This window comes from Patagioenas fasciata, chromosome 9, assembly GCF_037038585.1.
Source record: "Patagioenas fasciata isolate bPatFas1 chromosome 9, bPatFas1.hap1, whole genome shotgun sequence".
NCBI classification, from domain to species: Eukaryota; Metazoa; Chordata; class Aves; order Columbiformes; family Columbidae; genus Patagioenas; species Patagioenas fasciata.
Genome location: NC_092528.1, coordinates 7,536,125 through 7,658,020, shown reverse-complemented (window position 1 = coordinate 7,658,020; position 121,896 = coordinate 7,536,125). Strand labels below are relative to the sequence as shown.

Here is a 121,896-nt window from a genome sequence, read left to right as displayed (position 1 = left end):
TGTTACGAAAAAGTCTTAAAAAAAATAGAAAGAACAAAAGAGAAAAATAAATACCTTTTTCACTCTGTGTCTCCTGGAAGTCACTTCAAAGGCAAAAAAATAAAAATAAAAAAACAACACACCAAAAAGCACTCCTATTGGATTAGGTGAAAGGGAGGTTCAACGCACTCTTACCAACTAGTCCCCAACCTGCAAAATCATTTATATTGACAGCAATGTGAGCTGTCACAGATCTCCAGGAAAAGCTAGCAGCTGGCATGTGCACACAAGCTGACATTTAAATAGCAAACCTGTTTTGCATGTAAGGGGAGGTTCCATGTGAGCTGGACAAGTGCTAGGGAAAGACCTTAAAATTATCATAGTAATTAAACAGCATATTCCTACCTGCATGGATTGACAGCAGTGTGGAACAGCTGTTATTTCTAATGATTACAAAGTTCAGAGTGCTGTCTTATTTCTTGGTCCTCTTGTCTTGAGGAAAGTTCCTCTGGTCCTGGCATGGGGACTCCCACTGTTTCTTCTCAGAGTGCTCCTGAACTCTGGGAAAGTTTGCCAAAAGAAGCCACAAAATGGTTATAACCAGCAGGTGACGGTACCGTGATAATCTGACAAATTCCCCTGCTGGCTCCACACACCTCCACTCCATCAGCGTGCTGTTTCTGGATGAAGAAATGGGTCACACAGGAGTCTCCAGGCAGTGGTACAGGTATGACAGGCTGGTGCACGCAGCCACAGCTCCCCACAACCTCTGCGGAGGTGTCACCAGGGCCACCATGCCAGCAGCTGCAGTCAATGAGCTAATGTGGAGAGTGGGGCAGAGAAACAAGGGTCCCAGCTGAGGGAGAGAAGGATGGCATCACCCCTTCTCCCAGCTGTGCCCTGGCTGGCTTAGAGGCAGCACCTGCAGCTTTTGGGACTCCCCAAGCAAATTATTTCACTCCTACCTTGTGCTACAGATCTAATATCGTGCTGTTGCTGTCAGACATGACCTTTCCTATCCCATTCCTTCCTGTTTCTCTTGCTTTCCCCTCTTCTTTACTGTGTTTCCATTGCTGCCATTAATGCTTCTTGTCTTTGAAGTTATCTGAAAAAATAAAAACAACAATCCTGCAAACAGATCTTTCTAGTAATAAAAAAGGAGGAAGAAAAGTTTCCTCCTTTGATGGCAGTTGTGGTCAATCTGTGCAAGCCAAATAGGGAGTTGCAAAGGTGTGGAGTTACAACCAACCAACCAACCAACCAACTTAATGTAATGCTTCTGTATTACTATCTTTCCTCTCTCTTAAGCAATCCTGCATCCCTTCTTGTGCCAGCACTGATGCTCATCTTACCTTGGCAAACCATCAGAGGATGTCAGTCTGGCAGAAAACTAGTCCAGAAAAAAAAAAGTGAACAGTTTTCTGCTAGGTCATTGCCCTGGACTGTGTCAGCAGGAGTCAGACAAGCAGCAGAATCTGCGGTAGGAGAGGGAGTGGGAGCATGAAGCTGTTGACAAGAGAAGCAGACTCACCAGTCTGACTGGCAGCTAGCCATTACAGCAAATTAGCTGTATTGTAAAACCGCACCCATGTTTACCAACCTTGCCTAACTGGGCACGTAAAGTATTGCTGTAACAGAGACACACAGGAGAAGCCTGAAGGCACTTGTATCTTGCTATTTTACCCAGACCCAGGCAACAGTCAATGTGAGGAAAAGTCCCTCCAGAGACAGCGGCATTGATATCCACCAGACAATAACTTGTAACAGTGACTCCTGGAGAACATCCAGAGTCAAGCAAAATAGAAGTCATTAAGGAAGGGAGACACTGAAGAGGTTGCCAAGACACAGTCTGTCAGAAAGGCAGGCATGAAAGATTGCTTTGTGGATTTCTTCACCTTTTTCTGCTCCCTGGCTAACAGCAGTGTTACTCAGGTGGTGTTCTGAGTCACACACTTTGCTTCTGAACCCAGAACTGTTCATTTGTTTAACAGAAATCACCTTGCCCAGCTGCAGCTTAAAACTGGCTGTCCATCTCTTCGCAGAGTGGGAAGAACCAAGTATTGCTTGCTCTGGTGGCAGTGGCTCCCTGCTCCACCTTGGCAGGACATACATGGCAGAGTGGCTGTGCCTCAGGCCACCTCTGCTCCCAAAATGAAGAATGCGCTGCCTGGTCCTCCTGTGAGGTTACCCCAGGTGAACCCCAGTGCCTGTGCAGGAAAACCGCAGGCAGCCTGTGGTGCTTCCCCTGTGCAGCCACTGCCAAGCTCTGCCAGCACCTGGCCCTCCAGCACCACTCCTCAGACCGGCAGAAAACCCTCCTTCCTGATGAAAGAAAAAGGGCTTTTTTCCAAACGTGCTGTGTGCCACAACTGTTTTACAAAAACATTCTTCGCTAACTATAAAAAATTGATGTCTCAGTGTAGACATGGTAGGTTTGATCACCTCTTTCCTCTTGGTGTAAATCAAAATCAGTGTCACCAGTGAAGTTTAAAATGGGTGTAGGTCTGAGGATAATCAAGCTTTTCACTCCTATTGTTCCACACTTACTTCATTGCCCTTATATCTGATTGTTGTAATGAAAACGTTTTTAAAAAGGTTAAAAAATGCAAATAGGGTGTGTGGGTGCATTAATAAGAGGATGTAAAAATAATGCAGAAGATAATATAATGACAGAATAGTGAACAATGGAGCATTTACATTTGGAGAACCGTGCTCGATTTTGGGTGCCACCTCTTAGGAAAGATATAGCAATAGCTGCAAATGAAGACTAAGAAAAAGAATTCAGAAGCTAATGCTTGTGAGCATATCTGAAAAGAAATCTGTAGGAAAACAAGAGAGGTTACCTTTAATGAGTGATACCTAGTCCATTAAAAATCATCAATGTATATTTCCCTTGCAAAATGTTGAAACCTGAATCCACTCATTCCTTAAACGATTAGAAATGCAAGCCCAGCTCAGGTAATTCAGTATTTTTGCTATGCTATATGGTGTAGCAGCTGTTGTCAGGCAGCTATCATTAAAATCCAGAGGTCTTCCATGAAGTCAGGCCACACGAGAGACAATTACACAGTTTCGCAAATTTTCAGTTAAAACACTATCAGCTGCTCTCCAGACATTAGAGAATATGGTATAATTAGTGCAGAACACAAATCCTATAGACCTGAGGTATGACTGAAAGACTGCTCTGTCGGAGGGAAAAAAAAGCAGGAAGAAAAGCCTGAGTAACAATAATAATGAATGTAACACTGGGAAACAGGGTTCACTGGACAAGGAAACATCCACTGTTTTCTCTGATTCCAGTTCTGGTTAAGGAAATAAACCTTCGTGCATATTTGAAACCAGCACCTCACTGTCCTTATCAGCTGTAAGAGCGACAGGCATGAGGAGCAGGTAGTCTGGGTTTGTACCATTCCACACTCCTTTCACCCCAGCTAAGTTACTTTTGATTTCCGTCAGGAGGAGTAAGCAAAGAAATGTGCTGCCAGTGCTTCTTTCTCAACAATAGCCTTTTACAACATATTTCCTCTCCTCATGGAAAGAACTGGGCAAAACCCAACAAATACTCCCTCAACCCAAAGGGCAACAGCATCACCCCATAATGGACCTGTAAGCCTGCTGACACTCCACAGTGGCTTGTAGGTTTGTCGCTGGGAAGCTCCTGTACCCTGCAAGAGACAATGTCCCGTGAACAGCCTGCCTATGATACACATGACACCCTTTTTCCATTTGGAACAGGAAAAATAAGCATACTTTTTTAGCTAAATTAATAGCAAAATCTATGGGAAGCAAAGGAAGAAAGGTGGTGCAAGTTATATACAGAAAGAGGACTGAAGAAGCAGGATTTAGCCCTCAAAATAGCAACACTGGGAAGGAGTGACTGCAGCAAATTACTGTCAGGAAAATGCAATAAAACTGGAGTCCCTTGCTTTGTGTACTCTGCCAGTTCCGGGGACACTCAGATAAGCAAATCTGGAGCACAAAGCTAGGGAGATTCACCCTGGAGTGACTCTTGCGACAGAGGGGAGCTGAAATTCCAGTGCATCCCTCATTCCAGCCTCCTGCTGCCTCACAGACCAGAGGCGTGTAGGTCTGATGGTGACCTTGATTAATCATTACCGGATTAATTGCTGACAGCCCTCTATGCCAGGTCAGGCCCTCAGCTGATGTAAAGGGACACTGACACTGGTGACCATGAAGCTACAATGACCGAGCTTGTATTAACCAAAGCTTTACTCAATGAACATTTGGCCTTCCACAGAGCAGGCGAGGCATACAGCTGCATTTTAAAAGGAACAGAGTAACATCATGGCCAACTAAAATATTTTGAGATGAACAAGGCACTTGGCAAGTTCAGTGAACTTGAAAAAGGAATAAATCAAGGGAAAGAGTAGCATCAACTTCAGCAAGCGATATGATGCTTTTTGTAAGAGTCAGTCAAACTACAGGCTTATAAATACCAAGTGAGTTCTCGAAGGACGAGGCAAAACTTCTGTGTATAGCAGTGCACAGGTATCTACAAGAATTACAGGTTTGTTTGTCTTCCTTTGAAGCCTTTGGCCCTATGCTGCCTGCAGAAAAAGGACATTCAAATAATATCAAGCAAGCCCAATGAACAGCAATTGTAAGCACAACCTGAATAAGAAATTGAAGTATTTCAAGGGCGAAAATTATAATAGGTGTTTGGATGAACAGATAAAAAAAGCCTTAAAATAATACCAGACTGGTTCTGCTATATCCACCCCAGTGCCCAGGCATGTGAACACACATGAAATTAAAAAACAACCTAAAAATACTTCATCTCAAATGGCTTTAAATAATGTAAAGCAAGAGCAGTTTCTCAGCCAGTGGGCCTTAAAAGTGTAAGCTAATACCATTTACTGTTTCCAGTTATTTGAGTTTGCAGATTTGGACTGAAGTTTCACCCAGCTGTTAAAGATTTATACAGGAGGTTTAACAATGCTCTGTCATTAAGCCTTTGGCACAAGCAGTGCAAAGGACATTCAGGGCATGTTTGTACTAACTTATCTGGGTAAAGGGAAAGCTGTTCCTTTAAATTATGTTTGCTGTGACTCTGGAAACTGAGCAAACAAAGTCTGAGCGAAACTTCACTCTCAAACAGAAGTGACAGGAGGTACTAGGACTGAAGGACAGGGATCTTCCATAGGACACACCTGCCTCAGGATTCACAACTGAATTGCAAATCTCTTAACAACTTGGGGGAGTTTAGTCCAGACTTGTTGGACGTACCTCATCCCGATGGCAAATGAGAGACTGGTTCAGCCCCAGACTGTCAGGTGAGTAAAATCCTATTCTGGGGGGATGTTAGAAGATGAATGGTCTGGGGAAGACACCTCAGGCCACAAACAAAGGCACAGATCCAGTGCCTGAAAAAGAATCAACTTTGCTCTACAAGCAAAGTTCAAGATTTATACAAGCAAAGTCACACTGAAGGAGTCCTGTGCAACCCAGACTGAGCACAGCTGTGACGCTGTTGAAATACTGGCTGATGGAGAGGAGGGACAGCACTGGCACAGCCTGACAGGCATAAAAACCACCGCAGGGAGGAAGTCTGGTCAGAGAGGAGACCCAGCCCGCACAGAACAGGCATTAATGTCACCAACTAAACAGCAAACATCCCCCAAACCAACCAACCAATCAAACTGTGTGTCTTTTTCCAGGGGCAGGACAAGTTGTGATTTTTTCCTGGCAGATGTTTATGTGTGATCTTGCTTTAAAAAAATATATAAATAAAGGTAGGAAATATGAAAAACAGCCTGTTTTCCTCCTAACGCCAGGCTGATCTTTCCCCTTAGCCGATCTTTCCTTTCTCTCAGGAGACCGGTTGCTGTGTATCCAGTATAGCTGTGAACTTCACCCCAGCAATTCGGTGTATTTTTAAATGCACAAAGTAAACAGCAACTCAAATCTCATAAGAACAAACTAGCTCTTGAGATATTAAAGTACTGATGGATTCAACCGTTACTGTTGAGCTGCCACTTCCAGGTCTAGTTGAAAATAAGAGATTGCACTGAAATAACAAAAAGATTTAAAAACATTTTGCTGAACTTGAAAAAAAAAAAAACAACAAAGGACTAATTGGCTGACATTCATTTTAAGAGATGGACAGAAATTTTATTCAGGTCTGATTTTCTCCAGGCACAAATTGGGACTGGTAAATCCAATCCACTTTAAGACCAACTGTAAATATAGCAGTATGTGTGAAATACCACAGTAATTTTCAGAAAAGAAAGACCCAGAGACAAAACACCCATTGTCCTGCACTGCCATAATTTGTAGAGGACATTTACAAGACAATGTAAAATGCTTTAACTATATAATTACCATTATCTGTCACTGAGTATGTGGCCAGTGCCTGGGGTTTTTACTCAAATTCTCTTTTTGCATTCTATAGGGAATTATATCATCATTTTTACCACAATACTGCCTGAAGGCAGTATTTCATGTTTCCAAGCAGTACCCCATGGAAGCAGCCTCATTAGATCTAAAATAAGAAAAACTGACAAGACTCAGTAAAATCAAAACAATCTAGAAATCTCATCTCCTCCCTGCCTTTTCTTTCCCAGCAAAAATTGTCTTTGAAACAGATGTCTATGAAAAAACAGGTCTAGCAGGCTACTCAGTCCACAAAACCTGGATTTCACTGGTCCAAAAGGGAGCAATTCCTGAAATAATGACCCCTTCTTAGGAGAAACTGCAGCCAGCTCAAATAAAACTTAGGAAGAGCAACAGGGACACACTGAGCAACTAGAAATCTAGACAAAGTGCCTGCTTTTCACTTGAGGTCAGAAATGTATGAAACATGAAATGAAAAATAACGAAAAAAGAGAGAATACTCAAACCGGTTCCTTTTTTCTTTAATTACACTACTGTTCAGAGCTCTTTTGAACCTATCAGGCTATCTCATGTCATGCTATTGTACTTAACAGTGAGTTCCTGCTCAAGTAACTCAGAAGAAAAAAGGCTATTGGAGGAATATGGGAATATTCACAATAGTGTATACCACTCCCAGTCTAGAGATGGGGAGCTACGACCCAGGAAAATCCCTGATGTGCTCAAGATTGCCCGGGGAACTGCAATAAAGCTGAGAAATGAAATCTGCTCTCGCAGGACCCGATTCAGTGCCAGAGCTGTGAGATTCACGACCCGCATCCCAGCCTTGCTCTTTCCATGCTAAAAAACTGGGAGTGAAGAGGAGGGTGACAGAGGGGGGTTCAAAAGAAAGGTCTGAAAGGGAAAGGTTCACCCTTTTTCACAGCACGTGGGTGAAGTGAGCTATGGTTGAGGAGACCATGCCACTTATTTGACAAAATAATAGAGTTCCTGTGGATGCACATGCAGCCAGAGAGTGCTGCGAGTGTGCCTGTCTTTCTACAGTGCAATGCTGCCTGGCTGTAGTGGGCAAACTGATTGCCTAAGCCCAGAGCTAGTGCCTCAGTCCCATGACAGAGAGACTGCTCTGCACTGGGAACAGCCATCCTGCGATCTCCCCTTGCATGCCAGGGTCCTCTCCCAGGGCTAAAAAGAGCTCTTCTGGAGGGTCAGTTTGCATGACTGATGCTGTTTGCTGCAGAGCTTCCAGAATTGTCTATCAAGTATTTTTCCTGAGTTACTAAAGACACGTGCAGTCAATAAAACAGGCTATAAGAATAGTATCAGCTTATGTCAGGTTTGAAATCAGCTGAAATTAGCTTGACGCAGTTGACAAGGTAGCACTCCAAACCCGCCTGGCATTTCAAACCAGTAGAAACCAGTCTAACAGGATTCTGATGTCTTATTGACTCCTGGCTCCCTTGAAGCTATGAATTTGCAAGCAGATTCACCAAATGGGCACTCCTTGGACCCTCCACCCAATAACCACTGTGGGAGGAAAAACTGAGAGGACTACTATTTCTTGTTGAACAAAATCAGCCCTCTTCTTTCCCTGCTTCTGTGTGGAAGCTTTCAAATGAAAAACCCTTTGAGTTCTTACCTCTTTGCAGTTCAAATAACCAGCATGCTCATTTCCTCCATAACAAGTGTCTGATACACAACCAGCAAACCTAGAAATAGAAGTGGATATCATTATATTTTTCTCCAAGAGCAGTGCAGGTGTTGCCTGCCCCAGGGACACTGGGCAGGTCTGTCTGTCTTGAAAAGCTTGAGCCAAGACATCTGCTAACCTCTTCTAAGTATTCTGGCATTACTAAATCTCTCTGCTTTCAGCAAGGCATTGTGCCCAGGACATTATTTCTCCTATCATGCTCTTGACTAAACCATTTCATCACAGATTAAACTTTCTATATCAGAGTCCTTTAATTTTTTAAGTGTAAGCTTTATGGTGCATATCCTTTCCATGGCTAGAAGGCTTCACATGGTCCAAACAGAAGAGAACAAACAAAAAGGAACAAGGACTCACAACTCCCATGTGCAACCCTGTATAACAGAGGAGATCATCAGGCAGGCTGCTGGGGGCCTTCTTGCATGCTTGCGTAGTACTTTGGTATCTTATGCTTTAGGGCTATGTCCTGTGATCTGCATCTAACTTGGAGTTGATAGTCAAGTACTCTCCCCAGTCAAGGAGATGCAGTCATTTGGTTTTTTAATTAATCACTCACCTTCCAGGGATAAGCTTGGAAAACCTCATGAGGTTTAGACCACAGCTGCTTAGCAACAATTTCACTAGTATCTTCTAAGCAGAAATAAGGAATGGGATAGCATTAGGGTTAACGACATTTCATAATCAGCAGGAAAAAGTAAAGGGGGCTTCCTCTAGAGGCAGGAGGTCTTGTTAGTATATAGACATATGTCAGCAATGTCAGAGGATGAGTTTTATACCTTTTACTTCTCGAGATTCTCTAAAAATCTTCAAGCAGGGATGTACTTTCACCATTGCATGTGCACTAATTGAAGGAAAGGAACAAAAATAAGGTCAGCTTTTTGTTTAATTAGTTTTTAAGAACTTATAAGGAAAATCAGAAGGGCTTGTAGATTTGCACTTCTGCTCCTCTGTATGCTTTAAAAATTAGGTTGACTCCCTCTACACAGCTGGACAGCGTGTGTTTATATATGCATATATATGTGTACGTATGTAGAATAGCTCCAGAGAGAGAATTCTGTAACATCTTAGCTATAGCCCATAGCTACATTTACTATGCAAGACCCAGGGGATGAAGCAGGGAATGCAATGGGATAGGGCTGGACGACTTGGAGATACATGGATTGAACAAGTACATCCATGAGCAGAGATGAAAATCATTAGTGGTATACAAGAAAGCACATATTTTAAATCATTATTTTTGACTTGTAAAGAATCTGTAAATAGCCAAAAAGATAAATCATCCTGGCAGCAGAAAAATATAGTTATTTAGTGTTATTCATTATGTAATGATATTTATTAGTTAATTAAAACAAAGTAGCTGCTATAAATACTGCATGTTTCATGCAGAGGGAACTGTGTGAAGGCATGTATCCATTTCTGTCATATGTAAGTAACAATTTATAGTATACACTCATTTTGTGTTTATATTTACACATGCGTGCTTACCTTTACCCCTAGAAGGTCCCACAATGACAGACTTAATTCTGGAAACATTTTTACATCTAGCTAGACCGTTTGGGTAATTTTTAGCTGGTTTAAATGTACTGGTTTCTCTCTCCAAGCCCAGTTCACTTGGTCTCATGTTGTCTAAAGCACGTGGCTTTGGCGGCTATATTAAACGAATCCAACGTATTTATTTTTAGTCTCTGAAGTGTTTCTAAAACAGCTTCTCTGTAACATATGTGCAAGACATAAAGGTTTTATTATCATAAGCATGTAAAAAACTGCATAATTCTCTCTTGGTTTTGCCTGCTATAAAAAAGGTACCATCACCAAATCACAGAAATAACATCATTCCGTTACCTGTCTCACCTGAAAGACTATCTCAAAATCAGAGCAGTTGCAGTTTGATTCTGTTAGGACAGGTGACAGAATTAAAACTTGTTTACAAAATAAGTACAAAGTGCTTGTTTCCTGGAAACATGTGGGGTCAAACAATTTTATATTCTTTCAGCCAGCCCCAAACATATTGTCTACTTTTCTGTGGCTTCTGCTGTGAACCTCTTTGGTCCATGTCTCACTTTCTGGTTGGTCTGTTCTTATGCTCCCCCTGGTTTCTCCACCCCTGTGCCTTAATCAAATAATACCTTGGCCTTGCACCTAAATAGTTCAAATTCCATTGTGACATATTATGTCCCTTTACTTTGGACAGGGACATGTGCTTAACTGTCTCTTGCCACCATCTAAAAGAAAGGACCAGAACTGATAACAGGTCCAAGGAGGGTTATCCCAACCAGTAACAATGAAAATATGAATGTATGTATAGTCAGGCAGCTCAGCGCCATGGGGGCTTTAGGTTAAGGTGTTGCCATGCCCAGAATCTTCTGCTGGAATTTGAGCCCTCTATAACAGGGGGGGCTCAACAGGACAGGAGAGTGCCTCATGTGCACCAGCTTAAATCTGTACATTAGCTTAAGCCACTGATGAGGCTAAATGAATTCATAGCTACATCTGCTAAGAGCTATATCTGCCGGAGACCAGGGCTGAGTCTGTGGGTGTTACTATTCCCCTGACTCAGACAGAAATATCTCCCAATGCAAGTGCAGACCTGAGCCCGTGCGGAGCCCCGGCGCCGGCAGCGGGGCCCACCCGCATGGCACTCCTTCAGGGATCGGCACCCACGTGAGCAGCAACGGCAGCTGATGAGTAAGGCCTGCTGCTGGATTTTGGACTGTGCCCCATCCCTGCAGAGCTGTTTTTGCCTCATTATGATGCACTGTGAAACATTTTAGAGATGACATTCCACTCCACTTAAAAACGAGGAAGAAGGGGAAAAAAATCTATGCCTAATATATGAGCAGGGATGTATTGGGGGACTGATAGCAGTGGGAGGCAGAGGTTTGTTGTCACTTTGCACAAGACTCTCAAAATAATTAAAGCATTTTAGAAAGAAACTGATAAGATGCAGCAAAGTCAGCATTTGCATGTACATCCAGATTATATTTAAAGAGGTAATATTAAAGGAGCCATGTTAACTATGAGGGCTTGAAGACAAAATCTTGTCTAAAAGAGTTCCACCTGATTCATCAAGTATACATAAAAGGTGCATCCCTATATTCAGTACGCAAAGCCTTCCAGATGAGTCATTAATAGGGCTTATACATGCAACATCTTCAACACATGAAAAGAAATAAAAGATTATGTGACCTTCTGCCTTTCTACAGCATTAAAACCCTACACTCAAAGCAGTAAGTAATTTCTGCATGGAGACCCCAAACTTTCCATTGAGCTACACATAATGTAAAGGAGCATTCAGCCATGGCTGGATTTAAGGTGATGGCAAAACTAACACAGCACCAGAGAACTCAGTGTAGGGGTTCAGTGCCCTCCTTGCTGAAAGCACCTGCCTGCCTTCTGCTGGGACACAATCCTGGCACATTTTGTGTGCCACTCAGACACATCAATATTGTTATCTTCTCCCTCGTGTTGGTGAGGATACGTTGTACAGTCAGACAAGAGCAATTCATCTGCGTGACTGTGTGTCCCTATACAGAAAAACCATACACTCAGGTTGTATTCATACCTGTTATTTCCCACTTCAAAACGCCCCTGCATTGTGTAGCTGGAGATTTCAACCTGTCTCTTACTTTAATGAAGCAATGTTCATTACCCTTCCAGACTAGGCAACAACATTGTTGAAGATGTCCCTGCTCATTGCAGAGGTGTTGGACTAGATGACCTTCGAAGGTCTCTCGCAACCCAAACTATTCTGTGATTCTATGATTGTGTAACATTGGCAAATTGAGCATTTTTCATTTCAAAATCATTAAGCATTATGTTTATAATTTCTTACTACAATACTTAACACTTTTCAGCCAGACAGCACACTTCCCATTTTTCAAGGGGAGTTTATGAAACACTGGAACCATCAGCAAGCAGAGCCACCAGTTTCACTCTACTGCACCCCTTATATTGCGAGAAAGGTTGAGTGCAGGGAGCCAGAAAACTCCCTCACAAATTATTTCCTTGTGGCGGTGGGAGTGTATAGAAGAAATCCTCCCAGAGACAGAGGCCATCAGCTCAGAGCCAGCACCAGACACAACAAAATAGCCCATTACCCAGGGTGGCAAATCTCCAGGGGGAGCAGCAGCCCTGGAAAACTGCTGCTGAGCAGAGTCCGGGTGTGCGGAGCAGTAGGTTTGGCAGGGAAGGGAGGTGGCTCTTCTCAGCAGCTAAGGGTTGCACCCCTCGTGTTCCAGCAGCAGCTGGCACAGCCAGCCCAACTTCCTGGGGCTGCCAGCCCTCAGCAGCTCTCTTTGCACCAGTGCCCACCAGTGACAGACCACACGGTCTGCCTCCTCCACAGCTCCTGCAGCTGTGCCTGCCTGGCATGTCGCAAGATGAGCAAAAAGGGAGAGATGATCCACCAGCGCCAGAATGAACCTCCTGCTTCAGGCTCCTGGATCGAACTCTGGCCAGACTAAATCCATCTGAAATACCTGCAGGTCTACACAGTTGCAATTTCAGTTTTCAGGTTGCAGGTTCTGATACTAAAAACATTCTCATATTCTATTAGACCTAACTGATTAAAAGGAGCTGCTTGTTTGACATCCAACACCCTCTGAATCCCTTAGGAGTCCATTCTCTTTTTCAGTAGGGACCAGCAGCTCCTTGTCAGCATCCGCAGCCAGATGATGCCTTTAAACACACCCAGTCCCACCCTCCCAGAAGCAGCAGCAGTCCCTGTTTCCCACACACATCCACCTGTCCAGGTCCACACTGCTCTGGGAACCTCAGTTGTTTTTACAATCTTTATTAGCATTTTAGCTAATGTCCTCAAGTTCAGCTGCTCTTGTGCAGCAGCAAATCTATGGCATTTTTTCACACTGGCAAGTAAAATTTCTCTACAGTCAAATTTCTGGAGGCTGAATTATGTGCGAGTCAAAATGCATCTCTCTAATGTTGCTGTATGTGCATCACTTACTGGTTTTACTGTTGTTATCTTTCTTTTTCCCTACAGACTGCTACTTTGGAGCTCTTGAACTACAGGGAAGTATGTTTGCCAGCAAAGCATGTTCAGGTAGGTGGTGACGCTGCAGCAAGAAATGTGATCTCAGGACAGTATGTGAATATACTTGGGATGAGTTACTCCTGATGTTACACCCACCTGTGACTATCAGAGGTGAATACCTTCTTCAAATATTTACTACAAACACTCAGACAGGGATAGTTATGGTCCACACCTGCTTGAATCATTCATTCTCTGTCACTGAGTAGCTTGACTGCTACCAGAATAATGTAATACTGAATTTTAATGTATCCTTTTAAGCTCATCCCTAGTTTTTAATACACTTGAAGTAATTGCAAAAGCCGATGCTATTCGATTGACATATCAATAAATGGTTTCTCAATAATATCTTAGAGTATTAATTTTTGAATCAGAAGCATTGCCTTCAGAAATATATTCTGTTCTTGGAATCTTCAGTGAAGAAATTTTAAAAATCTATATTGTAGCCACCACAATAAACAAATGTTCCCTCACCCCTGCCTCTCCTAGAAAACCTACCCACTGCTATATTTGCTTCTCGTCAAACATCTGTTTTGTTAGGGACTGTTTGGCAGCCTGACAGCAATCTAGCTCTTCAGTGTGTACACCCTTCGTCCCTCTGATGGATCAAAAAAAGCATATCTGGCAAAGATAACCACACTGGTTCGATAGCGCTTCCTCAACACATAGTTACATCTTTGTGCAGCCCAGCTGAGGGAGTTTCATTAAGCCATGCAGAAAGCTCCTTCTCTACCAAGTATCTTTGTAAAAGCCCAGCAGTGACATCCATGTACTTTCGTATTCACCAGGTAAGCAAAAGGGGGAAACAATCTTCTCCACGCATGCATCCACTCCCGCCCACACACACTCACGCATCTATTTGGGTAATGATTTCTTTGGAAATTCACATAGTTTTGAAATCACTGATGAGTAGCTCCTGTGAAAACTTTACCTCATTTTTGAAGAAAACACTAGCAGCAATTTGCTAAGCATTGTAAACTATGTTGGTGTTGCAAAAGCCACAAAAGAGAGACAGGTCTCTGGCCCTGTCTGAGTGGCATCAACAAGGACAAGGGGTAGCCACTTGAAGCACATAGGAACTTTGATATAGAAGAGATTGCTGCATGTTAATCTCAAGTAGCAAGGCATAAAACAGTTTCTAGAAGAGAATAAATAAAAAATAAGTGATTGTTAGAGTTTAGGGCTAGGAAGGATTATAGGTGTAATATTAGTTGTGGTCCAGTTAACAGAAATGCTTCCATCACAGTTGCAAGGATCAAGCCTTTGGGGTTTTAGTCTTGGGACAGTAAGAAAGGCACAGGAAAAGAAATAGCCTCTTCTTTCTTCTCAAGCCATCTCCAACAGCAGCTGTTTTTATTTCGCTGTTCCACCGAGCTACAGAAACAGGCTCAGTGAATCTCTACACCTCAGAGCAATTTACAAACCAAACCTAACACCACAACCAACAAACGGGTCCTTCATACACTTCCAGTAACACTGGAAACAGTCCCAGAGCAACCACCAGTTCCAGACAGCCCAAAAGTCTTGGCAGAACTGAAGTCAGGATCCAAATTTAGCAGCTATGAGCTGCATGCGGTGGTGCAGGTTATGAAAGGAGAAAGCAGACTGTAGAGCCCGGAAGCAGAACAACTCAGACTCAGCACATGATTTCAGATAGTGACCCTTTCTTTATAAGGATAAAACATAGAGGCTTCAAAAATCTTTGGAAAGCAGAGGATTCACAGTGATGTCCCAAATGCCCCTGATGTTCCAGGGTCAGCTGGAGTGACTCTGGGGGTGAGCAAGGAAAAGGTTTGTGCCACACACAGGTCCACGGTGATTGCAGAAGACTCAGAACAAAAACTGAGATGCCTACCTCCTGAAGTATCTTGCAGAGGATATACTGTAATGTAACAAACTCAGTGATAAGTGTAACTTCTCAAAACAACATCTAATGACTAATCCACAGCACTACTTTATGCCTTTCAGTGAATTGTCAATTCTATAGTCACACTTCCTATACAGCATCTCATTCTACTATTATTCATGTTAGCCTCATCAGTCACAAAATCGCATTATGTACTTAGAAAGGCTTTGACAGCTCTAAGAATTCAACAAGACAAAGCCAGCAGTGAATGCTTAAATAATCTGTTCACATTTTACCCAGCCCTGCAAAAGCTGAGGGATCAACTGCTATTTTGCTCTTGTAGTGGTTTGCCTCCTAAAAATGCTTGGCTGAACTGGTATAGCCCATGCACTGACACACAGTGCAGCAGGAGCCCTGTGCTGATGTCCCGATGTCACCGAGGGGGTACACTGCCACTCGAGGGCAACGCTAAGAAACAAAGCCAAGTCTCTGCACTTTGTGCTGCTGCATAATCTTGTCTCTTTTACCTTCACTTCTCGACAGTTATGGATTTTTCTTCATTTATCTGCACCACAGGAGTGTTGTTAATAAGTGTTAGAAGGCACCCAGCACTGTAAAAGGCATTAATTATTCTATTACAGGGAGAAATACACAGATAATAGACAGATTAAAAGAGCTTTCTCTCCAGCTTTTACTTTCTGTTCTATAACAATTTCACCCTTAAAAACAAGCATGCAGCCATTACCTGTTTCCACTCTAAATCAACTAGTAATCTACTGCTTACAAGTAACAAAAGGCAGTGGGGTCATCAGCTGAGCAAATATGGTCATTTTTCCAGTAACATGTGTGGCACTACAGTGTGTCATGGCAGGACAACCACGAGCACATCAAAGCAATGTTTGGGATGTTAGAATAAGGGTTGTAAGGTGATGACCTCAGACAAAAAAACCTGGAAAGCCCTCCCATTATTCTAAACACATAACACAATTTGGCCTCTGGACTAATCAGAACTTAGTCCTCTCTTTTCCTATTTTGTGATGTTTTGTTTGTCTGTCTCCAGCTCTAATTCAGAAAAAGCTGATGGAGTTGTGGAGGCTACCTGTCTCCTGCTGCTCTGCTGCTGATCCATCCTCTCAGTTGCCATAGAGACAAGATTTGGAAGCCATGGATGGGCTCAGGAGAGAAGCCGCTGGTGGGCTCTCCACTGGTGGGCTCCAGCAGGACCTTTCTCAGCAGGTACTGAGAGAGTCCAGTTCAGTCTCTGAAGGTGAAGAAGAGTCAGAAGGTGTGAACCTGGTGGCGCACGAGACGGACTCACACACACATTACATTGCCATTCAAAGAAATTCCAAGTACTACCGGTCCATGAGGCTGCCGAGCAGAGGGAAAAGAAAACCTTCAAGAGAGGCAATGCACACAAGGTGTGCTACAGGTGAGTACTGACCCAAACAACATGATGCTTCCTTCTCCAGTGAGATTAGGAACTATAGGAGTCGATTAGATTAGAAAAGGGACAGGGAAGGTAGAAAACGGCTCAGCAGTCAGCACACTACTGAACACCCCTGCCCTACGGCACAGCTGGCAGAGGGGCACCATCCTGCTTTGCTCAGCTGGGAAATGCAAAATGGTTGGATGTTTAAACATGCTTCATGGTGGAGAATCTAAACAAATGTGGGACTCTGATCTGCCAGCCCTTTGCTTTCTATGAGAAATTTAAACAGAGAAAGACATGAAGCTGTCAAGAAATACGAACTTTTCAGCATACAGAAAGGACATATTCAAAAGTAGTGAGATCTATACAAGTAACTGTATGGCAAGCTGAGCAGCGTATAGAGGGAACATTCAGCAAAAATAGAGCAGTATGTGTAGGGACCAAGCCTGTGGAAACTGCAGCGAACCATTACAACAGAGGATCAAGACTTCTCTGAAAATGCAGTTGCTGCCACCTTACATTGAATACAGCTGTAAGAAACACCTAAGCTCCCTTTAAACTTGGAGGCTGAAATAACGGGAACACCATCCAGAACATACAGGCATTCAGGCCTGGCTTCAGTAGAAATGGAAGGAGTTGGCTTTCTCTGAGCATGAACAGTAGCATGACTGCAAGGCCAGACTTTCACTGAGCTGGCACCTCATCTGAGCAGCTGCCTGTGACAGCAATGAGAAAGAGATGAGAAGCCGAAGAGAGAGCCAGGAAAGGAGCTATCACAACACACTCAGAAGCACTGGAAACAGGGCTGTAAGGGAAAAATGGAAGTGGTTCTAATCTAAACGTTAAATGAGAGAGACCTGGAACTCCGAACACAGAAAACGTCCTTTACTTGATCTCCCAGGAGTTCAGAGGAACTGTATTTTATAACTCATTATAAATAAAAGAAATTGCAGTGAAGATATTTATCCTATCTTCAGATTATAATCTAATAGAAACAGTGCACTGAACTCTGAACTTTGGCTAGCTGCATGACTCAAAATGATACAACACTGCTCCTGATGTTTGAGTGCTGTGCAAGCCACTGAAAGCTGTTGCTTTGTTATGCAGTAGTAAAGCACATTGCTTCGGCCTCTGAAAGCAGACCAAGTTCCCTAAGAAAACAAAGAACAGACATCCTCCACCCTAAAATAAAGGAGGTCTGGGAAAAGTCCCCAAGCAAATAAGTGTGTCCTGCCTGCCTCACCAAGGGAGACATGCTATTTTAGCAATATAAAGGTCCATTCAGCCCTGTGGCATGGACAGAAGGAACGTTCCCTCCCTTCTCCAAGTTTCCAAGCAGACAGCAGCAGAGCAAAGGGCTCCTGTTTAATATTCTGCTACTGTTGTCAGTGAGGTTTGTGGATAAACCAAGCGTCGCCTATGCCAGAGCAGAGCTGCTCTCCACCCTGCCAGAGCAGAGCTGTTCTCTCACCGCCTTCCCAGAGCACTGCTGCAGAGCAAGCACGGCAGAGACTTGCTTTCTTCTGCTCCCCGAGCGTCACCGCGTCCAGACCGCTGCTGAGGAGGCCCTCTCCCCTCTTACCTGCTCCTGCCACTGCAGCAGGACCAGCGCAGAAGGACGCACCTTCTTCATACATCTGCAGAGTCGTGGCATCAGGACAACGGCACAGGAGGACATCCCTCCTATCTAGCCCCTGTCATTGAGGAAGGACAAGCTAAAAGAAGGGCTTCTCTCTTAGTAGCTTGTTAGAGCATCCACAGAAGCTGACCTGCGCTTCCCTCCCACACCCCCTCTCTGTGTCACCACTGCTGAAACAGGATCTGTTCCAAACAGGGCTTTTTCTTCCATATCTGCAATCGTTCAGCAGGACACGCTGGGAACAGCATTTCCTATCTCCAGTCCGCACAGCAGGACCTGGGCTAGGAGCAATAGCTCTTTCTCCAGCATGTCCATAGCAAGTCCAGCTCAGAGCTACAGCTTTTAAATTCAGCTAAGATTGTGTAAGCAGCTCTTCTACCCTCTCCCTCTACTCCACTGATTCCATCCCCTCCCCCTGAAACTGGACAGCGGGTGCTTCTACACCAGCCTCATTTGTAGCAGAACCTTCTTCTGACAGCATTTGCTGACGTGCATGGGAGCCAGGGATGGGTGAGCTCTTTTATCTTGACTTCAAACCCATTTGAACAGCAGCTATCAAGAGTCTGACTCAAGCTCAAATGTTAACCTGTTCTCATTTTGCTTAGGGAATGACTGGGGGGGGAGGAGAAGGGAAGGAAAAAAGAAAGGAAGAGAGGGAAAGATACAGGGGAAAAGACAAAGTAAGTACAAAACAGGAAAAATAAAGACTCGAGAAATGAGAACAAGAAAAATAATGTACAAGAATGTAAATCCAGCAGAGAGAAAGGTTTTTATATAGGCACCCTTTGCACCAGCCTAGCTTTGGCTTATGGCCTAGGAGCTGTAAAACATAATAGATGCTTTCCTTTAGCTGGAAAAAATAGTTTGGTCTTTTTTTAAGCAATCTCCTCTGACAGAAGGATAAAATGCTTAAACTATTCAAAAAGCAAAGACAATAACTCAAGCTAGCATTTCATAAGCCTTTGGCACTGTTTTAGGGAGTTTTCAAAGGCTGGATTTCACCCTTTCCCTCTGAAAATCTGTAGCATTGATTAAAAGGGTGGATCAGAAACCAGCTTCAGTCAGAGCGTTGACCTGCCTGTGCTGTCACCAGTTTGAAATGCAAGCAAAATTATGACTTAGACCAAAATATTTCTAATAAAAAACAACAAGGCCATTTATCAACAGGCCTCAAACAACAGGAGGTTTCATTTGAAAAGTGAGATGCATCCTCTCCTGCCAAGTACTGCAGTAATAAGCCATGGACTTAATACAACTTTGGCTGTCTGTAAAAGGATCAGAGGTTCATCTGAGGGAAACTGGAGAAGCAATTAAAAGTAAAGCTCCTGTCTCACCCAAATCTAGCCTTGATTTATGCAGTAAACTGAACATCTACTGTGTGCCTGAAAGCACACAGTTTTCCTGACTTGGAAAACCAAATATTTCCACGCACAGGCAGGCACAGCTAAACCTTTTCTGCTTAAAGAATTGCACTGAAAACCACTGATGTTGGGACCAGATTTTCAGTGGTGAGAGTGCTACTCGCATACATAAGGACTGATATTGTGTATCTACCTTCACCTTTTCTCTATTGCATTTGCAGCTGTGACAAAGCTGTACAATCTTGCACTGTGCAAGCTGATGACACTTCAATCTTGTTTGAAAATCCAAGCTAAAATGTAGGTGTCTTTGTGTCTGTGGTCTTTCTGTTCCCTTTGGTGTAAGCAAACCACTACCTACAGTAAAAGCAAAGATGATCCTTAAGAAAACTACTATTTTAACACCTTCTTGTCTTCCTCTTATACCGCAGGTTCGCTCAAAAACAATGAGCCCGTCAAAGAGCCTCTGAACGTTTTATCTCAGAAGGGATCACCATCTCCAGTAAGCTCTGATGATAAGGCAACATTAGAGGAACTCTGGATCCAAAGGTAAGTGCTGGAGAATACAGGCAGAGCGATGTCAGAGCGAGAATGTTTGTTTTGGGAGGGACAGCTGGACTAAGCTATAGCTACTGATCCATGCCTTCTCACCCTGACTTGTAGTGCTGGTTTCAGTCTTAAAGATATATACATAGCACTAGCGCCATAGTATAAAGGGTCATATCAGTATGAGTTTGAAGAAGACAGCAAAGCAGAAGGTGGGGAGGGAACAAGAAGACAAAGGGGAAGACAGAAAAAAGGGGAATGGGATGTAGGATCTGTCAGTGGTGTAAGCAAAGCGGGCAGACTGCCTTAAACAGCTTCTGGAGAGAGTAAGGAGAGCCTGCGGGCATTTCCGTAAGGAACATCCCAATATAAAGGTGGTCCCATCCTTGGCCTTCCCAGAGGGCTCTCCTGAAGCCTGTTACACAACCCAACATGGAAAATGGGATTTTAGAGCTGAGGAAGTGATAAAAAGATGTTTTCAAAAGTATTCTTTCTGCTTGCTATTTACTTTGAAGAACTGATAGGCAACAGAGGCTTTCAGTGAGGTAGCCCTTTTGCTTAAAACCTTCAACAACTTAGATTCAGCAAAAGGCCCTGATCCCATAACCCATAAATTTACATACATCCCATAAATTTACCTTTGCCCTTGCCCTCTTGCCTTGGCAGCCAGGCAGGGAGAGGAGCAGTTACCTATCCTTACATTTTCTAATATGTGAATGAGGTATTCTCCCAAACACCCTCTCCAGCTCCTCATCTCTTGTGTGTATAACTAAGAGATAGTCCCTGCTTGTACTGTAGAAGATCATGCTGAAAGCGCTAAATTCTTGCCTTCTAAAGGTCCATGCATTATGCTGCACTGTGTGGTCTTAATTACCGAGCCCAGCTGTGTCGGTGTAAGGCACAGTACCTCACCAAGCACTTTTCCTGACAGACGGGACTCCAGTAAAAAAAGTTTAGCCAAACTGTCAAGTTGCATTTAAATAAATTAATTGCCCTGGCTAAAATTCATTGCCCTTTGGCATTAAATTGAGCATATGAAACTAGACAGCTAGAATCTGCTGCAATGTCAAACCCATCTGTCTTCCTTTCCTTGCGGCATAATCATCGCTGTCAGTCGCTGACATCCTGACACCACCACTTAGGCAGTTCTGAAACGAGCAAATTCTGATTCTCCCTGGAGCTGGAAACAATGAGCCTGTACTGGGAGTCAGTTTTATCAAAGATGCTGCTGTGCACAGAGCTTGACAGGTCAGCACAGGTTCTAAGTTATGTGTCTGCTAAAAGCAGGCAGTGCTGCTGAGGGGCATAATTTCTTGCAACTGAGAAATTTGGCAGAAAAGAAGACCAGAGTTCCAGCTCAAACTAAGCCCATGCACTCTTCTTCCCTTCTCCAAAAGATCAGTTGTAATTTATAAGAGAACCACCAGAAATATGCACTGTGAAAAGCCTTCAGGAGCCTAAGGACATTGCCATTATTTGCAGTAATCACTATTCTCCTCCTCCTATTGGGAAAACAGGCCATTGTGCAGATAAGACACCTAAAATGGTCTCAATAATGCATCTAATCTCTCCCTAAACCAATAAAACTGGTACCTGTCAGCTAAGAGTTCTTCTGAAAGCAGAAGCCACTGGTTCTGCAGAAAGGACTGTACAGGCACCTCTGAGCAGTACTGGGAAGGTCCATGAGGTTCTCAGGAGTGAATCACACAGTACTGAGGGCAGGTGGGGGAGGTGCTGCATCTCTTCCCATTCTGCAGCGTCCTACAGCAACTATATAAATGCAAGGGCTGGGCAGGCACAATCCCTTCTCCTGCATGAGATAACCTGACATAGATGTGTTCTTCAAAGAGGACAAAACACAACTACAGAACATAATAAATAGCTCAGGAAAAGGAATAATTATCTGAATTTTACTCAGATGGGATATATTCTCTAATGCTCTGATTAAGGAAAAGTACCATAGGCTCCTTCAAACCCATGAGTGACTTGAATCTGTGTCATTCAAAGCTCTGAGAAGAGCAGAGTAGTTCATCGATCCCAGAACACTGGTGTCTGAAAACAATATGACCTCAAACATTATTGTTGGCATTCCAAAATCTGCCATACACCCTCCATAAGGCACTTCTTAAGAGTACTTTTATGCCTAACTATTCTCAAATTATTTATTTCCCATGACCTTTCTCCAATCGATCCCCCGAAGCACTCCAGAGTTCTCCACAACATCCCAGTGTTCCCTCCCACTCTTCTGCATTGTACAAAGACCCAAACCCTTCATGTGATGAGCTGCTTCCCGACAACCTAGCTGACTTGCTCTGAACATTTCAGTGCTGAGCTTCTAGCACAACTTCTGCTTTTCAGAGTAACCAGAGCCAAAGACCTGGAAGGAACTGAACTCAACAAAAGCTGCTCTTTCCCACTGTGACCAGTCCTTCCAGCTCCAGAGTAGCAGCAGTTATGCAGACTGAGATCATAAAAAGCCATCACAGAGGAATATCTACCCAGGGTGCCCATCCACAGCTGTCAGCCTTGGCTGAAAGCAGCTCCCACAGAGACCAGAAAATTAGTCATTTCAAACCCTAGAAAGGAGATTCACTAATCAGTGTCTAGCCTTTATTACCAGCTAATAGGATGTTGACTTCTCTTCATTTCTAATACAATACAGATGTTTTAGCAGCTTGACTGTATTATTTACCTACCATTTCCCACCGAGTCAGATTATAAAAATGATATGCCTTTATTGTGGGCCACTAGATACAGTGGAGGAGAAACTCAGTGTGAAATTTCATGTTGCAAAGCTCACTGCAAGGTCATTGGTCTACCAGCACAGAGCAAACTATTTCTTCAGGCTGGTTATGAAACCCCCAATTCAGAGAAATGAGAATAATCTAAAAATCATTTGATTGCGTTTGATCTAAGCTCAAAGAGTAGAAGCACTACAACAGTGAATACAGTCACCTTCAGGAGCAAGAGGGAATTTGTTTGAATTCGTGCAAACACGTGTTTTAGAAACATTATGCATGTGAAATAGTGTAGCACTCTGAAGGAGTGTGAATTTGGGTCGGGTTCTCATAGCACAGCACTATTTGTCCTGGGCAGCAGAGGGCACTGCTTTTATAGTCGGAATTAAACAGAAAAGCGGGGGAACCTCTAGAGAGGCCAAGACCTGCGTTGCAAGGGGCCCTATACCATGCTCGAGCAGTTTCTACTTAAGAAATCAATTTCTTATAGTTACCTCTTCTCCATTCTGCCAGTGGTGCTTCAATTTGCAAGTGGTGAAGTCAGGAGTAGCTGGTGCAAACACGGGTTGACCACATCTTTGTATTTTGTCACACTACACCATTTTTTTTCTCTTTTAGAGATTAATAGGGTTTTTTTCCTATCCCTCTTTCTGTACAATCTGAATTTTTACAAGTCTAAAAGCAACATTATTTTCAGGGATAAGAATTTTTTAAAACTAATAAATTTTCAGTAGAAATAGGCACTGTAAGTGTAAAAATGTATAGCTGCCATATCTCATATTTCACAGGATCATACAGAATAGTAAGCAATAACATATACAATTCTAATTAAGTATCAGTCCAGCATGCAGCCAATGGGGATCCCAATCTGCCCACCTATCCCACCCAGTCTCTGCTCCTCAGGTTTTTCAGCCCAGTCACGGTTTCACTACCCAGCAAGGTCCAGGCTTTGCTCTCCAGCTCTCCCAGTCTGATCTGCTTCATCTGGACCTGGCCCTTGGGTCCTCAACCAATCTCTGTTTCACTCCCTTTCTACCAGCTTCAGCTGGTAAATCCCCACGTGATTTCCTCAGCCTGCTATTTCCCAGAATCATTATTACTCTCACTTCCCTCCTGTGGCTCCTATCTCAATGTCCCGCCGTTCCCCAGGCTCTTCACCCTTTGGCTCCACATCCCATCCCCCCTCCTCACTCCAGTGCTATATTTTACAGCCTTTTCCAACTCACCGTTTCCTGAAGCACCCTGCTGTGGGTGAGTTCCTCTCTTCATAGCAGTCTCCTGGTCCAGAAGACGATCCCTCCCTTTCCATGCTCAAGTCTTGCTCCCTCTTGTTCTTCAGTTGAGCAGTCTTCTCATCATGCTGCCTGGACCCAGCACAAGGATCACTGAGGATACAGCAAAAATGTCCTTTATTCACAGTGCCTAGAACTGGACCAGGCAGGTTTTACAGCTGCGATATCAGAAATGTTTCTCTCAGCCCTGGGCTGGGCGCACATTATCTCCATGGGCAGAAGCTCAGGGGTTTTAGATGCTGAAATCTAAGTCTAAAGTTTGTCTGTACTGCATAGAGTGCAAAAGGGCCTATAATTTCTACAGATTGTCACAAGTGTGGCAAAGACAAAGCCTTTGCAAACCCCAAATTTCAACTCTTATTTCAACAGATGCCAAAGCTTCTCAAAGGATGACAACAGGTTTTCTGTTTCGTTTAATATGGATCGAATAATATTTTCCTAAGCCTAAGAAATTGTTAAAGTTTGTTTGTTGTTTTTTTTTTTTTTTAATATATAAAGAATATAACCAGTTTATGGCAGACAGTCAGTAAGTAAAGATGTAACCCTGATGATTACAAACATCAAAAGGCAGCACCTAAAGGGAAGGTTCTCATATAGGAAGTTCTGAACATTTTCAGTTATTGGTAAGGTTGTCAGCCCAAATAGATATAATTAAGGTACTTTGATGAAAGCTTAAGGAGATTCAGGAGAACAGATGTACTCTTGGCCTTTATGATCTAAAAATATTAGGGATGAGGAGTTCCGTTTACCTCCCACTAAAAAGTCAAAAACCAGGACTAAAAATTGCCCACAGACACCCATTATCCGAAACACTGCTAAAACCCACACGTGAACAGAGAGAATCTGAATGAACCTGAAGTACAAAAATATATTTGACTAGGTATAACATTATCCAAATCTATTGCTAACTTCACACTTCACAAATTTGGTTCGCTCACATTAAGACAGTGCTTCTTACCTCATCTTGTGGCCTTTCGTGGTGTGAAACTCCCACTGACTAGAAGGGTTTGGGGAATTTTTCATGAATAAGATTTGCTGGACTGCATCTTCTCTTTTTAGTTTCTTGAAGAGGAGGCCTTATTTCTAAAAACTGCTATAAGAGAACATTAAAAAAAAGCATTTCAACGTCATTTGAAAACAAGCTCTTTGCACAGATTTATTCTAAGGATTGCTTTTTGGATGCACGCGAGAAATCCTAATTCAAATGATTAATCATTTTTCAAAATTACTAGTACCTGAAAATACAGGCTAAGACTGGAAATTCACCCCCCAGCTATAACTTAAGTGAGATAATTTCAATAAAATAATTATAAACTCACACGAATTACCACATTTTTAATGCAACCCTAGACCAAATCAGCCAGCACTTAAAATCTTTTCTAACAGCAGTACAGTGAAGCTGGGAACAGTCTGCAACCACTCAAACCCCTTATTTGCAGAACATACAGAAGCTCAAACCCACAGGGAGCTGCACCACAGTCATGCTCATGTCACCAAAGCGTGGCCATCTAATGACAGCCAGGAGGATCATTTCCAGTGCCTGTGGGCTTGGGGATCCTAAGAATCCCTGAGAGAAAACTGGGCTTTGGTAAGGCAGGGCACCGCATGACTTCTGTCACCAACAAGAGCAATGGGATGCAGCACCACTAGCATGGTGCTGGGATTTTTAACTAGTTGCTTTAATGCTTTGTTCTAGCAGTCAGATTGTTTCTTTCCCCGTACAACTAGTCAGGAAATTTTAGATTGAAATACAGGGATTTTGGTCGGAGAACTGATTTGTCATAATGAGATTTTATCGATTTTGATTATATGGGATGAAGCTTTTTAGGCTCTGGATCAAATTCATTGTTGATACAGTGAGAGAGAAAATAAAACCTTCTCCAAACTCCTACTCAGATGCTTAAGATTAGGTGGAGCAGAACTCCTGCCTGAGCCTGCTGTTCCACAGCAGTGTAAAACATTCCAAGGTGGCCATGGTCCTGCCATCCATCTACCTGTCTGCCACCTCCACCGTGCTGACACCCACATTGAGCTCACCCAGTAGTGACACAATCCACACACATACAAAGTCAGTTCTAAAAAAAAGAAAATCAATCATTTTCCACCAGTTTAGCTGCCCAGACTTGCTCTCCCAAGAATGAGACAAGCGTGAGTGCTGGCGTAAAAGTGGAGGTAGAAATCTGCCTCAGGGAGTTGAGTGAAAAGTGGAGTTGAGCAGCTAAGTAGCTTAAACTGCACATAAAGTCTTAGCAGTTGTGAAAGCAGGGAGGAATAAAGAGGCAGCTCTGCTAGAGCTATCCTACTTCCCATAAATAGTCCAGTATTGACTGACCTAAAGCGATATCTGGTGAATAAGGCATTCACCAGGTTCAAGCACCTTTCCCAGTGACCAAAGGAGGAGCAGCTCCAGAAGAACAGACAGACCCACCCTGGAACAGGCAGTGACATGTGGGGTGTGAGGGAATGACACAGCCGTGTCTCGGACCTGAATGTCCCACACCCAGCACGAAAATCCCAGCCACCAGAGTGCTGTGAGAGAATCTCTTGTTTGCCTTCTTTCATTTTTTATTACAAACTTGGAAAGCTCTCTGGTTTTGTCCCCAAACAGAAAAGCAAGCTTTGGAAAACCTCGAAAATTTTTGCAGGACAAAAATATCTCCTTCTCGCTAAATATCATTTTTTTACTGCCACCCCAGAGCGCTGAGAACACTGTCATGTCATTTGGGAGAAAAAGTATTTCCCAGAAACTTGTTCTGTTTATGGACATTCTTAGTACATCAACATGAAGTATGAGAATAAGCCTAGAAAGGAAGAAAGAGCAAGAGTTTTGAAAGACCAAATTACAATTAAAAAAGAAAAAAGTTCTAAAGAAAGGAAAAGTAGACTGTTAGTCTACTAGTGGAACAGATCTCTGAGATGCAAAAACACAAGCTGTGGCCTCCCATGACCACAGGGGGAATTTCACCCTCAGCTGGTTTCTCACCTCTTCATAACTTCCAACATTTTTATTATCATTATTACTTCTAGTGACATTTTTCAGGTTTTAACCTCCGATCAAAAGTGAAATTATTTTGGAAAATTTGAAGGAAAAAGGAAGACAGGCAGTGTGAAATTACCAATTATGGGATCCTGAAAAGACACCTTTTCTAAAAAGAAATTTTAATTTGCAACAGATTTAACCCTTAAGAGTAAAGCAATGTGAGGGGTTAGAATCTCTTAAGCTCTAAACACATATTTCTGAAATCTTCTTTTTTTTTAAGAGATACACCCAAAAGTTATGTTTAGATATATATTCACTCCAGCAGTGTCAGTAAGACACCATACAATGACTTCCATTCACATACCAGGGAGAACTCCCCACTGCTCTTGGTCATTCCCTTTAGAAAACAGTAAACAGCATCCCTGCTCTTCTGGAATTCAAGATAATGAAGAGGCTCTGTACAGTTAATGTCCTCCCTCCCCTTTCCTAAGAAAGAAGATTTTTAGCATCCTACCCACTTACTAAAACCCTTGACAATAATCTTGCCCTGGCAGCAAGCCACAAAAACGTCAGTCATTAGGCTGAGTTTCACAAAGTCTGTGACACTTTATCCCTTCTAGAAGGTTTTGGCTGCCTCCTCACTCACCTGTCTCCCCAAACCCCTTAGTCCTGGTGTTTAGTGGCTGATAACCTATTTTCACACCATAGTGACCATCTACCCCATGACAATCTCCCCGTACAGCCCCAGCTTTCAGGCTGTCCTCCTCCTCCGCCTCTCTAAGTGCAAAACAGGCTCTGGCTCTCATCCTCATCCTCACCCTGATTTTTCCTATTGGTTGTCTGGTCCTTCTGACCTCCCAGGACTGGACCTGGACTAGTCTGACAGTCTTCTCTGAGTCCTCAAATCCCTCCACCAACACTTCCAGCTGTTTTTCTCTCACATTCTGCCTCTTAATGACTTAAGGACTGAGCTCTCCCGGGTGCCAGAATGAAATCTAGTTCACATAAGCTGAAGGAGTTTTTCTGAATGTATAGTCATGTACTGACTGGGAAGCTATCCTGATATATCATTTAACAAGTACAATATAAAAATCATAAAAAGGAAACCATTTTACACGTACAGACCAACACACAGGTTTTATGTTGTTGCATAAATTACGTTATCACGTACAGAAAAAAACCACAGTTATTTATGCAACAGGGAGAAAGCGAACAAGAGGAATAGCTGAGTGTTTTCTGACTGTTAACTCCTCAATTGCAATGTGGTGCAGATGACGTTTTTTTGCTGAGGGTTACTAACATGTAGGGCAGAGCTGCACTCAACCTGTCCGTAAACACTTGAACCGATCCGAGGGTGTAACCGTACTCTGGAGCTCAAGAGGATTTATCCCTGAGGCGGAAAAACAATTACCTGAACGAAGGCAGATACAGATCATTGAGTACTAAGATACTTACTGCCTAAACGAGACAATATATCCTTATGGAAGTAGCGACGCTAATGAAAGGGAGACGGGGGAAATGACCGAGCGAGTGCAAAGCAATGCCAGAGGAGGAGAGGAAAATAGCGGTCAATCCTGTGGGGTAATCAGGGGTGCAGCTGCTGGCAGGAGGGATTAGGCTGAGTTTCCCAGTGACATTCCTTCATCTCAGGGTTTCATTCCCAGAGAAGAAATGCACCATATGCATCAGATCTAGAAGCAATTCAGGAGAGTTCTCCCCCTCTCCCACCCCTTTTTTCCCTCAAAGCCTGTGCCAGCCGCACACAGGCAGCGAGGTGCAGGGGATGGGGGGCAGCGCTATGCCCCAGGTCTGAGGGAGGTCAGTGCCACGGTAGGACCCCCCTCCTGCTGTGGGGTGGCTGTGCATGGAGGGGCTGGTGCATGGGGTGGCACAGGGTATGTGGGTGCTTGCTGGGGGAGGGTGCCTTGCTGGGGAGGGAGGGAGGAAAGGGATGGAGAAGGGGCTTCCCTGTGTCTGAGGAAGGAGCCTCATCTGCAGGAGAGCGGGGGATATGGAGGTAGGGGTGTCTGTGAAGGTGGGGGGCCCCTAAGGCAGGGATTGCTGCCTTTTGGGGGGGCCTTTAGGGAGGAGGCAGTCAGCCTCCCGGTGGAGGAGGGACCTGCACTGGAGCGCTGGAGGGAGCTGGGGGGCTGAGGTCTCTGGGCAGGGGTGGTGAAACGGGGTGGCTGGGGGTCAGGGACTCTGAGAGGGGAGTCTGGGGAGGTGGCACCTGGAGGCTCGGAAAGGATTTTAGGAGGGCTCTGAGGAGCTGTGGGAAGGACTCAGGGGTCGTGGGAGCTCTGAGGGCTGAGTCTGGGGGACTCCAAAGGAGCGGGGCTGGGGGAACTCTCACAGGCTCTGAAGGATCTCGGGGGGATTTGGGGAAGGCTGAGGGGGCTTTGCGGGGGTTTGGCAGAGCTCGGGGGGGTCCTCAGAGAAGATCTGGGAACACGGAGAGGAGCTGGTGGGAGTCCGAGGGGAGGCTCTGAGGAGATTTTGAGGGGGCTCTGTGAGGAGGCTCTGAGAGAGCTCTCTGGAGATTTTGGGGGGAGAACCCGCAGGGACGCCTGGAGGGGGCTGCGAGGAGGCTCTGAGGGGGTTTGAGGGCTCAGAGCCTCTCGGGGGGCTGCGGGGGCGCCCCGGGGGCGGCCACAGCTCCCCTCTCCCTCCCGCGCAGGCTGCTGCCTTCCTACCCCCGTTACCGTGGCAACCGCCCGGGCTCCCCCAGCCCCGCGCCGCTGCCGCCGCTGCCGCCGGAGCTGCTCGGCAGCCGCCTGCCGCCGCCGGCCATGGAGCTGCTGGCCGCGGCGCTCAGCGCCGCCTGCGCCCTCGACCAGGACGGCTCGGCGGGACAGCCCGGCAGGTGAGCGGGGGAAGAGGGACTGCGAGGGGCCGCGCCCGGGGCGGAGCGGGGGGCGCCCCGCCGCTGTCCCGCCGCCGCGGCTGAGGATGCTTCCGTCTCCCGCAGGGACCCCCCCGCGGCCGCTGAAGAGAGCCCCACCGCCGCCGGCGCCGCCGAGGGGCCGCCGCCCACCCACCCCATGACAGCCGACTCCTGGAGGAACCTGATCGAGCACATCGGTAAGGAGCCGCCCCCGCCCCGCTCCCGCCCGGCCCCGGGACCCGCCTGGGCTGCCCGGCGGGCGCGCGCTCCCTCAACTTCGCGCCTCTTCCCGCTCCCCGCGCGCGAGGCGGCGCAGCAGCTCCTGCACGAGCCGCCGGCGCGAGCCGGGTCCCCGAGCCCGGCCGGGTCCCTCCGCCCGCCCCCCGGAACCCCAAAACCCAGCAGCGCCCCGCAAACCAAACCCACATCCAAACCCGCGGCAGCACGGACCGCGGGCACGGAACGCAGCACCCTGCCCTTGCTGGGAAAACCTCTCGCTGTCGGCGTAAAACAAAACCGTTTCGCTGGCTTTAGAGGCATCGGGTTTGCGCGCTGCTTGGCCGGGGATCGAGTACCTTACCTCCATTCATAAATAACGATCGCTTCTTGTAGTTGCAAAGCGGTTAATTGTTAAGGCTACGGCCAAGCCCATGCTGAAATCTGATTTTGCGTTCTCGAAAACACATAAGACTAAAGTACTGGGTCAATTAGGTTGTCGGACATCAGCTGCATGCACCGCGCACCGCGATCTATGCATATTTGTAACAGCACAGCATTTGCAACGGAGAAGTTATTTTATCATTTGTAGTCTCTTTGTAAAGGCAGAGTTGAGGTTACCTGGGTGTCTTTGAAGGAGAGGGTTGTTATGCTTTTGCTTTTGTGGTATTTTTTCTTTTTTTTTTTTTTGGCGGGGGGGTGGGGGATGTAGAGGGGACCTTTGCCGCTTGTTGCTTGATTTCCCACATCTGAATTGTGACATTCCTCGGAGACGTTTGGGCAACTGCAAAGTTAAGCCCCCTCTGGAGGCAGGTTTTATGGTGGGAATATAGAAGCTTCATTCTTAAACAGTTTGGTTCAATTTCAGGAAGTGAAACTGCAAGACACTTGAATCTAGAGGGCAGGAATGTAGCAATTTATATGGGAAAATCACATAGATAACTCTCATGAGAGCGAGAGAGGCTGGTGCAAAGCGAGGAGCAGCCTCCCAGCATCTGTCAGAGCAGCTGATTTCGGGGCCTTCTGGAGAAAAGTGGTTAACAATTTGCATGGATGTTGCCAGATCTGTGACTTGGTTTTGGCTGTGTAGGTACTAATCACCCAAGGAAGATGGTCAATACATCATCAGTTTACTGGGCCCGTGCTGCTAAGAGGCATGATAAAAATACTAAAACCAGCAGGACGTCAAAGCAACCTAGTTGCTGTATTTGTATGTATTTTTATGTGCCGTATCTCAGAAGGAAGCTGTGCAATATCTCTGCACATGTCAGTTTAGCTGCAAGTAGGTCTGTTGCACCTTGGTGGAGCAGGCAGGATTTTGACAACCAGAGATGCTACCCTAATCCCCACCAGAGAGGTACTTTCAAATGGCTGGAGCACACTCACTCCCTTCTTCCTGCCTTCAAGGCATTAATGGACTTTTCCTTCGAAACTGGAGCAGAGCATTTCAGAGAAAATGTCTCTAGACCTCCTGAGATTTTTACATAGCTGTCATTGTAATAACGTTTGCTTTAAAAGCACTGCGAACTCTCTAAGATGAGCATTTTCCATAATTAGTAACTAGTTTTTCAATTCCCCTCGCAGGTTTTGAGAGAGCTGGGAAGGGAGTCCATGACAGCGAAATTAAATGGAATAAACACAAAGGGAAAGATCTATTATGTACTATATAAACTATGTAAACACGCCTTAGGAAGATCAGCCTTAACCACTCAAGTCAACAGGCAACACCAAATCGGTGCTCTGACCACACCATTAACCTGTAGCCAGGTCACAGTAGGGACAGTTGGGACATTGAGCAATGGATGAAGCTTATACAGGTCTGTGACATCTTGTACTTGTTCAATTACTAAATGTAAGCATTACCAAATCATCTTATCTTCTGAGTTACATTCAATTACGGATCTCAGCTTTTTCTACAGATTCAGACAGTTTCCACGTGTGTTGCTCTCCTTTCTACTTGTCAAAACCCTGTTCCCTGACCTTGCATCCATCCTTCTGCCACCCATCCTGTGCTGTGACCGTCTCCTGTTTCATCTAAAGCAGGCTTTGCATGGCTTCTGTCCCTCTCACTCTCATTTAAATGAGAGATGCTCTGCCCCTTTGCTCTGCCCATTATAACCTCTTACCAACATATGGGTGGAACTTTTACACCAAGATAGTGAGGATATTTTTATCCTTGCTAGAGCAACCCTCTTTGTTTCTTCCCGTCCTTCTGCCTAAACATCTACCTGTCTTTTGTCTTTTTTTCTGGTGTTACCTTTCTGCTACGTCCCCATATTGGTGTCTGTGGCACAGCTTCAGCCAGTTGCTCTTCAGCTCCCTTTCAAACGAGTTATCTTGCTGTCATTTCCAAATGAGTTCTGGTGGTAGATGCCTTTAGTCCGTCAGATCTCCCCATATCCATGTTTGCCTTCACCTGTCACTGAAGGCTCCATAGGTCTTATTTGTTTCATTGGTCAGACAGGGAACCTGGAAACAAAATCAAGTTTCATTGTCTGGGTTGTATTTCCTTAAAAGCAAGGGGGAAATTTGTCTTGAGGATCTTTTTCTATCAGGCTGCTCTTCAGATCTGCATTAGGGGGACTAAATCCCCCTTACACAAAATATCCTTGATTGCCGCTGACTTGTGGGGCAGACATGCCAGCACAACATGGCTGCATGATCAGACACTGCAACTAGAATGATCTCCAATATGGGTATAACAGATTATGCTCCAGTTTCCCTGTGCAGTTCAGTGTGGCAGAAGCCAGAGCCTGCGAGCACGGGCTGAGCTTACAGACCAGGACCCCGAAAGCAGCTCCTATTGAGCAGGCTCTGCACTCCATTAGAGGAGCCTTTCCACCCCACCACATGCTCAGCACCTTCACCGGTACTAAAGAACACACAGAAATCCTTAGGAAAGCCATATAAGCCTAGCTGATGCAGAGAGAAATTATATAAGTAGCAGCAGCATGCAAAACTTCAGGGGAAGTCTCCTCTCTTTGGTTATCATGTAGGAAGCTAACAGAAGCCTGTATGGTTTCCTAGGTACAGCTACCGTTATTGCTATTTTAATCCGGTGTCGAACATCTTTCCAGGGAGAACAGATAACAGGATACGCTCACAGACTGCGGTACTTCTGTCCTTGTGCCTCCGCTTTTCCCCAGCATATTTCTGAAATAGTTTTAACAGAGACTGGTACTAGCCTTGTGAAAACTGGCCCAGAGATTTAATAGCCAGTAACAGCTACATTTCTGCCCTCCCTAGACAAACTCCTGACCCGGTTGTCTGTCACCTTATTACACACAGAATCTGCTTCCGGCATCCAATATCATGAGTGCACGTGAATAGATAGATTTTAACCCCTAATGATTCAGACAAATAATGTAGTTGTTTTGTTTGTTTTTAACATCAGGGACTTTTTGCATTATTCATTCATGTTACACTTTCTGATTCAGGTGTAAACCAAGGGAGATAATGTAAATTGCGCTCCTGCAATTTGAGTAAGTGAAGAGAGTGACTCAGAGCGGGCTCGTGCTCCTTTGTCTTTTCATCTCTTCTAAATTACATTTTATATTCAAACAATTAATATTCTGGGCCCTACAGATGGCTCAGTAAGAGAAACAGGACAGTTAGCAAGCCCTAGGAGGGACACAGGATCTTCTAAAGATGGCCAAGGAATTTCAGGACTCCTGCCTTTTTCATGCTGTCAGTTGAAATCAGGAGTGGGGGCAAATTCTGTGCAACTTCATCTGCTCCTGAACTTGGTAACTGAAACTCAGAAGACACCTCATGTGATTGAAGTGCTACAAGATGGTGTGAATTCAGAGCCTTTTCCTTAGTGATGTGGCATTCAGGTACCTTTTGAATGTTAATTATCTTCAATCATTGTAGAGACTGAGAAGGAAAACAGAAGGAAATTAAGCAACACATTCAATGTTAACCACAAAGTCAATACCAAAACTAACTGGTAACTGCCACTCATTGTCCCAGTGCTTTAACCTAGTGCTTTAACAGCTGCGCAGTGTTTCCTCCGTAAGGATTTTTGTGGTCATCAAATTGCTCCTTTAAAGTAGTTTTGGTGTGTGCATTACTGCTTTTCCAGACACATACTTATCAATCTATATAACTTGTAACATAACAATACTGCAGAGAAAATCAAGGCTTTAAAGAACCATTTAAAAGCCTGGCAAATAAACTACTTCTTTATGTCTTCCAATTGATCATGGATTCATCTGACTGTGTTACTAAACGTTTTGTGAGAGCGGATTGTTGACAACACTTTAGATTTAGAAATGGCCTTCCATTTACAGTTTCCACTTTTGGCTGAAATAGGAGTGCCATAATTGGCTTTTTCACTCAGCATGGATGGGATCTCTGTCACCTCTGCTGAGGTGAACTAATGCAAAACAAATTCCCTTTCCCACAATACATTTCTAGTCTCTTGTTGAGCTGTAACCTCTCAGACCTGTTGTATTGCCTCCTAGGGCTCTTGTATCAGGAATATCGAGATAAATCTACACGCCAGGAGATTGAAACCAGGCGACTGCAGGATTCACAGACGGACCCCGAGGAGAGTTCACCCAGCGAGGAAACCCCACCTGAAGCAGAACCTACAAATACAACTGAAAACAAAGCTCCACCGCAGATCAGTTTGCTGAGGAACTCCAACTCCAGGTTCAACTTATGGCAGGATCTTCCCGAGATCCGAAGCAGTGGGATCCTCAGCATCCTCCAGCCAGACGAGATCAAGCTGCAGGAGGTAATGGGGGAAGGTGGAGCATTTCTTAACTGGGTTGCTGCTTGAAAGGGAGTGAATTAAGTGAAATGATCAAGATTTTAAAATTAAAAGCTTCATAGCAGTCACAGAAGCCTTGTCCTAACAAGTGCTTTTCTGTATTGTACTGGTTAGCATCACTCTTTTTTTGAAACTATACATGTTATTCTATATGCCAGTGCTGCTGGACATTTCTGTAGCAAAAAAGAACTTGTTTTTCCTTTTTCCAGTGTTAGGAGCAATATAAAAGGAAGGGAGAGATAACAAAGAGGCTCTTGCAGGGCACATTAATCCTCTTTTGAAGTTACTAGCAGGCTACATACTTTCCACCAGAAATCTTAGAAGAGTTAAATAGTTAACTGTAATCTGTTTAAAGTCTGATAGCATTAACAGAAAGGGAAGTGATGGAAATTGATAAGCTTCCTTATTTTTAAACATTGTTACTCGAAGTCTTATGCAAAACAGTAAAAAATGACAGGTATATTTGCATTTTACCCATACAGTCCAGTGACATCACTATTTAAGAGTCATACACTGGTACCTTATAGGGCTGCCTGAAACAGCAAAAGGAGTAGGTGGGGGTAGCTGCTGCAATTAATGAAAACATCAGTCACACAAAAATTTACAGCTGGTTGCTGTTTTGAGTAGCATGGGGAGCGTGAGCGCTCTTCGTCAATGCATTGCCCTGCATTCATAGCCAGCAGTGTAGACGAACAAGACTCATCTGGTATGTGGTATTGTATTAATAATACAAGCAATGAAGCTTCACAGGCTGGATCCTGTGAGTCCCACTACACTCCTGTGCTGGAATCACTTCTGGCAAGACCGCTGTGGCGGAGTGTCTGTTCAGCCCTGGCTCATCTTGTACCCCGAGCGCTGGAGAACATCTTGGGGTGTGAGCACTTCACCCCAAGTTCACTGGGATTTGCACAGTCAACATCTATGAATCCGTTGTGTATTCAGTGCCAAGGCCGTAATTTTACTGTTCCCCTGGAGAGGCTCGTCCTGTGAATCGCAGGGCTGTGTTTTGGAGGGGACCCGTGTTTATACAGGGTCATTTGGGCGGGCAGCACAGGCTGTTGTATGTCAGCGTTACAGCTGAAGGCGACTAAAGTGATCTGTTGCTTTTCCATGTTCTGCTGCACTGGTTAGTTCCATATCAGATCTGTTCTGTTTACCTGGCAAAACATGGTACTTCTCACTGCCAGCATTACAAACACAATCTGGCATCTGAAAAATTACAAGCTTTTCTCCTTCTATCTATTTGTTTCAAAATTAAGAGTCTTTTACAGAGCAACACTCCCTTAAAAGTTTGCCTTATAGATTTCAAAACCTGCCATTTCTGTTGAGTTACATTCATTACCTGTAGGTGTTTTAAGGAAAAAAACCTTCTGTGCTGCTAAAGCACAACATTAAGTGTGCTGAATTTTCTTTGCTCCGCTTAAATAACAACAGAAATAAAGCAGATGGAGATGGGACAGTGCTGCCTTAAAGAAGTGCTGTGCTTTCCCCTGATGTTAATTTATCAGAGATGAAATTTTCTTCCTGTTTGTTCTGGGATTAGCACAGTAAGAGACTATAAGATTGCTCCAAGCCAGAAAGCTGTGAAATTGGCTGAACATTGAATAGATAAAGTGGAGAATTTGCTTTGTGAGAAGAGTCAAGGACAGAAAACAAGGAGGGCTGGAGAAATCACCGAGGCGATTAAAGAGATGATGTTGAATTCAGCCTTGCTGTAAGCGAGCACTGCTTGCTCCTGCAGTGCTGGAACTGAACTCATGTTGGATGTGAATTGGGAGTGTGAGATGAGATTAAGTGAATAGAAAGTGTTCAGCTTCATGAAGGAGAATTGGAAGAATTTACTCGAAGTGCAGGGCAGAAGAAATTCTGGAGTAAGTGTCTTAAGGACAGAAATCTTACCTTTCTGACCCACTTTATCTTCAAAGCCACAGTAAAGACAGGTACTAGAAGAGCTTGCAGCTCTTCAGCCAGGAAAGGGAGAACAAGAGTATTCTTCAGATCACAGGGAGGAACCCCAGTACACAAATGGAAAGAAAGTTGAAGTAAAAACCACTGTTCATGGCTGCGGAAGGGAATGTCACCACGGCTGTGATGGAGCAGGGCTGTAACAGAGAATAAGTTGTTCACATGCAGTAAACTGCAAAATAAGAGAGACAAGAACAAGACGAGGAATCAGGTCTCTCTTATTGACAATGGCGGAAAATGACTAAGCAGGTTATCAGTACAAGATAAAAAACAAGACAAGGGCGTTTTTCAAGCATCAAAACAAGAAACTTGACTGGAAGAGCAATGGATGCTTCAAAAGTGTCACGGAAGGCAATTTGTTATTCTCACCATTGGAACAAATGAGCCAGAAAACAGAGTTTCAGAAAGGAAAAAAAAACCCTCAAAACCAAAAAACAACTCCCACATCCACCCCCCAGCAATTTCAGGAAATCAGTGTTGCAGTATGGCCCATTAGCTGGGGAACTCAAACAGAATTCAGACAGCAGCGACCTCTGCCACACCAGCCTTTTTCATCTGAAGCCAATGCCAGGGTAGCAAGATGTAAAACATCAACTGCAAGTGTCACAAAAAATGTGGGTGCAAATGCAGGAAAAGGAAGAGAAAAACACAAAACCAAAACCAAAAGATGTTACAGACCACAGAGGTCAGGGAAATATGAAAATTATGTGCTACTGGAATAATTATCTGAAACGACTAAGTCATTGATAGGGTAGTTTTAATTATCCAGACATCTGTTGAGCATCAAACACAGCAAAACATGAATCATCAAGGGCTTTAACTATCTAGAAAATGTAATGATGCAAGAACAAGTCAAAAAAATGCTGTTTGGGTTCTGACATGGAGTCAATGTGGAGGAAATTACAGGCAACATGTATGTGGCAAGAGGAACAAGTGACCGGACAGAAAACACTCCCTGCCTTATGTGTGACGTACGTTAAAACAAATTCTGTCCCCAAGGTACCGTGCTCTGAAGAGGCAGCGATCCAGAGATTAGAAGGAACATTTGATCAGTGAAACTTCTTTGAGCATGAACTTTAACTTAGATATTGGTATGGCCTTTTTGTGGAGTGGCTCTTGTCTATTCCTATTCCCAGTTTGGTTCTCTACCTTTGCCCTTGTTTTATTTACTGTATAGTTTCTTCATTTTGTCATTTTCTGCCTGCTAACTGTATTGGTTTTCCTACACCATGTTACTCTTCTGTGTTTTAGGAGATTCCGAGCTGAGTGGAAATTGCCCAAAACAATTTACTAATAAAAATAGTTCAGCAAAGTATTCTCAGTCTTTGAACTGAACCATTTTTGCTGAGATGTATGAGCTTTGATAAAGTTTTTGCCAGAAATTATTTGGATTCAGGTCATTTTGTTGTTAGAAAAAAGGGGCAGAGACAGACAAATCTGCACCATGTGTCATGGTGTGAATTTAGATCAGAGAGCTGCTGCTCTGAAAATATTCTTTGCTCAAGCAAAAGGGAGACTTGAACCTGGTTTTTTGTGCACTGGTGACATGTCCTCCACGTGGAACAGCACGTTTGATAGGTAGGCAGTCTTTCTCTCTTCTTCCATTTTCACAAAAGCATTCAGAAAATATTTGATTTCCATTCCCTCTTTGAGCAAACCTTAGATTTCAAACCTCCAGACCTGCACTTCTAGCAGGAGGATGTCAGACCGGCCCTGTGAAGGCAACTGGGTCTGAGAGTTGGTCCCAGGCAATGCCATGGTATCGGATTAGAACAACATCCCTCCTCCACTAGACCAGAATTCCCCTTCTTACCTGGCAGTTTACACAAAGAGCAGGGCCATTGGGAACAGGTATTTCCAATTAAGCACCATATTGTCTCAGTAGAAATTTAGCCTGTGGGATTACTTAATCTTTGGTGACTTTTCTCCTTTATCCTCTACGTTTCCTTCTTCCTTAGACTTCACTTCTCTTTTCCTTTCTCAGTCTCTCTCTGCCAAAACATAAGCAATGAAAACAATCAGTATAGCTTGTACGTGACTATGAGACTTCATTAAGCTAATGACGCAGAGGACTGATGAAACAGCGTAGGTCCTGCTTCGAAGATTTCATTTCATTTCAGACCATCCTGGCTTGAAGTGTCTGGAAAGCTGCAGTGCAAAATGAGCGGTGGTATCAACCCCCAGAATATCTAGAAGGGACAGGCTATCTCATTGTGTTGTGTCTTATTCTTTGGTGGATCTTTACCTATTTCCACTTCTTGTTAATCAAATGAAAAGCTACAATTAAACCCATAAAGAGGTGCATTTAGGACCGAGCCAGTCATCCAGAGAGAGAGATGGGTTCTCTCTCAGGTTCACCAGGTGAAGCTGAGCCAATACTCCTCCACTTTTCTCATTGGAAATCTGGCCTTGAAAAATTAGACAACCTTTTATTCCTCAAACACCAGCTATTGCACATACTCTGACCAAGCACATTCATTTCTACTCACACCCTTTGTTCTGTCTCCCTTCCAGGAGCTGTGCAGGCACAGCTTCCATTGCTGGTGCAGGAAAGGACCACCCGTTGGACTTAACTGCCCACTGGGGATATTTCCCAGGCTACCAACCCCACAAGAAGCTGAAATGTCAATTCACCTGGTATTTCAGCAGCTCTGGATTGGGTAACGGTCCCTCCTTGCTGTGTCTGTCCTCCCAGATCTTGGACTGCAGCACAGCATTGGGAATATAACCCAGGTGTCTGTACCTTAGGGTTTTCTATGATGCATAGCAATATTTTCAGGAAAAAGCAAACAACTGATCAACAAAGATTTTCAGATAATTTCCTTAAAAAGAAAAAAAAAAAACCAAACAACACAAAGAAACAAAAAAGAACTCGAGGCTCCGAGCAGCTTTAGGTTTGAGGAAGAGAGATTTTCACCAACGTACCAAAAGGTTCCTTTTCAGTAGCGGCAGCACGAGCCAGCCCAAGGATTCAGCTGTTGTATAAATAATCATCTTTTTTATCTACCTCTGAACAAAAACAACAAGGAGTTGCCTGTAGGGTAAGGGAGCTCTGTGTGGTAGCAGTGGACTGTCCTTGCAGGTTTTATATCTCGCCTCAAAGAATTGGTTTTTATCTCTGAACCAAACCACCGATTTGTCTTTCTGCTTCTCCAGACCACATCCCTGACCTGAGGAATCCAGGCTTTGCTCCAGAGTTTTCTAACAAGAGAAGGGCTGAAATTTAGAAATTATTTATGACTTATCCATGTGTTTGTATTAACTGACCCAAGGACCCCGTGTCGAACAGCAGGACTGCAGTGTGCTGTGCAGCCCAGCCCCAAACCACAGCTTTTTATTAAAAACAAAAAAGAGTATAGAGGGTGCAAGGAGGCCCTCCTGGGTAGCACAATAAGCCACAATGAGCAGAGATACAAGCCAGCGCTGTTGTGATCAACAGTTGGAGGCTGTGTGGAGGCTGCCCAGGGGAATGTGCCGAAAGAAGATGAAAGTGCAGGATGGTGACAAGTGGCATAGGGGGGTTGGTGCCTGGGGCAGCCTCAGGTCAGGGCTGAGTGATGCCAGGAGGGAAGGGGAGAGGCCACAAAGTCCTTGTACGTGTGCATGTGCACAAACTCAGACTGCTTCTATTATATCATGAGATATATATGATGAGAAAAAGATAGTTCTGCTGAAGAGATTCAGTGGAAGGAAACGTGGTTAAACAACTTGGGAAAGAGGGAGAAGGAGCCAGGGCTGATGGTTTTGGGAGGAAATCTCCACTGTTCAAGTCACTATGCTATGTAACGTGTGGCTAATGCCATCACATCCTTACCTGTTTCTGTACTCTCGGCCTGGAGGGTGGGTGCTAGGTCCATACCTGTGCAGCACAGATGTTCTCATTAACACTGCCTGCACCTCTCCATAAAAGTAGAAGGTACCTGCTGATTTCCTTCTTTTGGATTGTCCTCCAGGCCATGTTCGAGCTGGTTACTTCCGAAGCGTCATATTACAAGAGTCTGAACCTGCTGGTGTCTCACTTCATGGAAAATGAACGTCTGAAAAAGATCTTACACCCATCTGAGGCACACATTCTCTTCTCCAACGTCCTGGACGTCATGGCTGTCAGTGAGCGGTAAGACAACTCTGCTGGATTTTTTCCAGCTGAACAGCATCGCTGTAGGTGATCTCATTTATAGAGGGACAGAGGAGCTGACTGGGGCAGTCTGTTACTCACAGTCTGTTCAAAGAGCCTGTGGACACATTCATAGATTTGAACTCCAAGGGCTTCTTCTAGGAATTACCTGGAACAGACAGGTCACAATAATTAATGAGTGCTGGGTTTCTCATCTAGCTTCCTGCTGGACCTCGAGCAGCGGGTGGAGGAGAATATCGTGATCTCGGACGTGTGCGATATTGTCTACCAGCATACGGTTAACCACTTCTCCGTGTACATCACCTACGTCTCCAACCAGACCTACCAGGAGAGAGCTTACAAGCAGCTTCTGTGAGTTCCGGTGCTTGATGCTAAATTATTTTGCAAAAGTTATACAGGCCATGGATTTAGCTGTAATTTTGATATTGATGAGAAAGGGCTAGATAGTACAGAAACAGGATTTCCCACTTCACTGACTTTTCACTGCACCTATAAAAAGAAAACACAATTTAAAGGCTTTATGGTAAGGATGGGGTGACATAGTATTCAAGTATCATAGCAAGTAAATTCAGAGCCAGCAGTTCCCAACTGGGGGAAATATTTATGGTGTACACAAGGACACACACTTGTGAAATTTATGTATTTTTAAACTGCAAGTAGAGGCAAGAGACTGAAAGGCCAAGAATACAATACAGCTCTCTGATGACAGGAACAGCCAATGCTTTTGCAAAGCTTCTCAGCAAGGCATTAGAACTTCCCAAAAAATCAGATTTTTTTTTTCAAAACAAAAAAATTTTCTTTAAAGGAAAAGAAGACATTTTCTTCACATTCTGGTGTTACACACACAGATGTTTACAAGGCCTGAGGATATAATCCAAGATATTTTTGCAGTATTTTTCAAGTTTAGCAAGTCTTCTGGTCTAGTAGGAATTCTCTTATGCCAGCTCTAAACAGAGTGCCCTACAAGCTTGTCTTTGAGCAGGAGAATGGATTTTTCTTTAGTTACTGTCCTGGATTCTTTCAGGACAGCCCATTACATATGCTGCACTGTATTTCCTCCCCAGAGCAGCAGCTGCTTCAGGGGAGCGTAACAAACCTTAATCCTTTCCTTTCTCTGCTCTCCATCTTTTGAGGCAAAAACCCCACACTTTAAGGGGCCTTGTTGAACTTGGCCAACTGTTCTGTCCAAAAGATGGGTACCACAGGATTTCCTTCAGTCAGAGGTGAGCAACATAGCTGCAGAATATAAACAGCTTGCCTGGAGCCATTAGCTAAACACTCATAAGCAAAGCAGCAATAGGCTGGGTTACATGAGATTGACCTCCAACTCCATCGAGTTGGACTCGATCCTTGTGGGTCCCCTCCAGCTCAGCACATTCTATGATTCTATGACAAGGACCTGTTGGAGATAGAGGTATTCCTAGATATGAATTTAGAGGGCACTATTTTTTTTGTCTGCGGGATAATGTAAAGCAATTGAACGGACTCCCGCAGACTCCCAGCTAGCACAAGAATTTGGCTGTTCCCCAGACACTTGCACGTCCGTTCAGCTGTGGCTCTGGAGAGTGACACCGTCACACAAGGACCTGCTGCCACAGGGAGAAACACATACAATGGCTGCTCTGGGATTGTTAGGACTTACACGTGGTAAAACCAGGTTTTGCATAGTTAGCAATCTCTTCTGATCCATGCTGTTTCTGCCAGCCAGGCCTCCTAAGTCTTCCCCAGGGCCCCACTGTTGCCAAGAGGCTTTGACTACAGCAGCTGGGGCTCGTGAGGCTGCTCTGTGCTGGGCTGTCCATGGCCCAGTAATGCCCTTGTCTGCCAGGAACACTGGCAGGGACAACCCGGCCGTGGCCCCGTCTTTCTCAGGCCAGATGATGATTTCCATCCTCTGGTGATGCTGGCAGGAGTAGCCAAGCTCGAGCTGGTTTTGTGGCTTTGCCTTGTTCTTACGACTGCGTGATCTTCACCTTGTCACAGAGTTCCAACTGTGTAAAAATATATAATTATGCCTCTGACTCATCTACTTGGACACACACCCCATTCACACACACCTACGCACGCAGCGTATGCTGCTGAGCTAGATGTGCTAACACGTGTGAACACTACCATGGCTTGTACATTAAAAAGTCTATTTTTTTCCTCCCCCAATGCTATAAATAGGTCGAGATTTAAACTAAAATACACCTAGAAGCATTCAGTGCCCTCCTCCCCTCTTTTTTCTGATTGGGAGAGGCCAGGCAGACGCTGTCTTTGGGACCAAGCTGCTTTTGTGTCACCAGCCCCACACCAGAGTCGCAGGCAGGGCAGCACAGTCCTCACCTTCTCCCTCTCTCTCCTCTCAGCCAGGACAAGCCAGCTTTCCGGGAAGTGATTTCACAGCTGGAGCTGGATCCCAAGTGCAAAGGCCTGTCCTTTTCTTCCTTCCTGATTCTGCCATTTCAAAGGATCACTCGGCTCAAGCTGCTGGTGCAGGTAGAGTTTTGCTCTTGTACCTCTCCCAGAGTTATTCTGGATTGCTCCTGGAATTCTCCTGTCCAGCAGTTGTGTATGAGGCTTAGGTAGATCCATAATCAATGCTAGAGCTGGGTGAAGCCTTTCTGTAAAACCAGACATTCTCAACAACTATGGAAAAAATATTTCAGTCACTCAGAAACCATCCCCAAATTAGCATTGAATTTGCCGGGCAGCTTTTACTGAGCAAAGGACTTGAGTAGCGAATTTGTCAAGCTGCTAGAAGGGGTAGCAACACTTCAGCAACTCTACATCGTGGTTGATTGGACCAGACTCTGTCAGCCAGCTGGTCTAAACCCTGTGCTGGAGAATGTGCTTCTGGGGATGAGGAAACAGCTCAGTCCCTAATGGTCTCAGCCCACTGGGACTACCAATAGCACTGTCTGTTAGTGCCAGCTCTAGCTAATTTTATTTATTCATTTATTTTTATGAAATAGGAGCCTGCCTGCTATATTTCTTTTGGATGTAAGATCAGATGGGAACAAGTTTTAATGAAAAAGAGGAACCAAGAGGTGACAGTCACTGTCCTCTGTCACACATTCTGTAATTAGGCTGATGGCCAGAAATAACTCTGAGGCTAGCAAAAACTTTTCTGTGCTGTCAGATCGGGATCAGAGTTAACACAGCCTTTCCTGCCCTGCAGAATATTTTGAAGAAAGTGGAAGAGAAGTCTGACAGAGAAAACACTGCCCTGGATGCACATAAAGAACTGGAAACAGTAAGTTTGAATTTTTAATTGAAGACTGTGAAGATTAAACCATCATGCTCCCTCTAGAGAAGGCTTACAAACTATATTCACGCCTGGCGCTGTCCCTTTGAATCCTGTCACTGTGTTTCAAGAGTAATTTCTTTTCTTAACTCTTTCTTGCTCTAATTGAGTGGCACTTAAATGTCAGTGATGAGGAATCCCTTACTAACAACAGATCTGTATGTTTCCGCTGTAGGGAAGGGCAGGGAGAACGTTTTCCCTTGAAGGTCTCCAAAACCACAAATTTTTGCAGATACTTGAAGGTGACGGATCCCACTGAGAGATATAATTAGCTGCAAGAGGCAGTGGAGTACAACTGTGTCAGGTTCCTCCAATACAGCACACTCCTTCTGCTGGCCTAGAATAACAGTTTCTTAATGAAGCACTCACGCCTGCTTTTATCTCTCTTCTCTGAAGCTGGTAGGTAGGTGTGGTGGTCGGTTGTGCTGGTGACTGCTGTGTACAGAACACCAGGAAGGCATTGGGATGTTTTCCACCTGGGCTGTTCCTGACACAGTCAGACAGGGCGATCCCACCTCCGGGCTACAGATCTGAATGACCTGGATAGAACTGGGAGCTGCATGAGCTGGGACAGGGCGTGTTTGAACGCAGAAGCTTGGAACATCTCTTGAATCTTGCAGTTCAATATAAGTATTTGAAGTTGAAAACTGTGCTAGAACGTCAGCCTGGGGATATGGTTGCAGCTTCTGAGTGAAATGCTAAAACAAAATGGGCTCTTGGATTTGCCCTGAACTAATCTAGGAAGTACACGCTTTATCGCTAGCAATTAAGACAGAGGCCTCATCAATGAAAAATATTCTGCATTACTTGCTATTTCCAGAATCTCTTGTGGTATATCTGGTAGCAGGTTGTTTTTCCATCAGCCAAAAGGCTGTTCCTGTAGTATAGAGGTGACTACAGCTGCTGATGGAAAAATGCTCTTTTTTACATTCATCTGTCAGTGACTCATGATCAGTTCCATAACTCTCTTTGGATAGTTACTTATCTGTGTTGAAGTTTAGATGCCTAATGTCCACCTAGGTACAGGCATCACAGCAGAGGTCATCTGGTGCTTATTTTCTCTGTAGATATCCTGTTTGAGAGGTATGAGCTGATCATTGTTTCTATTCCTAATATTCTGGTAGAATTTGAGTAGCAGAAACAGAGCACAAAGTGGAGCTTGTTCTCCAAAGTAATTTTTCTGCCTAGCCGGTTCTCAAGAGAGTTGCTCCTTATGAAACAGGCAGTGGCATCTAGGTTAAGGTCCCGGTAAGAGGGTGGTGCCTGCATGTTGATTGTGGTTTTTCAGTTACAAGATTGTCCTCAGAACGCCGCTGGGCTCTGTGTGATGAACATCTCTTTCCCTGGGACTTTTGACAGCCCTGGCATCTGGTGCTGCTTGGCAGAACCACAGCATTTGCATCTTTGAAGTGAAGGTCTTTGGCTTCATTCTCTTCTTGAAGACGATTCTGCATGTGTACTTCTTTTCAAGTGTCGGGGACTAGGAAGATGAGATACATGGTGTATCAGGATCTGGAAATCAGCTGTTGCTTCTGCTGTGCAATCACAAATGTTGGTTAATACTGTGTCATTCAGTAACTGATTGCAGCCATCTAACCTGTCCTCTCATATTTAGCTTCCAGCTATAACATCATCTGGGTGTTTTTTTGTTTTTTGTTTTCTTTTTTCAGGCAAATACAGTGCTGATAGAAGAGCTTGGCTTGGTCAATTCCAGCTCCAGCAGGGCACTTACCCTGTCACAGTCAGGCCTTTCTGTGCTGCTGTCATCACTTAACCTGCTTTAGGTCACTGGAGACAAATCCTTCTACTCTGTTTTTCCCAGGTGGTGAAAGCGTGTAACGAAGGTGTCAGGAAGATGAGCCGAACAGAGCAGATGATCAGCATTCAGAAGAAACTGGAATTCAAGATCAAGGTATAAGCATGGGCTGGTAGCTCTCTGCAAACACCAAAACAACGGCAAACAGATGTGCGCATGTACACAGCGCTCCTAACCCAGTCACGCTCCTGTTAGTGAGCGTTTGGTGGTGGCCTGGGCCACGCTGATCCCCAAAAGCCTTTGAAGAGGCTGCTGCTTCGGGCACTGCATCCACACGTGGATCTCTATGCACACGTGGTGCAGGGGCCAGGGGTGGCACCGAGACCAGCGTGGTGTGCATGCACACAGATGTGACACAATGGTGTCAAATTGCCTGCTGCTCCAGCACTTGGTTCTGGCTCTTCCCTCTCACCTCTCCAAAATACAGGTCAGCTTCCAGCTGTTATTTTACATAACAAATGACATTAAAGAAAAGTGGAAGCTGCAAAGCAAAACACTTCAAAGCTAGAAAATACCAAAATGAAGACTGTCCCACTATTTTAGTTCACCCTTGCATTTATGCATTATGTACAGTCTCTAATTACCTGCTAATGATGTATTTTGTCTCCAAGCAGGGAACGACTGAATCAATATTTAGGGTTATCTGACCAGATCTCATTTAAGATTTGCCATGAAACTCCAATGCTGAGTATAGAGCTGCCAATTCCTGAGTGCTGTGGAGGTGCTTCTCAGATCTGTGTGCTTCACAAACTTTAAGGAGCATACTTAACTTCCCAGCAACCTTTTTGTGTACCTGAACAACCAAAGCAAAAAAAAATTGAGACAATTTCTTTAGAAAGTCACACTGTGCACCCAAGAATTTGATTTTTCCAGAGCACTTCACCAGTGCGTCAGGGCTAGATCACAGTCTGCAGGACACCACTAGCTTCATTTATCTATGAGGTTGCCTTCAGGTCCTGGAAAGCTAAAGCTGTAATGACAACACTGGCAGGGCCCCTCTGGTGAAAATAGTGCAAGAGTGTGGAAAGACTGTGCCACCATGCATGTGACAAACCCAGGGAGGGAACAAAAGTGGAAAGAGTAGCATTTACACGAGTATTTTCCAATATTTCAGGTGTTTGACTTTAAGTGTAGCGTTCTTCTAATACAAGATGTGCTTTGTTCTCAGCTTCTTGTTTTTAACACAGCGTGTGGTAAAACTTCAGCAGAAGTGCTGTTGTGGCTGCTTGGACAGTTTCTCCTCCTGGCTGGGACAGACCCAACCAGTGAGAATCTGTTTAACCTGTTTGTTTTCTTATAGCCAAAAGGCCAAATACAGGTTTTTTGAAAGTAATTCTCCCTGACCAGGAAGGCTCAGCCCAGGTGATGGGCCATGGGATCCCCCAGGGATGGATTTGGCTGTGCAGGGTGTACCCTGGTGTTTGAACCCAGCCCTTGGCACTCCAGCATTGCTGTCCTGGAGTATTTTTGTTCATCTTTGGGCCCCTGCCACGTCCCTGTCCGAGCCGTCCTGGTGTGCAGGGCTGCGCTGTGGGCGGCAGAGCACCCCGCCCTCTCCGTGCAGCTCCACTCCCTCCTCTGCGCTGCAAGTGGTGGGGACAGAAGCTCACCACCCTTCTTTTTGCACCTCCTGGTGCTTGCAGCATCTTGCCCACACAAGCCCATGACATTTTTGCTGTTTTGCTGATCTTTGCCATCTTTTCCTCACTTCTAGTCCGTGCCCATCATCTCTCACTCCCGCTGGCTGCTGAAGCAGGGGGAATTGCAGCAAATGAACGGTCCAAAGACATCACGAACGCTTCGCACCAAGAAACTCTTCAGAGAAATCTACTTGTTCCTTTTCAATGATCTGCTGGTAATTTGCCGGCAAATTCCTGGGTGAGTGCAAAATTCAGGTAGTACGTGAGGTGCTTTGTTAGTCCTCTTCACCCCTGGGCTCATCCAAGCTGTGATGCTGTGTCCCCATCCTGTCCCCCAGCAGCCACCTCACCTTCAAGTGCAGTTGACCATTCATGGGTGGCACAGCTCTCCAGCCTAAAATTCATGGCAAACAGTACTTGAGCAGATTCCAGGCCAGGTCTCCCAGCAGGATATGCACATCCACCGGTTTCTGCAGAGCAGCAGTGAATTACAGCAACTGGTGGGTTGATCCCAGAGACCTGTCTTCCTGACAAGAAGTGATTTTTGACTCATTGCTGCCTGAAGAACAGCTCAGATTTAGTCAGTTAATCTTCTGAGAAAGCAGGCTAGAAAATCTGAGCAGCGGGGAGGTGTATAAATTTAGGCCTGAAGCTCGCAGCTGTATCTGACGTGGTGTAACCCGCCTCAGGAGAAGGAGAATGTCATTGTGCTTAGGGCTCAGTCTTGTGCAAGTAGACACTAGTGAAATACAGCAGCACAGACGGGTCCCAGAGAACAGCGTGTTCTTTGTAGCGCTAACTAGGCTCACCGGTAGGGAGCATCTCACCAGTCCAACGTTCCTAATAAACGTGTCGCCACAGTGTCTGTACGCCTGGAAATATTTTGCTTCTGCGGCAGGTTGTATCCAGAAAACACAGAGGCATTTTACAAATAGAAATGAATTAAGCCTCACAGCCCCCTTTGAGGGAGAAACATCCGTTTTTTGTACATGGGCAGCTCAGGAAGAGCGAGCAACTTGTTCTAGGCCATGTAGAATGCCTGAGGCAGAACAAGGAGAACACTTCTTGCTTTGCAGTGGGTTTTCATGGCCACCCGCTCATCCCTTCCCACAGTAGAACATCTTTCTCCCTCCTGCCATGCAGCGGTTCCTGCTCTGTGTCCTCAGTACAGTTCTGGGTGGCTGAAGCCAAAGTCTCCTGGAATAACTGCAGTTTTTCCTGATCTCCTTCCTCTCTAACCTCTTCCAGGGACAAGTACCAAGTGTTTGACTCCGCTCCCCGGGGGCTTCTTCGTGTAGAGGAGTTAGAAGATCAGGGGCAGAGCTTGGCCAACGTCTTCATCTTGAGGCTGCTGGAGAATGCAGATGACCGGGAGGCCAGCTACATGCTGAAGGCATCGTCCCAGTGAGTACCAGTCAGCCCCAGCACTCAGCACTGCTCCCTGCCTGCACGGGGACCTGCTCTCTGGGCTCACCAGGGTCAGGCAGAGATCCCGCTGCTGCAGATGGGCTGGCCCTACAAACCTCCCTGCCCAGCGTTGCTGTGCTGAGGCCGCCTTTGTCCTCTCCCGAAGGCACTGGTGAACTTGGCAGATTTCTCTCCCATGCGGTGTTTTTGCAGCATCCAGGGTGGAGGGTGGATGGGGACTTTGCATCTTGGGACAGAGAGGTCAGAAATCAGCCCTGGCACAGGAACCAAACTGATTTACAGCCTGCAGCATCTTCAGAAAGTAAAAGCACCAAAAGAAAGTAAAAAGCACCCCTAGCTGAAGGCAAGGAGGATTCAGAACACTTCTTGATGCTTTCTTAGCAGATGTTTACCCAAATCAGAGAATCCCATGCTCCCACTTCATCACACACTCTGCTGAAGTTAATTAGTTTAACTACAGGGCTGGTATATGAAGAGAGAAAATAATTTTGTCACCGCCTCTCAGTGCATGACTAAGCCAAGCCAACATGCTTTTGCACAATCTCTTTAGCTTTTCTAAATGTTATAAAACCAAACAGAAGCAAAACAAGACTGTAGACCTGAATCAGGAGGAGTGAACACTATACTCTTAAGTGAAGAGTGGCTATAGTTATATGCCTATTCATCACATATACAGAATGTTTATCACCCTACAATATGGCTGTAAAATCTACATTATTGTCATTTATCAAATTAATTGATGATGTCAACAATTGAAATAAATATTTTACAGTATATAGTTCTGCTGCACTCACAGCACAGAACTGGCTGGTGCTGTGTGCTGGATCACTCAGAGATCAGGGCCGTGTCAAACCAGCCCTGTGAGGCAAAGTGGCTCCTGCTCGTAGGCAAAGGTGGGAGAAGCAGCCGCTTCCCCAGTGCCTTCCCCAGCCGGTGCCCATCTCACGCTGCCCAGGGCCTCCTTGTCTCCCTGGTTACAGGTTTTTTTGGCTCACTGATTTTTCACTTCAGGCTCCAACAGGCTCAGTCTGGGCGAATGATTCAGCTGCACTAACACAGACCTGACTGTTTGGAGGTCAGGGCATGGCTTTCTCATTGACCCAAACCTTACCACGCCCACGTTTTCCAGGCACCACATCTGTGCTATTATAGGTGTATGTGCACCACCAGCTGAACAGCTACTAGAGATGATGTGCACCCCCAGCTCGATGTTACTTTGCTGTCAACAGGTCAGGATTTGACAGGGATATCCCTTAGCAAACCCCAGCCCCAGCTGGGACCATGTCCTGCTGCAGCCCAGGGGCTGCACCCTGACCCCCCTCCCACCAGCATCAGGAACACAAGCTCCCAGCACAGTGAGAGACTGCACCTTCTCCTCAGCACATGACTGCAGCTTTGCCAGACTCAAAATAGAGATGTCAGTCACATTATGCAGGGCAAACGCACATTTGACGTCTGTGAGACTGAGCTGTGCGGAGAACAATAAACCAGGCCAGGGTTTGCCTCAGCTCTGGGGAGGCAACTGCAGTTCTGTGCTCCTGCGTCCTGTGAAGATGGCCAGCTTGCCAACAGGTCTTGTGCACTGAAACATGATGTAGCAACTGCTGAAGGCTGCTGCTCCAGAGCTGCGGGGATGATCAGGGCAGTACCAGGCAGAAACCGGAAAACTGAATATTTGGAAGAGATAAGCAGGTGGCAAAAGGACTGGTGCATCTGTTGCACAGCTCTTGCAGCATTTCCCAGCTCTGAACCCATATGGCAGCAATGACCTGCTCGGTGGCAGCTTGCAGCAGATGCCCTGGGTGGGCTCTGCCAAGAACTGGTTGCACATCTGGACACAGCTGGTCACAGGGGCAGGACCGGAGCTCAGATGGGCCCCTTGCAGGCTGAGAGGAGTTGGGGGCTGCAGGCAGGATCTCAAGAGCCCTGCAAGCACGGCCACATCCCTAGTTTGATCTCTCTGTGCCAACCCCTCAGCACACAGGACCTCATCCTGCATCTCTTCATGGTGTGAGGGGCTGTGCTCAACCTGCAGCTGCAGGTGTCTTCACTGGCCCTTGGCATCGCATTTCAGCCCCAGAGCACAAGGTATTCCCAGCCCTGCAGATCAGCCTGTCCGCCCTTGTCCTTCACATCTCCCTTTTAGGCCTCTCTCCCAGAAGACACTGCGGGGGCTTCAGATGGATATCAGGTTCAGGCTTTAAAACTATAATCAGAGGAAGCAGAGAGTTCTGGCTCCCTCGAGGCCAGGAGCACAGCTGCTCCTCCAGGCAGGAGCCGCAGCCTGAAGGTGAACCGTCCCATTTCCAAGTGGGTCTGAAGGAAACCTCAAGGGAGCTCCAAGCCCAGGGCTTCTCCAGCACCTCTGAAATCTTCCCCCTCCTGCTGCGGGGCCAGGTTTTGCAGGATCTGCCAACACGCTCACATGGTCTCTTGTCTCATCCACTGCCAAGCAAGCAGAACCCTCACATGCGTCTGCAAGTGAATTAATCAGCTCTGCCCTTTAAACATCCCTGCACAGCCACTGCGGGAATAAATGGTTCCTATAATGGCTTTTCTCCAGGAAAAACTGCTCCTACTGACCCAGCCCAGCCAGGACCTGCCTTTGCTGGTCAGAGCCCAGAGGATGGCAGGCCCCTATCCTACTGCTGGCCCCCAAAGGGGCAGCCTGCTGCTTGTGGGGCCCAGGGCTCTGTGGCACATGTGACATTGCAACCAGTGTGTGAGAGGGGGCTCAGCAGAGACAGGTGGGGAAGGAGCCCAGGGCTGGCTGTGCAGGAGAAATGGGGTCCCTACGACTGTCTAATGCTCATCCTTTGGTTTGTCTCCCCTATACAGGAGCGAAATGAAGCGCTGGATGATTTCGCTTGCCCCGAACCGGAGAACCAAGTTTGTGTCGTTTACATCCAGACTTGTTGGTAAGACACACAGCAGGGCAGCCAGGAGCTCCTCACCCCTACCCCCAGGCACCTTCTTCTGCCCTAATCTCAGACTGCCCGAGGCCTGGAACCTCTGCTGAAGTTGAACCCTCTTCCCTGGGCTCCCCTCGCATTTCCACTGTTGACACCCACTTGTGTGTGGGCCTGGCCCAGACCTTGCTCCCCACCAGCCTGGGCTGCACCAGCACCCTCCCTCCCACCCCAGCTGCTCACAGGTGGCACTGCGGTGATCCCTCCTGGTCCCCACGGCTGGGACACCCTTTGGCCTCTGCAAGGTTTCATACCAGACCAGAGGGACCATTCACAGAGCTCACGGTGCTGCACTCGCCGGAGCTGTTCTGTCCTCACTCTCGCCCTGTTCCCTGGCAGACTGCCCGCAGATCCAGTGCGTCCACCCATATGTGGCCCAGCAGCCAGACGAGCTGTCCTTGGAACTGGCTGACGTCCTCAACATCCTGGACAAGACAGATGACGGTACAGGGGACAGGTTGAGGTTGGGGCATCCCTGTGGAAAGGTGGGCAACACTTCAGGCAGGTGGCTGCCAAACAGACAGGAGGGGTCCCCTCCAGCCAGGGAGAGACCCTGGCCTTGGCATCTCAGCTGAGAGCACTACTGCCTCCTCCCAAACCTCAGCAAACCGCGGCTGCCCTGAGCTGAGACAATGCTGGCACAGCCACCCTGGCACCGGCTGTGGGCCGTGGCAGGGCTGCCGCAGCCACCCAGGATGTATCCAGAGCTGTTCTTACCTTGATGATGCCTCGCAGCCACCTGGTCCTGGTCTCTGGGGTGCACACGTAGATGGGGAACTCCATCACATTAGGTCTCTGCTACGTCAGGGGCAGCAACACCTGCTTTTTGCTGTCATCCCTTTAGCCACTTGTCCAAAGACAGGGCTGCTCAGGCAAGTGGGCCACCTTGGCTTGAATTGCAAACTTGGTCTGCTCCAGCACAGGCCTCTAAGCAGCTTCCAGAAAGCACTGGCAGCTCTGTAGGCTCATTCCAGTGCAACTGTCCCAGTGCAGGAGCAAGGAAGAGCCAATCCTTGCCCCCACTTACACCTATTTCTGTCTCTGCTCAGGCTGGATATTTGGGGAGCGTCTTCATGACCAGGAGAGGGGCTGGTTCCCCAGTTCTATGGGGGAGGAGATCCTGAACCCCAAAATCCGAGCTCAGAACCTGAAGGAGTGTTTCCGGGTGCACAAGTCGGACGACAGTCAGCGGAGGAAACTGGGCAGCAGAAACCGTCAATGACTGCTGGCATCCCCGGGCGTCTGCAGCACCTCTGGGAGAGGGGCTGAGGATGGAGGCTGAGCTGGGAGGAGGAGGTGGCGGTGCTGTGGGACACAGTGCAGGACCTGCCGTGCCAGACCAGGCATACGCACCCCTGAACAAACAGACTGTAGCTCCTGGGCTTCCCACTAAGCTTCCTGTGACGCTGATCCTTCCCTAGAGATCAGTGCTTCAAACAGGCTAAAATAACCCTTTTCCAAGCACATTGTAAAGCCCCAAACAGCACAAGCCAAACAGACACAGCCTGAGAGCCACCGGGTGCTGGCCAGCTGAGCCCTGTTCCCCACACATGTGTGAGCTGGGGCTCATCAGGCCACTTGGCAAAGGCACAGGGCCACAAATGTAACTCAGCAATGAACATCACCCAGTTTGAGCACTTACAGCTCATTGCCACCTTTTGAGTTTGGGGCCTTCCTAAAGCTGCATCTTACAGGGCCAGGAAGCGAAGCAAAGGAACCATCTCGCCACCTCTCACACAGCCAGTTGGCACCAGGCTGGGATGAGCCCTGCAAACTCCACCTGCTGCAAAGTCACTGGGCCCATTCCCATGGAGAGACCCTCAACCTGCTTCCAAATGCTCTGAAATGCTCTGTACCCAGCCCCACTCCACCAGCAGCCCCACCTTGCCAGCCCTGACCCGTGTCTCTACCTGCCTGGTGGACTCAAAGCACGTGGAATCATAGAACAGTTTGGGTTGGAAGGGATCTTCCAAGATCAGCTAGTCCACACCTGGGCTCTGCCTGTCGGTCATCCTCTTCCTCAACTGGCATCCCTCTGCAGAAGAAACCCGGTACCACGGCCTTTCCTGGTTGATCCAGCACTCGCAGTCTCTGCTGCCCCTGTGCCAGCACCTCCCTGCTCTACACCACATACCACGGTGGCACCAGCAGACCCGGGCTGCCACGCAGCAGGCAAGGGATGTTACCCCAGGAGCTGCTGTCCTGCATGCTTGTAACCCACACCCACAGCTGCACGCACAAGCTCTCTGTACAGGTTCAACTCCGTGTATATACAAAATCCTCCGTCGCCAGCAGAGATGGATCATCACTCCTTCCAGCTGCGGCACTGAGCATCGCATGAAGCCCAAGGTGCAGCACTGAGATGGGCCAGGGGACAGACCCCGCCTGTTGTTCAGCAGCCGCCTGTTGTTCAGCAGCCTCGCTCTGAACAGCCCCACACATGGCCTTGGCCACAGGCTGTTCCCAATCTGTAGCCAGCATCCATCAGGGACATGGATGAATTGGCATCTTTCTGTAACACTGCAAAGGAGAGTCTTCCAGGCACTGTGGCCTGTGCTGCCACGGTTGTGCTTGACAAGGGGATGAAGAGCAGCCACCTGCCCACAGAGCCACGCACAGAGCAGAGGAGCATAGCCATGCTGGTGGCAGCAAGAGGAGGACACAGGACACCAGGGAGACGCTGGCTCTGGAGCTGGTCTATGGGCTACATGGGGTGTGAGACAGGAGCCAGCTGAGGGTCAGGGCTGTCCCCAGGGCTGGCTGGCTGGGCACTGCCACCCTGAGTCAGCCCTGCCCTTGGGGGGCTGCAGCCAGCCCTCAGGACCAAACAGCAGCAAAGGGGTTCCCCTCTCAGGCCCAGCTTACTACCATCATATGACAAGAGCTGCACTTGCCCTGGCCCCCTGCCAGCACCCAGTCCAGAGCTGCAGCGAGGAATGGACCGCAGCCTCCAGTCTAGAGCAGTGGCGTGTCCCTGTGAAATGAGCCCAAGTCAGGTCGCCCTACAGGCAGCTGAATACAACCAAATCTCCAGCTCGGGGTACACCTTGCAGCAGCCACAAATTCTCTAATGCAAAATCCAGATGATCTCCAGCTCTAAGAAGTCCTTAAAATAACCTGAGAAACTGGCACATCCCAGATCCTCCAGCTTCACAGCCCAGCAGCCAGCCCAGTACAGCCCCACACACCCACCTGGGATGTTTCTCACAGCACAGAAATGCTCCCTTGCCCATCAGAAACAGCTCTGGGGCTGACCCAGGCTCCCCAGGGTCAGGACACCAGTTCCTCGCTGCAATGAGAGGGGCCCTGGGCTGCCATGCGCTGTCCCACGACCCACCGCCAAGCCCTGGGACTAGCCCCAGCCCCTCTTGCTCCGTTGTGACTTTTTAGGACTCCAAGCCCCAGGCACCGGCTGTGTCGTTTTCAGGCACCAAGTGGCACCCAGTGTTATTTCCTCAGACCCAGCCCTGCACGCCTCCATTCCAGTGGTCTCAAGTGTTGTCCAGGGCCAGGCCTGGGGCCCAAAAACATGGGCTGGAGCCCCCCCGGCCCCTGCTGGGCTGCCTCAGCGAACTGAGGGGAACTTCTTGTCGTCTCGTTTTTCCGTGTGATGAAATATAGCTGAACAAGCCAGCGCCAAAGCAACACGTGTACATCTTCTTCCTCCCCTCACACCAACTACTTGCTGCCTCCCCAGCCCCCTCCAGTGCAACTGGTGGGGGGCAACTGGCCTAAACACGGGGGGTGGAAGTGGGGCTGAACATGAACATGGTCTAGGATGAGACCAGGGGGGTACCGGGGTGGTTTATACCAACTGAACAGCCCCTCCCAAGGAAAGCTGTGCAAGGTCATGCCCAACACCGTGACCACCACTCAGGTGACACCAAGAGAGCTACTGCCAGCTCAAAGCCACTCACTGCTGCAGGTCCCTCCTGCCTGTGGGGGTGACACCGGCTGCTGCGGCCAAGCCTGTCAGGTCTCTGCACCCAGGAGATCTGCATGTTAAGAGCAAGGAGCACTGCAGGCTGCAGCTTTGCTGCCTGGCACAGAGCCCAGAGTGCCCTTTGCTGCATTCATGGCTACATTTCTCTGCAAGAAGCCTCAGACAGATAGGGAGTAGGAGCAGTTGAGGGCAGGAGACGGGCTGGTTGTGTTACAGAAAAATCTTTTATTGAGTTCAGGAGGCAGAGAACTTTCTCAGTGTGATGACGACCAAGGCCACAAGCACAGACGTACCCAGGAGAGAGGCGATGACAATGGCACCGATAGCTCCAGGCCCCAGTGAGCCTGCAGAGACAGAGAACAAGGTGGTGTGAGGTCAGCAGAGCCAGTGGGTCCCAGACGGGAAGGTCTGTGGGCATCACGCACACCCAGCACATCTGCAGCCACACCTCTGCCCTGGAAGGGGCATGGTCATGGCCATGGTGGCCCTGTTCCCATGTCCCCACATGTGGTCCTGTGCCCCAGCAGCACCAAGCCCTTGGGCAGAGTGTTGGAACCAGCCACTGGCCCCTTAGACACCTTCTGGTGACAGGGACAGCTGCCACAAAGCAGGTCTTTGGTGCTCAGCTTTCCTGTGAACACCCACTCAAAGATTCGCTTTGCTTGTTGCAGAACCACATCACAACAGGTGTTTGCCATAGTTCAGGAGCCAGGGAAGGTGCTCACATTCCCTGTTTGACAAGCTTTAGGCACGTTCCTGGCTGTAGAGCTCCGCAGGTGCATGGGGCTCCTTTTTGCAGGTACCTGCTGTGACAAGTCAGACCCAGGGCAGAAGGAAAGGCCTTGGCAGCTGCTCTGGGGTTGGTGAGCACCTTGCAGCAGAGGCTTGTTGGCAGGGAAGTCGCCCTGAGCAGACAATACAGGTGCTCTCTCCCACTCCAGCAACACGGCTGGGGATAGGGCACCTCAAACGCCTCCTGGGAGGTGACTTACAGAGCAAATCCACAGTCCCGTGCCCATGGTGCAGCCACGTACCATCCCCGGCATCCAGCCGGTGCAGGTGGGTGGTGTCCTCGGGCTCCAGCTCGGAGGTGTACGGGGGAAAGGCAGTGGCATCTGATGGCTGGGCTGTGGTGGTGGCCGCATCGAAGGGGCCGGCTCCAGAGGGCAGCTCAGGCGGCTCGTTCCAGAGGGTGGGGACTGGGCCCTGCGGGTACTCTGCTGGGAGACAAGCAGCCATGGTCATTTCTGGGCATGGGTGGCACTGGCCAGGTAACAGCCACAGGCTCCAGCTGCCTTCCAAGAGCCCTGGGGTGGATGGAGGGTGATCCGAGGGCTGAGAAACACCAAGGGGCAGAGCCCTCCTCCAAAAGGGCACCGGCACCTGGTGCCAGCTGAAGGCAATGCCCATGCCCAGCTGTAAAACCATGCTGCTGCAGGCTTTTGTGGCAACCCAGTGTATGCACAGCACACACGGGACAACGGGTAGCTCCCCACAACCATGCCACCTTGGCTCATGCACAAACAGGCCCTACGTGAACAGGCACAGACACTTTGCCCATGGGACCAGGCTGGGAGGGGCTGTCACATTCCTGCAGCAGGCAGAGGCCAACCGGCCACCTGCGCTGGCCAAATTCAGGACACCCCAGGGCCTTTCTGTCCTGCACCACCAGCCTACGTGGTGTAGGCTGCTGGACGCACCGGCACTGCACAGGACACGGCTCCCCCCAGTTTGAAGCCCCAGAGCCTCGACCTCCTCATGCCCCATCTCCATGCCGTGCTGGGGAGATGAAAGCAGGGCCAGGCTCCGTTTGATGTTATTTCTTCCTGCTGTGGGATCAGGGACCAAACCAGAGAGCCCTCTCTGTCTGCGTGTGGCTGCACCGAGCGCTCCCTGTCAATGCGCGGCTTGTTCAGCTGAGCCCCAACAGGAGCTGGAGACATTCCTCAGGTCCCTGCCGAAACCGCTGGGAATGTCGCACTGGGATAGAGAAAACAAAAAAAGGGGGGGGCAAAAAAACCCCAAACCCAACAGCATCCAGCGACATGATGGTTGCCTGGGATGGGAAAAAGGGCAGCAGAGGAGCCAGAGCAACCAGCCTGGACTCCCTAGGGCAAGGCACAGAGGCATCCGCAGGCACTCTGGCTCTGACACACAGTCTCTTGGTGTACAAGGGGCGCTTGGAGACTCACCCCAGTGCCATTGCAGCTCTCTGTGACCCAGCAAGAGAGGTGGCAGCAGCACATCTCAGCAGTGCCAGCCCCAGCTTTGAGTACTCAGAGCCCTCCCTGCCTCCTGCAGGCAGCCGGTGCTTGGTGGGAGGAGAGCGAGCTGAAGAATCGGTGCTAACGGGCTCCACCGCACTGTGCTCTCCCATAGGAGGCCTGTACCCAAAGGAACAGAACAGCCCAGACTGAAACACTCACCTTTGCTGCCTACATGGTTTGTGCTAGGGCTTACCGCAGGGCTCACATCAAAGAGCAGCTCCCATTATCCCTGGAGCTGTGCAAGGCTGCCTGCAGACCTGGGAACACACCAAGGTTCCAGACTAGTTCTGGAAAGTCCTTTCTGCAGCCACAAAAGCTACAGGGTTTTCAGCAAGACATGTGTCAGGTTTAACTATGGCCCAACAAGCAAGGAGGTAAATAACCCTGAGTCTGAGGCCTGTGCCAGTTAACCCAGGCACTAACACCAGCATAATCTGGCTGACCTACACGGGGAGAAGCTGGAGCAGCAGCGAATCCCATGTTCCCACACGCACAGTACATTTGTAGTCACTGCAGAGGTGGATCTCAGGTCCCCCGTATGAGCACACAAGAGGTTTGTGCTCCATGAGGGCTTGCCAGAAAAACCCGAGCCCCTTGCAGAGCCCTTCCCAACCCATCCTGCAAAACCAGCCAGCAAAGCTGGAGACATGCATCCCATCCAGAAGCTCCATCTCCAGCAGACCTCTCCTCCACAAATCCTGTGGTTTAGCTACCAGGGACAGATCAGGATGAAGCACAGAATTTAGTGGGTAAATGCAGTTAACACAACAGGGAAAGGAAGCGAGCAGAGCTGGGGTTGTTCAGTCAGCAGCAGTGCCAGTAGGAAGCTGCTGGTTTAGGCACAGACCAAATGTACCTCACGCTTTTGAAGCCCCATTCCAGGCTGCTTTGGCACGTGGAGAAACTCCACACAGAAGAGCAACACTCCAGTTACAATCTTCCTGACTATGTCAACAGCCCCAGGGCCAGCACCAACACCACCGTCATTCCCACCAGCAGGGAGAACGTTGTCGTTGCATTTCCCAAGAATGTTTTTCTCTCCAAAGGCAGAAGAGCTGGGTGTACCCCTTGTGTCTGACCAGGGGAGGAAAGGCGTCAACTCAGATGATCTGTAACAGCCACAGGCACCATCCAGGCTCTGCAGTACTCAAACAGGGTCTTCCCAGCTCTCTGTTCTCAAAGGGATGAGGAGGGAGCGCTATTCCTTTCAACCACAGCACAAAGGCTCATTTTCTAACCAGACCCACAGATGCCAGAAAGCCTCTTCTCTCCTCAGTGCACCTAATTCCTGACAAATTTCTTGCAGGTCTCTTCAAGCAGGGCACAGAGCTTATTTTTGATAACTAACAGGAAACAGTCTAATTTGTTTATGATCTCAGTGATTTTTAAGACCTGGATAGAGTCCTGGATGGTTTCTGGATATGTATTTTGTTAATTTCCCCTCACTTGATTAAAACACCCTCTCAGTTCTCCCTCACAGAAAGAGCAGAGTGTGTTAAACACGAGTTTTCTATCCTGAGTTCTTGCGGTTTTACCTTAACGGTGCTTCCACCAAGGGAAACACAACTCCTTTCAGTCGGGTCTAGTGCCTCCCTAGCAGTTGTCAGCTCAGAAGCAGCAGCAGAATCATGCACACACATAAAGTGAAATACCTACATCTCAACACCATCAAGAGCCAGGGCTTGCTGATGGGTCTCCTCTTCAGTCCCTGCACCTCGGTGCTGTCAGAGCAGGCACATGGGAGCAGGGGAACGCAAAGCCAAATGCAAGCAGAATCCCCAGAGGAAGGCACCAGCAGGCAGGTCCTCCTGAGCCAACTGCTGCAGCCCAGGAGAACCAGCAACTTTCCTTCAAAGACTTGCCTTTGATTTTCCCTCCCTAAACTAACCACGTGCCTCCATAAATCCACCTGTGTGAGAAGCCCAAACACCCATCCAACTATCTGCACACATCCAGCTGGTTTCTTCAACAACCGGAGTCACCAGTGCTCCTCTCTGCAGTGCCCTGACAGTCCCAGTGAGCACCAGCAGCAAGGAGCACCACCAAACACCACACTCCCATTTCAGTCCTCTGGTAAACACAAGAAAGGCGAAGGGGAAGGACAGAGCTTGTGTCAGGTGCCAAAAATCACACACTGTTGCTAAGGTGTGCCCGTACTCAAGTGAGACACTCTCCTGTTGGATACACTGCAGCATGGGACCCGATTCAGGCTGCTGTTTTACGTGACCACCTCAAGTCCCTCTCCTTTCTGGGCTCAGTTTCTCTGTGCATAAGCAGGACTCGAGGACTATACTACACTGCGTATTCTCCCTCTCTCCAGCACAGATTAGTTACAAGTGAGGTCAGAAAAAGGGAAGAAAATACCAGTTACTACACTATAAAGAAACAGACTGGAAGTTCTCTGAATGGTGCAGGGACCCACCAGCACTTCAGCAAGATCCAGAACGTATGACATCAAAGGCAGCTTGACAAAAGCACGATTTTATGTTCAATCAGAAGGAGGTGGGTGAGCGGCCAGCACAGTGACGTGGCAGTCACTGCCCCAGATACTCAGCGGCTGAAAGACAAGACTGGAAAAGTCTCCACAAGCAATAGCTCTTGAGGAAGCCGATCAAATCTGAATGATCCTTCAAGACAAGGGCCGACCAGAACCTCCCCACAGGTGGCCTGCAAGACCTCAAAGCAGGCCCATGAGGCCAAACATCTTCATGCCCAGAGATCACTCACCACTGGCCAATACTCTTCCTGGTACAAGCATCTCAACATCCTCACAGCCTTTCAACAGGAGATGACAATGAGACTTTCCTCCTCCATCAGGTGACAGGTTTACACTTACAGTGACAGAAATGAGAGCTCAGTAGGACACAGATGCTCAGTGGTCCTGGGAAAGAGGGAAGGGCACCTGCTGTAACCTGCACATGGCACAGAGTTTCTCCAGTCACAACAGTTTACAGGTCCAGCTTTGTGGCACCCAACATCCTTTTTCAGAACCTCATGGTTTTTATTCCTAATTACAGATTTGTGTCTTTGTACCACATCCATTACATGGAGGAGGGAAAGGTTACGGTCACCTGCTGCTTCCTGGAGCACTCTCCACCTCCAGCCTTAGTGCTGGGAGCTGGTGCTCATGTCAGTAAATTCCTCAGGAGCACTGGTGCTGAGCGTGGTTGAGTAACAGTCTACAAAGACTTGCTCTAAGTCTGGATGGATCCATTGGAACAACTGCATCTTTTTAAGAAATTTGCCTGACAAAAACAAAGTACTACTTCTCACATTCTAATACTTGAACTTGAAAAACTCCCTAATAATCTTTTGTTCTCCTGTTGTTGAAAATGAAGACACAGGATCTGCTACGGAATGATGTCCTTGGACAAAGTCTTCTCCTGTATGTTTTTCTCTGGCATAATAAAGACTACCTCCTGCTCTGCTGGTTTTTTTCCCCTATACGCATTCTGACGTGCTATGGCAGTATAATGTATTTCCACATTAGCTCAAAACAAAGGAACTCATGAGTCCACATCAGAGTTTAGCTACAAAATATACACACAATTTGGAAGCCAGGGCCTTGCCAAGGCTTTTTACTCACTTCCACTTTCCTTGGAGCTCTGGTTCCGTTAAGTGAATTGAAACTGGCTTTGCTAATAGGAAAAAAAAATTCAATTCTTTACAATCCTCCTAAGTTCCACTTGGGTTTGGAGAAAGAAGTGTAGAGGATTTGGGACTGCAGAAGGCCCTTGGACTGGCTCTGTTTCCTGATGCACCTAGATGACATGGGACAAAGAGGGTTAAAAACTTGAAGGAGAAATTCACACTTTTTCCAGTCACAGAGCCCTCGGACATTGTCCAGGAAACCAGACTGGCTGGGCAAGAAGCACGACCCAGCAGCACCCCAAAAGTGCTTTGACTGCTACTCCCAGATGGGAACCTCAGCTGGCAGAGAGATCTTTCATGTCTTGCTGAACTCCCGAGCACTCACCCAAGGGTTTTGGTGGGTTTTAGCTCCGAGTCACCACTGCGATAGAATTAAATCGAACGAGGAAGGAAAAACTCATTCTGGACCTCGGGTCTGCACAGCCGGTGCCAGCTGTCATCCTCTCCAAGGCAGACTCTGCTCCCTGTGGAGGGCTTTGCCATGGAAAGTACGAGGTGCTGAGACGGGAGGTGAACTCTGAGGCCAGCAACGGGCTGTCCGGCCGCAGGTAGCCGCAGCGGGCTCAGGGCCAGCGCAGGGATGAAAAGGGGCCTTCACCGTGAGCACAAAGGGCAGCCTGTGACGGGCCAGCACTGGCAGCTCAAGTGTGGAGCAGCACGGAGTGTTTCGGTGCTGACGAACGTTAAACAAACTTGTTTACAGAAAGGCAGGGCTGCATGTGTATGCATGGAGACCAGAGGGTTGTCTGTGTGCCCTTCCCTCCTTCATCTGCACAAGGCAGGAAATTTCCTTTTCTAATGGGGAGAAAAGCAGAAAAAAACTCCACTGTGCACTAAAAGCCCCTGTATTGAGGGGAGGTAGGTACCCCTCCAACTCCTGATGCAACAGAAAGTCCTTCTGCTCCTGGGATGGCTTCTCATACAGGCTGGTTTCCTTATGTCCTGTTCTGAGGCAGCAGAAAAGAACAAATTTAAGAGGGCCTCGAGGCTCTAAAATGTGACAGAGAAAACGTGGGGTCTCTCCTACGCCCCAGGATCATAATGTTGCATGTACAGAGCTCTTCCAGAGCTACTGGCCTCACTGTGCAAGTGAGACTCATCCAGTAAAAGAATCAAGTGAACCTGGGGTGTTTCACGGGAGCGAAGTGACACCGGGAGGCAGCGACAGTTTGGTACAAGCCATAGCAGCATGCTGAGCCGAGAGCAAGTACACAGGAAAGCTGGCAAGGCAGGAGACACAGCAAATATGCACCGAGTATTGGAAACTTAAGATAGTGTAAAGGAAACCCTAGCTCAGAGAGGAAGCAGATCAAATTTTCACTGGAAATGAATAAATTTCTGCAAAGTACCGTTAACAGTTAAGAATAAAACTTACCCGGTATTGGGGAAGACTACTGCCACTGCTTTGGGAACATGAACAAACTATGAACTGAAACTGTGCTTAAGCAATTAATGTTCCACTATGGAAAAATCAAAGCTCAGGGTTTGAGAAAGAAAACACCCACTTTTGAGTGCTCATTTCTTAGTTACTCTAAAGGTTTCCCAGTAAGAAGGTGTCCTGCAAGGGAAGGATCTGTGGGGGAAATACCAACTACAGTAATTCTGCTCTTGGACCCGCACACATTCCAGCTAGGTAATTTCCCTACCTGTATGAAAGCTCCTTTAAAAATAAATAATTTCATCTGTTAGAGGTCTGGCCAGGATCTCCCTGCAAGGCAAGATGCTCAGAACAAACTGCAAGGGACCTGCAATCCAGCCTTGCTCCAAGTCTTGCAAGGCAGGATGAGAATTCAGGAAAACAAGTGCTGCGCTCTTGCCTGTTATTTTGGCCTGAGCCATCCATTGCTTCGGCCTCACCTGCGCTCAGGAAAGAGGCTTCGAGGGAAGGCAGCTCCCCAAGGAGCTGCTGTCTGTATGCCCACAGCCCATCTATGGAGATGGTCAGAGAGCTGTTTTTCCCTCACTGTGAAACCCCCTCAGATCAGCCTTTGAAGCTGGTTGTGCCTTTGGTTCCCCTCAATTCTGTGAAAAGTGTGAGCAGATAAAGCTGAAATTACCAGCTGCCTCCTTAAAACATCACACCTCACAGAATAAGCATCTCTCATTAACCATCCCCATCACCTCACTGGAGCCAGAGCCACATACCTTCCCAGCACTGCCACCCCTCACTGCACCCAGCTCCAGAAAACTCAGTTCAGATATACCTTTCTGCCTCTGACCAAGCCAAGTGTTTCATCAACACATTCACATCGCTATTTACAGCGGCTGCGAAGGGCTCTGCTGTAGCAGAAGGCACAGAAGGAACCAGAAATGGGCACAAATTCTTTAGCCAAAGAAAAATGTTTAAAGATTGTAACTTTTCCTGCCATTAAAAGCAGTCAGAAAACCTGTCCCACCAACTGTTGAGAGCTCTCCGTCCGCTGCTGACTGACCTGCCTGCCGATCCACTGCTGCTAATGCTTGGAGCTGCTACTGCTGCTCAGCTTCAAAAAAGTTACAGGATTTTCTCCATTTTCCTCAACAGCAACATGGTCTGAGGATGGAGAATATAGCTTTACTCACCACCAGCCACTAATGCCAAATCTAGTTTCCGTTACTGAATTATAATTCAATAAGTACTTACGGATGTTTTTAGAAGAGAAAGTATGCAAGGAGAGGAGATAGAGAGGCAGGTTAGTAAAAGATCTCCCGCACTTTTGGGCGTTAAATGCAGACAGAGCTCCTTACCTGCCAGCACAGCAGGGACCAGGATGCCACACAACGTTAGCAGGACCAGACACAGGACTCTGTGGTAGGGCATGGCTTCCCTCGGGAAAGGCAGCAGCAGGAATTCTTAAAGCTCTTCAAAGTACAAAACAACTCGGAAGTTTCACCGGTATAATAAAAACTTTGTCCAGTCGGGTAAAAAAAAAAAAAAAAAAAAAAATTCTTCCCAACAGAGCAAGTGGATGGAGAGAGCGCAAAGCCCAGCGGAGAGCTGCTCTCTCTGGCTTGCAGAGCACACACCTCCTCCCCAGGCAGCTCCACCCTCCCAATCCCTGCCTGCAACCCCACAGGCAGCCAAATTCAGAACCGGGCACCCATCACTCTGCGAGGCCAGAGCCCTTCCTAGGGAACACGGAGATGCTCCTGGAACGCCTGCCCCCTGTCCAGCCATCCCGTGGGGTCGGAAACAACACAAGAGCCATTGAGGCACCAACCCCTGAATCCAAGCGAGGGCTCTGCCTGCTCCTCAGTGCCCTTCCCAGAGTGGGCCCAGCAAAGAGTAAGTGCCTCAATCTTGTGGCTAAAATGCTTTGAAACAGAGCCAGAGCGCCATGGCATCTCATTTTGTGGATGCAATACTTACCGAGGTGTATGAGGAGCTGTGTGTGGTCTCTGCTGGCAGAAGCGCCCGTTAAAAGCCTTCCAGGAGAGCTACTTCGCCAGGCGAGGCCAGCAACCTCCTCAGATCCAAACTACATGGATGCTGCCTCCTCCTGCAACCCGCTGCCACTCCAGCCCTCCCCAACAAGCAGGCTCATGAAAAGTTCACCACAGAGAAAACTGAGGTTTGTTTCAGATCACGCTCACACCAGTAAGAAATTTGGGAAAGGATGAAGTGTACAAAACCACTCCAGTTCAATGTCAGAGGATGGAAGAATTTCATTAGGATTTTTTAAAAGTTGATATGAGGATTAAATACTTCACGGTTTCTGTTCAGGATAAGATGTAATAAAGTACATAAACATCCCCCATGTCAGTTCTTTATGATCTGAAAATACGACGAGTAATTTTGTCTTAAACTTCAGATTCAGGTTTTTCTGCTAAGGGATCTCTTTGCTTTTTGCTTTCTCTGACAGGCAGCCAGATACAGTTCAGGTGTTCCTGTAAGTCATTCTGCTTGCTGCAGTTCTTTGCAAAGGCACCTGGCTGCAAGGGGAAGCCAGAAAAACAAAGAGGGCTGAGCACTGTCCCTGCAGCAGAATGAGAAGTTAAGAAGTCACTTGGTGAAACACGCTCAAAAGAAACCTCAGACATCTCTACTGTCAAATTCAACATCCTGTTTCAAACCTGAATCAAAGCCACATTAGCTCTGCAGGTTGATGTTCTGCCCAAAAAAGAGCTGGAAGTGCATAAACACATACCCAGCAGCAGATCCAAAGCTGTAGTTCCTATTTTTACCATCCCTACTGATCCAAGTAGCCTGTGCTACAGAAAGGGGCCCTGTTCATCACAGAAGGTGACAGGGCAGCAACCTGAACACAATCTTAACATCAGAATCTTACCTTCATACTAAGTACAGAAGCCAAAATATTAAAATGTTAAGAGCAAGATCTTCCCTGCTGGTCCATTATCTACAAGTTCTCAGAAGCTGAGCAAGGTTCTTGGCGTTCGACAAATTATTGCACGTTTTCCCTCCTTGCAGTTCTGCATTTTCATTTAGCAACTGGTGAACTGTTCCCTTCCTGCTCCCCAGCTGAGCTGGAAATTAACAGGCTTTTGCTTATTTGTTACACAGTATAGAGTAGTCCAGAATTAGTTTGTAGAGATTAAATCATGCCATTAAAAAAAAAAAAAAAACCAAAATACTTATGAAGCAGACACATTATACACTAAAAAAGAAGATATTAAACCAAAGTGAAATTACCAGCCTTAACATGTACTGTTCTCTCCAAGACATCAGCTAAACATAATGCAAAGCTACCATAGAAGTCAGTTCTTTACTGATTTCATATTCTTTGTGATGATGTGGGATACTGGGATTTTCCACACAAAACCAAGCAGCAATGGGAAAAAAAGAAAAATAAGATTTTGTCCAAACAGCGAAGCCAACAAGGTGTCTGTGTGGACTTTGTGCTGAGGGGAGAAATCAAACCCCTCATTTATGGAAGGGAATTGGAGTGGGTGGGGTGGTTACCAACTGGCACAACAACAACAACAAAAAAAAAGCTTCATGGCCAAGCGTCTGTAGTAACAGAAAACCAGCAGCGGCTTGATCCCTCCTGCATAAACACCACGAGCCTGAATGCACGTGTTTCTGTGCAGAGAGGGAGGGGAAAAATTAAAGCTTTCTTGTATCTTCCAATCTCAACTTACTGGTGTTTATTTGAACTCTAAAATGATCAAGTAGAAAAAAAACCCACCGGCATTCCTCACCAGGGCAGAAATAAAGCAGCAGTTGTTGTTCCACATCCTGTGTATTTGCTTGTTGTTTCTTGATGAAAGCTGATGAGAGTTGATTTTTGGGTCAGTTTTAGCACCAGGAATTATCTCAAAACTCAGCTTTGACAAAAGCAAGCAGAAAGTTTTCTCTCAGATATAATACAACCAGGTTTTATTTAAGTTCTCTCTTTCCCCCCCACACTGGCAAAAGTTCAGAGGGAGTTTAAAGTTTTGTAAACATTTTAACTACCCCTCTTCCCCCTTTTATGAATTTACAAAGCAAAGGAGACAGGGAGACCAGATTTGCAACAGTTCCAAGTCTCTCCATGCTATTGGATCCAAAAACTATATACAAGTCTGCAGCAGTCTCTGTATAGTTACTGTACATGTTTGGGGGCAGGGGGAAGAGAGAGGAGGAGGAGGGGAAGGTGACCCCAAAAATGAATAAACCAAATGAAATAAAATCCAAAGCCAAACTGCTCTTGAGCAACTCGAACTGTTTTCTTTAGGCAGTGATGACAGCAAGACAGACACTTTTACACAACTCCACCAAAACTGTAGCGAATCTCCCTCGGCAGGTTATAACCCTCTGGGAACGGGAGACGGGACCAGGGGCTTGAGACTAAGTGCATTTGGCAGTTTTCGTTTTCTTTAGTGGTGTGTGCACATGGGTGGGTGGAGAAGGGAAGGTGGTGTTAATCTTTCGGTGAGAGAGGAAGGTTATGATTCCATAAATACTTAAACATTATGGATCCCAGTGAAGGTGCGTGACGTGGTTTAAGTTGTAGAAGATAAGCAGGGCTGTCATTGCACACAGCTTCGCCCTCCACAGTCTCTCTTCATGACAACAGGGCATCTCTGCTCCTTAACCTAAGCTCTGCTTGAAATGACAACTAGCTAAGACTGCCAGGGTGTGTATCTGAAAGCCAGTGTTCAGACTCACCAAAGACTAAAGATCCACACAGTAAAGACCCTACTGTCTCTTAAACGAGACAAATTTGCAGAAAAAGAGCTCAAAATAAACTGGTCCTAGCCCTCCAAAGGTAGCTTTTAAGGGATAAATTCAACCTGAAAGAAGAGATGCCACCCTGCTTTTTTTCCCCAGAGTAGGAGTCCCCACTTGTCCAGGAAGGCTGGAGTACACCAACGGGGAACTCCACCAGCTTCAGCATCACCACCTAATGAAGACAGACTCGAGCTTTTCCCTCCAAAAATAATGTGCTGAGAAGGGCTGGCAGGGGGTGTGCAACTTCAAACCAACCCAAGCTAAACTGCGCCCGCCACCGCCCCTCTTCTGCTGTCGCCAGTTCTAAGGTTAGCTTATGAATGCAACTCCTGGCTTGGGAGAGCACCTCTTGCCCTGATGGAGCGCGGAAGTCAGTATCTGTGTGGCATTTTGGTTTTGACCAACATCTGTTAACCACAAACTCTCTCTCTCCTTGACTGCACGTGTTGGATGTGGTAAGAGTAACCAGAAGAGGGAAGCAATGGTTTGCAGAATCCCAATTGATTTTTTTTTTTTCCAGGTATGTCAGCAGAAGAAATCACAGCACAGTGAAAGCTCGCTGCCCACATCAGCCTTGTTGTGAACGAATCCTATCTCCCACCCTCCCAGGACTCTGAACAAAGTCCACTCAACTCGAGGCTGACCGCAGGAATGACGCCTGTGCAGTCCTAGGCAGAAAGGGCTTGCTGGGGCTAGAGGAAGCAGCCTGAGATGATTGATTCTGTGATTCACTGCAAGGCGAAGAAGAACGCATGGTGGAGAGCACTGTGTCCAAAACGGAGAATCCATGGTTAACAGACGCAGGAAAAGCCAGTTGATTTGCACATGCTCAGTAGTCTTCCAAAGTCTCTATTTCTCCCATATTGAGCCGCTCTGATGAGGCATTCACTGAAAACCCTGTAAACCAAGGAGAACTTGTGTTAAAAATCTGGATGTGGTAGATCAGATTAGATGCAATATATCTGTCACATGCAGCAGCATGTGTAAGGTGAAGTGAATAATACAAATCAAATAACTCATGGGGAAAATCAGCAAGGCTAGAGATATAATTACCCAAACTGTTTTTTTTTTTTTTTTTAAGAAAAAAACCTCAATCAATTGTATATTTAGGTAAGCAACACCTGGTCTTTAAAAACAGATAATGAGAAGTCTGGTTTCAACTTTCATTTAAAAGACATCATCTGCAGAGCTGGAACAAGGCACGTTTAGGCAGAGTGGTGATGTGGCTCCGCAATGAGAACACATTGGAGCCAGCTGGTATGTGGAAGTGCCTGTCAACGCTCTACTCACATGGTCCAAGAAAGACATACATCCCTTTTGTGAACTCAGAATCCATGTGTAGGATCATGCTCAACAATTCAGGGGGTGTGAGTGATTCTACCCCTTACTTTAAAGTCTACGTACATGACAGTGTGAAATCTAGTGGCAATTCCATGTATTTCCATGCTTTTGTACAATCTTCTATCTCAGGACTACAACATGAAAAATGTACAAAGTCATATAGGGCTATGCGGATGCCTCAGGATGCACCTAAACTTCTACCAAACCTTTTAACTCAAACTGTTGAGGACACAATGCACATGAAAAAAAGTGAGAGAAAAAGCAAAAACGTTTTCTACAATAAAAAAAAAATCCAATATATCACATGTAACTTTCCTACTGAAATCCAACTGTTATGGTTGTACTGACCCCATATGGGAAAAAGGAGGTTTCCTGTGTGAGGCTACTAAACACAAACCTGATATTTCAATGTCTTGAGACTGCTACGTAGGCTTCCTCTGTGCTAGAAAACAAGCTGCTTTCAACAGATAAAAAGCGCTGTTCATAGGTTGAAGAAAACTGCTGTGGCTCCCTCTTGTGGCAGTATGTTACCTAAAAGGTTTTGGAATTATTGTGTAATGCAGTGTACTGATTTTTCAGCTGCACGTGCTAGTTCTCTTACAGTTGTAAGTTCTTGATTGCACTTAGTGATTTCTTCACAACACGAGTAGGTTTTTAAACTATTCAACTGAAGACAGAGATCAGACTCACTGGATTAGCATCTAGGGGTGACATAAATCAGGATTCCACTGAAGAGTTCCATATACTTCAAGGCAGAAAACACGAATTTAATTGAAAAGTATTGATTTTGTTGAGAACAGGGAGGGAAGATAAAAAACAAAGGCTTTTTTCTATAAGATCTTCACCATCTTTTCTGGCTAGGGTGGTTAGCTCATGTAAAAACGTAGGAAGGAATAAAGACAAGCCTCAAGAAGCTGCTCCTCATAAATACGAAAACATGCTTGTCTTAAACGACTGAATTAGCATTAATTCATAAAACAGACATAGGTCAACTCAAAGGAGGAAAGACAGTTCAATTGACAACCCTCAACACCTTAAAGATTTCCAGGTAATAACCAAGATATTGAAGAGGTCTTTTAATGTTGAAAAGTTCTGAAAGTTTTCCATGAAACTGATATATTATTTAATGATTTAAAAATTCTAATACTGAAACAAATTCTAAAGACACTTCAACAACTGCCCTTTCTGCTCAAATTCAATATTCCCATTTAAGGTTAACAAGAATCCTATATTCCATAAAGCTTTTTCCACATTAAACATTAATTGCTAAAAATGAACACTGACCTAACAAGCTGGGATCTGCACGAACCATTTTCTGTTTCTTCTTTTTCTTCCCACTCTGCACTGCCTCAAAATTGGATTGCTGGTTGTTGCTCTGATTGGTCTGAAAGACCGAATGTAGCGAACTGTGGTTCATCCCCCACACTGAATCCTAGGAAACAAAGCAAGTACAAGATTATAAGGTGCAATTAAGTTGCGTTTATTTATATTGAAAACATTCAGAGAGGCCAAAGCACTTGCTGCATCACGTGTGGCAGTGTTAGCCACTGATGCATCCACCCAACACACCTACCTCATCTTTCTAAAGCATATCCTGGATTAGCATGCTAAGACACTATTTGATCTGCAGTTAGCCTCAACTGTTAGTTATAAAGGAAACTTGATTCTGCAGTAAATATTTGAAATATGCTTTATTCTCTGCATTTCATGTCACCTGTAAAATCTTGCTCATCCTCCAATCAAGCAGAAATGCAGACTCTTCAGACTTGAATAGAGTCTCTGTACACTCCTAAGGAGCGTAGCAAGGAAGATGTACCTGTTGCTGCTGCTGTTGCCGCTGCTGACTGGCTTTCTGTTTGGCACGGCGCTCAAGAAACTGCTTGGCAAACTCCTTGGCCTCAGGAGTGTCTCCAAGATAGGCTCTGATGTAATCATGGACCTCATAGGGAGACTCCACTTCCTTCAGGAAAGACACAAACGTGGGAACTGCAAGAAGAAGGCAGACCATGAGGGAATGAGTGTTATGCATGAACACGTGCATGCAACAAACATGAACTTTGGATTTCTGTTTCAAATATTTGCTAATCTAGTAGCCATGACAAAGAGCTTGCCCTTCTAGACTCCCTACAGTAAAGCCCTACGATACAATGCTTCATCTATTTTACAATCAAGGCAAGGATAAGAAAGCCAGCTAACGTGATGAGAAGGAAAAATAAACTGACAATCCTGAGGGTATGGTAGCCCATTAGCTTTAAAGTCCAAATGGAAAATACTCTCCTCAGTGCTGTCATCAGTACAGTCTCTTTTTGGCTGAAGCACAAAACATCACACTCTGACCTGAAGTGGGAGGCAGTGGGAAGCCTGCTGTGTTTTGTTACGAGAAGGCTTTGGTTTGTGATCTTGGACTGGGAGTTCCTCTACACACCCTCCAGCAGAATTAGTAAACAATCCAACCAGTTTCACACCAAAAAGAGCTTTGCACAGGGCCACATAACAATTTAGCCCACACTTAAAAGTGAACTGGATCCTCATCCATCTGCCTGACGATGCTTCCATGACCATCAAAACCCCGCTCTGGGTGGCAGACTCCAAAACTGTTTCCAGTCCCACTGACTTACTCTACTTAGCCCAGTGAAAGCCATGGAGATGATGATGCAGCCCGTTGTTCAGACCGCTATTTAATGATGCCATTTTGCTGACTGCATTAAAAACACTACTTTGATGTTATTATTTTCTCTCAGAACTACCTGGTTGGGAAACAAACTGGACATTGTTTCTCAAGGTGGATCATTTACATTCCTCCCCACCTCTTACCATCTAAGTTGTTGGCTGTGTTAAGTGCATGAAGCATCTGTTCGCACCACTGAGTGAATCCATCCTGGGCTTTATTAACCCCCTGGAACAATTTCAACAGCTTCTCCTCTTCTTCCACCTTCTTGTTTTGTCTACTTGTAATACCTACAGATTTACTGAGAGAAAGAAAACACATACAATAAATTATAAATTGCCAGACTTATCAACAGTGTAGCATAAAGTACAGTGTTACAAGATTCACTAGGTTACAAGATGCAAACACTGTTTAAGAACCAACTAATTTTTCAAGGAGATGACAAAATAAATAGTGAACGGTCAGCTATTTAGCTATGTTTGTCAAAACACATCCTGAGTGACAGAGCAAAAAATAAAAACACATGAAGATGTTATAACTGCTAAATGATCATCTCAGGAGTGGTAGCCTTTCTTTGCAAAAGCTCCTTCTCAGTTCCTACCTGAGGCTGGCATTGCTTTTGTTTTTATTGGTCGAGTTACGAGGTCCCACTTCCTTCACTGCATCATCCCAGAAACCCACGTTTGAGTTTTTGGTATCAGCATTACTCCAGATGCTACTGACTAGGTCAGATGCCCACTGGTTGCTGGGATTAGTGTTTAGGGAGCCCCACACTGAATTCCCAATGCTGGTGTGCAGGTTAGAGTGCTGTTGAAACATAACAAAGAGATCCTGGTTATTGGACAGAACACTAAGGAACAGACATGGAGAACTGTTTCCCTCTCCATACTGATTAGATAAATACCATACATACCGTAGTATTTCTGACTCTGTTCGGCTGCTGGTGCTGCTGTTGCTGCTGTTTCTGCATCTGCCTCGCCTCTTCCTGCTGTATCTCCAGCAGGGACTTGGTGGTACCACTTGGTTTGGTGACGTTACCCCAGCCTGACAATTTCTGCTGCTGTTGCTGCTGCTGTTGCTGAAGGGCTTTCATGAGTTCACGCTGCTGACGCCTTTGCTGTTGCATGCAAGACAAAAGTGCTTGTCCATACTTTCAGAACATCATTACTAGTCAAAAGTCCAGCTGGGAAACCAGTTTTAAACTGATTTTGCTCTCTTCTGGAGAAGTCTGGCTGATCTACTATTTTTTGAGTTGCTATAGTTCCTCCAGAAAGGGAGACACTGAGTAACTAATAAACACAAATGGCTTGTTAGCCTAGGATGGAATGAATTTGGCTAATCATGAGGGCAACCAGCCAAGCATGTGGTGTGTCGGAAAAATACCCTCCTACCACCAATTGTCCCCACATCCCTTAGAATGCCCTGAGCTTGTACATATCTGCAAACAAATTACAGTATAAATGCAAAATAATTTTATATTGTTTTGTGAACATATTACAATCCTAGGGTTCAAAGGGTGCTGTTTCCCCTCCTTTCAGATGTTAATATTAAGCAGCTATGAAAACCTTCAAACAAGTACTTATTGAACTTATTGCCTGAAAGACAGGATTTTCCCTGAGTTACACTATTTCAGAAAAACATTCCTAACCCTCACTATTCCTTCTAATAATTTAGTTGACAGTTAAGCAGTGAGTCCACTCTAACAAGTTGCACTCTGTTAGTGGATTTACCTCTTCTCGAAGCTGCCGTTCTCGTTCTTCTTCTAACTTTTGTATTTCTGCCAATGACAATGTGGTCTGGGACTGGCAAGCTCCTGAATTTGATTGCTGACCCCATGTTGAAGATGATGGGAGCTGGACCAAAAGAACATATCAAGAATTACAAAATGTTTGAGAGAATATTGCTGAAGTATAACCACGAGAAATCAGTATAAGCCCACAGCATAGAGGAAGAGGAAAGCCACCTTTAAACTTTTAACCAAACAATAGGAAGTATAAAATTGTGTAATTAAGTATTTAAAAGTACACTCAAAGTATAAAGTGTTTGTTTCTTTGAACTTCCCTCCAATGTATCATAGTGTCCAAGATGCAGTATATCAAGAATAAGGCAACATATAATTGCCTGAAAAATAGTGGTCAATTTTAATTGAAAAAACTTCAGAAACTTTGCAGTGGCCCTTCCTCACTGCAGCTGAATAAACACCTGTACTCATCTGTGAATCCCTCTCCAGTAATATTCTATCGACTGAACCTTTTGTGTTTTGCAACTTACCTTTCTCTTGTTCCTTCCATGACTTTCAAAGTCCACTATTTACCCTCTTACAGATAGTTTGTTGGTCCCTGTTCTGTTCAAGCTAGTCTAGACAATCCTGAATTCAACTGTGGTTTTACTTACTACACTGAGCTGAAGGAGGAAATTAAACTATAGAAATGCGTTACCTTCATTTGTGCAAGTTGCTGCTGTTGCTGCTGTTGCTGCAGCCGCCGTAAAGCCTCCTGCTGCTGCTGCCTCTGTCTCATTATTTCTTTCTGGCGCTGGAGTTCCAGCTCCTTGCGCTTCCGCTCTTCTTCTTCAAGCCGTTGTCTGGCTGCCTCTTCTTCCATGCGTAGTCGACTTTCTTCAAGTCGCCGTTGAGCTTCCTCCTCTTCACGTGCCCACTTGGCAGCCTCCTCTTCCTTCCCAGGACATAAAGAAGAGTAAAGTCTAAGTAGACTTATAAAAGCTAAGTTACTTCTGCTCTGTGGTATTGAGATCCCGACAGAAGAGAGAGAGGCCTTTATATCTGTAGTCTTTGCTGTTCAGGTCATTCATCTAGCTTTACATTGCTCAAACAAGAAAGCCCAATAATTTAGTCTATATCCCCTCAGATTATAAGTTTCCCATTGCTCCACCAAGCAACGTGGAAGAGAAGGACATCTGCCTAGTTCAGACTAGCTAATTTCAGACCACTTTTCTTCTAGGAGTTATGCACCTTCTGAGTCTGAGCTTTTATCTGCTTATACTACAGTCATGCGCTGTTATACTTTCACTGGAATAAAACATGACAGGAATAAAAGGAGAAGAGGTGTTGACATAAAAGAAGAAAACAGATGACAAAGATGGTCCCTGTTATTACTGAACACTAGAGTTGCAAAGGAAAAGAAACATCTGCTCGCAAAGGAGATGACTGTGTGCCGGGACAGAAACAGTGATGAATGTCTTATAAAGGGAGGGCCCTGAAAAGGAGTTTTTAAATAATAACTGGCAATTCTGAAATGCACCTGCAAATTATTGTGAAGCCAACCGTGTTTCAAGATTACTTTGACTCAGGGACCATTACACTATCAATTAGGGGGCTGGAAACTCAAGTTCTCCAATATGGACTTCTAAAGCTGACCCCAAGGGAAAAACCAACCAAACCCACCAAACCCCAAAATAAAATGGGGGGGGAGGAAGAAAAAAAGCTGAAAACTTTGATAGTAGGTACAGTCTTGGCCCAGTACTGAAAGAATAAAAAATCTGATCATCTGAGACGATGTTAAAGATAACAAATCCATAGTAAATGCTCAGAATGACAATTCAAAATAAATTACTCTTTTTCTGGTACAGTCCTCTGCCTTTGTTTTGGAGAAAGAAGTAGAAATAACTTGCTGCAAAGCCATCCTTAAGGCTCAGACACGAAGGAATACACTCATTCAACACAAATCTCTTTTCCAAAGAGCAAATTGGATTCTGATTGTTTCATCTGAAATCAGGACACAGAAAACAACCTATTTTTCATTCACTTGATCCTGTCTATAAGCTTTGCTTTCCTCCACCAAAATGAATGGTTTCTCAGGCACAGATGAAAGTCTCAAAGCCTGTTTGTTCTGGCAGCCTCCATAATTAAATTTAATAGGTCCTTTTTGCCATTTTTCACCTGTTTACGAATTAACTCCTCTCGCTGCCGTCTTTCCTCCTCTTCTCTTCTTCTCTCTTCCAATCTTCTAAGTGCTTCCTCCTGCTGTTGCCGCTCCTCTTCCTCCCGCTGCCGCCTTAGTGCAATTTCCTGCTCTCTTTGTCGCCTCAGGGCTTCCTCCTGGATTTGGGAACAAAATGTCAATCTATAAATGCCATTTTATTGATGAACTACATCAGAACACAGACTACAACTTGGTCTGGCCAGATAAATGGCCTCAAGAAAAGCTTCTTAGCTCCAGGCTAAGCATTACCAAAGCAACTATGTTAAACACTACAGACTCAGATGTTTACAAGTTTTTTGATGCAATGTGCATCTCATACATAAGTGAATTATTTTAATAAAAGAACAAACACATGAAATAATTGTTTATCTTTAGTTTTAAAAATAATGGTGTTCAGAATGAAAACATAGGGTGAGACACCTCTTTCCAATATGTACTGACCGTACTTGAAGATACATATATTTTAATGTGCGGTTATCAATAATTCCTTTTTCTGGGTGTTGGCTCTAAGTTGGAAGATTTTCCTACTTATAGGAGTTTCTAAACACTGACCACTCTTCAAGTGCACTATGAAACTCAAAGCACATCTCCAGACATCAGCAATAAGCTTGATTAAGCAGCTCAGTGCACTTAAGGACACTAAGTCCCAGAGATGTGGAATTTCAGGAAAGGGCTTCAACTGGGCTGTTCCTATGCTATTTAAATAGCATGGGTGACAAAAGGTCTCCAGGGCTTTGATTGTGGGCTATCCCCAAATTATTTAAATAGCTTCCAATAAACTGTTTTGCTTCCCAAGTAGCAGAATTATGAACTCAAAAATAAACATCAGCACCCTTTCCTACTGCTCTGGGGAGCAATATCAACAAACTCTTCCATTCTGCTACTTGCACCACCAGCCTTCTGCTGGCCTCCCATATAAACAGGAGTGCATCTGTGCAATTCTTCCCCTCATTCTGACTTCCCTTGGACAAAATAGCCTCACTTTTTGCTGCCTCTTCTGATCTCTGAAGTCCAGCATGTCTGTGAGAGGTCACCCTGCTTTTCATCCCTCCTATTCTACTCTCCCCCTTTGGCTTATCCTATCAGCTCAACCCAGAGATCCTATTTTTTGGACAAGATCTTTTAAGCTTTCATAAATACCTTTTCCTTTTGAACAATCAGTACTGTGTAACCATACTCTGACAACTTGGGGTTTTTTACAAGCCATACATTATTCACAAGATGAGGGGAGATTAACTGTGTGGCATAAATATAAAATTTGAACTCTGGTAAATCAAGGAAGTTATTTTTGAAATTTAAGACCCTTTTACTAAATCTGATACCAAGCATTCATATATACACAGCACAGATAATGTGCAAAACAGTTCACTGAACAACTGGATCAGGTTTCTCTCATCAGACTTCATATGTCTATAATACGCCCAGCAGACACATTATCTTTTATAATTGATCCTATGGCACTGAAGAGCTGCTGGCTGCAAGCCAAGAAGTCTTTCATACTCCTGTATATAATTTCAGTGGTTTAGTGCTAAATGTAAGTGCTTTAAGTGTAAGGTTTTCTTCTATGAGCTGGACATGAAACAGTAGCCTGTGAATCATTTTCTCATTAATCAAGCCCTTGATCTGTCACAGTCACAAAAGTTTTAAGCACAACACACAACATCTTGACCATTTTGTTATTTGGGCCTGTAACAATTAACTGGACACATGCAGGCAAGTCACAATAATAAGTGTCCCCAGTACAAGTGCTGAGAAATTTCTGCTTGTTGTTTCTTTGGCTGAAAATCCTACGGAGGAGGCTGGAGACACTTTGTTCAACTGGAGACCACAGAGCAGGATCCCAGCTCAGGACACCCAGCAACCACCCAGGCTGGGGGGGCACTCAGTACGAGTCACTGGCATAACACACAGTGCCAGAGAGAGATGAACAAAGGCACCAGGTCCTCCTGTATGACAGCAGTTCAATGATACCTCTGCCCTACTCTTCCTTTGGGAAATGAGGTTAGAATTGTCATTAATAAAGCTGTAGGGATCTTTCTTGGTTGGGCATGGCAGGAGAGACACTGTTGAATGACAGCAACTAAATATACTTCTCTCCTCAATAGAACTAAAGATGAGCAATGTTGTACCAACATGGGGACAACAAAACTCGCAAGATTATGAAAAACTGGGAACCACGTGGGTGATGTAATTCTTTTGTCCAGCTCCACAGTTTTAGAAAAGACTGTCTTAATATTCACTTCTGTATCTTATTATTCAGTGTTTTCATTCGAGCATGTGACCAAAACCATCCAAAGCTCTCCAGCTTTCTGCCACTCACTTGTATGGGAAATGGGCTCATTCCTTTGGTGCTTACTGCTCCCATACTCATGGCTCCCTGCTACAAGAAAATCCCAATATTCCTTAGCATCTTTTCTAATAATTGTTTTCAAGCACACATATCTTGCTGTACAGACAACTTACAGATATTTTAAAAAATCTGAAATAATATTGCAGAAAATCTGTAAGTAGCAAGCCTCATTTCAGTAGGCTCTGGATTCTTAAATAAAACAGATTTTTTGGTAGTTATTAAATATCAGCAATTCTGCTTGTCTAGGTTATTAGGGCTTACAAATGTTTTAGTTTTGTGGATCTTATCTTTGAACCAGGTACTTTAAAGGGAGCACTAAAAATACAGTTCAGAGAAAACAATTATTAGCTAATTAATAAACCTCAAGTTTTGTTCCTGAAAGCGATCAATCATTACGAAATAGAAGATATCAGAGTAGAAACAAAAGAGAAATAAAGGAGCTACACAAGCTGGGCATTACTGTTTGCAATTCTACAGTGCAAGTAATTGATGAAAACTATGAACAGAACTGGATTCAACATTTGGTATGACATTTCATCCTACAGAATTGAATTTCTATTAGTTATTTTTTTTATTTAGAATTCACCATCAACAGCATATTTACTAACCTTATATACTAGTCTTTTATGCAGTATTACATCAAAAGCCTTCCTGAAGTCCAGGCAGATTAAGTCTACTGCTTCACCCCTCTCAGCTCTCACTGTCATCTCCTCAAAAGAAGTTAATCAAATTTGTTAAGCATCATCTCCTCTGTATAAATCCATGCTAATAAATCAGTTCATCCCTGATTCTACAATGCCTTCCAGTACAGAAGTCAGATTCAAATATTAGACCAGTTGTTGTATTTTTTTTTAAATACAGAATACAATATTATTTTCTCTTTCTAGAGAAGTGCTTAAATTCTTTGTTACCTTTTCAATACATTACTGCTCAGAATTAAGCATTGTGGCAATTATTCCATTGGTAATGAACTAAGATACTTGCTATTACTGCTTTTCAACACCATTCTGCTTCTTCCTTGTAAATAATAATTTACCATGACATCTCAGAAAGGGAGAGTCAGATTGTTTACTGTACAAATCCAAAGCAGACAAACACTTTGGAATTTAATGGACATTTCCAAGAAGTCATATACAGTAGCAAAACTATTAGTCTGAAAAGAAACAACCCAAGTCTATTTATTTGAAGCCACCATGGACAAAACACATTGAGTTACCAGGTGATCAGCTGAAAAAATTAGTTGTTATTAAGACAGAGCTAAAGCAACCTAACTCAAAAGTTAAACTTTTGAGTATATTATTGCTTTAGTGCTACAGTAAAGCTTGAACTCGATCATCAAAAGATGCTTTTCCATTGTATACCATAATGACTTGATGTACACAAAGTAGATACATTAAAGCAAGGAGCCATTTATATATACTCAATTCTTCAAGATACCATGGAAGCTAACTACAGATCACACTGCAGTCTAATAGACTAGAGCTTCAGTGGCAAAGCCCAAACACAAGTGAACTGAGGTCTATGACTAACTTAGAAATAATTCTAGAGGCTTCCTCAGAAATGTCTGTTCCTTAAACCAGGAAATGTGCTTTACAACTGCCTACCTAAACACATGGAAAATATTATAACGGACAAAACTATTGGTTACTTTCACCTGTTATTCATGTGCTACTTTAGATGGCATTTATTGACTAACTCCTTAGGGAATAAGCTCAGCAATGTTGCTTGTCCTTGTCCTTCACATGCAGAGTTAAAACACTAACTTCCACTGTCTTTCCCTCCTACAACACTTAAGGAACAATTAATCTTTCAAAAGTAAATGCTATAGATGTCAAGTTAATAATGTTTCCATTTTGTGTTCTTGTAAGATGAAGAACATACTTCAACTCCTACATTCATTCTCCTACTGCTTGTCCAAACTATATCTCTTCCTAACCCAAATATCAACTTCAGAAAATAACCCAGATAATCATTTGCTCAAAAACATTATTTACTAAGTTTAAAAATAAGCTGAATGTTACATCACTTTTTTTTCCTGACTAGAGCCTTAAACATTTAATTCAACTGAAATAGGCTGGCTCAAGCTCCAGTCTGTTCCAGAACAATACTCTTATCAAAACACTAGGACTGCATAAATGGTAAAGATTAAACATACAGTAACTGGGCAACTAACTAAAGTCTAATATTGACACTAAGAAGTTGGAAGGAAATATTCCACGCGGGAATAAAGCCTCTCAGCTCACAAACAGGAACCTATCTTGAAGTAAACCATTAAAGGCCATTTCTCAGACTGCAATTTGGGCTCTTACGCTTCAAATCAAGAACAGAAGAATAATAATTTCATATACTCACATGAAAAAGATTAGAACTGTCTCCATACGCACCTACCAAAGATTAATCAGACCCCACAGGATTCTTAAAGTGAGTTTTATAAAGTATTAGAACTTATTAGAGATGAACTACATTGAGGAAACTCACTTGCTTCCTGCGGGCCAGTTCTTCTTCTTCTCGTCGTTTCCTCTCATCTTCCTGCTGCCTCCTAAGTAGCTCTTCTTGTTGCCTCCGAAGCTCCTCCTGCCTTTTCCTCTCCTCTTCCTCTCGTTTGGCCCTCATTTCCACTTCTCTCCTCTCTTGCTCTAGCTACAATTCACATAAAACTATACTCAGATGCAGGTAACGTATTCCTACACCATTTCTTAGGGCAACTCTGCTGAGATTATAGTAACAAAAACAGATGGAAGCCTCTGACAGATGCTCTCCCTTTATAAATAATTTTACCTACCACCTGGCTGCCTACAGGGGCCAGATTCCTGAAACAGTCTAGAACAATGTCTGAGTATTTCTATTCTGTAACGAGCACCAGTTCTCTAGTCACTCTACATCAGCTCCTTAAAATAACCTCTGACTCCAGAAGCTAGCAGTGAGTTGCTTTGCAGACATCTTAAAATAATCAGTTTCAGAAAATGGACAGAATCATACAGGTTCAAACTTACAAAAAAATACTAGTGTAAGTGTAAAACAACCCAGACAAACAGGACTCTCATGATTCCCCAAACCAATTCTGGTGAAGAGAGGCACGGATTAAGAGAACGACTCAGGGTTTGGCATGACATGGCTCATGATGATCCCATTTGAAAATAGAGGTGGCTATTGAAGAGCTTTTTAATGACAAGTGTCAGAAACATAACCACTACTTTGGAGGTCAGTAGTACCTCCACAGCAATGGTTTCCAAACAGCAGTCCACAAGGATTTTGTAACTGGTTTCTATAACCCATGTTCTCTTTATGGTGTTTTCTATGAAAATCTAATCAAAATCATGCAGAAGGGCCTGAAGATTGAAGAGTTAATAGTCTTCCATTGGCTCAAGAAACAGTTACATTGCAGAACAGCAATCCCAACTTCTTACAGTACAAAACGGTTTCTGACCTTTGCAGCTTTGGCCTTCTCGAGCTGCTGAAGTTGTTCTAGAGCTGGTCCCTGAGCTGCAGTATCAATGGGGAGATCCCAGACACTGCTTCCTTCCCAAACTAGATAGTGAAGAAAACAAACATTGACAAGCAAAAATAAGCACATCAACAAGGAAAATAAAAAAACCACAAATGAAAGGGGGAAAACCTTGTGTATGCTGTTACTAGGTTTTATGAATTAAAATCATGACAATACATTAATCCTAGTCAGTAGAGGGCCACCTTGTCTTCCTGTAAAACAAAGCTTGTCCATTACTGAAGCAAGGCTGGGTTTCCTACAAAATTCTACACAAGAATCAGCTATTTAAACTCCTCCCATCAGAGCAGAACACCTTTATATTACAGCATTCAAACCCTTTGGAACAAGACTTCCCGTAACCATAGGAAATATTACCCTATTCTTCACAGACCTCAAATGGAATTTAAACTGCAAGGCAAAGTAGCATGAACCAGTTAAAAAATACTGATGCAGAAAGAATTCCCCATAGCGTCAAAAAGGGAGTGATCATCTGAGAGATGTTGGTTTCTAATTTATGAACTTTTCTCAACAGATCTGACACGTGCCAAGCATCTTACCTGTAGGTTGTGAAGCTGACTGAAGTTCCCATATTGAGCCAGTGTCCGGCACTGACACAGACCTTGTAACAGGTGGCATCATGTTCTGTTCAGATATTCTGTAATACCAACAGGGAGAGTCAACATGCCACTTCCAGGGAGAGGAGTGCTCTGAACACGCATGAGATTCAGTAACTTGTAACATACTCCTTTCCTTCCACACCTCTATTTAAAACAAAAATATGATGTGGACAATACTACTTGCTTGCAGAGTCCTTGCTCATCTCATCCCTGCTGCCAAGTCAAGGGCTAAGCCACCTACTGCTACAGTTTTGCTTTTGCTGCTTATAGGCTTGTTTGAGGAACAAGCGTCTAGCATTGCACAACTCAATTAGCAAAGCCATTCCGCCACCAGCACAACAAGTCTGTCGAAAACATTATTTCAACTCTAAGATTCTCATCCTTCTTTATAAATGTTCCCTGAGATAAAGGCTACATATATAAAGAAGGATTTGACATACTGCAACTGCTTCAGAGTCACACAATGTTTAAAATAAGTAATGCTAAATTAAGAGCAAATTTCAACACTGACAAGATTGTAATTATCATTATATACAAGTCAGAGCACAGGAAGAATGTTATTCAGTTCAAGTCTGGCTAACTCACCTCATCTTCAGGGCCTGGAACTGTTGCAGGAGAATAGCGAGCTGCTGTTGCTGCTGGGATGAAAGGGCGGCCTTTTGCTGCTGAGCCAGCACCTGTGCATACTGTTGTCTTCAAAAGAGAAGCAGAGAATCACTGGTATTGGTTCACTTGCTTCTTCATACTATGCTAAAAGTTGCAGCACGTTGTGCATAGATTCATTCTCCAGGACTAATGCCCACTGACCCTATACAAGGTACATGCTAAATACAAGAGGAAACCACAGAAAGGGGCCTTGGAAAGAACCAAAATACAAGACAACAACAAACTGGTCCACATGAGCAGAACCAAATTTCTCTTCATCCTCAATTACGTCACCTGGCTATTGCTGTCCAATGTTTCTCTTGCAAACTGTGCAATACCACTTGGCTTTTTCTATAAATCACATAGAGACTGTTCAAACTGATCTGGCTTTGATGACTACCCACCTACACAAGTCAATCTCTTCCCCAGTATGTCAAGACATCCCCTAGTACATTGGCAGGTTCTTGCCTTGTCAAATCATAAGCTGACAATAAGTATTCAAAAAATCATGATCATGGCACGTGCTCTCAGCACCCCTTGAACGAGCAGTCTTATCTGATTGCATTCTTTACTCCAAGCTCCTACAAAACAAGTTGTTAGGAAACTGGCCAGAGCTGAACAACTGACAGCTTTGGCAAAAATGGCTGACAAATGGCTTCCTCCAGTAACTACCTTCCACTGATCTTCAAAAAAGCTGAGCAAGCAGGGTAAAAATAAAGTTCTGCCTTTGCCATCTCCAGTTTAGAAGACTTGTAACCTTCTCCTGACTCTGTAACGTCCAAACTGCATTACAAAGACAGCTACCCATACAGCAGGTCTCAAAGTAGCTATGCATGACCACTATAAAGACTCTGAAAAGCATGCCTGAAGAAGCCACACTCTGCCCTAGTCCTGCAGACTATGGAGCCTCTGGTGTTTGCAGAAGCAGGCTATGGATGTTGGAGGTGAAGCACTCCCAACCCCATTGCCCAAGGAAACAACGACAAGATGATGAACCCAGACGATGAAAAATGCAGAGCAGAACAGAGCGACTGGAAGATCTCTGGGACTGGCAGTCTTACTGTATTAAAAGATGTTGATACTGGAGGTGCTGCATTTGGATCAAGGCCAACTCTTGTTGCCTAGTCAGTCGCTCTTGGTCCAGTTCACCCTATGTTTAGAAATAAAACATTCTATTTTAGTAACATATACAATAACATTAGCATATTGCAAATGCAAGCAACGTAGAGGTTGCATTCTGAACTCAAAAGACAAAGATAATAGAAAAATATCTAGAGGGATATCAACACGTACAAACAAAGCCTCTAGTATGATGACTGTGAAACAGAGCGTGCTTGTATGTATCACAGGACCAAGCCTTCCAGTCACACAAACACAGCAAAACAAACATTCTTAAACTGAGTGTCTTTTCTCCTCTTAGAAAAGTAATTGAACAACAAGGCTCAAGTTTGGTGCTTGAACACCTGCAATTCCAAGACAGAGCAGCTGACAGGCAAATAGTTCCATTTCCATTTGCTACAAGACTATTTGAATATTGTAACTGTCACATAATTACCAGATGTGGAAGCGGTGCTGGACCTGGAGTGAAGGGAACCCTGCCCCACATTTTCATGATGTCTCCCAGCGGCTGGAACGTATCATCACAGGCTCTCTTCACCAATAGCGACATGGTGAAATATCCAGCCTGGAACCACTCTGCCATCTCCTGATTACTGAAAGGACCTGAAATAACACCAACCAACACACATGGGGGAAGGGGAAGCAAGGCCAAGTTGAGAATACTGGAAACAAAGAGCATGGTGCTTGTTCAAGTAACGCAGTACCCAGCACCAGGCGTTCCTGTCCCTCTTGTCTGGACAGACAGCACATCCAAGGTTGGAGCGTCAATGTACATATCGATGATCTTAAGTCTTTTCCAACCAAAATTATTCTATAGGACATATATGTGAAGTTGTTGGGATGTGGTTTAGAGGTGGTTTAGACTTGGCAGTGTTTGGTTAACAGTTGGACTCAATTATCTCAAAGGTCTCTATCTCAATTATCTCAAAGGTCTTTTCCAATCAAAACGATTCTATGATCTAGATCTTTACAATGGCTACAGCATTCTCCAGAAACATCTTTATTCATAAGTGCATAGCCGCTTTACCATGCGCTGGAGGGAGACGAGTCAGCCCTGAGACAAAAGCCAAGCAGGTGGGGTGGAGCTTGGTGCAGCTAATACCCATCCTGCCCTCCAGCAAAGCTCACGATTTCAGGTTGACAAGAGCTGTAATTTCAAGTTCAGATCTTGGCAGTATCCTCTACCTGAGAGCACTGAAGGCACAAGTGCTACTCTCCCCACATATACTGCACAGATAATTAAACAACCGTAGCCTGCTTCAACTCCTGCCTTCAAATCAGAGGAATTTGTTTTATTGAAGTTTTGTTTCTGGAACTTAGCAGACGAGCAGATCCACCTCTGAGTGCAAGATTATATTTAAAATATTGAAGAAACCAGTTTCCCTTTTCCTTTCTCGAAAAACTATCCCACTCCTCTTCCTCTGTTCCCAATAAAGAATTCTGTCTCTCCCTTCAAAGGAAGACTCCTATACTAATTTTTACATATACAAATGGACACAAAAGCCAGTATATTAAAAAAAAAGTTACTTAACAGAGCAAGAACCATATAAATACAAGCTTTGCAAAAATCTTCTGGAAAAAATGTTCAGTAATTCCTCCCATCTCTGAAAAAGTATCTTTAGAAGGTAATTCCTCCCAGAGACTATGAAACCACAAAAGGTACTGCAAGAAAAAAATATATGTGGGAATGTTTACTCCTAGAGGTCAGATTCAAGGAAGTATTCACTCCAATAAAAAACTGTTAGATCATCGCTGAGCAATAAACACTCAGTGACTAACAGAGTTTAAAGCACACTGTGCAAATAAAAACACTTTATGGTTAACATCATTTAAACTTAAAGGGGTGAGAAGAAAACCCTAAAGATGTGTAATACCCACAGACAAGAGACTTGCACAGATTGCACAAATAACACTCCCACAAATCCTATTTAGAGTTCACAGCCAAGGAAGTAATTCACACTGAACGTTAGCAACTACTACTTAGGGCAGTTACAGCAAGTAAGGAACTCGCTGCTTGGCTGTGTTTTTGGGAGGCAGCTAAGCAAGCTGCTAAAACAAAGCCCTGAGACCTCTAAAAGAACAGCATTTTCTGAAGTAAAGATGCAAGTATCTATGCAAAAGGCCTGTTACAACTTTCCTTGGGAAAAAAAAAAAAGGTTTCTTAAGCAAAAATTGCAAGTGTGAAACAGTTGGTGTTATATGAACTAATAATGCACCAGCTGCAAGTACAATTTAAACTGAGATTATGTGCAAGCAGTGGCTTGTGGAAACTTGTTTTCTCTGCTCTAGATTCCAAACAAATTGCCCTTCCCTAAACACTCAATGTCATTGGGCTGAGACTAGAAAACTGAATTCAATGTTTCTCATGGATTCTTGAACAAGCTACTGAATGGTCACATTCTTGTTTTGTTCCCAATATTATCTGGAAATCTGAATAACTACTGGCATGAACGGCAGGCTTTAGTCTAACCTCCATTTGCAGAAACCTGAAATAATGGTAATTGTTACCCAAAATAAAATACTATTCTAGATACTAGGCATGCTGAGCTGATGGAGGTAGTAACAGGTAGATCTATTTTCACAACCTAATCCTAGAGTTGTAAATTTCCTGTGCTGCTTTTGTGAAACAAGCATCAGTATCTGTTGGTGGTAATTTTGTGAAGAACTCTTTAACAGTTCTGTGAAACAAAAGAGGAAGTGTAAAGGGCACAGACCTACCCTGAATTTCTCCTTGTGGATCTTTGTAGTACCACTTCTGCATGGCTTCGTGGAACAATGGCATAGAGGAGCCTTTTGCTCTGTGCTCTTGAATTTTTGCTGCTAGTCTTTCATCATCAAGGGCACTGTCCTGCAGATATGCCACCATTTTCTCTGCTTGCTGCAGGAGACATCAAAATCGGCAAGGAATACAGGAGTTAGTTGTGTGCTTACAGGTTTGAAAATAAACATACCAAAAACAACCATCTTGTCCCACTCAGTGCTCAGGAGTGTACCAGGAGTGACAAGCAACTCAACGACTGGTGTCACCACACCACAGACCCTGAACACAGTCTACCACCTTGTCAGTATCACAAAGAACTGTCCACCTGCCTCAGTAAAGCCTTAAAACAATTCGCAAGGAGACCCCACCCAGTATCATTGTGAAAAACAAAACGGGTATGGGAGCAATACCATGGAAAATGCTCTACATCCCAGCAGTCACTAAGCTTTTGTGAACACAGCCTGCACTTTATGTATTTTTTTAAACACACTGGGCAAACTTTTATGGTTTCTCAAGGCAAACGGTAATGCTACTTGACAGTGGTTGTAAGCATAAGAATATCTAGGTCTTTAACACTGGTTATATTACTCTTATTCAGAAAAATACTAAGCAGGCCTGAATCACCCTCCTCTGCTTTTTTTTTTTTTTGAATAAAGCAGCTTTTAGTACACATCACAAAGTACAAAGATTCAGCTGCACTTCTGTTTTTACAGGCTCCAAATAGTTTTTGCATTCCACAGTCCTCCAGTCTCACAATTGTCAACAACAAAGGAATTCGAGAAATGCTACCTGCTCTAGGTGTTTGAGGCCCTCTTCATCATCTGGGTCGGTGGGAATGTTGCCCATGCCTGGAGCAGCTGTGACAGGTGTCTGAACTGGTCGCAGAGCAGGATTTGAATTGGAAACGGGAGGAGAAAGATGAGCGGGAGAAGCTGTGTCTGCAGAAATCTGTGGCAAAGGTTGAGCAACAGAAGCCAAATCTAAAGAAAAATGTTAAAATTAGTTCATTATCTTTAACATAATGGAAAATGACTTTTAATAACTTACTGTAGAAAACATTCAGCAGCTCAAAGTTAGCACCAGAGCAAAAGTATTTTCAAACCTTCCTGTATGTATGACTGCACATTGGTACTGTTTACAGCACAGGCACCAACCTAACTTCAAGGAACAGTTTAGTTCCAACAGTGCAGAACTCAGCACATTTCAGCCTGTCCCGTTCCCTGGCCACGTGCAGTTGTCCAGACTGATCTGCTCTGCCACGCTGAGGCACATCCACAACGAGCTCAGGTTTCTCTAGACTGCATTGCAATGTCAAGTACCAGAGCACTGCAAGGATGTGAGACAGCCTATCAAATAAATCCTGCATTTTTAGGCCAGTTGGTGAATTCCAGCTTTTTGTCACCATAATCCAGTTTTTGCTTCTTAAAAGAGACCAAGACTAATCACAACAAGTAATGGAAACTCACTAAGTCTACCTATCAATTTTATTACCTTCTCTGTTGGACATTTTGGCTGGTGGTGTATTCTCCGTTTGATTCTCTTTATCTTCTGTTTTTTCTGTTCTTTCTGGCACAGACTCTTCCTTCCGTTCAAAAAGGCTTGTCTGCAACGGGTCTGGAGGCTGTGATTTCGGTGGGGTATCTGACCTGGTAGCCGGTGAAGATGTTTGAACTGCTTCTTCCACTGCTTCTGTAACATTGCATGGTTCTATGTAATTGAATTAATGGAAATTCTACACTGCAGCATAGAAGAGATGCATGAGAAGTCTCCCTTACCTGCCGCTACTCTATCTGTTTTCTCCCCCTCTTTCTTGGTGGTCTTTTCATGATCTTTGGCTTCTTCATTGTGGCTCCCTTCAGAGTCAGATCTTTCTTCCCCTTCCTCCACAGGTCTGAAGTCCATCTCCTGTTCCTCAGGGATTGGCTCCTTCTGCACCTTCTACAAAGTCAACATAATCATCCATAATCCACCTGACATAACAGGACATTTGCTGAAAGTGAACAAAGTGCCCAAGACAACTTTTCACCTTTAAAGACAGGAACGCTCCAGAGGAGTCAAACGTTCCCATTTCTTCTTCTGCATCTTCTAAGCACCACTCAGGGAGACTGTCCCTGTCGTCTTCCATGCTGCCACTCCCACACCGTACTCGTCGATAACCCCGTTCATCATCTCGTTCCCGGAAATCAAATTCGAACCTCCGCCGTCGCTCCATGTGTTCTCGCCAGCCTGCAAAACAAGGCCATGTGAGGTGGGGGAAAATAACTTTACAAGCCAGCACTGGGGGCAGTAGCTGACTTGGAGAGTGAAAGGGTGGGTGAGGAGGTGTCAAACAGTGACAGAAATTCAGAAAGCCCTGCAGGATACAATCCACCTACAAACAGGCATCTTAAACAACAATGGGAAGAAAAGGAGTATCTTACCATTAATGAGGACACTTCCAAATACTATCCACTGTGTATCCCCACATTATAGATGGCAGTATGAGCATTAAAAAAAACATGTAAGGTTAAGAAAGCTGGGTTACATATTCTAAAATATGCTGGAGCACCAAAATAAGACAAGCAACACTAGGTGCTGATTGAATTTACCAGCCAGCATCACTTTACATGTGTAAGATTTTATATTTTCTTTTAGGCTATCTGCAAAAGTCTCATCCTGAACAACCCATCCACACTTTTTAATTCCTGCCCTCAGAGACATGTTTGTGCACATAGGTGAAAATGGACTGATGACTGCTCAAACACCTTTGAAAGGACTGTTAAGTCTTTTGAGCAGTAATTTCTTAGCACTGAAACTCAGAATGATCATAAGGAAAGGGTGGAAATCTTTTCAAATTCAAGTATAAATTTTACTTCACTTTTCTTTCTAATATATTCAGAAGACACCTTCATTCAGTCAAGCTTAAAATCCTCTGTCTGCAATATTGCTATTTAAACTGTGAAGAACTTGCTGCTAAGGAAAACAAATTGGGAGTAAAAGGATTTTAAATGGCTTTCCATCCAATAGAAGCTATCTTGACCAGAAATGTGCAAAGCATGAATGAAGGCACCTCAGTTTTTAGTGTTTTTAAGTGGTGGCTGTATTCTTTTCTGGAGAAAAAATTCTTTTCAGTCTCAGACTGTGCAATCAGTGCAGTCTCGCTGTTTAGCACATGGCTACCAAAAATCACAGCAAAGAAGAGAAACGTCATCCTCTGTTCCCTTTGTCTTATATTGAGGAATGTTTCCGTATAAACTCTAATATCTGAAGTATTAACCACGCAAAAATCCACCTTTGTCTCTCAAATACAGGAAATGTAAAACAAACTCCTTCTAGAAACACAGGGAGCTTTAAGATTATATTTTATCACGGAAACACAAAAGGTTAAACTTGAACAAGGCCCTCACTATATCACGTGTGCTTATATGCAAATAATTCCACTGTATAACTTTGTCTATGCTTCTAGTCATGTCTTGGAAACAAAAAACATCTTTGGTATGCAAAACTGTCAGATCCATGTTCTGAGGCAACCTTTTTAATGTCATTAAGGAAATAAATAAGGTACAGGAAGCTTGCACTTATCCTATTTTTTCTGTCTGCTTTAAAGTAGTTCTTAATATCTTAGGCCTGTTACATCAACCTCTTGTTCATTAATAACTTCTCAAAACATACACAGGCAAAGAAAAAGACTCACTGAAGATGTGCTAATGGAGTACATACTCCAGAGAGCTTAAATAATAACCATTCAGTGCATCCTCTTCAGAAGAGGATGCTGGCAACATGTCCCAGGTACCTCTGCCCACAGCACCCTGGCCTCCAACTTACTGCAAACTCAGGAAGTACAGGTTCCCAAGGGTGTCATACATACAAACATGTCATTAAAATGCCGTTCAATTTTAAAAGAACAAAAGCATCTCTGGGAGCAACCAACAAGCAGGACAAGACATCCTACCTGAAAGGTCTGACACGAAAATTCCACTGACATAGCATGAGAAGCTGTTTTAAGTTCACTTCCCCCTTCTCCATCATCAACACAGCAAACCCAGGATTTCCTTTGGCATTTGGGAGCTTTTTCCAAGGTTTAAGTGTGAGATGTTGCTGACAACCAGCCTGCATTTCTGATTAAAACCACAGGCGGACATCTCCTCAGTACAATCAGCAATGTCCATGTCAGGCTTCACAACAGGTGGAAAAACAGAGCTACAGCCTGAACCTGGCAATGCCAGATCCTACAAACGGATTGATATTTCTGCCTGTTGGCTGTCCTGAGGCTCACAAAAAGCTGAGCGTCTCTTCTTCAGCTCTCTTGGGACAGAAGAGGAAAATCTGGTATCAACAATCTTCTGTGCTACCATAAATGTGTCAACTTGAGACCACGCATTGAGAAGAGCCTTGATTGCTTTTACACTGTTCATATCACCACTCCAGGAGCGCAGGCTCTTCACAGTGGGACACAAAAGCATGGTTTTTGAAGGTGAATTCTAAGCATTTTGTTATTTCTAGGTATCTTCAAAGTTACAATTAAGAACTTAGAGGTTCTGTTTACCATATGGTCTGTTTGCCAAAGATTTAGTCACACAACCTCCTTTCATAGCCCACATATTTTCAGAGCTAGGTGGACAGACAAAAAGAAGGGATAAGTGGAGCAGACACATGCTCTTATCTCTTAGTTACAACAGAAGTTCATAACAGTCTATTTAGAATCTAGTGAGCAACTCAGGTGTGAAGTACAGGGTTGCCAATCTTCAAAGCAAGCCAAAGTAAAGACAAATCTTAAATTCTTACCTAAGTTTTTTAACCAACAGTGTGGACACAAATATCACTTCAAATTCAGTCCTGTAGTATCATTAAGCATCAGTTTTATGATCAAGATTACCAGTTAAAAGAAATAATTCTAAGCTATATTTACCCCTTGCAATTTACGGTGACCTTATAGGTAAAAGGACAGACTACTGGCTGCTTCAGGAAATCCAAGTATACTTCAGTCTCAAATATCAATAGCTATTTATCTCTTAAGAGTTATGTTCTCCAATTCAGGAAAAAAAAATGTTTCAAATATATCCTAAAACTACACTAAATCTTAAACTAAACAATACCAAATTAAAAAAAAAAAAAGACACAGGAGTAGTACACTTTACTTTCATAGCATATTTGTATATGAAGCTAATTTTTATTTTTCTCAATTTTAGAGTAAGATCCTCCAATGTACTTTAGCTGGTTTAAGATATTCAAGAAGCACAATGGCAAAAAAATAAGTCTATTTGATTCACAGCAGTTGATTATGAAAATATAGTAAACCATGACGCATTTGAAAGGCTTAAAAAAAAAAGGCAGGAACCAAAAAAGTCTTCATATGACATTACAGACCAAGGTGCCTCTAAAATGCTCTGCAGGAAAAAAGATCTTAACAGAGCTGGTTAAGCAAAGACAAAAAAAATTACCATATCAAAGAAATGTTAGGCTAGAAGAGATAATTCCTACACCTTAAGGATGAGTTGGTAATGAAACAAAACCACCTACACATCATTCACCTGTTCTGAGACCAAACAAGGTTCGCATATATATTTGATACAATGGACTCGCTCTGCAGATTTGAAGCGCAATCATTGTATGAATGGAAGAACTGGAACAACAGAAAGAAAGAGCTTTTTAGGTAAGCAATCATGAAAAAGACGGCTTAAAAGAGAGAACTTTGAAGCAGCCAGTGAATGTAAAGCTACAGCCACATTCTTCTTAGAGTTAACTGAGTCTAAAGATCCTCTTTCACACCTACAATAGCAGTGGTACCACATCCACCCAGAACAATTAGCAAAACAACTTTTCCATTGTAGAAGCCAAAGAAAGATGTCTTCTCAGACTTCTGGTCCTAGTGCACAGAAAAAAGCAGAAGAAGTAGAAAACCCCAGAAATTCTGAGTGGACAAAGAAGCTTGGTGATGCAAACCAGCTTTCACGCTACAAAACCAGACAAGTTTCTGAATCCTTCTGAATTTAGAAGGAAAAAGGTGCTAGGCTTGTTGTCTTTAAGAAGTCTGATGAAGCTGCTTCTTCACTTTACCACCAATCCTCAGAAGACCCCTCACTTCATATGTGGCACGGCCATGGGAGAGAACAGCTTTAGCGCAGCATGGACACAGGGCAGATCCCTTCAACTATCAGACCACAGAACCTGGGAAACGACACTTAGGTGCACTAGACTGGTTCAGCATAAGTAGTGCATCCTCTTGATCCTTTGTGCCTATTAAAAAGCACAAAATGAGCAGATTTAGGTCAGCCATCCTGCCGTCAACACAGCTGAAAGAATAACAGGAATTCAAAGCTGGAAAAATAATGGTCTGTGGCAATCAAAGTATTCTTTGCTTAACAGAGGATGATAAACTCAAGCCTGAAAACCGCTACGTTCTTCCAAACTGCCGCATACAATCTAGCAGGGACTATACAGAGCCAAGCTAAAGGAAGGTCCAGCTAAACAAATGATGACGGTACTCTGAAGACATTTCTCTATTTTTAGCAGGACACATGATTAGTACTATTACCTAACAGCAGAATAAGTACAAAGAAGCAATTTAAGCTATGCCAATTTGAGTTAAACTCAGTGTTTAAAGCAAGTGTGTCGTTCAAACTGTTCTGATGGTCCTGTGGCTACTACTCACACAAAGATTCAAACACAGCTCTGACCAAAGCTAAGAGACTCATACAATTCAGCTATGAACTCAGTCTATCTCAAAATTAGCAATTTTTCTGTCAATTCACAGAATTGTTAAGAACAGGCTTTTTATTATACCTGCTAAAACTAACTCGCGAAGTTAACTGTCTAGTAAGCAGCAATATTTCCTGTGATGGAAGTAAGATCAATTTTCAAAACCTTCCTCAGAACATCTTCCAAAAATGTTCAAGACAGGAATGAACTTCTGAACTTTGAGGTCTATGCTTCCTTTTAAGCTAAAGCATGCAGGCTTGTACTTGCAAAACATGCTGCTCCTGAGTATCATGCTGCATCTGACCATCATGAGGTACAACCATATCTGGCCTGATGTCATCTGAACTATATAACAAGGCAGCAGTGTCTAATGAACAACTGGGGAAAAGAAAATTACATTCTTCAAAATTTGCCCCTTAGCCTGTTCTAAATAGAAAACATCTGATAATAACTTTAGCCATGGGCTCGCTGCTAAATTGTAGTACAAGCTAACAGTTGTTCGAGGGCAGAGAACTACATAGCTGTGGAGAAGGTTAGGAACTGAGGAAACGGTTGCTCACCATCAAGATGTCACTTAAAGTATTTTGGTACACTGAAAAGGGCAATAGACTTATTGTAAGAGCAAGTGTGACTTTTCTTAATTGAATAAAAGAAGTTGTCCACCTTAGCCACAGAATTTCGCCTGCTTAGTTTGCTTCTCTATGAAGATCTAACAGTAGAAGAGTTACAATCCTCCCTTGGTTCCCCAGAAGCCTTCTGCAGCCAAAAGATATCCCAAACAGGTATGACTAGCATGCTAGTAGGCTAGCAGGACCTCTCCCAGGTAGAAGAAATAAAATAAATATATATGTTTTAGCCATATTACTCAAATGCCAAGCTCTGCCTTGTATTTCTCCTGCAACTCTAGCAATGCAGTGTGGAAGGCAAGTGAACCAAATTGACTTTGTCAGGGAAGGGGAGAGTGACACCGAACAGATGTCTGAAATCCAGTGAGGTAAGACATCCTGTAACTAACCCTAAGATGCATACAGCAACATATTTAGAGATCTTCCAAGGATGCCTCTTCACATTGCAAACACATTTGGAAAACCAGAAAGATTTCAGCAACCTGCAAGGTTTAGTGACAGCATCACTCCACAGCTTTAGATATGCTACCTAATGTGGGTAATGTCTCTCCCCTCAGCATTACAGCCACAGAGAAACATTACTATTAAAAAAACCTCCAGGTTTTAGCAGGCACATACACACCTGGAGCACACCACAGACAAGCACACACCTGAAAAACGTTGTTCCCTTACATATGGTGGGATACCAAAGACATTAAAAACAAAAGGCACATAATTTTGTGCTAATCATTTTGGGGCCAAGAGCCCCACATCTGCTGAATGGTATTTAATGACCAAAACTGCATGAACCTTACCTATTTTTGTCCCAAACTTTATGCCACCTCGCTTTCCTCTGCTTTCCCCATGCGCTGATTCACTCACTGCCCTTTCCCTATAACCACAGCTGCATTCTCCTCTGGATCTCTTCTCACCTGGACTGTGAGGCCGCCACCGCTCACCATCCCTCCGTGACCCAGCCAGTCGCCAGCCTCCGTCGTCATCTTCCCCATTTTGTTCCTCCCTGAAGATGCGCCAGTTCTCGCTCTCAGAGCGTATAAACTCGTGTTTCCTCCCCGTCGGTGCTGTCCCACCTTCCTCAAAGTTTGGTCTCACTGCAAGGAAAACACAGGCCAGTGAACATGCATCCCATCTGCAGGAACCTGGAAACATCAAGGCTGTAATCTCGCTCCCTTAGAGGCAAAAATGCCCTAGAAGTGATGATAGGAACCTAGGAGAGAAACGGAAGTTCGTGGAAAGAAACATACAGACACATCTAGGAAGTCCCTCCATGTCCCTACATATCTTGGAGAAAAAAAAGCAAAGCATACAAGAAATTATGACACAGAAAGGAATGACAGAGGAAGAAAAGATGACAGTTTACGAGACGTGGGGAAGCAAAAAAGCAAAGAAGCCAAAGTGTGCAGAGAAAGAAACCTGCTGTGTCATGAAAAGCCTCATGCTAAAGGAAAATGGGAATACAGTAAACTCTAAACATTACACATATTTTATATAAATCAAACAAATTTGTTACTTCTGTAATAAAAAGACCATCAGATTTACATATTTAATCCAATACGATGTACAGCATTCCTGCAATGTTTTAGAAAGGACTGAAAAATTAAAATAGTATTAAGGAATAAACAAAAATAACATAGTAGTGTTAACATTACTCCATGAATCCATCTGCTGGACAGACAAGGTCAGCATATTAAGAGTTAGAAGAAACTATGCCTGAGCTCAAGGACAAGTCTACCAGAAGTTTAAGAGATATAATAGCCTTTTAGTTCCTAATTTACAATGTTATATTGAAAATAAAACTTGTAAAATCCTCAAGTACTTAACAGAGAGCAACACAAAAGGATGAGGTAAATATTTTTATAAAAATAATCAACATGTAGATCAGTAACTCAGGTTAGAAATACATGCTGCTTTCAGTGTTGACTCATCCTGACAAGGATACACCATCACCAAAATAAATGTTAGTACCAGTTCCAGGATTTCTGGACTGTGCATTTCTTTACATATGTTCAGCTCTGTAGCACCAGAATTCTCACAGGAACCACGATGATGCCAGTTCTGCACTGATACTATTCACCAGTTTTAACCTGAAATTGTGAGATTATTAAAAAAAGGACTCAAGTACTAGAGAAGAGTATATTTAATTTTCCTTCTGAGAGTCTTAAAATCCAAAACCATAAGATATTTGGTGAAGATTGTATGCTATGCCTGCTTGCTTGGACAGGAAAAACCAAAGCATGACTAGGCACTAAGACTCCTGGGGTGGAAAGGGACATTCTAAGAATTCAGTTTATGAAGGGTGGGAGACTTTTCTTCACATCATGCAGCTTTTTCAGTCAATGAAAAAAAAAAAAAAAGAGTACCTGAAATTCTATGGCATATCAAACCTCTGTGTTTCCTGTCTCCAGAGTGTAATGTCTGTGTAGGAAGGATTTCTGAAATGTAAACAGTCTTTGAACTTCGCACCTCTCTTGGAGGAAAACCAACCTCCTTTCTGCATCATCTCAAAACAAACACCGGAGGACAAAAAACCCAAACAAATCACAACTTTTTCTTTCTCCAGCTCAAAATTCCCACAACACACTGATTTAGGGAAGAACTATTATAAGAAGGTACAGGTGGAATTCAATCCAGAGTACAAAATCCAAGATGTTTCCAGTATCCCGTGCTCCAGGTTCACATGAAATCCTTTTAACACTGTCACAGTAAAAAGTTTCTCCAATAACTTTCAGTATGGCTGAGTCCTTGACCTATTAAAGTAGACAGGAGGGACAGGAAACACCCGAATTTCAGAAGCAAGAGTTTTTCCACCATGATGACTATCTGAAGACCCCAGAAAGGTCACTGGAATGCCTTCCTCTTATGTTGTTTCTATAAAAAGAGCTAAAGAACACTGGTTAATTCACAGTACATCATCAGTATCGACAGGCAATCTGCGCAATGAGGCCTCATATAATCCAGATATACATTTACTTCATTAAAAAGAACATCTGGCTAAAGATCACTTCAGTACTTGCTGGACTTTGAGAACACAAATTTTAGAACAATGTATTTTGGGAAGTCTCTGGTAATACTGGCTCCAAATAAAACAAAACTGCTGGAGACACTCAACTCCCTTCATTTGGTAGATGCAATGTTGGCAAATGTACTTATCTGGAACGGATAAATCTCTGCAGATGAAGGTCAACTACATTCTATTTTCATATGCTTCAGAGAAAATAAAGGAAGGCAACAAGCTAGAAAGAGAAACTGAATCTGGGAAATATAGAGGGCTTTTTACATTTTAAATCTCTGAAAAATGTCACACAGAAGCATGTAAGGAAGTGCTGGGAAACCTCCCAGTATCACTCCTTGGATGGGCTTTGTATAGGAGAAAACCAGGAAACAGAGCTACAGAGCCAGGTCAGCTAGAAGTAAAATACAGAGAGACAGTGGCCTAGGAGAGCTGCAATCCAAAAGACCAGATGAGCCTAAGACACAAGTGTAAGGAATATGCCTCATTCTTTCTGGAATTACTTTAAATTTGGGTTTTCGTACTCCTTATGACAGCCGGCTTCCCTGCCAAGAACTGAACTACCCAAGCCAGGTTTTGTATTCTGAACTTGCAGAAAATGGTGTCCCTATTCACTGCTGTGGGGTTTGAAACATCTCTGCAGAGGTGACAAAACATCAAACGCTGTTGCCAAGATCAGACACAAGTGGGATAATGGTCCTCCCCTGAGTTTAAATGCTACAGCATTAGAAATCTAAGAAACAAATCAATTTTAAGAGGTCAGTATTATATTCATCTGAGGATGGTATCACCTGTGATTCTGAAACCTTTGTAAAGACAGCAGCACTCCAGTGTGTTACATCAGATGACTGTTCTGATGCTGCACTCCACTGGAATTAAAGAAAATGCAGCATATTGTGACATACTTTTCTGGTACTAGGACACCATAGCAAGTAATATGCAAAGACAGCAAGGTAAGTGTCAAAACAAATCTGGCATTGAATGATCTTGAACATTAGAGACACCAGCCAGGAAACTAGTGGTTTACAAATACAAGCCAGTCACAGGTTAAGGATCAGAAAAATCAAGATACCCAAGTGACAGAAATACTATGACAAAACTGTTTGCAGGAATACTCCTCCAGTTTACATATAAGCTATTAACTTCCAAAGTCCTAGCGTATTGTCTTTGCAAACTGCTCTTAGACTTGAGGACACTCATTTGAGCTGAAATGATTTAGGTCAGAGAGTCAGTATTTGGCAGTGTTTTAAGCATAAAAACCACCCTAAAATGCAATCTATGGTTTTGCCTTGGACTAATTGACTGGACTTCCTGAAGAGAAGGAGCAGTAAAAGGGCACCTCTGTTAAAGCCTGTCACAAAGCCAGCAATGGTGTTTACAGAAAACTTCAGATAGAGCCTAGTGGTATCTAGCCAAAAAAGCCCACAGCTGTGCAACATTGAGCTGAAGGGAGACTAACCCCAAAAAACAAGACAGGGATTCTGGGACACAGCCCGGTGTAACACATTCACGAAGAGGACTTACTAACAGAATGGTAAATCACTTGTCCTCCGTGTTGTCAGTCCATGTCTCCTATGACAGGCTCGCTGTTTGGAGAGAATAACCAGGGAAGGGATGACTGACAGCAATACTGTTTCTTTTAAAGAGAGGAAAAAACTAGGAGAGCCTATTAAGTGCTTTGACTTGCTCTCTTCTTTCTGCTGCATGCTCCACACTTCCTCAAGAAGAGAATGAAAAGAAAAAACCTTCGCAGCTACTGTTTTCAAAGGAACTGAAAACACTTTGCCTACATTTGTAATTTCGTAGCTCATTTTACAGAAGGAAAAACCAAACAGCCTTAAGACAGTGTTTCAAAAGAAGGACTACCTTCTCATAGGACAGTATTTAACAACCAGGGACACCACAGGAACACATACAGAGTGAAGTGACTCACTTGTAACCAAAGTCAGTGACAGAGACCAGAAGTTCCGATGCCTATTTCTAGCTTCACATTCCCTCTTCATAAAACCTCAATCTCAACAGTAGGTCTCAAAGACATACTATTCAAATATCACTCCATATTTTCTCTACATTGATGATGATCCACTGTCATAAGTATGGATGACCCAGTAAATTCAAAGGAATTAACAAGAGAGTTCAATTCCATAGCACGCACCTGGAAATCACGTACTGTAGCTATTTCATTTGCTGTATGATCGTGCTAGATTTTCAGTGCATTCAGTTGAATCAGATTAGAAAACTTGTGGCCAGACACCATTTGCTTTCTACAGTACAAAACACGGTTTGTGAATAAAAGAGTCTGTAGTGGAAGTTCAGCTTTTCTGGAGTATAGAGGGAAGGGTCAAGGGCACATTACATCGTCCTACAGGTTTTCCACAGTGGCAGGAGCCCCCTTGCACGATATTATTTGCCCTGGTTCTGAAGGTCACGCTATGTGTATCACAATTTTCAGTGTTGTGCCTGAACATGTATTAAAATGTTCCATACTAATGAAGGAAAGAATTAATATTTGCAATTTAGGGTTGGGGGAAGGTTAAATAGGAGGGAAAAAAAAGGGGGGGGGGATTTTGTTTCCTAAGCAGGAAAGTCTACATTAATAATTTTCCCAGCAGGCCCTCAGTAGTTTTACTGCAAACAACGACAGTCTTTGTTTCTCAGATCCTCTTACACTGACGTTCAATCAAAGCCCCCACATCAGCAGCTCAACAAGGGGAAAAAAAAAGTGTGAAATACTACTGCATTACAAACCTGTCCTCAGACTTGGGTTTAGGAGCGCAGCATGCTGACCGCTCTGCGTGGTTGTTCAGCTAAAACATCTTCCCCAAATAACGCTCCTCATTTGGCGAGAGAAAACATAGCTTAAGTGAAAACGGTACCTTTTACTGCATGGAATCAGCAACCCAGCTAATCTGTGTTGTCTCATTCCTGGGCTTTAGCGAAATCCTGTGATTAATTCCATGTTTTCACAAAGGAGCAATGTGGAGATGGAAGAGAAGTGGCCAGATCTACGTCTTCTGATCAGGATTAAGCTACAGTTCAGCAACAACCTCCAGAGACTGTCCCATTAGCTGCAGCCCACCTTTCTGTTCCCACCAACTTGGGAGCTCAGGACCTGATGCGAAGAGCAGGAAGCGGCACTAGACAAGCAGCGCAACAGGAGAGATTCTCTTTTCACCTAAATAAACAGTAGTCGACACAGGTTAAAGTATCATAGAATAGTGTGTGTTTTTTAGCAGCAACATGGGAACTTTTTCCATTCAGCTTTTCCAGGGGAATTTTGGCCTTTTCAACTTTTACTTGAAACCTTAAGATTATACAAAACCTAAGAAATGATCTTGATTAAGGAGGTGAGGGGGGAGGCAGCCCTTCTCCAAGTAAGTGTTGGAGGATTTCTCCTTGGCTGCTAAGGGTTTGTGTTGGGTAAAGAAACGCTCCTAACAAACCAGCATTCTTTTCCACATGATCAGAGCTAACCGGCCCCCCTGCAGGCAAAATGACCAATCAAATCAGCTTCAGATGAAAACCAGCCCCCCCAGCACTATAAAAAAAACAGGAATGAGACATACAAACCCATTTTAAAAAAATTTTTTTTTGAAAAAAAGAAGATCTCTACCAACCACTTGTGTGGAGTTTCTTGCCAGTGTTGGGAGCAATACACAAGACCAGCCCAGTCGCTCTCCTGGAGCCCAGCTATTCCCCTTCTCCTGCATACAAACCCTTCAAAGACTGGTAAGTACACAAAACAATCTTATTTTTTTCCTATTGCACAGTTAGAAAATGTTCTGTCATTGGTCAATCGAATAAATCCAAGTTGCTTTCAGGGCACAGAGTTTTTTTATTTGCAAAGTTTGCTAAGTTAAGCATCACCCTAAACAAAAATGGTTTCTGATTTTCCCCTCTCAAAAATAAGAAAATGCTCTCTCAGATGACCATAGTTCTAACAGGATACAGAGTAAAACCAAAGTCGTCACGCAATATTTTTTCAGAAATGTTTCAAGATAAGCAGTGCTGGAAAGACTCTGCAACTCTCTGCAAACAGGGAGCATTTGCAAGACTCCAGCTAAGGTAGCTGGGTTTTACCTGGCAAAGTGTTATCAGTCATCTGCACCCTCTGCCGCATTCCTTGTAACTCAGCATTTTGCTTCAGTTCCATCACAAATTAAAGAAATCAGTTTCACCTCTTCAAGTCATGTTTACAAGAAAAGTGGATGGCAGCAAACTTCTCTTACTACAGCCTTACATCAAATATCCTCCCTCTTAACTCTAAATTTACTCCTCCATTAACAAAACCTAATTTTGCATTCAAGTTTCTCTGTAAGGATTTAATATATACTAGCATATTTAAAGCTTTAAACATCATCCAAGCAAAGTCTTGATAGTTTTTCTGCTTCTCTTAAGGTGACCAAACTACTTGGTCCACTCAGATGCTAGTACACAATCAACAATTAGGGTTCATACAGATCACAGTATTGTCAGCATGCTGTACTACATGAAAATACATTATATATAAACTAGAGTATTACAGATAGCCCCCAAAATGAAACAGCCTTGCTTTCTGTACCATAAAATAAATAAGTAAATATATACTCTCCCACTATATTTTTTTTTTTTAAATGTATTCGGTAGTAAACTGTCACAGAAGGTCAAAAGTACAAGCTCTTGCACCCTATACTTTGCGGCACTATTTTTGAGAAGTATGACTTGGGCTCAGTAAATTAAAGTTCCCATTTATACAAGACTTACTTATATATATGTAACAAAAGTCCTGAAAACTGTTATCTTCATTCTGCAGGCTGCTTGGAAAAAACAGTTTTGTCATAAACTACTCCCATTCATCTCAATGAGGCATTGGGTACAAAACCTAAAGGACAAACATGTTTGAAATTTTAACCATCCTCCCAACAGCTGTAGCAGACGCTTTCAACCAAAGCAGTTTTTCTCACCAAAATAATGCTACATTTTAAGACTGTCTCCTAATGTAAGTTATATGATCCAGTCAAGTCATTGACGGTGAAAATAACTTAATTTCCTAATGTCAGAGCATCTCAGGGATTGCCATTCAATCTAAAACCAGCAATACTGAGATGCTAATAGCGTGAAAGTACCTTGAAAGAAAATGAAACTTAGTTTGTTCTTGTTGCAAAATGCAGAGGCAGCTACACATCTGAATGACAACAGCTTAGCATACAGAGATGATGTTTAAGTCTGAAACTAGTACAAGATTGTGTGGAGCCAGGTCTAGTAAAGGGGGAATGTCAGCACTCCCAGAGGGACATGCCAGCACCCCCTGTGTTCTAACAAATCTTCAAATTATGCTACAGTTCAAGCAGTTTTTGCAGCTTTTCCCAAACAGCAGGTCCTTTTGCCTACTTTGCTGTTATAATGAAGCAGTGCTCTACAAACTGCCTCAAATCCCTTCTGAGGTCAATTAGGAGAGATTTTATTAAGAGCAGAAGCTGGGTAGGTAGGGCAGCACTGTAGACATCTCCCCTGAACATTGTTCCATGAAAAGGCACTCAGGCTCCTCAAAGGGTTGCAGGTGCATTAGTGCAGCGAGCTGAAAACAGGCTCAAAACATCATTTCAAAACACTTTCCACTGAGAAGGGAAAGCAAAAAGAAAATTAAGACACTGCTGCAAATAAGTCCCCCTGCAATCCTTCCAGAGTCTTAACAGCTGAGCTTCTGCTGGCAAGAGAAAGGCTTAAGCAAAGGATGCTTGAAAGAGGAAAGCAATATGGTGGCACAGAGCAGGAATATGCTTCTAAGAGCTCTCGCAACACAAGGAACATCTCAATCAAGAAGGCAAACTGTGGGAGATCAGAGTGCTGGATCATGAATTTCAGCAATGCAAGATATCCTAGAGCTGCAAGGCTTGGTTTTATTACATATAAATTGTTAACAAGCCAGGTCACTTTAGAACCTGTCCAACCACTAAGAAAAGGGCAACTGTAACTTGGATTTTAAAAAGTAGTTCTCACCCTACCTTGACTTGCCTTAGAAGAGTGTACAGGAGAAAGAAGCCAGAATGGAAGTGGATGGTGAAAACATTCAAAAAGCTAAGAACTGACATACACATGGTGACAACCATTTAATTTTCAATAGGCTGAAACAGGAAGGATTAGACACGCCAACTGCATGATAAAAAACTAGTCAAAAGGCCAAAAGAGATTTCAAAACGTAACTTCTGACAGTTCCAGTCTTTCCAGTCAAAGGTTATCAGCTGGGAGATGGAGGGAGAAGGCACACCCCACAGCTATAACAGTATCACAAGTCAGGAACCAGGTACAGCAAAACCAGACAAACAACATAACATAAAGGTTAAGAGATGACATTAGACAAATCCAGGTTAGAAACACGGTATGTAGTTAGCAGCGGAGATGAGTATTCTCCAACAAAAAAGGTAGCAATTTTGTTTTCAAGCGAATCCCTTTCCTAAAATATACACTGATTCAAATTGGGATTAACATGGGGACATTAAGGATCACGCTAGGGAGGGGATCAGACCAGGTGCTTCAAATTGTACTTTGCAACTTCATTAATTTATGACTAACTAGGAAAGAAGGTATTCATACTTTTTACTACAGTGGGCAAGGAAAAGAGCAGACAGAGGAAAATTATTTTTAAATCTGTGAGAATTGACACAAATACACTAGTTTTGCATTTTGTTTTGTTGTTGTTGCTGTGAGTTTTGTTTTGTTCTTTGGTTTTGGTTTTTTTGTTGGTGGTGGTTTGTTGGGTTTTTTGGTTTTGTTGTTGTTTTTCCCCCCAAGACTGCACGACGTGTACACCCAAAGGCATTTTGTTAAGCGTTCTCCTCTATTCAAACAAGGGAGAGCTTTTTCTGAGTACTGCTTACTCTAAGATGATCAAATCAAGGCATTGCCTACAGCTCCATCATCCTTCCTATTCAGTGATGCCCATTTTCCAGCTCCTTCAAGGCATCCAGAAGGGCTCTTCTAAATTTTAGCACAAGGACTCTGCTCTACAGATAAGTCACTCATCATCTGGTTCCCAAAGCACTTAAAATTGCCTTCAGGTTGTTGTAAATTCCCTAACAGCGCAGCAAGACTGAAAATTGTCATCTAGAGAGCTATTCTGGAGATCAAAGATCAAACTCAGATGAAGGTGGGGGGGTCACGCTATACACTAAATAGACTGTGATCAGAACCCACCAAGAAAAGTAGCCTGGTACTATTGACCAGGAGAAGCTCAGTAAACACACTATTCTTTGGTACAGAGAGCAGTTTCAAAACATTCCTTCTAAGAGATGTGAACTGGAAAACAAAAACGAGGAGAAAACCACCAAATTCTGCTCAGGCCATCATCTACTCTACTTCCTTTGACTACAGCATGGACAGAAGAAATAGCTGGATGGTTGTAAGAACCTACAGATGGAAAGAAAAATGAAAATTTAGCTAAATATTCACTGTGATGTCAGTTCTCATCCTTCAGTATGCATTAAGCTCAAGTAACAGCAAAAGAGAACGTTCTGTAACTACTCAAATTTGGTATCAAGTAAACAGTCATGAAAACTGCTGGTTTACAGGATCAATGATCACAAGAAAGATTTTTACCTTTCATAAATTCATTCTGAATCCTTAGATTAATGCATTTCAAGATAATACTGAAATGGTACCTTTTGGAAAACATCCAACTGTAGCCTGTTAGTACACTTGCATTAAATTCAGAGAAAGGTCAAAATTGATGGTGAACTTGTCAGTTTTGCTTCATATGTATAATTATGATTTGCAGAATTTACACATTTTTTAAATCCTCTGGTGTTCTACAAACAAGCTTCCTCATAACCTTCGTTAGGTAGATCGTACACATTATGAAGTCTCTATTTTACATTAATCCATACTTAATTTTAATCTGCCCCAAGTCAACTTTAAACATCCAGTATTTACAAAATTCATGCATTTGAGCGGCCAGTGTCTTTGCAAAAGATAATCAACATCTCCAAGTTTGGCAAATTTTGAGGTTTACAAGTAACCAAAGGAACCCAACATGTTAAATATCTACAATATCCATTTTGTTTCCCACATTTGCAAGTCAACCCTCACCCCTTAATTCCCAGACACTTGCTGTCCTATTTTCTTATTTGGTCACTAATAAAAAACAGACTGCTTCGGCAGACCAGACTTCAAATTATGTCTCAGTATATTTTCAGTACTGGTCTCCTGTCCTCTTTTCACCCAATCCTCATATAAACAGCCTCAGACTCTCAGAAGCAGCTCTGCCCTGAATACCATAATTCTGCTTAAGTGGACATGGTGGCACAGACAGCAGTCGTTTTCCAAGCCAGGGAAGTCTGAAAAGGCTACTTGGTACACTACAGTACTGCCCTAAAATGCATAAACATGTCAGAGAAATAATACAATAAACATTATTTCTATAGTACTATTGTTAATAGTATTGCTAAACTATTATACTCTGCCAAAAAGAAGTTACAAAAACAGATATCAGACAAAACTCAGTTTCTTTGCAGATACAGTAGGCCTAATCCCATCCCACTCACTCCTGAAGAATTAAAGCATGCAACTCAAAAGCAAATTTAGGAAGGTAAAGTATGAAAGTTATATTTAAACAACTAAGTGCGGAACATTTGAGAAGCAGTTAGATTTTTAAACTTAATCTTTTTCAGCAAAGTATTACCACAAACAGTGGTAAATTCCTCTCCAGGCTCCTGACTTAATCTTCTCTGGATTGCAATGTATAAATCCTCCTTTGTTGGCTGCAGTACTTCAAACCCTGCTGATGTGTCAAAAACCACGAACATTCGGCAAAATACAAATATGCTGCACCGTATCCATTTGTTCCTTTTTTCTTCTTTTCTAGAAGATGACAACAGATATGATAGAGAGCAATAACACCAAAGCCAGTGCTCCCCTCCTAACCCAAAGATACCTGAGGATGATCACTAAGGATGGACACAGCACATTCCAGATGGACGGTGCCCAAGGAAAAGGTCTGGTGTACCTCCGCGACGCATGGGGAATATTAATGGACATGCGCTGGAGATGGATGATGCTTGTCTTTTCTGCTTCTTTTGTCCTTCACTGGCTAGTCTTTGCAGTGCTTTGGTATTTGCTGGCTGAGATGAATGGGGACCTGGAGCTGGACCACGATGCTCCACCTGACAACCACACTATATGTGTTAAGTACATCACCAGTTTCACAGCTGCTTTCTCCTTCTCACTGGAGACACAACTCACAATTGGTTACGGCACTATGTTCCCAAGCGGGGACTGTCCCAGTGCTATTGCCCTGCTGGCAATACAGATGGTCCTGGGGCTCATGCTGGAAGCCTTCATCACAGGTAACCCTTCATATTTATGTTTAAATAGACTAGGTGTAACAATTCAATTTGAGAAATGGAGGCAGAATAGTGGTCACATTGATATTTGAAAAAAAAAATCAAGTCAGTCACTAGAAGGGTGATGCGATTTCAGTAGTGTAGTAGTAAAAGTTAAACAACTTTCATTAACAGAAGACATAAATTAGGTGATACCAAGATCTGGACTTCAGAGTTCCACTATTCATTGAACAATACTTGCAGCAGATCCCCACTTATCACTCGCAATCACTTCTTATACCATTATCTCCTCAAGATTTTTTTGATGGAATTACAATATTTAAAGCAAATTGGTTTTGATTTTAAGGTTTACTTTTGTCTACCTGAAGTATTTTTGTGGATCTGTAACTAGGTGTTTAAGTATTCCTCAGTACCTGGTGAAATGAAAAATATTACAATTCACACCTATTTCAAGGTATTTTACGTTATTGTAAATAACTTTCAGGTTTAAAGCATTTCAAAAGACTTTAAAAATAGACAGGTTTACTGTGTATTAAGAAAGAGCTGCTTCAGTGGCAGCACACAGAGATCAGGTGCTACTACCAATTACAGTAAATTGGGGCAAGCTAATGGATTGCCCTCCTACAGCTACAGTTCGCTCTTCAAGTATTAATAAGTGAACATAGTTTAGAGAAAGAAGCAATTTAGGAAAGCTACACTTTTTAAACAGAAATGGGTTAGTGTGATGCCAGTATAGCAGTTTTCAAACATGTATGCTGAAGCAAGAAAGACCGTGTCCACTCAAGCCTGCCAACTTTGACCTGTTCCTTTGGGCTGTCTGACAGAGCTTGCAGGCTGCAGGGAACCAGCCTGGGCACGGTGCTCACATTCAGTTTGTTCTCTTCCGTAATGCAGGTGCTTTTGTGGCAAAGATCGCCCGACCGAAGAATCGGGCATTCTCCATCCGCTTCACCCGCTCTGCCGTGGTGACACACACCGAGGGGAAGCCATATCTCATGTTCCAGGTGGCCAACACACGCTCCAGCCCACTGACTAGTGTCCAGATTTCTGCTATACTTTACCAAGAACAAGAGAATGGGCAGCTGCACCAAACTAGCGTTGATTTCCACCTAGACAGTGTTACTTCAGATGAGTGTCCTTTTTTCACCTTTCCACTGACCTACTACCATTCCATCACTCCATCCAGCCCCCTGGCTGCTCTCCTCCAACGAGAAGATGCTCACCATTTTGAGCTGGTTGTCTTTCTGTCAGCTGTGCAGGAGGGCACAGGAGAAATGTGCCAAAGGAGAACATCCTACCTCCCCTCCGAGATCGTGCCGTATCATCGCTTTGCACCCGTGCTAGTGCGCAATGCCAAGGGTGAATATCAGATCAAGATGGAGAATTTTGACAAGACCATTCCTGAGCTCCCAGCTGCGGCCGACTCAAAGACTCCAAAAAAGACTGCCAAGGAGATCCGCATCAACGGACAGCACGCCGACAGCTTCCAGCTCTGCGAGACTGGCCTCGTGGAATAGAGAGAACAGAGCTGGAACTTTGGCCTTTTTTGATCATTATTACATTAAATTTTCAGGTTCCATTTGCAACCTTCCCTCCTTGCCTGCCCTGCCATCTTCTAGCAATCTTTCTCTTGTATTCACATCCTTTTGATTACATGACGATACACAGAGTACAGAAAACTGGTGTGCCCACAGAAGCTTAGGCTGGATTAACCACCCAAGACAAAGTCAGGCACAAGAATCACACGACTAATTCCTGGAAATTAAAAGAGCTACCTGCTGAATTCACCAGACTATGATTAAAGCTGCACTGACCCTGAAAAAAAAGACATTCAAAACGCCCCAAGCTGAGCAAAATCATAATTAACCAGTTTTGTGACAAAATGTACAATAATACAGAAGAAAAATCTCAGTCAAAATCAGTATGGTGTTATTCAGTAAATATATTAGTTCTGGGATAAGCAACTGTTCATCCAAGATCCTAATTTTTCTGTTCTATTAACTCTTTGGGGATATGGGGTTATATTTTTCAGATGGCCGAATTCACTCTTTGAAAGTACTGCCAATCTCCCATGGCAGTGAAAATCACTCCTGTTGTGCTTATTAAGCAAAACTGTAAATACTAACTGTAGTTCTTCATTCTTTGAACTGGAGGAGAACATCCCATCCCAAGACAAGTCTTTGAAGACACTATCCACAAATCTTGATGTATATAACGTATACTGCAGTGGAAATTTTTTCATATCTGGAAACACTGAATAAATTATTTAGCAGTGGAAAACAAACTATTCTAGATTAATTCATGTACTTTTTTTTTTTTTAACAGGACCATACATTCTACATGTTCTCCCCTTTGTGTTGCTTGTCTCAAGTAGGTTCGACTCAGAAAGATGCACTGTATACATGAGAAGTAGAACTGCATCCATCTGTATTTTATGCTTTAACATCAATATTCGCCTGTACACACAGCACAAAAATATTTAGAGACACTTGAATCAATTTTGAAATAAAAAAATTAAATCCAACTATACATAAGACTTTTGTATTTCAGTGCCTCAAACTGATAGCAATTAAGACATTGTTCTGAATCTCCTAAATAATTCAGGAAGCTAAAGAATAAACAGAATGATGTATAGTTATTTCCAAGCTCTTAACAAAAGCAGTGTCTATTATGTGTTCAAACTCGAACAGTCAAGCAAAGTTATCTTTCAAAGGTAAAAGGCTTTTCCCAGAAACCTTCATTGACAACAGCATAGTACGCCACCAAATGTGCCTCCTTTTAAAAGAAGTCTGAAGCTGCCTGATGAGATACTGCTTAACTGAGTTCTTCATAAGCCCCAAAACACTTGAATTAAGTGTGTTCACATCCCAAAAGAGGTTAGAAAAAAAGTCACTATGTCTTAGGGTCTGAGGAAATGGGAAGCAGCCTCATAGAAGCATTTCTCATAGGCAGAAGGCCCAGGTTGCCATTGCAACTCAGCTCCAGTTAAAAAATCGTTTAAGTAATCCCTCCCTACATTCCAGACCTCAGATTTGGGTTAGTTATAGATACTCTCAAAATCTTTTTTTTTTTTTTAGATTTAAGTTTCTTCATAAGCAGTGATGAATATTGCAGAAATTACAGAGCAACACACTATCAAGTTATGTTGCCTTCACCCCACTTTTCTGAGCTGATGATGCATATACAGTCTAGATATCCTTTTTCACCTTCGTATCAGTGACAATTTCAGTATTTCTTGCAAGCATTGTTTGCACAGCCTCTACCAATATAATACATTGAGAAGAGTCCTACAAGTTAAGAACCAGTGCAAGAGCAGTAGAACAGATGCTTGCGTCAAGTCTGAAATAAGCATTAAGGAAAAAGAACAGTATTCTGTGTGATCTATTATTTTCCCATATATCACAGACTCCAGTCTCAAACAAACCAATTGTTCTCAAATTCAGATGTATAACCCCAACAGAACAGTACTAGAATCTCACCATTTAGAGCCAAAGCTATAAAAAGCTATTTCTCATTTCAGTTAACATCTAAAGTGTGGGTTGCTTCAGTTTCTAAGTGACTTGAGACTTTAAAGTCCTGTTTTTAAAATCATTTTCTATGTATTGATGTTGTTTAAAATGGGGCACAGCAGCAAGTATAAAGAAAAAATACATTTAGTATACACCAAATGAAATCTTCAAATACCACCTTTTGGAATGTCAGGCTGAAAAATACTACAGAGGAAGCTGACAGACAGACATGACTGTGTAGTTATTTCAGAACAGCTGCAGAACAAGGGGTAGAGAAAACCCCCTATTGCTTTTACACTTCCAAAGAACTGGGGAACCACAAATGTTTCATCAAGAACTGGAAATATGCCATGGCCCAAATGGACTAGTAGCCTAGAAGAACTGCTGATAGGCTCTGATGCAATAAAATTGCACTCCACGCTTTGACTGATGTTGCAAGAGCAAGCTGGCGATGAACCTCTTTGGATGCACTTCTTGCTACTGAGGTATGGAAGAAAAATAAGCCAGGCAGAATAAAGGAAAGTGTGACTCAAAGAAGTTCATCATCCTTTTTATAGTTACTGGAATACCCTTTTTATATTCAAGTCATCTTAATCTAACAAAAAAAAAATTAAACAGAACTCAATCAGATTCTATAACCGACTTACTAAATATCTTATTTAATCTATATTACAATTATTTACTACCAGGGTATAATTGCTGGTAACTAATCAAGTCCCCTCAGCTCCTGAACTGATATTAGTCAAGAGACTGCACAGAAAATTAAGCAGTTCTAAAAGACAAAGCAACTTGCTCATTTTCTTTGCTAATGGGCTTCAACCTTCCAGAAGTGATTTGGGTTCTCACTGAAGTCTGTTACAACCATCACAATCTGCAACAGAAACTCGCAAATACTTTGTACATCTTCAATTTACAACTGAAACCAGGAACAGATATTGTTTATGTTGAGAATCAGTCAAACATGAACTTGCAAACTGTTGTGAGCACAGAAAAAGCAATCATTATTTTTTAAGAACAGCATATTAATCATATTTGAGAAGAAATTCTTTGTTGAAGGTCTATACTTTTTTAGTCTCATGATTCTTAATTGAAGGGTTCTTGCATTATCATCCATTATGAATGCCTAGAAGAGTTCAATGTTTGAGCTCTTATTAATTCTGTAATGTGATCACCCACAACAAAGACTATGAAAAAAGCTGGCAATTCAGTAAATTACGTAATTTGAAGCTAATCCAAGGCCCCGCGAAAGAGCAATAAAAACTGAAGCACGACAAAGTTTGAGACAAATTTCTAAACTAAGGAGTTTAACTAGGATAACAAACCAACATACGCAGCTGCTAAAGCATGTTAGTCTGAATTATACACTGCACACCAATTCACTCCTTGACTTTCCTGCTTCCACCGCTCTGTGGGATGTATTAGTGCTTGGTATTAACATACGACTTCTTCTAGTGCATGTGTATCCCTGTCTCATATTTAAAGTATTTTATCACTGGAAAGTCTTTACATAACAGTAATTATTTGTTTATTAATCAGGGCCCAAGTCAAATCAGACCAACACCTTCTGCTAATATTTTTGTGTTCTCCACCTTACTCCTGTTTGAAGGCAAAGAGGAGATAAATTGTTGTTCCACTTATTAGGACATTAATCCCCAATATAGTGACATACAAACATAAGTTACTATTGTTAAAACAATTTTTTAATATTAAAACTTCAAAAAGATGGCACATCTCTTGCCTCTGTCACGCTGTGCTACAGAGCTTTTAGCCAAATAAGATCAAACTAGAAGAGAAACAGAACAAAAGACATAAGAAGAACAAAGAGGTACTACAGAAAGCCTTGTGATTCGAAAATAAACACACCATCCCTCACAACAAACCAGGACTTCCAAAGCAGCATATTAGGACACCGTCTTCTCTTGACAATGGTTCACAGAAGATGTGGTTCCAAAGTTCTGAACACCAGCAATTGCTACAAACATGACACCCTCTCTACTCACTGAAGTATTAACCCCCATGTGCAGGCACACATCAGCAAGGACATGCTGCATACTATAAATTCTTCTCCATTTCAGCTGAGAGATACATCTCCTACTAAACTGACATGCAATACTTTCATCAGTCTTAAGCAGAACTGCAGTACATTCTATCATCTGGATTTGGAAGTGGTGTAATTTTATCACAAGAACTGGAAAGGGCTAAACAAATAAAATGGAATCAGCTATGGTAGATATTTTTACATTCGTGTTTTGTAAAAAAATGCAGTCCTGAAATCTAATTACTTATTTTTTTCCTAATAATTTTTTATTTTTCAAAAGGTCTCTGAATACAAAGACACACTGAAAGTTCAAAGTTTCACTACTGGCATTCAGAGATGGCCAATCTCAGGTCAATGTCCAGTTAGTTTTAGAAGCAACATCGTAGTTTTGTGTTGGCTTTCAACTTATAAAGCAGAAAAATAAAAGCACTCTACAAAACACACAAAAATCAATTAACTACATGGGGAGAGGATCGGGAGGGCTTTGAAAGCAAACGTGGTGATCTAAGACTCCTAAAACATGTGCCACCACGGTAATCTGCAACATTATTAAAACAACAGCTTACGCTGTTCTCACTATAAAAGTATTGACATCGAAGCAGGGATTAAAATACGTTCCTGACAACTTCGAATTGCAACTAAGTCGCTTCGGTTTTGTTTGTCTTGCAATTCAAGCTGCAATTGTCTTTTAGAATCATAGAATCATTTGGGCTGGAAAAGGTCTTTAATATCATAGAGTCCAACCGGTAACCCAACACTGCCAAGTCCACCACTAAACTGCATCCCAAAGTGCCACATCTACAGGTCTTTTCAACACCTCGAGGGATGGTGACCCCACCACTTCTCTGAGCAGCCCATTCCAATGCCCAACAACCCTTTCAGTGAAGAAATTTTTCCTAACATCCAATCTAAGTCTCCCCTGGAACAAATTCAAGTCATTTCCTCTCATCCTATCACTTATACCTGGGAAAAGAGACCAACACACACCTCATTACAACCCTTTTTTTTTTTTGACCCATCCTTTACCAATATGCTCACTAAGGAGGATCTTTAGCCAAGACTCCTTCAGCGAAGGCCAAAAGATCCCCTGGGTCCTAAAAAGGCAAGAGTCCTCGTCAGTAAGCTTCTCCTAGTACGAACCTGTCCCTAAGCACATGTGGTACACGCATGTGGAAATGTGCCACAGAGAGAGAGTAAGGTCATACCAGAGCACAATCAACACATGAACCCATGAAGCAGAAATTATTGCACTTGCAACAGAAGTTGATAAAGGAGACCGTGAATGTTCTTCACACTCTCGGTATATATAGTGGGCATGTTCCATCTCCAAGACGACAACCCACTTCCAAGTTCAGCTGAATATTCAGACTTAGTGGGACAAAATTAAGGCTCCAGTATTCTGCCTGAACATGGCCAGCATGAAGCATTTAAGGAACAGAATAGGAGAGGAATGGCAACGATGCAAACCAGATGATAACCCGGAGGAACAGATTTGTATGATGACTTCAAATATTTTCACAGACAGTAATTCCATCAGCACAGGAACCTCAAAACATTGCTGTTGGGATCTACTTCATGCTAATAAGCATTCAGAAAATTAACATTTTACATAGTGCAGAAGTCCTAGGGACCAAAATAGCACAGGCCAGGAATGTTTAAAAACCACACTGAAAAGGCAAATTGCCACAGCACACCTGTTAATCAGCACAGACTCCTTTCACAGAAGTACAGGACTTCAGTTTCAGCTGTAGACATCACATCTTAATTGAACAAACAGATGCAGATTTCTCTTTTCTAAAACATTCAGATGTCTAATAGTGGAAATAACACAATTTAAAAAGCAACACTTTGGGAACACGTTTAGGTAACCTGGCACAGTATCACGAATCTTGTATCAACAATACATGGAGTAATATGAAAAGTTTATGTACATATAGGTCCCTTTCCCAAAACACACCCTGCTCCACCCTCCCATTTGCTGCCCATACAGTAACAAAACCATACCTGGATCTTTTCGCCCTGGTTTTTCAAAGCGTCTGTCTCCCCTAGAAAGGTAGAATAGAAGTTTCAAATAAGTTTTTGGAACTCCTCCACTCATTTTAGGTATGGCTTTTTTTTTTTTCTTAAGCTTGGTAGGGGACATTTTTAAAAATCAGAGCTTGACGGAGAGTGTCTTTAAAGGTCCAAGTGACAATCAACATTTTCAGGAACACTGATACACAGACAGCCTTTGGCAACTAAGTATGTTTTGAAATGCAACCCTGAGTACTGTCAAAGTTCAGACTAAAATTGAAGTGAATCCTTTAGCAATCCATATTTTCACCCCTTCGTCTCCACTGCAACTGTGATAATTTATGTTTTCTTGAAGTAATTCCTTCTTCCCAGGAACTCAGCAGAAAAATTCTTTGCAAAAATACTCTTTTACTTGCTCCTGAGTTCCTACAAATATTACTGCATTGACTCCATCTTAGAAATGCAGACACTCCACTTACAGATACACCTAATCACCTTTCCTGAAGTGTTTTCATTAAGTCAAAAGGCACAAATGCAAGTTAGGCAGACGCATGTAAAAAAACTTTAAGGGCTAGAGTTCTGTTACCTTTCCTCCCAACTCTGTGATCTGTGCATTTCCCTGCCCCCTCCTCGCCCAAATCCACCCTCCACTTCATCAAAACTTCTTTGGTAGAAACCGCTTTCTCCTCGGCCTCTGCCTGAAAAGACAAAAAACACAAGTGTTTGTACAAATAATAATAGAAGCTGGAAGAATCAGGTAGGTTTTCCTTTCCTGGTGTCTCTAAACTAATCTTGCAGTCTTAAGCCCCAGTGAAATTATCTGGGGCAAAGGGAAAAAAGACTGAAAAAAAGAGTCTTAGTAATTTTTTTAATCAAGAAGTACGAGATCAGACAGAACAGGCAAACAATTCTGAAATAAATACTATGCAGAAAAACACAGAAAACAGATACTTACCCAACAGAAATTACCAAAAAAGGATGCATTGTTCACACAACATCCACAGAGTACATGTGTACTTCACACTCATAAAAACGACGCTGCTTTTAACAACAGAATCCAGTATAACAGTACTGCACTGCAGATATACTCATAACTATTGTTGTCAAGGTTAGTGAGAAGGAAGCCTCACCCCTATTCAGCTCTAGTGATTCTCAGCAGAAATCTCCCCCAGGAGCAGCAGGGGAAAAAGACAGATCACAGGACAGGTATAGGCAGGACAGCATGAAGAACCCCAGTAGCTATAGAATAAAAATGATCCTCACTTTTTCAAGAAAGGATTCTCTGTAGGTATCTCATATCTAGCCTCAAGACAAAAAGTTACAGATGTATACTCAAGTAAAGCATCCTGAAGCACGTCTTCAGTGTTTGGGTAAGCGTGGGATGTTTGGTTAAAAAAGAAAAAATGCAACAGAAAAACACCACCCACACACATCCCCCACACCTTCAAGATAGCTTCCAGCACTGCTTCGATGAATGGCTGGGGTGAAGTTTCCGGATCTACGAAAGGTAAACATCACTTCACAAAGTGCTACAGCAGAAGAAATGGCAGCTTTTTATCAGCTAACTTATCATTTAAAATATTTAATGGAAAGAAGACAAGTGAAATACATCAATCAGTTGGTTGTCAGGAGAACACCTTTCCTACATACACATGTAGTCTCTATAGTCAAGTCCAAGAACCTAAAAGGCATCTGGTAAAGGAAATTCTTGGCTATGAAATTATCACAAGCCTCAATCCTTTGATTTTTCTCTCTTTCTGGCTTCAAGAAAACAAACCTCAAAGGATGAGATGCAATTCCAGCTGGAGGAATAAGACAGAATGACCAAATGAAACAGGAAATAAACACCTTGAGAATGGACACCAGTCTCTGCAGTTTTCTGAAGAAAATAATGATAACAAGCCTCTACATCTAAAATCTAAAGACCCCTGGATGTATCAGGGAATTGTACCATATTTCAATGTCCCACGACAAGAGGCTCTTAAAACCAATCAACCAGTTTCTTTACTACTCTGTACCAAATCTCTTGGAACAAAAAAAGGAGTTGCTGTCTTGGCAGAGAAAAAGAAAAGTGATCCCCAGATAATACAGCCAGGTTCTGCAAATACACACTGTTCTTGTATCAGATAGTACAGGTTGCAGGCTGTATACAGAAGCCACAAAGTTAATGTCTGTACAATTTCTCTCTCTGCTTCAGAAACAGGATTTAAACATCCTCTTGGGACAAAACTCTCCTGTTCCCACGAGCAGCAAAGCAGTGCAGTGGTAGACCTTGTCACAGAGATGCAGACTTAGCACAGAGCTCTGGGGATGCTCAAGTTCAGATGGAGACTGTGCAAACTCAAGAAAGATAAATACACAAAGATTTGCCAAACACAGAGACCACATCTGCTTCAGCAAATACACTGAATTGCAGATGTCTGGCAGCTGAGCATACATGTGATGCTTCTTTATTTGAGTATTTTCACACAGTTCTTATTCTCTTGCAGAGGTGTCTTCTTCTGGCTGTTGCTAGAGACAGGCTATTGAGTTGCCCTTGCCTGATGCAGCATTGCTGTTCTTACACAAACTCAGGTGGAGACAGAGGAGTTGACTGAGCACTCAAGGCAGGAGATCACAATTAGACCTACAACTAATACAAACACTAATTCCTTTACTATGGCAAGTCCAATACTACAAGGTTGACCTTAGTCATGAGTGCAAAATAAGCTGCAAAGGCAAGAAACAGTAAAGATGTAATACAACATCAAAAGCAGCACAATGTTTATTCAGTTAAGGCATTATAGGTCCCCATAGATCTTGGAAAAGGAGTCCAAGCTCTTACTCTCCACAAATAAAGCCTAGGAAAGTTTAAGCACCTCCTGTAATGGCAATCTTTGTGCAATTTCTTCACTACAGGAAAGCTCTTTCTTCCTCTCACAGGAGATAATAAAGCAAAAGCAGCTCACAAGAGAAAACCAGAGGCAGGCAGAGTCAAAACCAAACAAAAGCACTGACTCATCTCATGTCCCTGAGGTAGTGGAGGTGGAAAGTTGCAAACACTTTTGCAACAGAAACAAAACCTGTTGTCCTTTTCTGGTTTGGGTTTTGTTGTGTGTGGGGGGGTTTGTTGGTGGGGTTCTGGTTGGGGTTTTTTTTTATTGTTTTTTGGTTGTGTTTTGTTTTTTACAGTGAGTGACAGCAACATTTGTAGTGTTCCCCTTGCAGTGTGAGCAAGCATGAATGCACACTGATTACTGATAGCAGACACACAACTAGCAGCACCAGAAGGCTGGAGATATGGGAGACTGGATCAGCAAATAAAGCAAATGACCTGTCTAAGGGGAAGAACAGAATGAGAGTTGCTGCAACAGCAGCATATCTTATGGCAGCTTTAGAAGTATGTGAAACAACAGCCCAAGAAACCTCTCTCCACTTACCCACCTCTGTGTCATGGTTCATCAGTATTTCAGTTGTGCACAGCCACCAAAATGGTCTGAATTAAAAGATAACCTTGCAAAACACCCAAGCACATGACCTCGGCAATTTCATGCAAGTCTGCCTGCGGGGCCACAGTACCCAAGTCCTACACAGTACCAGACAGGACCCACTTGAGCCACCTTTGCCCTGGCTGTGGTGCCACCCCCTGCCACAGCATCCTCCAGAGGCCCAACGTTCAGGAGCAGCAGCAAGATGTTCAACAGAGCCCAGCAGAAGTACATGTGCAACTCCAGGAAAAACCAATGAGAGCACTGCGTGAGAAGCACACTGCATTAAAACAGATCCTGCCACGCTACAGAAGCGGTTAGTTAAGAAAAACACTGGTGTACAGAGTCAGTTATTCACTGCAAAGTGAACACTGGGACACAGCTAAATAGTGATAACAGAACATGTGAAAATCCTTGCAGAGAGGATAAAACTGCACATGTACACACAGTGTTCACCATTCTGTATCTGCACTTCTAGGCTTTTTTTGTGGTTAATAAATCTAGAATGACACGCTTATTTTCAATAGAATGCCACTTCTGAAAATATGCCTGGCACATGAGAAAGATTTTGAGTGTAAATGCTGCACAAAGTACTGAATGAAAAGTCAATAGACGGCAATAGACCCTTTCACTTAAGAACTGAATGGAGCAGCTGTGTCATTCATATTTCAGTCATTCCTTAAAAACCTCAGATTGAGGACCTCAAAGCACTGGATACTGCCATCATAAGAGCCAAAAATCTCTCACCTGTAAAAGAGACAAGTCTGAATTTCAGTTAAAAAAAATACAAGACACAAGCAAGAGGGCAAGAAGCAGCACACACTGTCATTTTACAAAAAAAATCTTACAAAAAGAAAAAAATATAAGTAAATTATTGAAATTACAGCATGATTGGAGTTTAGGATGTACAATCATAAGAGTGTGTGGGAAGAGCAGGATAACTGTAGTTCAACTCCTGTTGTTTAGGTGTGAGAACTTTCCACTGTCACACCACTGAGACACTTTCCAACAGCAGCAAAGACAGATTACAAAAGGGACAAAGGGTGGGAGGGGAAAGGGTTCTAATGGGAAGCAAAGTACCCTTCATAAGGGTCTTAAGCAGAAAGGAGAACAGCTACAAAACAAGGTGTCTGTAAGCTTACAGCCCATTCCAGGGACTATTTAAATCCTTCCCTAGTCTGAGGCTCTTATTCATGAATGTTGACATTCCAATCTGGCCAGCACAAAGCACAGGGCTTAACTGCACACCACAGGGAGCTCCCAGGAAAACAAGTCAATTAGAAAACAGGTCACGTGCAAGTACTTGGTTTCTTTAAAGAATATAACTTCAGAACTACACAAAATGTTCTGGATTTGTCTCCACACAAGACACATACAGTATTAGCGATGGCAGCTGCGTGCTACCAATGGCTCTTAACAGTAACACGAAGTTGTATTTCAGCACAAACATTTTAAACAAAAAAAAAAAAAAAAAATCAAAGCAACTTCCCCACAGTCATCATTTTCACATCAGATAAACATAATCATTGTCAGCAAGACCTGGGTGACTACTGAGAAAAATATTCACTGAGTGTAGTTTTAAAAACTGATAAGGGAAGTCACATTTAAGAGTTCTAACAATAACCTTCCTGTAGCAGCAGCTCATCCGTTCTTGCCTGAGCCCATCTGCCACAGATTGCCCCTCACACTCCCAAATGCCGGAACAGTTCTGTGATCTGTGCCTCAGTGAGGGAACTTAATTAACAAATGTAATCCTACATGCAATTTTTTCCCTGAAGTTACTGTTGTGCGAGTCACTTCAAGCCAATAATCTTGTTTTGGTAAAAGTGAAGCCTGAATTTGATCGGCAGACTTTTGAACCCAGGCAATTTTGCAAAGCAATAAAAAACTAAGTTAAGCAGTTCACTTAGTGAACAAACTCTGAAGAAATTCCAAGTCCTTTTCACTGTAACTTGAAAAAAACAGAACTGCATTCAAAGCTTGCTCCTTGCAAGTAAAGTGTTACTTTTGCTAAGTTAGCTGTCAGTCCTACACTGAGCTTTTCATAAACAACTATTAGAACAAAATCCTTGATTACATGAACATCACGTGTATAATTACAAAAATCTACAACTTGGTCCTGGCAGAAGCCCTAGTTTGTTTGCTGAGATACAGATACTTTGGTAAGACTCATGTCTAAAGCTCAAGACTAACTGCTCATGGAAAGAAATAAGCAGCAACAAGGATCAAAGAAAGGGGGAAACGTCAGTAATTTACAATTTCAAACTGCACAAAGAATGCAACATGAATGGTTTAAGGTGGAGAAACATGTCCTTTACAGCTTAGCAGAAGAATGACAGAGTAGCCTAACCAGCATATAACAATGCATACATTAAAAGATCAAATGAGAATGAAAACAATTAAGTGAAAAAGATGAATTTACAACCAAGTTCTTGAGCTAATACTTCTTAATATATCTTAAAAAAAGAAGTATGAGAAAAAACAGGAATATGCACAGAAGCTTTCCAACAGTCTTAATACTACTACATACATTTTAAGTTCCATCCACTTAAGTGTAATGAATCAAACTTTACTGCCAAACAAAATTTCCATGCATACAAATAGATTCAATAATAGAAATACTGGATTAGAAACCATATTCTGTCGCATTTAAGCAACATTAATTTCATTTGAAGAATTAAGCCTTAACACATCTGAAAGAAAATAGCTAATACGTGTATTCCTAGCAAAAGTAAAACACAGATGGTAGTAATGCAATACGGACATTAAAAGCACACAGCAAAAAAGCAACAGCTTTCAAATGCACAACAAAAGGTATATATAAGGTATATATAAGCGTCACTCCACATCTATATATGCACATATACTTTTTATTTTTTAAATTAAGGCCTGAGCATTTGGGCAAAGACAAAGATTAAAAACATAAGGGAAAGTGACAGGGAAATCTGGGGATAGCCTTGTAAAAGATTAAATGTATATGCTTTAGCTAGGAAGCAACCACAAGAGGACAGATGCCAATCTACAAGTATCTGGAAGATGTAAAGCAAGAAGAAAGCACAATTAAGGAATAAGAACGGAAATGAGAGAAAAAATTAAGTCAGAGGAAAATTCTGGTCAAGCATTTGATCATGTATAGAAGTGATTTCTGAAGGCATTATTGAAAATATCACCAGTTACGGACATTCAGAATTAAATTAGAAAGGACTCCAAGAGAAACCTCAAAGAACCTGCAAAGACAGATTTATGATTAATTGCTCCTGATCATATTTCCAAGTTATTCGCTTCCTAGTGTTCTAAATGTAGCCCATCGTATTACAAATAAACCCCCAAAATAGGGTTCACAGCAGCATGCACATTGCAAGGAAACTGCTAAGATAAATTCTGGATTTAACAATTTGTTTTGAATATAGTGATAATGGCTTGAGGATGTTTTCTTGATGCATTTGCAAATGTTTGAAGTGATCCAGGATGAGACATCAACTACAGTGATGCACTAAAATTGGCACGACTCTAATTTCTCCCAAACTGAAGCATGTCTTCCCATTAACCTTCTCCTGGTTATTCTCAGGATGTTAAGAAATAAAAATGACTTCTCAGAACACTGTACACCAATTTTATTGTTTTAAGTACATTTGTAGATTCTTCTCCCCTTCCCCTATAAATTGGTTTTATACCTTCAATAAAGTTATTTCTAACAACTCTGAATCAAGAAATTGCCCATTCCACCTCAAAACTACTTTTCCTTTTCGCTTTTCACACCTACCAATCCGACAAGAGCACATAACACAAGTACCAGACGTGCACTAAAGTGTGCAGAACAACCACAAATCTTAATTCTCTAACACCACCTTATTGGAAAGGTGTCAAAACTTCAAGGGAAAATAAACTGGGCATGAGAAAATCTTGCAGCAGTTTTAACCCGGATCACCTACATCCATTGCAGCACATCCCACTGACAGCTCACCTCGACCTCTAGAGGAACTTCGACCTCGAGGAGCCCCTACCACCGTTCCTCCTCCACGTCCCGTCAACCGCAGGACAGCAGCACTGTTTACAGACATCGAGAAATTTCTCTGCCAAGAAGAAGAAAGAGTCAAAGTGAGATTCTATTGAAACAAAACCAGAAACACTTGACATTATTCTAAGTTTAGCTTAATACCAGCTTTGCTTTTCTTACGTTCATCACAAATTCTCCATAACTAACACTAAAAGAAAAGGATTCCTTGGAGACAAGAGTAGCTGAAGCAGCCTATAAAAGTAGCTTG

The 121,896-nt window shown here is 43.7% G+C and overlaps 4 protein-coding genes and 1 long non-coding RNA gene across 19 annotated transcripts in view; 2 read left to right on the top strand and 3 right to left on the bottom strand.

Annotated features, from left to right (window-relative positions):
* Nucleotides 1-394: 394 nt before the first annotated feature.
* LOC139828621 (uncharacterized) lies at nucleotides 395-8,041 on the bottom strand. The gene is made up of 4 exons (XR_011740453.1): nucleotides 7,970-8,041; nucleotides 945-1,084; nucleotides 636-797; nucleotides 395-539 (listed from the first exon to the last, which is right to left on the bottom strand). It is a non-coding gene; the product is annotated as an uncharacterized lncRNA (long non-coding RNA).
* On the top strand, nucleotides 4,964-55,673 carry NGEF (neuronal guanine nucleotide exchange factor). Of its 4 annotated transcripts, none has more exons than XM_065844834.2 (17): nucleotides 4,964-5,273; nucleotides 13,038-13,097; nucleotides 16,168-16,363; nucleotides 19,792-19,909; nucleotides 29,594-29,779; nucleotides 29,885-29,997; nucleotides 34,483-34,757; nucleotides 40,712-40,872; nucleotides 41,092-41,244; nucleotides 43,242-43,371; nucleotides 44,054-44,128; nucleotides 46,002-46,091; nucleotides 47,710-47,873; nucleotides 48,884-49,039; nucleotides 51,902-51,981; nucleotides 52,372-52,476; nucleotides 53,082-55,673. In XM_065844834.2, the coding sequence occupies exons 3-17, from the start codon at nucleotides 16,297-16,299 to the stop codon at nucleotides 53,252-53,254; spliced, it is 2,046 nt and encodes a 681-aa protein (XP_065700906.1). In that variant the 5' UTR covers nucleotides 4,964-5,273; nucleotides 13,038-13,097; nucleotides 16,168-16,296; the 3' UTR covers nucleotides 53,255-55,673. The 4 variants fall into 4 exon arrangements, with proteins under 4 accessions (XP_065700906.1, XP_065700905.1, XP_065700909.1 ...); XM_065844833.2 differs by having other exon boundaries at nucleotides 15,992-16,363; XM_065844837.2 differs by lacking the exons at nucleotides 4,964-5,273; nucleotides 13,038-13,097; nucleotides 16,168-16,363; nucleotides 19,792-19,909 and adding an exon at nucleotides 28,339-28,734.
* Nucleotides 55,674-56,188: 515 nt separating this feature from the next.
* Nucleotides 56,189-64,905, bottom strand: SNORC (secondary ossification center associated regulator of chondrocyte maturation). 2 transcript variants are annotated; one of them, XM_065845138.2, is made up of 3 exons: nucleotides 64,621-64,905; nucleotides 57,010-57,195; nucleotides 56,189-56,319 (listed from the first exon to the last, which is right to left on the bottom strand). In XM_065845138.2, the coding sequence occupies exons 1-3, from the start codon at nucleotides 64,691-64,693 to the stop codon at nucleotides 56,210-56,212; spliced, it is 369 nt and encodes a 122-aa protein (XP_065701210.1). In that variant the 5' UTR covers nucleotides 64,694-64,905; the 3' UTR covers nucleotides 56,189-56,209. The 2 variants fall into 2 exon arrangements, with proteins under 2 accessions (XP_065701210.1, XP_071668501.1); XM_071812400.1 differs by having other exon boundaries at nucleotides 57,010-57,192; nucleotides 64,621-64,903.
* A 2,276-nt stretch (nucleotides 64,906-67,181) lies between these two features.
* GIGYF2 (GRB10 interacting GYF protein 2) overlaps nucleotides 67,182-121,896 on the bottom strand; it is a 76,075-nt gene continuing 21,360 nt past the window's right edge. For 4 of the 10 annotated variants that reach the window (XM_065844285.2, XM_071812398.1, XM_065844287.2 and 1 more), the window contains 25 exons: nucleotides 121,596-121,704; nucleotides 114,751-114,862; nucleotides 114,156-114,196; nucleotides 95,189-95,368; nucleotides 89,000-89,199; nucleotides 88,749-88,911; nucleotides 88,465-88,680; nucleotides 87,763-87,953; nucleotides 86,931-87,090; nucleotides 84,649-84,815; nucleotides 84,155-84,243; nucleotides 83,034-83,141; nucleotides 82,389-82,486; nucleotides 81,772-81,872; nucleotides 80,823-80,984; nucleotides 78,953-79,054; nucleotides 75,952-76,110; nucleotides 74,492-74,728; nucleotides 73,784-73,906; nucleotides 72,967-73,170; nucleotides 72,655-72,860; nucleotides 72,200-72,354; nucleotides 71,202-71,371; nucleotides 70,670-70,817; nucleotides 67,182-68,941 (listed from right to left, as the gene is read on the bottom strand). In XM_065844285.2, the coding sequence (XP_065700357.1) occupies nucleotides 68,874-68,941; nucleotides 70,670-70,817; nucleotides 71,202-71,371; nucleotides 72,200-72,354; nucleotides 72,655-72,860; nucleotides 72,967-73,170; nucleotides 73,784-73,906; nucleotides 74,492-74,728; nucleotides 75,952-76,110; nucleotides 78,953-79,054; nucleotides 80,823-80,984; nucleotides 81,772-81,872; nucleotides 82,389-82,486; nucleotides 83,034-83,141; nucleotides 84,155-84,243; nucleotides 84,649-84,815; nucleotides 86,931-87,090; nucleotides 87,763-87,953; nucleotides 88,465-88,680; nucleotides 88,749-88,911; nucleotides 89,000-89,199; nucleotides 95,189-95,368; nucleotides 114,156-114,196; nucleotides 114,751-114,862; nucleotides 121,596-121,704 (3,669 nt within the window). In that variant the 3' untranslated portion in view covers nucleotides 67,182-68,873. The remainder of the gene's footprint in view (nucleotides 68,942-70,669; nucleotides 70,818-71,201; nucleotides 71,372-72,199; nucleotides 72,355-72,654; nucleotides 72,861-72,966; nucleotides 73,171-73,783; nucleotides 73,907-74,491; nucleotides 74,729-75,951; nucleotides 76,111-78,952; nucleotides 79,055-80,822; nucleotides 80,985-81,771; nucleotides 81,873-82,388; nucleotides 82,487-83,033; nucleotides 83,142-84,154; nucleotides 84,244-84,648; nucleotides 84,816-86,930; nucleotides 87,091-87,762; nucleotides 87,954-88,464; nucleotides 88,681-88,748; nucleotides 88,912-88,999; nucleotides 89,200-95,188; nucleotides 95,369-114,155; nucleotides 114,197-114,750; nucleotides 114,863-121,595; nucleotides 121,705-121,896) is intronic. The other 6 variants (XM_065844288.2, XM_065844289.2, XM_065844290.2 and 3 more) reach the window with 6 other exon arrangements.
* KCNJ13 (potassium inwardly rectifying channel subfamily J member 13) lies at nucleotides 100,126-108,888 on the top strand. Of its 2 annotated transcripts, none has more exons than XM_071812399.1 (3): nucleotides 100,126-101,016; nucleotides 106,130-106,607; nucleotides 107,499-108,888. In XM_071812399.1, exons 2-3 carry the CDS (start codon nucleotides 106,130-106,132, stop codon nucleotides 108,119-108,121), a joined length of 1,101 nt encoding a protein of 366 aa, XP_071668500.1. In that variant the 5' UTR covers nucleotides 100,126-101,016; the 3' UTR covers nucleotides 108,122-108,888. The 2 variants fall into 2 exon arrangements, with proteins under 2 accessions (XP_071668500.1, XP_065700366.2); XM_065844294.2 differs by having other exon boundaries at nucleotides 100,127-101,016; nucleotides 106,127-106,607.

Bases quoted from the DNA above. Each gene is read 5' to 3' on its own strand.
- SNORC (XM_065845138.2), bottom strand. From the start codon at position 64,693: ATGCCCTACCACAGAGTCCTGTGTCTGGTCCTGCTAACGTTGTGTGGC. The intron at 57,196-64,620 runs GTAAGGAGCTCT...CTTGTCTCCCAG, and splicing joins GGTCCCTGCTGTGCTGGCAG to CAGAGTACCCGCAGGGCCCA. The intron at 56,320-57,009 runs GTACGTGGCTGC...CTGTCTCTGCAG, and splicing joins CCGGCTGGATGCCGGGGATG to GCTCACTGGGGCCTGGAGCT.
- NGEF (XM_065844833.2), top strand. From the start codon at position 16,096: ATGGATGGGCTCAGGAGAGAAGCCGCTGGTGGGCTCTCCACTGGTGGG. The intron at 40,873-41,091 runs GTAAGACAACTC...TTTCTCATCTAG, and splicing joins GTCATGGCTGTCAGTGAGCG to CTTCCTGCTGGACCTCGAGC. The intron at 44,129-46,001 runs GTAAGTTTGAAT...TGTTTTTCCCAG, and splicing joins CACATAAAGAACTGGAAACA to GTGGTGAAAGCGTGTAACGA.
- KCNJ13 (XM_071812399.1), top strand. From the start codon at position 106,130: ATGACAACAGATATGATAGAGAGCAATAACACCAAAGCCAGTGCTCCC. The intron at 106,608-107,498 runs GTAACCCTTCAT...TCCGTAATGCAG, and splicing joins GCTGGAAGCCTTCATCACAG to GTGCTTTTGTGGCAAAGATC.